Below are 143438 nucleotides of genomic sequence, written 5' to 3'. Positions count from 1 at the left end.
ATAGGCAGGAACCACCCCCTGGGTTAATCTGGGGCAAAAAAAAACACCCATGGACACCTCAGCTTCTCTGTCACTGCCACCATCTCTTTTCTCTTCCCTTACCCACTTTTTCTCTTCTAGGGCCAGCTTCTGTGCTTCCAAAGCTATAAATGCTAGCTGGGCCTCCAGCTCTCTTTCCCTGAGGGACAGGTTCTCTCCTCCTGAAGGGACCCCCTTCCTCCAACTAGCTTTGGGTATGACCCTAGTAACTGTGTGCAGTGAGGACCTGTCTTCCTCCTCCTCACTTAGGCTCAGATGCCCTCCCTCCCCTGAGTGGTTGGAGCTAGCATCCTCCCCTGCTTCTTCCTCCTCTGGAGCTTCCTCTGAGTCTTCCTCTTGGGCCTCAGCCCATGCTGTCAGGGATTTGATCAGGACATGCTTCCTGAGGTCGGTGGTTGCAGGCAACCCTCCTTCAGTACACAACCCCCTAAGCTGGACTACTGTCAGTGTGGGTAGGCTAGCCAGATCAAGCTCCATGGTTCCCTAGTTTTGTGTCAACAAAAACGTTTTGCAAAAATTGGAAACAAGAAGTTAGAAAATTCACAAAAAATCAATAATTGAAATGAATCCAAATAAAAAATAAAAAAATGTTTTTGCACTAGGACAATGTAAAGGATTTTTTATTTGTTTTACTTAAAACTGTAATGTGATACTGAACACAAGTACAGGATCCCACCACTGCGCACCAAAAATGTTGGAAAATGGGTCATTGGTAAGGGCAGGTAGGTACCTACACTTAGCAATAGGCCACAAACCTCCACTTAGGTCCAGTTAGGTCTCAGTAAATTAAACCCAGCTCAACCCTTGGTAGCTTGGCAACGGGCGACAAGGCTTAACTTAGGAGACACAGTGTAAAGCATTCAAATATCACAAAACAGTGGTTAAATAAAACACAGGAAACAGTTTAAAAATCCAAAACCACTTTATGCAAAATAGATTATAATTTTATCTTTAAAATGACACAAAAACGAATAAAATCGGATAAGGTGAACCGGAGATATGAATTTTTAAAGAATTATTGTTTTCTAGCGCCTAGAAACAGAAAGCGCCAATCTGGTCATCTGGTCACACCTCGACCGGGGCAAAGTCAAAGTTTAAGGCCGACCGCGATGGAGCCGGGCTCGGCTACAGCCCGCCGGAGGCCTCAGTCAAAAGTTTACCTTCGCACTTAGTCGTTTTTCTGAAGTTTTTCTTCAGCGGGACGAACCTGCCAGTCCAATCTGACCTCCTGGAACTCTTCTCCGGATACGCGTTGCGGGAGCCCTCAGTGGAGACTTTTACCTTCGGATTTAGTTGTTTTTTTCGAGGTGAAAATCCTTCGACCGGGGTAAACCTGGATCTTGATCCGACATCCTTGGAGCCTTCCTCGGATACGCTGGCTGAGAGGTCCCGGTCAACTTTCTACGTTCGGACTTAGTCTCTTTCTTGGAGATTTTATTCACCGGGACGAACCTGCAAATCAGGCCGGGTCGCGGTTGAGGCAAGCCGGCTATAGTTGCCGCGACGGGTCCGTCCCTCTATGGAGCTTTTTTTAAAAAGTTCTCCAAACTTCGCCAAACTTCTGGATCTTCTTCCAGATGTTTCTTTAAGGTTCTTTTGGGGTCCACAGCTCACCCCAAGGTTCCAGAAGCTCTGAGATGATCCTTTGGAGTATGGACTACAACTCCCAGAATGCACCTGGCGCAAACTTATTTTTTGCCACCGGACAGTGGTCAGCTGGTTGATTTCTTCAGGTGTTGTTACAGGGGACTCTAGTTAGCAATTTTTCACCTGTAGCAAACAGGGAGTCCCTCCTTGAACCAGTTGAAGCCAGGCAAAGTCCTTCTTGTGGTGAAGGCCAAGTGTGCAGCTGGTGCAGTCCTTCAGAGAGCAGGGTCCAGGTGCATGCCAGGGGTCCAGCAGGGCAGTCCTTCTTCTCCTTTGGTTCTTCCTTGTTGGAATCTGATGGGGATCTGAGGTGTGGGTGCAGGTCTGCCAGTTTTATCCCTGCTCCTGGGTGAAAAACAGGGGGGTCCTGGTTCTCCAATCAGGTGCAGGGTCCTTCCCCCTGTGATGACCACTTCCTGGGAAGTGTGGCAAAAATCAATCCCAGGAGGCAACATTCCTCAAAAATCCATCATGGCTGAAAGTGATTTTTGGAGGTTACATCTGGCTGAGCCCACCCACTGGTGTGGCTAAAAATCCTAAACACACCCTTCTCCTGCCCTCTCCCAATCTAATCAAGGGGGCACCTAGTTGTCTTGGGTTGCAGGATGTGGGGGTGTTGCTGGGTTGCTCCAAATGTCCTTCTCGGCTTTTGAAGACCAGTTTGGCAGCCTTCATACCTCACCATCTGTTGAGGGGAGATCCCCTCCCACAGGCACATCTCCTTCTGTGAAGCCAGGCCACTTCACACCTCATCAAGGCATCCTGGCCAGGCTGCCAGAGGCTGGCCGATCAGAGCACAGCAGCAAAAACAATGCAGGGCTGAAGTTGGCAACTTTTCAGGTAAAGTTTAAAACTCTTTACATGAACAAGTTATATTAAATTCCACAACTGGAAGTTGTGGGATTTATTATAACAATTAATTTGATACCAAACTCTTTGTATCTGTCACTTAAGGGGACTTTTAAAATTAAAATAAAGTCTCCCCATTCTAGCCTATGAAGGCCATTCACTACAATGAGGGAAAAACGAGTCTGGCTGTTTTTACATCACCTGCGGGGTGACTTATATGTAAAAATAAGGTAGTTTAAGACTTTGGAACTACTTTTAATTCCACAGTCGAATTTGCATATAACTTAAATTTAAAAGCAGCCAGCAAGGCAGGCCTGCCTTTAAAATGACACTGGGCACCTCAGCACTGCACCTATGGGTGCAGTACCTATGCTGGGGTCCCTACACCTACGACTTATTGGTAGGTTGACTTAGCCAATTATAATTAGCCTAATTTGCATATCCACTTTACACAGAGCACTGGCCCTGGGACTGGTAAGCAGTACCCAGGGCACAGCCTAGAGTCAGTAACCACCAGTACCTGTCCAAAAAGTGTGGGGGTGACCAGGGCAAAAAGTAGGACTTTCCTACAGCAGAAAAAATAGTAAAACAGCAAAACAGAAAAACAGCAAAAAAGAGGAAAAAGAGAAAATGCAGACAGACACAGATGGCCACTATGCCACCAGTGATAAGGTGCAGGCGACTGCCTTCGGGTGGAGGTGGGCCTCGAACATAGAGCTGGACAGCTCTGTCAGGCACAACAGCGGCAGCAGCCACGCAGTAGGGAGTGACAGACTTTGGTCAGTATTGTGCCTTTAATTTACTGCATCATGAGTGAATTGAGCCAGCTCATGAACTACCTATAATCATTTCTGCTAATGTGTATATATATATATATATATATATATATACAGTATATATAGGTATATATATATATATATGTATTGTTAGATCTGGCAGCTTTTTTGGCGTGTCTCCCCTGTCTTTTTGCCTTCTGATCACCTGTTTTTATGGTTTACTGGACTCTGTTTTTGCTGGTTTATTGTCTCTGTGCACTTAACCACTGCTGATCAGTGCTAAACTGCAAGCGCTCCCTAGGTAAATTGTACTGTAGCACTGCAGCATCCACACCAGATCTCCTGACTTCATCAGCCCGGAGTTCGATCCACAAGGCGGGTGACTTCAATGGCCTGACGACTCCTGCACCGACTCCGGAACCGACACCGCAACGCCAGCGATGCCGCTCACCTCGAGGATCACAATGCCCTGCAGTTCCAAAGGTACTGTTCGCGGGTCTTCCCGACCCCATAGCTTGCCCACGACGCCGTGGCTGGCCTGAACTGTTAGTTTTGCTGATCACGACGCCGTGATAGCCTCAGGTGGAGCTATTGACTTCAAAGTCTATTTTTGAGTTAATCTTGCAGAATTCATATATTTATTATTGTATGGTGGATTTTTATCGTATTTGGTCTTGTTTTATATATATAAATATTGCCTATTTTTGTAAAACTGGTGTGGGGTCCTTTTGTAGTGTTTTCACTGTATTACTGCGTGTTCTGTGCAAATACTTTACTTCTGAGATAAGCCTGACTGCTTGTGCCAAGCTACCAAGAGGGTGAGCAGGGTTTATCTGAGCAGGTATCTCCCCTATCCTCACTAGAGTGAGGGTTCCTACTTGGACAGGGTGCAAACTGACTGCCAACTAGAGACCCCATTTCTATGTGTCTGTGGGTGTATATATATATATATATATATATATATATATATATATAATAATGTTATTCTCCTTTTTTGACTAATATTGGCAATATTTGTGGTTATGCTAGTGTTTTATTAAAGTAAAATTGCGTCAGCTATGGGTGTGTGTTGCTCCTTACTGAGTGACTTTATTGATTTGTAACTAATTGATAGCACTTGGGTTGGTTGCCAGCAGCCAGTCCAATACACTTCCTGTTATGAGGTACTGGAACATACCATACTCCAGAGGCCTTACTGCCTCTGCCCAGCTGACCTGCTGCCTGGACCTGTTACTGGCCCTGCAATTGGAAGTGCTTGAACCCTGCTGGTCTCTGCAAGAGTGATTCCCAAGAGATGCCTCCCAGGTCCGGGACTCCTGTCTGGCATCACAGTGCACTTGTAGGAAAGTACCATCTTGCCTGGCATGTTACCCCCATTGTTACATGTATGTCAGTTTGTTTTTGCCTGTCTCACTGGGATCCTGCTAGCCAGGACCCCAATGCTCATAGTTTGTGGCCTGAATGTCTATACCTGTGTAGTGACTAACTGTGTCACTGAGGCTCTGCTAACCAAAACCTCAGTGCTTATGCTCTCTCTGCCTTTAAATTTGCCACTATAGGCTAGTGACCACTTTTACCAATTTCAATTGGCACACTGGAACACCCTTATAATTCCCTAGTATATGGTACCTAGGTACCCAGGCTATTGCGGTTCCAGGAGATCCCTATGGGCTGCAGCATTTCTTTTGCCACCCATGGGGAGCTCAGACAAACCTTTACACAGGACTGCCACTGCAGCCTGAGTGAAATAACGCACACGTTATTTCACAGCCATTTTCACTGCACTTAATTAACTTCTAAGTCACCTATATGTCTAAGCTTCACTTGCTGAAGGTTAGGTGCAAAGTTACTAAGTGTGAAGGCACCCTTGCACTAGCAAAAGTGCCCCCACATAGTTCAGGGCCATTCCCCGGACTTTGTGAGTGCGGGGACACTATTACACACGTGCACTACATATAGGTCAATACCTATGTGTAGCTTCACAATGGTGACTCCGAACATGGCCATGTAACATGTCTAAGATCATGGAATTGTCCCCCCATGCCAAATCTGGTATTGGGAACACAATTCCATGCATCCCCAGGGCTCCACTATGGACCCCGGGTACTGCCAAACCATCTCTCTGGGGTTTTCTCTGCAGCTACCGCTGCTGCCACCCCACAGACAGGGTTATGCCCTCCTGGAGTCTGGGCAGCCCAGTCCCAGGAAGGCAGAACAAACAATTTCCTCTTAGAGAGGGTGTTACACCCTCTCCCTTTGCAATTAGGTGTTAAAGGCTTGGGAGGGTTTGCCTCTCCCAGCCTCTGGAAATGCTTCGAAGGGCACAGATGGTGCCTTCCTTGCATAAGCCAGTCTACACCGGTTTAGGGAACCCCTAGTCCCTGCTCTGGCGTGAAACTGGACAAAGGAAAGGGGAGTGACCACTCCCCTGTCCATCACCACCCCAGGGGTGGTGCCCAGAGCTCCTCCAGTGTGTCTCAGACCTCTGCCATCTTATTTCCAGAGGTGTGAGGGCACTCTGGAGGCCTCTGGGTGGCCAGTGCCCGCAGGTCACGTCAAAGACACCTCCTGATAGGTGCTTAACTTACTAGGTGGCCAATACTACTCTGGGGGTTATTTAAGGTCTCTCCAGTGGGATTTTCCTCAGATAATGACCTGCAAGAATTCACCAGAGTATCTCTGCACCTCTCTCTTTGACTTCTGCCAAGGATCGACCGCTGAGTGCCGCAGGACGCCTGCAAAACTGCAACAAAGTAGCAAGAAGACTACCAGCGACATTGTAGCGCCTAATCCTGCCGGATTTCTCGACTGTTTCCTGGTGGTGGATGCTTTGGGGGCTGCCTGCTTTCATCCTGCACTAGAAGCCATGAAGAAATCTCCCGTGGTTTGACTGAATCTTCCCCCTGCTTTAGCAGGCACCAAACCTCAGCGTCACCGGTACTCTGGGACCCCTCTCATCCTGATGAGCATGGCCCCTGGAACACAGGTGGTGGACCCAAGTGACCCAGTCTGTCCAGTGGTCCAACTGTCCAAATTTGGAGGAGGTAAGTCCTTGCCTCCCCTCTCCAGACAGTAATCCTGTGCACCCCGTGAACTGCAGCTACAAGGGCTTCTGTGCACATTTCCAAGACATCCTTCATGCACAGCTGAGCCTAGGTCCCCAGCACTCTGTCCTGTGATGCTCAGCTCCCTGAGTTAATCTCCGGTGTCGTGGGACCTCCTTTTGCAGTGTTGAGATGACCGCTGTGTTCAGACTTTTTGAACCCATGTTCAAGGACTTTTGCGGGTTCTCCCTTCTTGTGCGTGGACTCTGTACGTTGGTGAGGGCCCCCTCTGTTTTCTCTCCCAAGTGGCGACATCCTGGTCCTTCCTGGGCCCAGGCAACACCCTTTTTCTCTAACCACGACTCTTGCAGCTAGCACGGCTTGTTTGCGGTATTTTGCCAAGGGATCAACTCTGCATCTTCCAGCATCCAGAGGCAGCCATTTTTCACCTTCATCTGGGGTTTAGAGGGCTCCTGCCCCCCCGGACACTTTCGCGACTCTTGGACTTGGTCCCCTTCCTTTGCAGGTCCTCAGGTTCAGGGATCCGTCTTCAGTACTTTGCAGTCTGTTGTGGTCTTTGCAAAATCCTTTATCATGACTTTAGTTTGTTTCTGGAGAAATAGTAGTACTTTACTCCTATTTTCCAGGGTCTTGGGTGCGGTATCTTGGACACCCTTAGTGTTTTCTTACACTCCCAGCGACCCTCTACACACTACACTAGCCTAGGGGTCCATTCATGGTTCGCATTCCACTTTCTTAGTATATGGTTTGTGTTGCCCCTAGGCCTATTGCATCCCACTGTATTCTACAGTGTTTGAGCTACTTTCTGACTGTGTTACTTAACTGATTTAGTTTTCTGTGTATATTTTGTGTATTTTACTTACCTCCTGATGGAGTATATCCTCTGAGATATTATGGGCACATTGTCACTAAAATAAAGTACCTTTATTTTTAGTAACTCTGAGTACTGTCTTTCTTATGATATAGTACCTATATGATATAAGTGGTGTTGCATGAGCTTTGCATGTCTCCTAGTTCAGCCTAAGCTGCTCTGCTATAGCTACCTCTACCAGCCTAAGCTGCTAGAACGCTACTACTCTACGAATAAGGGATAACTGGACCTGGCACAAGGTGTAAGTACTATTGGTACCCAATACAAGCCAGGCCAGCCTCCTACTGCACTCCTCTTAATCAAAATGTTTTTGGCTCTTTGCTAACGAGTCCAAGTGTGCCAAGATCCAGAAACGACCCTCCATGACACCCAACAAGAGTTTTGTGCTACAGCAACTACTGTCCTAAATTCCCAGGCGGCTCCTCGTGCTGCAGCGACAACCATCCACGACGCTCTCCCTGCTCCTCGTGACCTACTCCACCAGGAATAGAACTATTTGCTCTGGACTTTAGAAAGTAACTTTTTCATTTGAACTAACAAGGTCCCTGTATCCAGACCACGCTCCATCGCTGTTGGCCTGAACTTCTCTCTTTCACCTAGTCTCACATGATCAGATAACCATGAGAGGCGCTGTGTGATTTTAGGCACTATATTTACCTTAAATCTATGAAATGACATATATCCAGTTCTAATCATTACATTTTTGTTGTTTTGCTGTCTAATAATTGATTTAAATCTAGTCTGTTTTTTCTAAATAGGTGTGGGATTTTCCTTGTGTTGTGTTTTCCTTTATGCATAAATATTTTACACATTGCTTGTAATCTAAGCCTGACTGCCCTTGCGCCAAGCTACTTGAGGGTTAAGCACGGGTTCATTTTGGGAATGTTTGTGGTTCACCCTGACAAAGACTGTGGTTGTTGCTTGAGTTGGGTTTCACCCCCACAGCTAACATTCCCATTTCTCACACCACTTCGCTGAACTGTCCATCTGTGAGCTTCATCCTCCTGACAAGATGCACCTGCTTCCCTCCGCCTCTCTGTTGTTTATCCCAAGCTGTCTCTGTAGCACTTTACTTTTCTCACACCTGTCACTTGCATCTCTTCCTGTCTCTCGCAGCTATCTCTTTCTCATCGGTCTCTTCCTTTACCTCAGGTCTCACACCGTCATCTCCTCTCACCAGGGTTCCCTCTCGCTGACTCTCGTCTGGCTCTTTGTCACCTGTCTACGGGGCAGATTTAAGAGCCGCATGTGCCACATTAGCGCCCCTTACCATCATTTTGTTTACGCTAAGGCGGAGCTAAGGTGGCCTTTTCCCCGCGCCATATTTACAAACCGGCACAATGCATGCATTGCAACACTTTATAATACCTGGTGCCACATTATACCTGCGCCAGGCATAATGTATGCAAGTGGGGTGTTCCCTGGTTAGGGAGCCAAAAAAATGGTGCAATTAAATCTAAAAGATCTATTTGTGCCATTTATAACGGCATTTTTAATGGCTGCACAGAGCAGGCGTTAAAAGGAGGCACACCACTGTTTTCAATGGGACTCAATGTGCTTTGCAGGATTAGCGTCAACATTTTTGACACTAATCCTGCAAAACGCCAAACTGACGTCAAAATGTTTGACTCTAGTTCTCTAACTACTGCCGTGGTGCGCTGTATGTTAAATAAGGTGCACACATGGTGGCGTTAGGGGGCGCTAAGGGGCGCAAGAAAAGTGGTGCTACATTGAATGCATTGGATACAGCGCCACGTTTCTTAAATCAGGCACTATGTGTCTGTCACCTGTCGCTCTCACCTGTCTCATTCCCTTTCACACCTGTCTATATCCCTCTCACTCCGGGCACCTGTCTCTGACTCTCTTTAATCCCCCCGTCTCCCTCACACACACTCACACAGCTGTCTTGTCTCACAAGATATCACGCGTCTCTCTGTAGCGCCCCCTTACTGCTCAACAGTTAGTTATTTTCCTCTCATGGTCTTTCCCTTCACCCCCTCTCTATCCCACCCTCTCTTTCTTGTATGTCATCTCTCCTCACGTTTTTAGGGTCACAGAGACGCTTTTCACTGTCGTCTGCTCCACTTTCAACACTAAATATTTGTTTTTTCAAGTATGTTGCTTTCTTTTCAGCCCAGGGGTCGCAAGCACAGTGCTGGGGGCACAGGAGGGAAGCTAGGGGTCGCAGCTGCAACCCCTGGAGACCCCCCAATGACAGCCCATCCTCTCTGCACACAACAGATCCGGACAGAGCGGCCTGGGGGTGTTAAGAAGCCATGAAGTGTGTGTGACAAGTTTAACTCCACAGAGAACAAAGCCCGTCAACAGCCGGAAATGATATTGTCCAGTTGCTGTCTATGGGCTTTCTGGTGTCAAAAACAGTATGAGCCAAAGGTCTGCCTGATGCAAGGAGAAGAGAGAGGCCAAGAGGGGTTTTAAAGACAGGTGAACAGACACTAATGCTGAGACAGGCCCCCTGGAGGGGTGGAAACACCTCTGTGAAGTTTACACTCGTGTTTGTTTTGTGGCTCTTTGTAAAATGGGTAATGAAAGACTGAAGAGTGGCGCATCGGAGAGCGCAGCAAATTAAAAACTGTTTAACAAAAAAAGGCTCATTTATTGTAAGAAAATTAAGCAGGGATGCTCCATAAAGGCTGCTATAGGCAGAGAGAGAATCATCATCGAGTCCGTTTAATCTGTAAATATAGACATAGAAGGGCTGATTAGACCACATAAAAATAACACAGGAGTACATCCCAGCAATACCATTATGTAGGAAAAACTCCCACACTGAGCTCCCATGGTAGTTTCCGTAGTGTAGTGGTTATCACGTTCGCCTCACACGCGAAAGGTCTCCGGTTCGAAACCGGGCGGAAACACTTTCAAAACTCAACCTAACTTCTTCTCCATTAGTAATATATGTGACGAATGATACTTCTGCGCTACAATTTTAATGGATATCACTCATATATTCAAATAAAAAAGATAAGCCACGCAAAGATGATGTAAACTTTGCAAAATATATTAGCTCGCTTTTAATTATTACTGGACTGAACATTTAAAAATAATAGAAAGACGAAGATATGAATGGCAGAAAATCGCAATACGATCATTGACAAATGTATATATATATTCATAATTTTCATGTCTAGTAAAGTATGTTACATAAATAAAATCGCATCAGGTTCTACCAAGATTTGAACTCGGGTCGCTGGATTCAAAGTCCAGAGTATGAACCATTACACCATGGAACCATCCGTGGGCTGACGACAGTTTAGTTAGTAATGAAATGACAGTGTCCCCCAGCGGGCACTCCTCCTGGTAAAAGTCCTGATGTTTTTCAGATTTCAGGTTTCCCTTCGGCAGTGTGTGCGGCCGATACCCCCTGAGTTGTCCAGGATCACAGGTGCTGCACATGTCACAAAGTACACGACCTGCCCCTCTCTGCACAGTGCGCTGGGAGCGACACAAAAAACTTCTGTCTTGTGGGTGGGAAGAGAGACTCCCTCGGTCTCCAGGACTGATCGTCAACTGAGTATGTGAACACGGTTGTGAAAATAACTTGCCCAAGTTTGCAGGGCGGAGCAAAACCTGTTAGTTGTAAATTATAACACAATCTGAGCTGTGGGTCCGCCTCAGAAGAGGGGGAGGGTTTGTTCTGCCCCACCCCCTCACGCTTGTCTTGTTTTCATTCAGTTCGTTACTGAGAATATAAAATTTTCTAGCTGTCGCGTCTAGAATTTTCAATTCTATTAAGGACACGGAGGCGAGGATTATGCTTCTCTTTCCATGCTTTTAATATTCAGCAGCCAATAGGAAAGGTTATACAAACAAAACTACAAATCCCATGAACCCCAAGGGACACAACTACAACCATAGAGACCAACCCTATAAAACCCTCATGACTCAGTGTCTCTTCCTCTTTCTTTGCAAATATAGATACAGTTAATTCACTGATGCTCAAAGTTATACAAACGAAAAACCTCAAGTCCAGAATCATGAACAAAACATCCAACCGGAACGAAGCAGAAGATCACAGAGGAAGGAGGAAACACGGGTTCCAAGGAGAAAATCCTGGGAGAAATCCTGACGAAGCTCACAGCATCATTTTTCTTCTTGACCTAAGACAAGCACAGAACACATAGCCATAAAAACTGTCTTATCGTTATAAAAACATTATCATCTAACAGAAATATTACATTTTTTTTTATTTTATTTTTTAATGCATTTTTAAAACCAACTTGAAATTCAGGGAGGGTAGAAACAAATAGTCAATTCAAACAGCACATTGTATAATATACTTTGTATAATTGAACTTTTCTGCCAGGGTGGGATAATCCTCGCCTCCGTGTCCTTAATAGAATTGAAAATTCTAGACGCGACAGCTAGAAAATTTTATATTCTATGTCAGGACCGGAGGCTCTGATTATGCTAGTTTAAAGTTTAGACATTACCACAGAAGCTACATCCAAAATGGGTTTGTAATAAAACCTCTTAAATGTGGAATCCGAAGACCAGTCTGCAGCGTTTAAGATGTCCTCAAGACGAGAACCTAAAGAGAAAGATTTTGATGCCATAGCACCTCTCACTGAGTGAGCACCAAATTTGGAGACATCAATACCTGACTCTGCTAAAATCCATTTTACCCACCGAGCCAAGGTTGCAGATGCAACTGGTCGAAAAGGCTTTTGAAGGGAAATAAGCAATTGACCTGTCATATCAGTACGAAATTCTGCCGTACTCACCTCGTAGTCCTTCAGACATTGCACAACGCAGAGTTTCTGATTATCGGGGAAGGCTGGGTAAGATACTACCCTTGTATTGCATTTAGTTCTTCTGGAAATAATAAAGGAGACACCCTCCGGAGAAAAACTTCTCCCTGCCAAATCTAAGGCTCTAACATCAGACACTCGTTTACATGATACAAGACAGAGTAAAAAGGTAAGTTTTGCCGACAGCTGTTTTCTGGAAAGATACTTATTGGAAGGCCAGGAATCTAGAAATTGTAGAACACCGTTAACATCCCAAAGATGAGAATACTTGGGGCGAGGAGGATTCAACATTCTGATACCTCGAAGCAGTTTACAAACCATAGGCAACTGACCGATAGGTCTACCTTCGACAAACACATGACCAGCCGAAATGGCCGAACTAAAATTGTTGATGGAGTTATAAGCCATACCTGAGGCGGCTAATGAAGCTAGAAAATTCAAAATCATGGTGCAATCGGCAGTAAGGGGATCTGAACCCCGTGAAGAACACCAACTACACCAACGTCGCCAGGCTGAGGTATAGCGTTTATGAGTGTTGGGGGCCCAGGCCTGGTTGATGAATTCCTGAGCTTCGCTCGAAAGGCCTGGGAGGTTCCAATTTTGCCTGAAAGACGCCAGGCCAGGAGAGAGAGTTGGCCCGATAAGATCAAGGGATGGGGCGATCTCCCTGGGTCTAGAAGGAGGTCCCAAGACCAAGGTAAGAGGAAGGGGGGAGCACAAGTCAGCTCCATGATGATGGGAAACCAAGGTTGCGCTCTCCAAAAAGGAGCAATCAACACTAATTCCGCCTCTTGTCTCCGAAGATGTGCTAGGACCCTGGGGATCATTACAAAGGGAGGAAACGCATAATTCAGAGAGGGAGACCAATCCTGGAGAAAAGCGTCTGACGCTCTCGCTCCCGGGTCCGGACGCCAACTGAAATAAGACGGAAGTTGTGTGTTCAGTCGGGAGGCAAATAGGTCTATTGAACAAGGGCCCCACATCCGCATAATCGTCTTGAAGACTCGAGGATGTAATCTCCAATCGCTGGCATCCCTCAGATGACGGGAATGCCAATCCGCTATAACATTCCGTTGACCCGGAAGGTACTCTGCTGTCACCGAAATTTGGTTCTGGAGACAGAAGTGCCAAAAATCCTTGGCGATCTCCGTCAGGATCTGAGACCGGGTTCCCCCTAGTTTGTTCACATATCGCACTGCTGATACATTGTCCATCCGAAGAAGGATGCAACATTTCGCTCTGCCTGCAGAAAAACTGCGGATGGCAAAGGAACCCGCTAAGAGCTCCAGGCAGTTGATATGCATTGAAAGTTCCTCCTGGGACCAACGACCCCCGGTGGAGAGGGGACCGCAGCGAGCACCCCAACCCCAACGGCTGGCATCCGCCTCTATGGTCAGGTCTGGAGAACATGGAAAAATGGCTCAGCCGTTCCATGCCTCCATGTGGTTTAACCACCAAGAGATCTCGAGTCTCGCTTCTTCTGATAGAGGAACTAATTGGGAGTAGGCCAGACCTTTGTTCAAGTGAAGGCTCTTCAGACGCTGGAGGGCTCTGTAATGCAGAGGACCCGGAAAGATCGCCTGGATAGAGGACGCTAGCAGACCCACTATATGGGCTAGGAATCTCAATGATACAGTCGTTTTGGACAATGCAAGTCTCAATTCTTTCTTGATCCTCTTCACTTTCACTTGTGGGAGAATCAGTTGAGCAGAGGGAGAGTCCACCAGGAATCCTAGGAATTCTATTGATTGAGACGGGACCAGTATGGATTTCTGGACATTGATCACAAAACCCAGATCTTGAAGGAGAGAAATCGCCCATTCGAGATGTAACATGAGCGTCTGATGGCATTGGGACATGATTATGATGTCGTCCAGGTAGATGATGAGACGAACACCTCTGGCTCTCAGATATTCCACCACCGGTCTCATCAACTTCGTGAAGCACCACAGAGCCGACGATAGGCCGAAAGGGAGAACTTTGAATTAGAATATCCTCCCCTCCCAGCGGAATTGTAGGAAACGTCTGTGAGGGGGAAAGATGTGGATGGACAAGTAAGCATCTTTGAGGTCCAAGCGGACCATCCAATCTCCTGTTCGAAGGATGTCTCGAAGTAAATGGATCCCCTCCATTTTGAAATGTCGGTAGAGGATCCATTGGTTGAATTCTTTCAAGTTGAGGACCAATCTTGAGCCGCCTCCCTTTTTGTCTACCAAAAAGATGGGGCTTACAAAACCCCTGGGATGTAAAGTGGCTTCTTCTATCGCCTCTTTTGACAGGAGAGCAATAATTTCTTTGTGTATAAAAGACCGATCTGAGAGGGAAAAATACATTGTGTTTGTGGGAAGATTCTGGATGGGGGATTGAAAAAATTCTATCTTGAAACCAAGAATGGTCTCGAGTATCCACGGATCGTTTGATATCTTTAGCCAATTGTGATAGAAGAGTCGAGTGCGCCCCCCCAAAGAAATTTCCTCCCAAGGAATGATTCTCACCTGTAGAGGAGGAGTCTTGAATGGCGGCAGCTGCCCCTCTGAATCTTCCTCTGCGGAAGCGGCCGCGGAAGGACCTTCTTGAGGGATAGAAGGTGGAGGGCTGATCTTGGTAACCACCTCTGCCTTGATGGCCCTGGAAGCCATCTCCAGTGGGGTTGTGAAATCTCCGGCCGAACGATCGCCCTCTGAAGCGTCCGGCCCGGGAAAAAAGAGGGCGAAGAGCTTTCCTAATAGAGCCCTGTGCTTTATCCAGGCTGGAAAAGGTAGCAACGAATTTGGAGAGTTCTTTTAAGAAGGGGGCTCCAAATAAAAGACCTTGGGCCCGCTTCCGAAGATGCCAGGTCGGCTAACTTGGGATCCATTTTCATCAGAATGGATCTGCGGCGTTCATTGGAAATGGCACAATTGGTATTGCCCAGAATGCAGATTGCTCTTTGAGACCATCCAATGAGAGTATCCGAGTCTATCGGGACATTGGATTCTTTCGCTTGGTAAGCGAGTTCCAGGATCTTGGTCAAGGGGCCTGTTAAATCCAAAAGTTTATCCTGACAGGATTTCCAGGCCCTGTCGATTCCCTTCTTAGGGTCTTTAGTGTACCTTTTGAGGTAAGTAATCATGGAGGGGTCTATTTCTGGAGTTTCTGATATTTTGTCTGGGAGGTCAGGTCTTGGGCACTCAGAGCGAAGGCGAGCTCTTACCTCCTTATCAAATTCTTGGCGCAGGTGATTTTTTACGTAATCTGAGACCTCCGGGGGAGGAATCCAAGCAGAGGATTTGGGGTGAATGATCTCCCCCGGTTCAAATGTTAAGAGTTTAGGTTGTTTAGCCCCGGAGGTATGGTGGGATTTAGCTTTGCGCTTACGAGGTTGTGAATCCTCCATAGGAGGGCTGTGAGATGAGCTACCCTCCGAGTCCTCCGAAAGGTCTGAGGGAGGATCAGTTGACATGCTATAAGGGTGCTCCGTCATTAAAGATGACGTTAATTTCTCGAATGCCTCGGCGTGAATGGATTTTGCGGGAGGATTGGGTTGTCCTTCAAACATGCTTCCTTTGGGGGGAAGCCATCCCTGCTGTTGTGCAAACCCGAAAAGGTGGTGTTTCAGAGGGGTGATTGCCTTGGCTAGGGCATCATTCACTGTCTGGCGCACGCCTGCGTCCAGAGCTTGGGCCAGATCTTGTTCGAAGGAGCCTGGATGGACTTCCTCATAGAAGTAATTTTCATCACCCTCAAGCTCTTCTTCATAAATAATACCTTCAAGGTAAAGGACCCACCAAAGCACTGGTGAAGAGGGGGAGCTTATCAGTGTATGTAAATATAAATATATAAAAGAGTATACACATACACTAATCTGACCCCAATGCAGGTGAGAACAAAAAGAGATTTTAAATGTGGAGGGAGCACCTGCACCAAGCTCTAGATGAAAACACCTGAATTATAATTTTACAACCCTGCAGACACTTTCTGACAGGGCGTTCAGGGGGAGCACAGGGCTATGACATAGAAATGTCCAAACTTCTAAAAAACGAAGTTTTCAGTGCCCAGAAGAGGGTTTTGGGGCACTCACAGCCCAACAGCAAGCGTGCGAGTCGATCGGCAAGTCCTTGAAATAGAAGGAGAAATGCCGGTCGGCTCGCGCGCCCTTCGTTCGAATTAGAAATAGAAATAGGACTGCGCGACGAGGTCGCGCAGTCCCGCTCCCCGATACCGGCTCCCACTCCACAGCAACTGCGGGCGGCAAGTCGCCCTTCGGCAGTAAGGTGCGCGTTAGTGCGCGTTAGTAAATTATGTATAAACAACTTCAATCAATAATATTATATGTAACAAATCGCGCTAAGGCAAAAAGCGACTTAACTGGCTGCGCAGCAGCAAAGAAAGAGGAAGAGACACTGAGTCATGAGGGTTTTATAGGGTTGGTCTCTATGGTTGTAGTTGTGTCCCTTGGGGTTCATGGGATTTGTAGTTTTGTTTGTATAACCTTTCCTATTGGCTGCTGAATATTAAAAGCATGGAAAGAGAAGCATAATCAGAGCCGCCGGTCCTGACATAGAATTTGTGTGATTGGGGAAATCATTTCACCCACTCAAAGGGCAGCTGTACAATGTACACGGGCTGCTCGGGGAGTGTGTAAAATATTTCAGCATCAACCACCTTTACACACAGCCGTGTACTTGGACAATAAATCATGCAGTATGTAAATCAATGTACACGATGATTGTTGCATAATGCAGTGAGGGTTACAAGGTGTAGGAGTCACTTGTCCTTCATAGCTCACTGTGCTATATTACAGGAATTACAGTCTATTAATTGCAAGGAACACAAGCATTGACAAAGCCCATAGGTCTCACCTGTGTGAGATCTACTGATTTTGCCAAGGTTTTAGCCATGTTGCAAAATGTTTGAAAGTAAAGAAAAAAGTTGTGCGACACAGCCAGCATTAATTACGTCATATCACTTTTTTTTTACATTCAGCCATGCTGCACTGACGCCCGTGCAGCTGCACTATATAACTAAAATAAATTCACAAAACCAATAGATCCCACATAGGCAAGATCTATTACCGCGGCAAATGCTTGTTTGTCACCTGGAGCCATTGTGCTGCTAGTGCAGGAGTTTTAACAAGAATTATTAATGAATATTCATGTATACTGAGTGATGAGATTGCATAGAAATTGGAATAACGTAGGGAAAATAATGCACGCATTTGAAATGTGCCCAAGTGAAGTGTTTGCCAATGCACACAAAATGTAATACTAATGCTATATTAAAAATGAAATATTGAGCATATGTTTTACAAATGTAGTAATACATCACATTTTGAGTTATATATTAAGTGTTAGCTTTATTAATTGAAAGCTTTAACTTAGCGGAGGTCTTGGCCTAGTCGCCCGGCCTCATGTTGAACTGCATTTTTTAACGCGTTTAATAAACTGTTTGCTTGAAGGGATTAAACTGTATTTTTCCACTGGATGAAGTAATGTGCTTGTGACTACATTCTTCTCATGAGAACTGCTTGCTAGAAAATGTTGTTCCTGTCTTTCGCTACATATTAGAATGATCATGTGCTAGACGGACTTTCTCAGGAGACAACAATAGAGACACTGACTGTGGTACGAAATGCAACAATATTGTTACCTGACGAGCCGGATGATGAGGACATCGCAAGCTGGACCAATCCTTGACATGTGAACTGTGAAATACTAGAAATCACTAATTGAATGTTTTAACTTTATTGGACAAACTGCTAACATGCGATCCCTTGACCAATAGGGTTTTGGGAGATAGTTTTACGGACTTTGATATATCCGCACTGCACAGAGGAGAGACAGGTTCTTTTGACCCATTCCTCGCTAGCCGAACGGACAGTACTTTATTTTTGCGTCTTGAAAAGAGACTTTGCTTAACTTTAATGCTAAAGACTTTGCCCTTTCTGAACGTTGCCTGATGCCTTGTTGACCGAGCTGATGTCCTGACGACGAAGACTGACTCTGCTTGCTGATCCATACTGAGGATAGGTAATATCTTAGAATGTCGACTGTATTGTCTATTTGCTTTTCTTTCTAGGTACCAAGCGCTATATTTTGACAGAGCAGTAGCTGGATGGTTTTCTAAATTTGTGTTGAATAAATTGTTTTGCATGGAGCCCAACATGCTGATGCTAATCTGATGTTAGTTGAGGAGTTCACTAATGAGACCTTCTATTTGAATTAATAATTAAAGTCTTTACCTTGCTGAAACTAGATGTATAAGATAACCGTTGCACAGATATTCTTATTATTAATTTGCACTGTGATATCAGAGTGTGTAGTAGTGCAAGCTTTGATTAGATTGAGGTTTTCCGCAGTCGGATCGCCAGTCTTGTTGCTGTATGTTTATCATTTGATTCTGAGATTGACGTACGTGACGCTAGCATTGTTAATATAGGGAAATAAACATTCTAACATTTAACCAAAGGTGCAGTTATTCATGACTGAAAGGGCATGGTGCGTCAATTACTGACTTCTATTGATTACTAATATTATTCATCATTGATGGTAAAAGTCTATTGATTATTGATTTGAGATGGGATTGGGCATATACGGTGGTAACATCCCAAACGTTGGTCAAAAGGTTCATCGACCTCGTCGCGTCTCCTTGTAAGTTTACTTATTAAGGTTCAGACGCGCTGTCAGTGCTAGTGCCATGAAAGAGCTGCCAACAATCTCCAGGCCCTGCTCAGACTGCAATTCGGGTCATCATTCACACTGCTGTCAAGAAACCAGGTAACAAGTTATAAAAACACGGCTGTGTGATTTGAGCTAAAAAAAGTTGTCTCCTTAACTGCATTTTTCAGTCCCCCTTGGGGTGGGATTACATACATTGCACCAATGGCAGTGCAGTGTTGAACCAACACTTCTGCATTTCTGGGATGCATATGTTACACTTGGACTGATGCATGAGCCCAGGTAGGAAGCAGTATCACTCCCCCCATCCTGTGTGTTAGAGAATGGTTTCCATTGCAGTGGGAGGCGGGGCCGTCCATGCCAGGTTTTCAAGGTGACCTCTGACGAGCCTAATAGGTAACTGTTGTTCATTTCTGGCATTGATATATATCTTGTGGATATCCTGCAAATCCGGCATGGATCCGACTCTACTGGACTTAAGTTGGGCACCCTTGCACTAGAGCAATGTTTTTTATGTAAAACTGGTAAGTGTTAATATTGTCATTGTTCATGCCTTCACCAATCACAGGGGGGGCAACATGCCTGCATCCTCACCGCACACTCCCTATCATTCTTACCCTGAGAGCCAGGCTTTCCAAAGTTTAAGAATCTACACAACGTTCAGCATTCCAGCTGAGTTCATTGGCCGACATACTTCTTGTCATGGGTTTGCCATTTTATTTCCCGAGCTGTACTTTTCTCAAGAAAGTTAGTTCATATTATTTTTAATAAACCATTGAGAATGCTGAGAAATCACTTTGTGTGTCTGCGACAAGACACATTTATTTTAATGAACTGCAAGTAAAAGTAATCAAGATGGAAAGACAATGGCTGTATGACTGACTTCAACAGAAAGCCCTCCCCCATGCTTGCTGCTGAAATATTCAGATATTAGAAAAGCACTGAAAATGTGCATTGCTAAAGCGGCATGTGTTTTCCAGAGTACGCAAATGAAGAGGAAAAGCACGCCTTGCCGATTAAAATGCAGAGTCACCCTTTGTAGTTATTGTGCGATGAGTTTCCAAAAAGTACTCAGGTGGTAGATGAAATGATGCTGATTGTAGGTTTGTGCTGTTGGAGAATGAGATAGGCATCTGAAAATAACCAGCATGCATCCTGAAGACACAGCTTGATATGTGACCTCGGTCTTTAAATGCCCAGCAAACATACACATGGTCACCATGTGCCCCACTGCTGGCAGGTACATAACCTGAAGGCTGCAGTCACATGCTGCTTCCGTCCCTTCGATAGCTCAGTTGGTAGAGCGGAGGACTGTAGTGGTGAAGCTGATATCCTTAGGTCGCTGGTTCAAATCCGGCTCGAAGGATTTTTTTTCGTATTTGCTCTTCATATTTCTTTTCACATTCTGAAATTAAAATACGCCATGTTTTCAAGCAACGACGCTAGAGCTTGACAATTCTTTTTGTCTCCCCCATTTTTCTCAGATGGCACCAAGAAGTGAATTTAGCCAGAGCAGAAATGGACGGAGGTGCAGCCGCTGATCCCAGTGACTGTCAGAGAGAGAAAAGGAGGAGTCTGTGCAGAGGAAGCTGTAAATCAGTGATACAAAGAGAGCGGCTCTTTCCTTGCACAGACGGGGTCACCACTGGCATTTCTGGGGGTGCAGCGCCCCCAGCAGGGGGACACGGAGTACAATCAGTGGGAGATCAGGTACCAGGGAGTCATCAATTCCTCGTTAGTATAGTGGTCAGTATCCCCGCCTGCACGCGGGTGACCGGGGTTCAATTCCCCGACGGGGAGACTATGTTTATGACTTAACCATGTTTACACTTTAGAAATACATTTTGTTATTTGTTTCGTTTACAATCTCGACATTTTAGAAGTATTGCGATTTAATGTATATGAAGTGCACTGTATAATATGATCAGTGGCAGCATATAGAATTGTAATAAATACCAACACCGAGGCGCCTCTAGCAGAGCGCTGGCAGGCTTGGAAATCCAACAGAGAAAGCTTTCAACATGAAGGAATCAAGTTTTGGGAACACATTTGTACATTTTGATTTTAAGTTATGGACCACTTTGTCGACAGCGAATGTTTAATATTTACAGAAAAACAAAGTACAATGTGGTGAACAATTGGTACTGGCTGTTTTGCTTGATTATCAATTCCACGTAATCGCGTCATGGTTAATTTCAAATGTATTATAAGCTTCATCACTATTACTTTTTCTAGTTGCGCCTCTGATTTTCAACCAAAACTATATATCATCTATACAAACAATTAGAACCAAACTGTATCTTTTTTAATAACGAACGTACTTTTCTGAAATTGGATAGAACGCAAGTTGTAGTAACGAAGAAACGTAGGCTTCCGGGTAGTGTATTGGTTATCCATGTTTTTAGGGTCGAGCCTGGGTTGCATGCGCTCGCGCATGCGTATCGCAGCAAGACGCTTTAGTGTTTAGAAAAGAGATCGGAGCCCTGTCAACGTCACGTCAGTGTTTTTTATTGGTACGTGGGCTTGCCTAATAAAATCTGCTTGCTTTCATTAGTCGAAGGCACGCATAGGTCATGCCTTTTCCGGTGGCTCGCCCTCCTCCAGCGCAGCGACCAAGTACAGAAAACATGCGAGGCTCGCTGTTTTCCATCGGGCTCATGGACTTCTTTTTCTCTCATTCACGAGCGCGATCTCGCTTGGCAGAAGTCGAGCACTTTACATAATTAACTTCACTTTTTCGGGTTATGTACATAAATGCACTTTTGCCCGATAGGTGAAAAGTCGGGTTAGGAGTTTACAACGCAATCAGCTGTAACATGAGCAAACGCGAGACCCGTTGTATTGCAAATGCTTGTTTTAATAGTTTGTGTCTCCGTCAAGTATTCTCCATCTATTTAATGTCAATCTTTTTAATGTGCAGTATCTCTTTCTTCGTGGTCTCCATGAATGCAGTGTGTCTTCCATGTCTGGTGTTTTATTCTGGCTTTTTGTATATCTTGGTCAGTCGGCGAAAGCGTAGGTTTAAGCCTGTGTGGTGATGTCTGGTCCACACTGCTGTAAAGAGAGCAGCGACCCCCGGCGAGGCTTCTTTCAGACTAAGGGGGGAGGTGATGAGAGACCTGGACACCTGTAAAGATACCTGTGAACTCTCCAAAACAACAGAGCCCCTCCATGGGCTCTTGGCTAGGACGTTAGACCGAAGCGCTAAAGATCCCAGGTTTCCACAGTGACTTTTTGTTTGATATCCATTACCTTCAGTGCTGAGTAGTCAAACTTTAAACCCTCTCAAACTTGGTAAAATAAAACATTACTTTAACAACATCAATCTATTTCCCTCCACATTCCAGCTTCTTTCTTCCTTCACCCCTCATTTCTTTCTGAGCCCCCTTCAGACCGTCTTTATTTTCTTTATTGGAACAAGTTTCTCAAAGCCCTACTCAGTGTGAGTCTCAGAACTGAGAGAATACTCTCACAGGCTGTAAGTTCACTGCTAAGAGGAAAGTTTTACTCCTTGTATGAAGGTCCGAAAGAGTGGAGTGCAACTTTACACAAACTACTATTTAAATACAATCTCCCGGACCTTCCGTAACCTGAGTCTAGACAGAAATATTTAGAATTCTTCTCTGAAAAAGTGGCAACCCTCCTGCAGGGCTTGAAAGCAGACAATACTCATCATTAGAATCCACAGCCAGCAACACTAGAAAACTGCCACTCATGACCAAGTTACCAGCAAGTTGGGCTACGGGGATGCTCTCTATGCTTGAAACATCAGATAACTCACTAGAAAACTACCTGGAAGTTGGCACCCAGACTCATCCTCAACCTCCCGCTCTGAATTCACATCTCACCATACCTCAGAGAGCTCCACTGTCTCCCGAAACAGAAATGAACTAATTTCAAACACCTTACATACACATTCAAGGCACAACACAACGTAGGCCCCACCTACTTGACCAGTTGCATCTCTTTCCACAACCACCAAGAGACCTCCATCTACTCAGGTCTCCTACTCACACACATCCCATACATACAGAGAACCAGATCAGGAGGATGGGTGTTCTGTTGCATCACTCCTAAAGCATGGAATGGACTCCCATTTCACATCAGAGCATTTTCTTCTCTTTTTTCAATTCTGCAAGAAGTTGAAGACCTGCGTTTTTAATTAACCAACCTACCTTAGACAGGGCTACACACACACACGCCTGCTCAGCGCCAGGAAACCCTTGCAGGTATTGCGTGCCTTACAAGTACCCATAACATTACAGATGCACCCCCATGGCTCCACCAGATGTTTCACAGCAATGGGTGTGACAGAGCATAACATGGCTGTGCCCTTATGCTTTCTTTGGAAGAAGAGAAGGACAGCATTTACCTTCATATATTGTGTGAAAAACTATACCCATGTAAATGTGAAGCATTAAAAGACCACAACATTATGGTGCCTTTTTGAGTGATATTACACTTGTTAGATATAAACTGCTTTTATGAAATGTTAACCAGATGCATTTATACCTTGCTATCTTAACAAATGATATTTTTATAGTCACTCTTCATTTACTGTGTTTAAGAGAATTGCGTTTGTAAAAACATAACTAAAATGTGCTTCCATTCCATTGTTCAGGCTTGAGGTAAGGTCTGCCAATTCCTATGTTTAATTTCAACATCAAACTTGCTTTGTTTGTGCGCTATTTTTCTTTCGTCTGCAGGTGATAGGTAAGGAAGCGAGAGTTGGGTTGCCAAGGACGAAACTTGGTAACAAGGAGCTACAAGAACGGCTCCCTTACTATATTCCTGGGCATGGATGTAATCCAAGGTGGAGCAGATGTGTTCAGAAGAGGATAAAAGTGAATTGGACATAATTCACAATGGTGTCTTGTTAGTAATTGTTTCTTTGGGTGTGATGTCAGCTACTGGAAGGCTCTGGGGTGATTAAAGTGTTGTTTAGTTAGGCAGAGATTCAGGGCCATATTTATACTTTTTGACGCAAAACTGCGCTAACGCAGTTTTGCGTCAAAAAAATTAGCGCCGGCTAACGCCATTCTGAAGCGCCATGCGGGCGCCGTATTTATTGAATGCCGTTTGCCGGCGTTAGCTGTCCGGCGCTGCCTGGTGTGCGTCAAAAAAAACGACGTACACCAGGCAGCGCCGGCGTAGGGGAAAATGGCGTTTGGGCGTCCAAAAATGGGGCAAGTCAGGCTGAGGCAAAAGAATCGCCTCAACCCGATTTGCGCCATTTTTTTACGATGCCGAACCTCCATTGACATGACTCCTGTCTTAGCAAAGACAGGAGTTATGCCCCCTTGCCCAATGGCCATGCCCAGGGGACTTATGTCCCCTGGGCATGGCCATTGGGCATAGTGGCATGTAGGGGGGCACAAATCAGGCCCCCCTATGCCACAAAAAAAAAAAAAAAAAAATACTTACCTGAACTTACCTTAATGTCCCTGGGGTGGGTCCCTCCATCCTTGGGTGTCCTCCTGGGGTGGGCAAGGGTGGCAGGGGGCGTCCCTGGGGGCAGGGGAGGGCACCTCTGGGCTCATTCTGAGCCCACAGGTCCCTTAACGCCTGCCCTGACCCAGGCGTTAAAATCCGGCGCTAATGCGGGTTTTTTTGCCCCGCCCACTCCCGGGCGTCATTTTTGCCCAGGAGTATAAATACAACGCATATGCATCGGAGTCATTTTTTTAGACGGGAACGCCTACCTTGCATATCATTAACGCAAGGAAGGTGTTCACGCAAAAAAATGACGCTAACTCCATGAACTTTGGCGCTAGACGCATCTAACGCCAAAGTATAAATATGGAGTTAGTTTTGCGTCGAATTTGCGTCGAAAAAAACGACGCAAATTCGGCGCAAACGGAGTATAAATATGCCCCTCAGAATCTTTTTGCCCCCTTAACTAGAGTGGACTCTAAGGGAAAGATAACTCTCCTTGACTAAGTGGCAGTCGCGACTCACAGGGGTTACCAGAGGTGGGGTGGAGAGCGGGGTGTGGGGAGGCAAGGAGAATATTAACAATATTAAAAAGTTAAAAAACGAAAAACTTACCTGCCCCGCCGCACCGCTGCTCCTCCGTCAGCAGCAGGCTCCCAGCCTGCCCTGCGGCCAATCCTGACGCTGCTCAGAGAAGCGTTAGGATTGGCTGGGAGTGCCCAGCCACGGCGCTCCCAGACAGACTGGGAGCCTGTGCCTGCTCTCTCCTGCCCGGCAGCAGTGTGCCCCAGATGGCCGGCCAAACACACATGTGCACTGAGGGGAGTGCACAGTGCACTCCCCTCACTGCTCGTCACCCCCAATGCCCCACCCCTTTATAATTCTCAGTATAATGTACAGGTGACATCAGCTCCCGCGTGCTTCTGTAGTGTAGTGGTTATCACGTTCGCTGCCCCCGTGAAAGGTCGCGGGTTTGAAACTGGGCGGAAACACTTTAAAAACTTCCATCTACCTTGTTCTGCATTATTATTAATATATATGACCACCTAACTTGTTCTGCATTATTAATATATATGACGAGCGATACTTCTGTGCTACAATTTTAATTGATATCATCCATATAGTAACATATTTCAAATAAACAAGATAAGCGACGCATAGATGATGTAAACTGTGCAAAAGATATTAGCTCGCTTGTAATTAGTACGGGACTGAAAATGTAAAAATAATACAAAACTAAAGAAATGAATGTTAAATTATTAAAACTACAGCAGGTTCTACCGAGATTCGAACTCAGATCGCTGGACTCAAAGTCCAGCGTGCTAACCATTACACCATGGAACCTTCCATTGACAAGCTTGAGGTGCGTTAGTAGTGAAATGACAGTATCCTGTAGTGTGCACGTCTCCTTGTAAAAGTCCTGATGTTTTTCAGATGTCAGGTTATTAATGGCAAGGAACACAAGCATTGGCAAAGCCAATAGGTATCGCCTATGTGATTTCTACTGGTTTTGCCAGTGATTTAGCCATGCTGCAACATGGCTGAAAGTAAAGGAAAAAAGCTGTATATGACACAGCCAGCATTGATCACTTCATAGCGCTTTTTTTTACATTCATCCATGCTGCACTGAAGCCAGTGCTGCTGTACAATGTGGCTAAAAAAACATTCACAAAACCAATAGATCCCACATAGGCAAGATCTATTAGCTTTATCAAGGCTTGTTTATCATCTGGAGCCATTGTGGTAGTGCCATGAAAGAGCTGCCAACAATAGCCAGGCCCTGTTCAGACTGCAATTCGGGTCATCATTCACACTGCTGTCAAGAAGCCAGTAATGTTTTATAAAAACACAGCTGAGTGATTTGAGCTAAAAAAAAAAGTGTTTGCTCCTTAAGTGCATTTCTCAGTCCTGGGGGGGGGGGGGGGGTATTACATACATTGCAGTGTTGAACCAACGCTACTGCATTTCTGGGATGCATATGTTACACTTGTACTGATCCTGTTTTGTGATGACATTTGTGGCACATCAACGTGCTAAATAAAAAGACATTTGCGCTGACTAACCAGGGCAAATACGTTCAAATGACGATGCCCAATTGCTGTAGCATCAGTGCAGGGTATGTAATGTAGCGCCTGGGGTCTAGCTTCTATGCCCCAACCATAATCTCCCTTCTGGTGATGCGCGTCACGAGCTACACTTTATGTGGAAGCGCGAGGGCTTCCTGAAGACGTCAAAGACACGCAGGCAGCCGTGGGACTGACACTGTGCTCGAGAGCGCCTAGCAGAGTTTCTAGGTGCTTCCAGGGGTGAGATGATGGCTGTCAGGCCTTTGCTGGGAGCCAGTGGGGGACGAGGAGTTTTCACAACAGATGCTTGTCTCAAAAAGGTGGGGTGGGCTAGGGCAGAGTCAGTCATGGGCAGCCTCCAAGTTGGCTCACTAGTAAAGTGCCCCCTGCTGGTGCCTCAGCATGACTTACAGGTCACATACTTAAATCCAAACCGAGTGGGCTCAACGCTTTTTCCTCACAAGGTATATAAAGGGGCTGATATGTATACTTGTTATTTACGGTGCTTTGAACGTGGCATATGGAACTAGCAAACACTTTAGAAATCAGGTCACTTTACTTTCCTTTTGTTGCACAAGAGCACAGAACCGGATGAATAGCTCTTCACGTGCACTGTGGCTGGCCAGGGATGGACACTTTACAGAACCAGTGCTGAGCCTCTTAAGCAGAGCTGGATCTGTTCAAGTCTGTGCAAACCCTGGGCCTGCTCACAGCCTGGCAAGCTGCAGACACTGTTGGGTGCAGTCTTAAATGTGAAATCATTCCAAGTTGCCACTGTTTGTAGTGAGTTTAACAGACACTGTCTCTGGCTTCCTTCCTGCACGAGGCCAGGTAGGAAGCAGTATCACTCTCCCCCATCCTGTGTGTTAGAGAATGGTTTCCATTGCAGTGGGAGGCGGGGCCGTCCATGCCAGGTTTTCAAGGTGACCTCTGACGAGCCTAATAGGTAACTGTTGTTCATTTCTGGCATTGATATATATCTTGTGGATATCCTGCAAATCCGGCATGGATCCGACTCTACTGGACTTAAGTTGGGCCCCCTTGCACTAGAGCAATGTTTTTTATGTAAAACTGGTAAGTGTTAATATTGTCATTGTTCATGCCTTCACCAATCACAGGGGGGCAACATGCCTGCATCTTCACCGCACACTCCCTATGATTCTTACCCTGAGAGCTAAGCTTTCCAAAGTTTAAGAATCTACACAACTTTCAGCATTCCAGCTGAGTTCATTGGCCGACATACTTGTTGTGATGGTTTTGCCATTTTATTTCCTGAGCTGTACTTTTCTCAAGAAAGTTAGTTCCCATTATTTTTAATAAACCACAGTGAATGCTGAGAAATCACTTTGTGTGTCTGCGACAAGACACATTTATTTTAATGAATTGCAAGTAAAGGTAATCAAGGAGACAATGGCTGTATGACTGACTTCAACCGAAAGCCCTCCCCCATGCTTGCTGCTGAAATATTGAGATATCAGAAAAGCACTGAAAATGTGCATTGCTAAAGCGGCATGTGTTTTCCAGAGTACGCAAATGAAGAGGAAAAGCAGGCCTTGCCAATTAAAATGCTGAGTCACCCTTTGTAGTTATTGGGCGATGAGTTTCCAAAAAGTACTGAGGTGGTAGATGAAATGATGCTGATTGTAGGTTTGTGCTGTTGGAGAATGAGATAGTCATGTGAAAATAAACAGCATGCACCCTGAAGACACAGCTTGATATGTGACCTCGGTCTTTAAATGCCCAGCAAACATACACATGGTCACCATGGGCCCCGGTGCTTGCATGTAAATATCATGAAGGCTGCAGTCACAGGCTGCTTCTATCCCTTCGATAGCTCAGTTGGTAGAGCGGAGGACTGTAGTAGTTAAGCTGATATCCTTAGGTCGCTGGTTCAAATCCGGCTCGAAGGATGTGTTTTCGTATTTGCTCTTCATATTTCATTTCACATTCTGAAATTGAAGGGCGCCATGTTTTCAAGCAACGACGTTAGAGCTTGACAATGTAGATTTTCCAAGTAGTTTATGATGGAAAGTCTTAATTTTATTAAAGACACGGAGGCGAGTATTATGCTTTCTTTTCCTGCTTTATTTTAAATAGCAGCCAAGAGGAAAAGCACCAATCCCAGAGGATTGCAAACAAGCAACCAATGGGATAACGAAACTAAGAACGTTGACCAATCAATGCAGTGCATCACATAAGGTATACCTATCCTGACTGCAGGCAGCCCTCTTTTCGGTTGCGAGACAGTCAAGAAACAGATTTAAACAAAGGTACTATACAACAAATCAAACATATTGCTAGAATTAGAGCAAAAAAGTCTTGAATTCTGTCCAAATTAGGAGTGTACAGGTCCGAGGTTAGTGAAAGACGTGGTGAACAAGATCCTCGTGAAGGAAAGGCATCCGCTGACTTAAGTTGAGGAGGATGTTGAAGCGTTGGTATTGGCTAGAAAGGGAGGGAGATAACAAGATTAATACAATAAGTGGTGGGATAATACTCGCCTCCGTGTCTTTAATAAAATTAAGACTTTCCATCATAAACTACTTGGAAAATCTACATTTTATGACAAGACCGGAGGCTCCTATTATGCTTGTTTAAAGCATGTCAATTACAATAGAAGTTGCTGAATTAACAGGTTTACAATAAAATGTACGAAAGGTAGAATCATTAGACCAATCTGCCGATCTTAGAATATCCTCCAATCTTGAACCAGCCCAAAAGGCTTTTGATGCCATGGCACCTCTAGCAGAATGGGCGCCAAATTTTGAAGTATCAATGCCCGCTAGAGACATTACCCATTTGACCCAACGAGCCAAGGTAGGAGAAGAGACCGGTTTATAAGGTTTCCTAAAGGAGATTAACAGTTGGGAAGCAGAAGATGTTCTAAGATCGGCCGTTTTTTGTTCATAAACCTTTAAACAGTTTCCTACGCAGAGTTTTGGTTGATTTGGAAAAAAGGGATAAAACACAGAGGTAATATTGGTTTTGGTACGACGGGACACATTGAACAGAATACCAGACGGAGTGAATTGACGAGCCGAGATATCTAAGACTCTTACATCTGACAAACGTTTTATAGAGACAAGACACAGCAACATTGTTAATTTGGCTGAAAGCATTTTCAGAGATAAGGAGTCATTATCTTGCCAAGAGATAAACATTTGAAGGACTAGGTTGACGTCCCATATGGTGGAGTATTTGGGAATTGGTGGATTGGAAAATTTCACTCCTTTTAATAGACGACAAATCATAGGATGTTCTTCTACTGATTTCCCGTTTATAAAAGGAAGATGTAGCGACAATGCTGATCTATATAGATTAATGGTTCTGTAAGATTTGCCTGCGCTAGCCTGAGAGGCAAGGAAATTAGCTATTAAGGTTAGATCTGTTGAAAAGGGATCGCATGATTTTCCCAGACACCAGCTAGACCAGATAGACCAAGCTGACTTGTATGCTTTGGAAGTGCCTGGAGCCCAGGAGCTGTTGATATAAGCTGAAGCTTTGAGTGAAATTCCTGGATAAGACGATGAAGACCTGAGACTTTCCAAGCGGATAGAAACAGGGTTTTGTTGACAATGAGATCGTGGGGAAGACCTTGAGGATTGAGAAGTAGTGAGGGAAAGGAGGGTAGCAGGACGGGAAAGTAGACGGCTAATTCCAGGAGAGAGGGAAACCATACTTGAGCTTGCCAGAACGGGACTATTAAGACTATAGTGGCTTTTTGTCATCGGAGATGATTGAGGACTCTGTTTATCATTATGAACGGAGGGAATGCATAGTGCGTTGCAGGATGCCACTGTTGGAGAAAGGCATCGGTCGCTAACGCATGAGGGTCTGGTCTCCAGCTGAAGAAACGAGGTAGTTGAGTGTTCAGACGGGATGCAAACAGGTCTGTGTGGAAGGGACCCCATTTGTGATGGATAGAGTTGAAAACTGAAGAGTGAAGTTTCCAGTCGCTGTAATCTGAAAGGTGACGAGAAAACCAACCTGATACTGAGTTGAGAGAACCTGGTAAGTATTCTGCTTGAACTGAAATTTTTCTGTGAAGGCAGAAATCCCAAAAGCTTTTTGCTAGTTCTGCTAGTGGTTTGGATTTAGTACCGCCAAGGTGATTTATATATCTTACCGCTGTAAGATTGTCCATACGAAGAAGTACGGAACAAGAAACTTTGTTTTTGGTGAAAGTCCTTATTGCAAAGGATCCTGCAAGCATCTCTAAATAATTGATGTGCAATGAAGACTCCTGTCGAGACCATGTGCCTCCAGTCGATACCTGACCACACCTTGCGCCCCAACCTGTTAGGCTTGCATCGGATTCTAACACAAGATCTGGGACTGAGGCAAAGATGGTCCTGCCGTTCCAGGCTTCGAGGTGATCCAGCCACCATTGGAGTTCTGTACGGGATTCGAGATCGAGGGGGATGAAATCTGAATAAGCAAGATCCTTGCGAAGATGACGAATTTTTAAACTCTGAAGAGCCCGATAGTGAAGAGGACCTGGAAAGATTGCTTGAATTGAAGAAGAAAGAAGACCTACAATTCTTGCAAGAGACCTGAGGGAGAGAGAAGTCTGCTGTAAAGATAGGGTTATCTCGGATTTGATGTGTTTTATTTTTTAGATCAGGAGTTGAAGGAGACCTTGAGGGGAATTGATCAGGAATCCTAAGAATTCCATCTCCTGTGAAGGGGTAAAAATTGACTTCTGCTGATTTACTAGAAAGCCTAGGTCTGAAAGAAGAGAGATGGTGTAAGCGAGTTGGGACTTCAGAATAGAAATGTCTTGATGCATTAGAAGAATATCGTCTAAGTATATTATTAATCTGAAACCTTGAGATCGAAGAAGAGCTACTATAGGTTTCATTAGCTTGGTGAAACACCAAGGTGCTGAAGAGAGACCAAAGGGAAGACAAGTAAATTGATAGGTATTGAGATTCCATTGAAATTGCAGAAACTTTCTGTGAGAGTACTGAACTGGAACTGTTAGGTACGCGTCTTGGCGATCTAGACGGACCATCCAGTCGTTGAGCAGTAGGGAATCTCGTAGATGGAGAATGGTTTCCATCTTGAAGTGTCTGTATACAACAAAGTGATTGAGTTGCCTGAGATTGATGAAAGGTCTGATTTTCTTGTTTTTTCTTATTACTAAAAACAGTGGGCTTATGAAGCCTGAAGGAAGGGGAAATGCCAGTTGAATAGCCTGTTTTTGAAGGAGCTCTTGTATTTCTGCAGAGATTAAGTCTGATATTTCTTTTGAAAATTTGAGAGGGAGCAGTGGGAAGTTTTGATAGGGAATCTCGTAAAATTCTATTAAATAACCTTTGATTGTGTTGAGTACCCAGGGATCTGAGGTAATCTCTATCCATTTGTGGAGAAACAATTTTAGACGACCCCCTACAGAAGGATGGCCAGAAGGAAGGTTTACCTGAATTGTTGTAGGATCTGCGTTGGCTCCTCCCTCTGTATCCTCTGGAGTGCTGGGGATAGAACTGGGGATGAAAGTCTTGTTGCTGTTGTTGCTGGTAAGCAAATGATCCTCTGAAGCCTTGGTTTCTGGAAGGGCGGTCGGTGGAGCGGCTTCTGCCTCTACCGGCCCTGACAAAAACCCGAGAATTAAAAACCTTTTTAAGTGATTGTTGGGCTTTGTTAATTGAAGCAAAAGTGGTAACATATTTACTTAGTTCCTTGATGAAATTGTCCCCGAACAGTAAGCCATCGGCTTTAGCTCCTGGATCTTTAGGCGCCAAATTTGCAAGTTTAGGGTCCAGTTTAAGCAGAAGACCTTTACGGCGTTCATGCGTCATGGCTGAGTTGGCATTACCCAACAAGCAAAAAGCTCTCTGAATCCAGAGAGAGTTCTTCTGGGTCAATAGACTCATCATTGGTTCTAGCTGATTCAGCTAAATCAAAAATGCGGGATAATGGTCCGACCAGATCCAGTACTTTATCTTGACATAGAGCCCATGCTCTGTCCACCCCTTTGCGTGGGTCTTTGCCAAAGTTGGAGAAGAATGTTAGGAGGGACGGGTCTATGGCAGGGGTATCAGTAATGTGTAACGGGAGAGAAGGTCTGGGACATTCAGCTCGTAGTCTTGAACGAACTTGTTTGTCTAGAGGAAGTCGCAATTTAGCTAAAATATATTTTGCTACATGATTGGAGGGAACCCATTCTGTAGAATTAGGATGGTGGATTAGCCCAGGGTCAAACATGAGGTTTCCGTCAGAATCTAAGAGGGGGGCATGGGATTGGCTAGATGAAGTTAATTTAGATTTTTTAGGGAGAGGTCCGATCCAAAAATTAGAGTAGTTATCGTCCTCAATGTCTGACGAGGAGACATTAGAGTCAGCATCGTCGTCGGTATCTTTAATATCCTCAATCACAATTTTTTGGGTCTTGGGGACATTTTTTGACTTACTTTTACATTTTTGACCCAAATTTTTATTCCCCTCCGAACTGGGAGGCCTTTGAGGGACTTTGTCCTCTATCCCGTGTGAGTTTGACTCACCAACCATAAGCGCAGACGAGTCGTTAGACTGACTTTGAGAAGCCTCCGGGGCTTTGCGCTTTCTGCTTTCCCCCGCAGAATGGGCCTTTTGTGATTGGGATAAACATGAGGACATAGTGCACTGAATTTGTTTGGAAATTTTATCCATAGAAGCAGAAACTGCTTTTTTAACAGAGGATTGAATGAAGTTATTTAAATTATAGGAGAAATCTTCTTCAGAATCTTCATTAGATTTGAAATAATCTGAGAAATCCATAGCTATGGAGAGTGAGAGAAAAAAGGTATTTAAAACGGTATTTAAAAGGATTAAATGTAAATAACAAGCTTAAAGATTAATGGAGTGTGACTCACCAAGAGAAAATCAGGGAAATCCTTGAAAAGAATAAATGCTGGTTCTTAGTGAACAGCCTAAGCTGTAATTGTTCTATAAACGGGAGGGTAACTGAAAAAATCAATAAAGCTTTCAAGCTTTAACTTGTGGCTGATTAATGTTTCAACCAGAGTCTAATTGAAAGTCAATAAGAGCTTTCAAGCTCTTGACTTGTGTCTGTAAAGGGAGCGAAAAGAGGAAGTGAAACCAGCTGAAAAAATCAATAAAAGCTTTCAAAGCTTTTATCGATGGCTCTCCGGAATGAAAGGAATGTAGTCCTCCTGAAGCCTGCTGCCAAATGGAGGTCGCGTCAGCCGGCGTTCAAGATAGAACGTTCACGGCAGCCGCCTCACGAGCAGAAATGACTGAAAGAAAATTAAGCGTTTACGCGCTAAACAATTCAACAAAACAGATACACGCTGGACACAATACAATAAATAGAATAATACGCTTATAAATAGAGATGGAAAATAATATATATATAAGGTAAAGACAAATATTATGAGGAGCAATGAAAGATATACTTATCTTGACTGCGAGCAGCAAGAAAAGAGGGCTGCCTGCAGTCAGGATAGGTATACCTTATGTGATGCACTGCATTGATTGGTCAACGTTCTTAGTTTCGTTATCCCATTGGTTGCTTGTTTGCAATCCTCTGGGATTGGTGCTTTTCCTCTTGGCTGCTATTTAAAATAAAGCAGGAAAAGAAAGCATAATAGGAGCCTCCGGTCTTGTCATAAAATTCTTTTTGTCTCCCCCATTTTTATCAGATGGCACCAAGAACTGAATTTAGCCAGAGCAGAAATGGAGGGAGTTGCAGCCGCTGATCCCAGTGATTGTGAGAGAGAGAAAAGGAGGAGTCTGTGCAGAGGAAGCTGTAAATGAGTGATACAAAGAGAGCGGCTCCTTCCTTGCACAGATGGGGTCAACACTGGCATTTCTGTGGGTGCAGCGCCCCCAGCAGGGGACAGGTAGAACAATCAGTAGGAGGTCAGGTACCAGCGAGTCATGAGTTCCTCGTTAGTATAGTGGTCAGTATCCCCGCTTGTCACGCGGGAGACCGGGGTTCAATTCCCCGACGGGGAGGCTATATTTATGACATCTACTATGTCCACCGTATAGACTTTAGAAATACATTTTGTTATTTTTTTAGTTTACAATCTCCACATTTTAGAAGTATTGCCATTTAATGTATATGAAGTGCACTGTATAATATGATCAGTGGCAGCATATAGAATTGTAATAAATACCAACACCGAGGCGCCTCCAGCAGAGCGCTGGCAGGCTTGGAAATCCAACAGAGAAAGCTTTCAACATGAAGGAATCAAGTTTTGGGAACACATTTGTAAATTTTGATTTTAAGTTATGGACCACTTTGTCGACAGCAAATGTTTATTATTTACAGAAAAACAAAGTACTATGTGGTGAACAATTGGTACTGGCTGTTTTGCTTGATTATCAATTCCACGTAATCGCGTCATGGTTCATTTTAAATGTATTATAAGCTTCATCACTATTACTTTTTCTAGTTGCGCCTCTGATTTTCAACTAAAACTATATATCATCTATACAAACAATTAGAACCAAACTGTATCTTTTTTAATAACGAACGTACTTTTCTGAAATTGGAGTGAACGCAAATTGTAGTAACGAAGAAACGTAGGCTTCCCAGTAGTGTATTGGTTATTCATGTTTTTAGGGTCGAGCCTGCGTTGCATGCGCTCGCGCATGCGTATCGCAGCGAGACGCTTTAGTGTTTAGAAAAGGGCTCAGAGCCCTGTCAACGTCACGTCAGTGTTTTTTATTGGTACGTGGGCTTGCCTAATAAAATCTGCTTGCTTTCATTAGTCGAAGGCACGCATAGGTCATGCCTTTTCCCGTGGCTAGCCCTCCTCCAGCGCAGCGACCAAGTACAGAAAACATGCGAGGCTCGCTGTTTTCCATCGGGCTCATGGACTTCTTTTTCTCTCATTTACGAGCGCGATCTCGCTTGGCAGAAGTCGAGCACTTTACATAATTAACTTCACTTTTTCGGGTTATGTACATAAATGCACTTTTGCCCGATAGGTGAAAAGTCGGGTTAGGAGTTTACAACGCGATCAGCTCTAACATGAGCAAACGCGAGACCCGTTGCAGTGCAAATGCTTGTTTTAATAGTTTGTGTCTCCGTCAAGTATTCTCCATCTATTTAATGTAAATCTATTTAATGTGCAGTATCTCTTTCTTCGTGGTCTCCATGAATGCAGTGTGTCTTCCATGTCTGGTGTTTTATTCTGGCTTTTTGCATATCTTGATCAGTCGGCGAAAGCGTAGGTTTAAGCCTGTGTGGTGATGTCTGGTCCACACTGCTGTAAAGAGAGCAGCGACCCCCGGCGAGGCTTCTTTCAGACTAAGGGGGGAGGTGATGAGAGACCTGGACACCTGTAAAGATACCTGTGAACTCTCCAAAACAACAGAGCCCCTCCATGGGCTCTTGACTAGGACGTTAGACTGAAGCTCTAAAGATCCCAGGTTTCCATAGTGACTTTTTGTTTGATATCCATTACCTTCAGTGCTGAGTAGTCAAACTTTAAACCCTCTCAAACTTGGTAAAATAAAACATTACTTTAACAACATCAATCTATTTCCCTCCACATTCCAGCTTCTTTCTTCCTTCACCCCTCATTTCTTTCTGAGCCCCCTTCAGTCCGTCTTTATTTTCTTTATTGGAACAAGTTTCTCAAAGCCCTACTCAGTGTGAGTCTCAGAACTGAGAGAATACTATCACAGGCTGTAAGTTCACTGCTAAGAGGAAAGTTTTACTCCTTGTATGAAGGTCCGAAAGAGTGGAGTGCAACTTTACACAAACTACTATTTAAATACAATCTCCCGGACCTTCCGTATCCTGAGTCTAGACAGAAATATTTAGAATTCTTCTCTGAAAAAGTGGCAACCCTCCCGCAGGGCTTGAAAGCAGACAATACTCATCATTAGAATCCACAGCCAGCAACACAAAAAAACTGCCACTCATGACCAAGTTACCAGCAAGTTGGGCGACGGGGATGCTCTCTATGCTTGAAACATCAGATAACTCACTAGAAAACTACCTGGAAGTTGGCAGCCAGACTCATCCTCAACCTCCCGCTCTGAATTCACATCACACCACACCTCAGAGAGCTCCACTGTCTCCCGACACAGAAATGAACTAATTTCAAACACCTTACATACACATTCAAGGCAGAACACAACGTAGGCCCCACCTACTTGACCAGTTGCATCTCTTTCCACAACCACCAAGAGACCTCCATCTACTCAGGTCTCCTACTCACACACATCCCATACATACAGAGAACCAGATCAGGAGGATGGGTGTTCTGTTGCATCACTCCTAAAGCATGGAATGGACTCCCATTTCACATCAGAGCATTTTCTTCTCTTCTTCAATTCTGCAAGAAGTTGAAGACCTGCGTTTTTAATAAACCAACCTACCTTAGACAGGGCTACACACACACATGCCTGCTCAGCGCCAGGAAACCCTTGCAGGTGATTGCGTGCCTTACAAGTACCCATAACATTACAGATGCACCCCCATGGCTCCACCAGATGTTTCACAGCAATGGGTGTGACAGAGCATAACATGGCTGTGCCATTATGCTTTCTTTGGAAGAAGAGAAGGACAGCATTTACCTTCATATATTGTGTGAAAAACTATACCCATGTAAATGTGATGCATTAAAAGACCACAACATTATGGTGCCTTTGTGAGTGATATTACACTTGTTAGATATAAACTGCTTTTATGAAATGTTAACCAGATGCATTTATACCTTGGTATCTTAACAAATGATATATTTTATAGTCACTCATCATTTATTGTGTTTAAGAGAATTGCATTTGTAAAAACATAACTAAAATGTGCTTCCATTCCATTGTTCAGGCTGGAGTTAAGTTCTGCCAATTCCTATGTTTAATTTCAACATGAAACTTGCTTTGTTTGTGCGCTATTTTTCTTTCGTCTGCAGGTGATAGGTAAGGAAGAGAGAGTTGGGTTGCCAAGGACGAAACTTGGTAACAAGGAGCTACAAGAACGGCTCCCTTACTATATTCCTGGGCATGGATGTAATCCAAGGTGGAGCAGATGTGTTCAGAAGAGGATAAAAGTGAATTGGACATAATTGACAATGGTGTCTTGTTAGTAATTGTTTCTTTGGGTGTGATGTCAGCTACTGGAAGGCTCTGGGGTGATTAAAGTGTTGTTTAGTTAGGCAGAGATTCAGAATCTTTTTGCCCCCTTGACTAGAGTGGACTCTAAGGGAAAGATAACTCTCCTTGACTAAGTGGCGGTCGCGACTCACGAGGTTACCAGAGGTGAGGTGGAGAGCGGGGTGTGGGGAGGCAAGGAGAGTATTAACAATATTAAAAAGTTAAAAAACTAAAAACTCACCTGCTCCGCCGCACCGCTGCTCCTCCGTCAGCAGCAGGCTCCCAGCCTGCCCTGCGGCCAATCCTGACGCTGCTCAGAGAAGCGTTAGGATTGGCTGGGAGTGCCCAGCCACGTCGCTCCCAGACAGACTGGGAGCCTGTGCCTGCTCTCTCCAGCCCGGCAGCAGTGTGCCCCAGATTGCCGGCCAAACACACATGTGCACTGAGGGGAGTGCGCAGTGCACTCCCCTCACTGCTCGTCACCCCCAATGCCCCACTCCTTTATAATTCTCAGTATAATGTACAGGTGACATCAGCTCACACGAGTTTCTGCAGTGTAGTGGTTATCAAGTTCGCTGCCCACGTGAAAGGTCGCGTGTTTGAAACTGGGCGGAAACACTTTTAAAACTTCCATCTACCTTGTTCTGCATTATTATTAATATCTATGACCACCTAACTTGTTCTGCATTATTAATATCTATGACGAGCTATACTTCTGTGCTACAATTTTAATTGATATCATCCATATAGTAACATATTTCAAATAAACAAGGTAAGCAACGCATAGATGATGTAAACTGTGCAAAAGATATTAGCTCGCTTGTAACTAGTACTGGACTGAAAATTTAAAAATAATACAAAACTAAAGAAATGAATGTTAAATTATTAAAACTACAGCAGGTTCTACCGAGATTTGAATTCAGATAGCTGGACTCAAAGTCCAGAGTGCTAACCATTACACCATGGAACCTTCCATTGACAAGCGTGCGGTGCGTTAGTAGTGAAATGACAGTATCCTGTAGTGTGCACGTCTCCTTGTAAAAGTCCTGATGTTTTTCAGATGTCAGGTTATTAATGGCAAGGAACACAAGCATTGGCAAAGCCAATAGGTATCGCCTATGTGATAGCTACTGGTTTTACCAGTGATTTAGCCATTCTGCAATGTGGCTGAAAGTAAAGAAAAAAAGCTGTATATGACACAGCCAGCATTGATCACTTCATAGCGCTTTTTTTACATTCATCCATGCTGCACTGAAGCCAGTGCTGCTGTACAATGTGGCTAAAAAAACATTCACAAAACCAATAGATCCCACATAGGCAAGATCTATTAGCTTTACCAAGGCTTGTTTGTCATCTGGAGCCATTGTGGTACTGCCATGAAAGAGCTGCCAACAATAGCCAGGCCCTGTTCAGACTGCAATTCGGGTCATCATTCACACTGCTGTCAAGAAACCAGTAATGTTTTATAAAAACACAGCTGAGTGATTTGAGCTAAAAAAAAAGTGTTTGCTCCTTAAGTGCATTTTTCAGTCCTGGTTGGGGGGGGGGGGAGGGATTACATACATTGCAGTGTTGAACCAACGCTTCTGCATTTCTGGGATGCATATGTTACACTTGTAATGATGCAGTTTTGTGATGACATGTGCGGCACATCAACGTGCTAAATAAAAAGACATTTGCGCTGACTAACCAGGGCAAAGACATTTAAATGACGATGCCCAATTGCTGTAGCATCAGTGCAAGGGATGTAATGTAGCGCCTGGGGTCTAGCTTCTGTGCCCCAACCATAATCTCGCTTCTGGTGATGAACGTCACGAGCTACACTTTATGTGGAAGCGCGAGGACCTCCTGAAGAAGTCAAAGACACGCAAGCATCCCTGGGACTGACACTGTGCTCGAGAGCGCCTAGCAGCAGAGTTTCTAGGTGCTTCCAGGGGTGAGATGATGGCTGTCAGGCCTTTGCTGGGAGCCAGGGGTGGTCTCGCCTACCGGGGGACGAGGAGTTTTCGCAACAGATGCTTGTCTCAAAAAGGTGGGGTGGGTTAGGGCAGAGTCAGTCATGGGCAGCCTCCAAGTCGGCTCACTAGTAAAGTGCCCCCTGCTGGTACCTGAGCATAACTTACAGGTCACATTCTTAAATCCAAACCGAGTGGGCTCAACGCTTTTTCCTCACAAGGTATATAAAGGGGCTGATATGTATACTTGTTATTTACGGTGCTTTGAACGTGGCAAATGGAACTAGCAAACACTTTAGAAATCAGGTCACTTTACTTCCCCTTTGTAGCACAAGAGCACAGAACCGGATGAGTAGCTCCTCACGTGCAGTGTGGCTGGCCAGGGATGGACACTTTACAGAACCAGTGCTGAGCCTCTTAAGCAGAGCTGGATCTGTTCAAGTCTGTGCAAACCCTGGGCCTGCTCGCAGCCTGGCAAGCTGCAGACAATGCTGGGTGTAGCCTTAAATGTGAAATCGTTCCAAGTTGCCACTGTTTGTAGTGAGTTTAATAAACACTGTCTCTGGCTTCCTTCCTGCACGAGCCAGGTAGGAAGCAGTGTCACTCTCCCCCATCCTGTGTGTTAGAGAATGGTTTCCATTGCAGTGGGAGGCGGGGCCGTCCATGCCAGGTTTTCAAGGTGACCTCTGACGAGCCTAATAGGTAACTGTTGTTCATTTCTGGCATTGATATATGTCTTGTGGATATCCTGCAAATCCGGCATGGATACGACTCTACTGGACTTAAGTTGGGCACCCTTGCACTAGAGCAATGTTTTTTATGTAAAACTGGTAAGTGTTAATATTGTCATTGTTCATGCCTTCACCAATCACAGGGGAGACAACATGTCTGCATCTTCACCCCACACTCCCTATCATTCTTACCCTGAGCGCCAAGCTTTCCAAAGTTTAAGAATCTACACAACTTTCAGCATTCCAGCTGAGTTCATTGGCCGACATACTTCTTGTGATGGTTTTGCCATTTTATTTCCTGAGCTGTACTTTTCTCAAGAAAGTTAGTTCCCATTATTTTTAATAAACCACAGCGAATGCTGAGAAATCACTTTGTGCGTCTGCGACAAGACACATTTATTTTTTTGAATTCTAAGTAAAGGTAATCAAGATGGAAAGACAATGGCTGTATGACTGACTTCAACAGAAAGCCCTCCCCCATGCTTGCTGCTGAAATATTCAGATATTAGAAAAGCACTGAAAATGTGCATTGCTAAAGCGGCATGTGTTTTCCAGAGTACGCAAATGAAGAGGAAAAGCACGCCTTGCCGATTAAAATGCAGAGTCACCCTTTGTAGTTATTGTGCGATGAGTTTCCAAAAAGTACTCCGGTGGTAGATGAAATGATGCTGATTGTAGGTTTGTGCTGTTGGAGAATGAGATAGGCATCTGAAAATAACCAGCATGCATCCTGAAGACACAGCTTGATATGTGACCTCGGTCTTTAAATACCCAGCAAACATACACATGGTCACCATGTGCCCCACTGCTGGCAGGTACATAACCTGAAGGCTGCAGTCACATGATGCTTCCGTCCCTTCGATAGCTCAGTTGGTAGAGCGGAGGACTGTAGTGGTTAAGCTGATATCCTTAGGTCGCTGGTTCAAATCCGGCTCGAAGGATTTTTGGGGGTATTTGCTCTTCATATTTCATTTCACATTCTGAAATGAAAATACGCCATGTTTTGAAGCAACGACGCTAGCGCTTGACAATTGTTTTTGTCTCCCCCATTTTTATCAGATGGCACCAAGAAGTGAATTTAGCCAGAGCACAAATGGACGGAGGTGCAGCCGCTGATCCCAGTGACTGTCAGAGAGAGAAAAGGAGGAGTCTGTGCAGAGGAAGCTGTAAATCAGTGATACACAGAGACCGGCTCCTTCCTTGCATAGACGGGGCCACAACTGGCATTTCTGGGGGTGCAGCGCCCCCAGCAGGGGGACAGGTAGAACAATCAGTAGGAGGTCAGGTACCAGGGAGTCATCAGTTCCTCGTTAGTATAGTGGTCAGTATCCCCGCCTGTCATGCAGGAGACCGGGGTTCAATTCCCCGACGGGGAGACTATGTTTATGACTTAACAATATACATTTTGTTATTTTTTTACTTTATAATCTCGACATTTTAGAAGTATTGCCATTTAATGTATATGAAGTGCATTGTATAATCTGATCAGTGCAGCATATAGAATTGTAATAAATACCAACACCGAGGCGCCTCTAGCAGAGCGCTGGCAGGCTTGGAAATCCAACAGAGAAAGCTTTCAACATGAAGGAATCAAGTTTTGGGAACACATTTGTACATTTTGATTTTAAGTTATGGACCACTTAGTCGACAGCGAATGTTTAATATTTACAGAAAAAACTAAGTACTATGTGGTGAACAATTGGTACTGGCTGTTTTGCTTGATTATCAATTCCACGTAATCGCGTCATGGTTAATTTTAAATGTATTATAAGCTTCATCACTATTACTTTTTCTAGTTGCGCCTCTGATTTTCAACTAAAACTATACATCATCTATGCAAACAATTAGAACCAAACTGTATCTTTTTTAATAACGAACGTACTTTTCTGAAATTGGAGTGAACGCAAGTTGTAGTAACGAAGAAAAGTAGGCTTCCGGGTAGTGTATTGGTTATTCATTTTTTTTAAATAGTTTGATTCCCTATCAAGTATTCTCCATCTATTTAATGTAAATCTATTTACTGTGCAGTATTTCTTTCTTCGTGGCATCCATTAATGCAGTGTGTCTTCCATGTCTGGTGTTTTATTCTGGCTTTTTGTATATCTTGGTCAGTCGGCGAAAGCGTAGGTTTAAGCCTGTGTGGTGATGTCTGGTCCACACTGCTGTAAAGAGAGCAGCGACCCCCGGCGAGGCTTCTTTCAGACTAAGGGGGGAGGTGATGAGAGACCTGGACACCTGTAAAGATACCTGTGAACTCTCCAAAACAACAGAGCCCCTCCATGGGCTCTTGGCTAGGACGTTAGACCGAAGCGCTAAAGATCCCAGGTTTCCACAGTGACTTTTTGTTTGATATCCATTACCTTCAGTGCTGAGTAGTCAAACTTTAAACCCTCTCAAACTTGGTAAAATAAAACATTACTTTAACAACATCAATCTATTTCCCTCCACATTCCAGCTTCTTTCTTCCTTCACCCCTCATTTCTTTCTGAGCCCCCTTCAGACCGTCTTTATTTTCTTTATTGGAACAAGTTTCTCAAAGCCCTACTCAGTGTGAGTCTCAGAACTGAGAGAATACTCTCACAGGCTGTAAGTTCACTGCTAGGAGTAAAGGTTTACTCCTTGTATGAAGGTCTGCAAGGGTGAAGTGCAACTTTACACAAACTACTATTTGAATACAATCTCCCGGACCTTCCGTAACCTGAGTCTAGACAGAAATATTTAGAATTCTTCTCTGAAAAGTGGCAACCCTCCTGCACGACTTGAAAGCAGACAATACTCATCATTAGAATCCACAGCCAGCAACACTAGAAAACTGCCACTCATGACCAAGTTACCAGCAAGTTGGGCTACGGGGATGCTCTCTATGCTTGAAACATCAGATAACTCACTAGAAAACTACCAACTACCTGGAACTTGGCACCCAGACTCACCCTCAACCTCCCACTCTGAATTCACATCACACCACACCTCAGAGAGCTCCACTGTCTCCCGACACACAAATGAACTAATTTCAAACACCTTACATACACATTCAAGGCACAACACAACGTAGGCCCCACCTACTTGACCAGTTGCATCTCTTTCCACAACCACCAAGAGACCTCCATCTACTCAGGTCTCCTACTCACACACATCCCATACATACAGAGAACCAGATCAGGAGGATGGGTGTTCTGTTGCATCACTCCTAAAGCATGGAATGGACTCCCATTTCACATCAGAGCGTTTTCTTCTCTTCTTCAATTCTGCAAGAAGTTGAAGACCTGCGTTTTTAATAAACCAACCTACCTTAGACAGGGCTACACACACACACGCCTGCTCAGCGCCAGGAAACCCTTGCAGGTGATTGCGTGCCTTACAAGTACCCATAACATTACAGATGCACCCCCATGGCTCCACCAGATGTTTCACAGCAATGGGTGTGAAAGAGCATAACATGGCTGTGCCTTTATGCTTTCTTTGGAAGAAGAGAAGGACAGCATTTACCTTCATATATTGTGTGAAAAACTATACCCATGTAAATGTGATGCATTAAATACCACAACATTATGGTGCCTTTGTGCGTGATATTACACTTGTTACATATAAACTGTTTTTATGAAATGTTAACCAGATGCATTTATACCTTGCTATCTTAACAAATGATATATTTTATAGTCACTCTTCACTTACTGTGTTTAAGAGAATTGCATTTGTAAAAACATAACTAAAATGTGTTTCCATTCCATTGTTCAGGCTGGAGTTAAGGTCTGACAATTCCTATGTTTAATTTCAACATGAAACTTGCTTTGTTTGTGCGCTATTTTTCTTTCGTCTGCAGGTGATAGGTAAGGAAGCGAGAGTTGGGTTGCCAAGGACCAAACTTGGTAACAAGAAGCTACAAGAACGGCTCCCTTACTATATTCCTGGGCATGGATGTAATCCAAGGTGGAGCAGATGTGTTCAGAAGAGGATAAAAGTGAATTGGACATAATTCACAATGGTGTCTTGTTAGTAATTGTTTCTTTGGGTGTGATGTCAGCCACTGGAAGGCTCTGGGGTGATTAAAGTGTTGTTTAGTTAGGCAGAGATTCAGAATCTTTTTGCCCCCTTGACTAGAGTGGACTCTAAGGGAAAGATAACTCTCCTTGACTAAGTGGCAGTCGCGACTCACGAGGTTACCAGAGGTGGGGTGGAGAGCGGGGTGTGGGGAGGCAAGGAGAATATTAACATATTAAAAAGTTAAAAAACTAAAAACTTACCTGCTCCGCCGCACCGCTGCTCCTCCGTCAGCAGCAGGCTCCCAGCCTGCCCTGCGGCCAATACTGACGCTGCTTAGAGAAGCGTTAGGATTGGCTGGGAGTGCCCAGCCACGGCGCTCCCAGACAGACTGGGAGCCTGTGCCTGCTCTCTCCAGCCCGGCAGCAGTGTGCCCCAGATTGCCGGCCAAACACACATGTGCACTGAGGGGAGTGCACAGTGCACTCCCCTCACTGCTCATCTCCCCCAATGCCCCACCCCTTTATAATTCTCAGTATAATGTACAGTTGACATCAGCTCCCGCGTGCTTCTGTAGTGTAGTGGTTATCACGTTCGCTGCCCCCGTGAAAGGTCGCGGGTTTGAAACTGGGCAGAAACACTTTTAAAACTTCCATCTACCTTGTTCTGCATTATTATTAATATATATGACCCCCTAACTTGTTCTGCATTATTAATATATATGACGAGCGATACTTCTGTGCTACAATTTTAATTGATATCATCCATATAGTAACATATTTCAAATAAACAAGATAAGCAACGCAGAGATGATGTAAACTGTGCAAAAGATATTAGCTCGCTTGTAATTAGTACGGGACTGAAAATTTTAAAATAATACAAAACTAAAGAAATGAATGTTAAATTATTAAAACTACAGCAGGTTCTACCGAGATTCGAACTCAGATCGCTGGACTCAAAGTCCAGAGTGCTAACCATTACACCAAGGACCCTTCCATTGACATTGCACTGTTAAACCAACGCTACTGCATTTCTGGGATGCATATGTTACACGTGTACTGATCCTGTTTTGTGATGACATTTGCGGCACATCAACGTGCTAAATAAAAAGACATTTGCGCTGACTAACCAGGGCAAATACGTTCAAATGACGATGCCCAATTGCTGTAGCATCAGTGCAGGGTATGTAATGTAGCGCCTGGGGTCTAGCTTCTATGCCCCAACCATAATCTCCCTTCTGGTGATGCGCGTCACGAGCTACACTTTATGTGGAAGCGCGAGGGATGCCTGAAGAAGTCAAAGACACGCAGGCAGCCGTGGGACTGACACTGTGCTCGAGAGCGCCTAGCAGCAGTTTCTAGGTGCTTCCAGGGGTGAGATGATGGCTGTCAGGCCTTTGCTGGGAGCCAGGGGTGGTCTCGCCTACCGGGGGACGAGGAGTTTTCGCAACAGATGCTTGTCTCAAAAAGGTGGGGTGGGCTGGGGCAGAGTCAGTCATGGGCAGCCTCCAAATTGGCTCACTAGTAAAGTGCCCCCTGCTGGTACCTGAGCATGACTTACAGGTCACATTCTTAAATCCAAACCGAGTGGGCTCAACGCTTTTTCCTCACAAGGTAAATAAAGGGGCTGATATGTATGCTTGTTATTTACGGTGCTATGAACGTGGCATATGGAACTAGCAAACACTTTAGAAATCAGGTCACTTTACTTTCCTTTTGTTGCACAAGAGCACAGAACCGGATGTGTAGCTCCTCACGTGCACTGTGGCTGGCCAGGGATGGACACTTTACAGAACCAGTGCTGAGCCTCTTAAGCAGAGCTGGATCTGTTCAAGTCTGTGCAAACCCTGGGCCTGCTCTCAGCCTGGCAAGCTGCAGACAATGTTGGGTGTAGCCTCAAATGTGAAATCGTTACAAGTTACCACTGTTTGTAGTGAGTTTAATAAACACTGTCTCTGGCTTCCTTCCTGCACGAGGCCAGGGAGGAAGCAGTGTCACTCTCCCCCATCCTGTGTGTTAGAGAATGGTTTCCATTGCAGTGGGAGGCGGGGCCGTCCATGCCAGGTTTTCAAGGTGACCTCTGACGAGCTTAGTATGTAACTGTTGTTCATTTCTGGCAATCATATATATATCTTGTGGATATCCTGCAAATCCGGCATGGATCCGACTCTACTGGACTTAAGTTGGGCACCCTTGCACTAGAGCAAGGTTTTTTATGTAAAACTGGTAAGTGTTAATATTGTCATTGTTCACGCCTTCACCAATCACAGGGGGGGCAACATGCCTGCATCCTCACCGCACACTCCCTATCATTCTTACACTGAGCGCCAAGCTTTCCAAAGTTTAAGAATCTACACAACTTTCAGCATTCCAGCTGAGTTCATTGGCCGACATACTTGTTGTGATGGTTTTGCCATTTTATTTCCTGAGCTGTACTTTTCTCAAGAAAGTTAGTTCCCATTATTTTTAATAAACCATTGAGAATGCTGAGAAATCACTTTGTGCGTCTGCGACAAGACACATTTATTTTTTTGAATTCTAAGTAAAGGTAATCAAGATGGAAAGACAATGGCTGTATGACTGACTTCAACAGAAAGCCCTCCCCCATGCTTGCTGCTGAAATATTCAGATATTAGAAAAGCACTGAAAATGTGCATTGCTAAAGCGGCATGTGTTTTCCAGAGTACGCAAATGAAGAGGAAAAGCACGCCTTGCCGATTAAAATGCAGAGTCACCCTTTGTAGTTATTGTGCGATGAGTTTCCAAAAAGTACTCCGGTGGTAGATGAAATGATGCTGATTGTAGGTTTGTGGTGTTGGAGAATGAGATAGGCATCTGAAAATAACCAGCATGCATCCTGAAGACACAGCTTGATATGTGACCTCGGTCTTTAAATGCCCAGCAAACATACACATGGTCACCATGTGCCCCACTGCTGGCAGGTACATAACCTGAAGGCTGCAGTCACATGATGCTTCCGTCCCTTCGATAGCTCAGTTGGTAGAGCGGAGGACTGTAGTGGTGAAGCTGATATCCTTAGGTCGCTGGTTCAAATCCGGCTCGAAGGATTTTTGGGGGTATTTGCTCTTCATATTTCATTTCACATTCTGAAATGAAAATACGCCATGTTTTGAAGCAAGGACGCTAGCGCTTGACAATTGTTTTTGTCTCCCCCATTTTTATCAGATGGCACCAAGAAGTGAATTTAGCCAGAGCACAAATGGACGGAGGTGCAGCCGCTGATCCCAGTGACTGTCAGAGAGAGAAAAGGAGGAGTCTGTGCAGAGGAAGCTGTAAATCAGTGATACACAGAGACCGGCTCCTTCCTTGCATAGACGGGGCCACAACTGGCATTTCTGGGGGTGCAGCGCCCCCAGCAGGGGGACAGGTAGAACACTCAGTAGGAGGTCAGGTACCAGGGAGTCATCAGTTCCTCGTTAGTATAGTGGTCAGTATCCCCGCCTGTCATGCAGGAGACCGGGGTTCAATTCCCCGACGGGGAGACTATGTTTATGACTTAACAATATACATTTTGTTATTTTTTTACTTTATAATCTCGACATTTTAGAAGTATTGCCATTTAATGTATATGAAGTGCATTGTATAATCTGATCAGTGCAGCATATAGAATTGTAATAAATACCAACACCGAGGCGCCTCTAGCAGAGCGCTGGCAGGCTTGGAAATCCAACAGAGAAAGCTTTCAACATGAAGGAATCAAGTTTTGGGAACACATTTGTACATTTTGATTTTAAGTTATGGACCACTTTGTCGACAGCGAATGTTTAATATTTACAGAAAAAACTAAGTACTATGTGGTGAACAATTGGTACTGGCTGTTTTGCTTGATTATCAATTCCACGTAATCGCGTCATGGTTAATTTTAAATGTATTATAAGCTTCATCACTATTACTTTTTCTAGTTGCGCCTCTGATTTTCAACTAAAACTATACATCATCTATGCAAACAATTAGAACCAAACTGTATCTTTTTTAATAACGAACGTACTTTTCTGAAATTGGAGTGAACGCAAGTTGTAGTAACGAAGAAAAGTAGGCTTCCGGGTAGTGTATTGGTTATTCATTTTTTTTAAATAGTTTGATTCCCTATCAAGTATTCTCCATCTATTTAATGTAAATCTATTTACTGTGCAGTATTTCTTTCTTCGTGGCATCCATTAATGCAGTGTGTCTTCCATGTCTGGTGTTTTATTCTGGCTTTTTGTATATCTTGGTCAGTCGGCGAAAGCGTAGGTTTAAGCCTGTGTGGTGATGTCTGGTCCACACTGCTGTAAAGAGAGCAGCGACCCCCGGCGAGGCTTCTTTCAGACTAAGGGGGGAGGTGATGAGAGACCTGGACACCTGTAAAGATACCTGTGAACTCTCCAAAACAACAGAGCCCCTCCATGGGCTCTTGGCTAGGACGTTAGACCGAAGCGCTAAAGATCCCAGGTTTCCACAGTGACTTTTTGTTTGATATCCATTACCTTCAGTGCTGAGTAGTCAAACTTTAAACCCTCTCAAACTTGGTAAAATAAAACATTACTTTAACAACATCAATCTATTTCCCTCCACATTCCAGCTTCTTTCTTCCTTCACCCCTCATTTCTTTCTGAGCCCCCTTCAGACCGTCTTTATTTTCTTTATTGGAACAAGTTTCTCAAAGCCCTACTCAGTGTGAGTCTCAGAACTGAGAGAATACTCTCACAGGCTGTAAGTTCACTGCTAGGAGTAAAGGTTTACTCCTTGTATGAAGGTCTGCAAGGGTGAAGTGCAACTTTACACAAACTACTATTTGAATACAATCTCCCGGACCTTCCGTAACCTGAGTCTAGACAGAAATATTTAGAATTCTTCTCTGAAAAGTGGCAACCCTCCTGCACGACTTGAAAGCAGACAATACTCATCATTAGAATCCACAGCCAGCAACACTAGAAAACTGCCACTCATGACCAAGTTACCAGCAAGTTGGGCTACGGGGATGCTCTCTATGCTTGAAACATCAGATAACTCACTAGAAAACTACCAACTACCTGGAACTTGGCACCCAGACTCACCCTCAACCTCCCACTCTGAATTCACATCACACCACACCTCAGAGAGCTCCACTGTCTCCCGACACACAAATGAACTAATTTCAAACACCTTACATACACATTCAAGGCACAACACAACGTAGGCCCCACCTACTTGACCAGTTGCATCTCTTTCCACAACCACCAAGAGACCTCCATCTACTCAGGTCTCCTACTCACACACATCCCATACATACAGAGAACCAGATCAGGAGGATGGGTGTTCTGTTGCATCACTCCTAAAGCATGGAATGGACTCCCATTTCACATCAGAGCGTTTTCTTCTCTTCTTCAATTCTGCAAGAAGTTGAAGACCTGCGTTTTTAATAAACCAACCTACCTTAGACAGGGCTACACACACACACGCCTGCTCAGCGCCAGGAAACCCTTGCAGGTGATTGCGTGCCTTACAAGTACCCATAACATTACAGATGCACCCCCATGGCTCCACCAGATGTTTCACAGCAATGGGTGTGAAAGAGCATAACATGGCTGTGCCTTTATGCTTTCTTTGGAAGAAGAGAAGGACAGCATTTACCTTCATATATTGTGTGAAAAACTATACCCATGTAAATGTGATGCATTAAATACCACAACATTATGGTGCCTTTGTGCGTGATATTACACTTGTTACATATAAACTGTTTTTATGAAATGTTAACCAGATGCATTTATACCTTGCTATCTTAACAAATGATATATTTTATAGTCACTCTTCACTTACTGTGTTTAAGAGAATTGCATTTGTAAAAACATAACTAAAATGTGTTTCCATTCCATTGTTCAGGCTGGAGTTAAGGTCTGACAATTCCTATGTTTAATTTCAACATGAAACTTGCTTTGTTTGTGCGCTATTTTTCTTTCGTCTGCAGGTGATAGGTAAGGAAGCGAGAGTTGGGTTGCCAAGGACCAAACTTGGTAACAAGAAGCTACAAGAACGGCTCCCTTACTATATTCCTGGGCATGGATGTAATCCAAGGTGGAGCAGATGTGTTCAGAAGAGGATAAAAGTGAATTGGACATAATTCACAATGGTGTCTTGTTAGTAATTGTTTCTTTGGGTGTGATGTCAGCCACTGGAAGGCTCTGGGGTGATTAAAGTGTTGTTTAGTTAGGCAGAGATTCAGAATCTTTTTGCCCCCTTGACTAGAGTGGACTCTAAGGGAAAGATAACTCTCCTTGACTAAGTGGCAGTCGCGACTCACGAGGTTACCAGAGGTGGGGTGGAGAGCGGGGTGTGGGGAGGCAAGGAGAATATTAACATATTAAAAAGTTAAAAAACTAAAAACTTACCTGCTCCGCCGCACCGCTGCTCCTCCGTCAGCAGCAGGCTCCCAGCCTGCCCTGCGGCCAATACTGACGCTGCTTAGAGAAGCGTTAGGATTGGCTGGGAGTGCCCAGCCACGGCGCTCCCAGACAGACTGGGAGCCTGTGCCTGCTCTCTCCAGCCCGGCAGCAGTGTGCCCCAGATTGCCGGCCAAACACACATGTGCACTGAGGGGAGTGCACAGTGCACTCCCCTCACTGCTCATCTCCCCCAATGCCCCACCCCTTTATAATTCTCAGTATAATGTACAGTTGACATCAGCTCCCGCGTGCTTCTGTAGTGTAGTGGTTATCACGTTCGCTGCCCCCGTGAAAGGTCGCGGGTTTGAAACTGGGCAGAAACACTTTTAAAACTTCCATCTACCTTGTTCTGCATTATTATTAATATATATGACCCCCTAACTTGTTCTGCATTATTAATATATATGACGAGCGATACTTCTGTGCTACAATTTTAATTGATATCATCCATATAGTAACATATTTCAAATAAACAAGATAAGCAACGCAGAGATGATGTAAACTGTGCAAAAGATATTAGCTCGCTTGTAATTAGTACGGGACTGAAAATTTTAAAATAATACAAAACTAAAGAAATGAATGTTAAATTATTAAAACTACAGCAGGTTCTACCGAGATTCGAACTCAGATCGCTGGACTCAAAGTCCAGAGTGCTAACCATTACACCAAGGACCCTTCCATTGACATTGCACTGTTAAACCAACGCTACTGCATTTCTGGGATGCATATGTTACACGTGTACTGATCCTGTTTTGTGATGACATTTGCGGCACATCAACGTGCTAAATAAAAAGACATTTGCGCTGACTAACCAGGGCAAATACGTTCAAATGACGATGCCCAATTGCTGTAGCATCAGTGCAGGGTATGTAATGTAGCGCCTGGGGTCTAGCTTCTATGCCCCAACCATAATCTCCCTTCTGGTGATGCGCGTCACGAGCTACACTTTATGTGGAAGCGCGAGGGATGCCTGAAGAAGTCAAAGACACGCAGGCAGCCGTGGGACTGACACTGTGCTCGAGAGCGCCTAGCAGCAGTTTCTAGGTGCTTCCAGGGGTGAGATGATGGCTGTCAGGCCTTTGCTGGGAGCCAGGGGTGGTCTCGCCTACCGGGGGACGAGGAGTTTTCGCAACAGATGCTTGTCTCAAAAAGGTGGGGTGGGCTGGGGCAGAGTCAGTCATGGGCAGCCTCCAAATTGGCTCACTAGTAAAGTGCCCCCTGCTGGTACCTGAGCATGACTTACAGGTCACATTCTTAAATCCAAACCGAGTGGGCTCAACGCTTTTTCCTCACAAGGTAAATAAAGGGGCTGATATGTATGCTTGTTATTTACGGTGCTATGAACGTGGCATATGGAACTAGCAAACACTTTAGAAATCAGGTCACTTTACTTTCCTTTTGTTGCACAAGAGCACAGAACCGGATGTGTAGCTCCTCACGTGCACTGTGGCTGGCCAGGGATGGACACTTTACAGAACCAGTGCTGAGCCTCTTAAGCAGAGCTGGATCTGTTCAAGTCTGTGCAAACCCTGGGCCTGCTCTCAGCCTGGCAAGCTGCAGACAATGTTGGGTGTAGCCTCAAATGTGAAATCGTTACAAGTTACCACTGTTTGTAGTGAGTTTAATAAACACTGTCTCTGGCTTCCTTCCTGCACGAGGCCAGGGAGGAAGCAGTGTCACTCTCCCCCATCCTGTGTGTTAGAGAATGGTTTCCATTGCAGTGGGAGGCGGGGCCGTCCATGCCAGGTTTTCAAGGTGACCTCTGACGAGCTTAGTATGTAACTGTTGTTCATTTCTGGCAATCATATATATATCTTGTGGATATCCTGCAAATCCGGCATGGATCCGACTCTACTGGACTTATGTTGGGCACCCTTGCACTAGAGCAAGGTTTTTTATGTAAAACTGGTAAGTGTTAATATTGTCATTGTTCACGCCTTCACCAATCACAGGGGGGGCAACATGCCTGCATCCTCACCGCACACTCCCTATCATTCTTACACTGAGCGCCAAGCTTTCCAAAGTTTAAGAATCTACACAACTTTCAGCATTCCAGCTGAGTTCATTGGCCGACATACTTGTTGTGATGGTTTTGCCATTTTATTTCCTGAGCTGTACTTTTCTCAAGAAAGTTAGTTCCCATTATTTTTAATAAACCATTGAGAATGCTGAGAAATCACTTTGTGCGTCTGCGACAAGACACATTTATTTTTTTGAATTCTAAGTAAAGGTAATCAAGATGGAAAGACAATGGCTGTATGACTGACTTCAACAGAAAGCCCTCCCCCATGCTTGCTGCTGAAATATTCAGATATTAGAAAAGCACTGAAAATGTGCATTGCTAAAGCGGCATGTGTTTTCCAGAGTACGCAAATGAAGAGGAAAAGCACGCCTTGCCGATTAAAATGCAGAGTCACCCTTTGTAGTTATTGTGCGATGAGTTTCCAAAAAGTACTCCGGTGGTAGATGAAATGATGCTGATTGTAGGTTTGTGGTGTTGGAGAATGAGATAGGCATCTGAAAATAACCAGCATGCATCCTGAAGACACAGCTTGATATGTGACCTCGGTCTTTAAATGCCCAGCAAACATACACATGGTCACCATGTGCCCCACTGCTGGCAGGTACATAACCTGAAGGCTGCAGTCACATGATGCTTCCGTCCCTTCGATAGCTCAGTTGGTAGAGCGGAGGACTGTAGTGGTGAAGCTGATATCCTTAGGTCGCTGGTTCAAATCCGGCTCGAAGGATTTTTGGGGGTATTTGCTCTTCATATTTCATTTCACATTCTGAAATGAAAATACGCCATGTTTTGAAGCAAGGACGCTAGAGCTTGACAATTGTTTTTGTCTCCCCCATTTTTATCAGATGGCACCAAGAAGTGAATTTAGCCAGAGCACAAATGGACGGAGGTGCAGCCGCTGATCCCAGTGACTGTCAGAGAGAGAAAAGGAGGAGTCTGTGCAGAGGAAGCTGTAAATCAGTGATACACAGAGACCGGCTCCTTCCTTGCATAGACGGGGCCACAACTGGCATTTCTGGGGGTGCAGCGCCCCCAGCAGGGGGACAGGTAGAACACTCAGTAGGAGGTCAGGTACCAGGGAGTCATCAGTTCCTCGTTAGTATAGTGGTCAGTATCCCCGCCTGTCATGCAGGAGACCGGGGTTCAATTCCCCGACGGGGAGACTATGTTTATGACTTAACAATATACATTTTGTTATTTTTTTACTTTATAATCTCGACATTTTAGAAGTATTGCCATTTAATGTATATGAAGTGCATTGTATAATCTGATCAGTGCAGCATATAGAATTGTAATAAATACCAACACCGAGGCGCCTCTAGCAGAGCGCTGGCAGGCTTGGAAATCCAACAGAGAAAGCTTTCAACATGAAGGAATCAAGTTTTGGGAACACATTTGTACATTTTGATTTTAAGTTATGGACCACTTTGTCGACAGCGAATGTTTAATATTTACAGAAAAAACTAAGTACTATGTGGTGAACAATTGGTACTGGCTGTTTTGCTTGATTATCAATTCCACGTAATCGCGTCATGGTTAATTTTAAATGTATTATAAGCTTCATCACTATTACTTTTTCTAGTTGCGCCTCTGATTTTCAACTAAAACTATACATCATCTATGCAAACAATTAGAACCAAACTGTATCTTTTTTAATAACGAACGTACTTTTCTGAAATTGGAGTGAACGCAAGTTGTAGTAACGAAGAAAAGTAGGCTTCCGGGTAGTGTATTGGTTATTCATTTTTTTTAAATAGTTTGATTCCCTATCAAGTATTCTCCATCTATTTAATGTAAATCTATTTACTGTGCAGTATTTCTTTCTTCGTGGCATCCATTAATGCAGTGTGTCTTCCATGTCTGGTGTTTTATTCTGGCTTTTTGTATATCTTGGTCAGTCGGCGAAAGCGTAGGTTTAAGCCTGTGTGGTGATGTCTGGTCCACACTGCTGTAAAGAGAGCAGCGACCCCCGGCGAGGCTTCTTTCAGACTAAGGGGGGAGGTGATGAGAGACCTGGACACCTGTAAAGATACCTGTGAACTCTCCAAAACAACAGAGCCCCTCCATGGGCTCTTGGCTAGGACGTTAGACCGAAGCGCTAAAGATCCCAGGTTTCCACAGTGACTTTTTGTTTGATATCCATTACCTTCAGTGCTGAGTAGTCAAACTTTAAACCCTCTCAAACTTGGTAAAATAAAACATTACTTTAACAACATCAATCTATTTCCCTCCACATTCCAGCTTCTTTCTTCCTTCACCCCTCATTTCTTTCTGAGCCCCCTTCAGACCGTCTTTATTTTCTTTATTGGAACAAGTTTCTCAAAGCCCTACTCAGTGTGAGTCTCAGAACTGAGAGAATACTCTCACAGGCTGTAAGTTCACTGCTAGGAGTAAAGGTTTACTCCTTGTATGAAGGTCTGCAAGGGTGAAGTGCAACTTTACACAAACTACTATTTGAATACAATCTCCCGGACCTTCCGTAACCTGAGTCTAGACAGAAATATTTAGAATTCTTCTCTGAAAAGTGGCAACCCTCCTGCACGACTTGAAAGCAGACAATACTCATCATTAGAATCCACAGCCAGCAACACTAGAAAACTGCCACTCATGACCAAGTTACCAGCAAGTTGGGCTACGGGGATGCTCTCTATGCTTGAAACATCAGATAACTCACTAGAAAACTACCAACTACCTGGAACTTGGCACCCAGACTCACCCTCAACCTCCCACTCTGAATTCACATCACACCACACCTCAGAGAGCTCCACTGTCTCCCGACACACAAATGAACTAATTTCAAACACCTTACATACACATTCAAGGCACAACACAACGTAGGCCCCACCTACTTGACCAGTTGCATCTCTTTCCACAACCACCAAGAGACCTCCATCTACTCAGGTCTCCTACTCACACACATCCCATACATACAGAGAACCAGATCAGGAGGATGGGTGTTCTGTTGCATCACTCCTAAAGCATGGAATGGACTCCCATTTCACATCAGAGCGTTTTCTTCTCTTCTTCAATTCTGCAAGAAGTTGAAGACCTGCGTTTTTAATAAACCAACCTACCTTAGACAGGGCTACACACACACACGCCTGCTCAGCGCCAGGAAACCCTTGCAGGTGATTGCGTGCCTTACAAGTACCCATAACATTACAGATGCACCCCCATGGCTCCACCAGATGTTTCACAGCAATGGGTGTGAAAGAGCATAACATGGCTGTGCCTTTATGCTTTCTTTGGAAGAAGAGAAGGACAGCATTTACCTTCATATATTGTGTGAAAAACTATACCCATGTAAATGTGATGCATTAAATACCACAACATTATGGTGCCTTTGTGCGTGATATTACACTTGTTACATATAAACTGTTTTTATGAAATGTTAACCAGATGCATTTATACCTTGCTATCTTAACAAATGATATATTTTATAGTCACTCTTCACTTACTGTGTTTAAGAGAATTGCATTTGTAAAAACATAACTAAAATGTGTTTCCATTCCATTGTTCAGGCTGGAGTTAAGGTCTGACAATTCCTATGTTTAATTTCAACATGAAACTTGCTTTGTTTGTGCGCTATTTTTCTTTCGTCTGCAGGTGATAGGTAAGGAAGCGAGAGTTGGGTTGCCAAGGACCAAACTTGGTAACAAGAAGCTACAAGAACGGCTCCCTTACTATATTCCTGGGCATGGATGTAATCCAAGGTGGAGCAGATGTGTTCAGAAGAGGATAAAAGTGAATTGGACATAATTCACAATGGTGTCTTGTTAGTAATTGTTTCTTTGGGTGTGATGTCAGCCACTGGAAGGCTCTGGGGTGATTAAAGTGTTGTTTAGTTAGGCAGAGATTCAGAATCTTTTTGCCCCCTTGACTAGAGTGGACTCTAAGGGAAAGATAACTCTCCTTGACTAAGTGGCAGTCGCGACTCACGAGGTTACCAGAGGTGGGGTGGAGAGCGGGGTGTGGGGAGGCAAGGAGAATATTAACATATTAAAAAGTTAAAAAACTAAAAACTTACCTGCTCCGCCGCACCGCTGCTCCTCCGTCAGCAGCAGGCTCCCAGCCTGCCCTGCGGCCAATACTGACGCTGCTTAGAGAAGCGTTAGGATTGGCTGGGAGTGCCCAGCCACGGCGCTCCCAGACAGACTGGGAGCCTGTGCCTGCTCTCTCCAGCCCGGCAGCAGTGTGCCCCCGATTGCCGGCCAAACACACATGTGCACTGAGGGGAGTGCACAGTGCACTCCCCTCACTGCTCATCTCCCCCAATGCCCCACCCCTTTATAATTCTCAGTATAATGTACAGTTGACATCAGCTCCCGCGTGCTTCTGTAGTGTAGTGGTTATCACGTTCGCTGCCCCCGTGAAAGGTCGCGGGTTTGAAACTGGGCAGAAACACTTTTAAAACTTCCATCTACCTTGTTCTGCATTATTATTAATATATATGACCCCCTAACTTGTTCTGCATTATTAATATATATGACGAGCGATACTTCTGTGCTACAATTTTAATTGATATCATCCATATAGTAACATATTTCAAATAAACAAGATAAGCAACGCAGAGATGATGTAAACTGTGCAAAAGATATTAGCTCGCTTGTAATTAGTACGGGACTGAAAATTTTAAAATAATACAAAACTAAAGAAATGAATGTTAAATTATTAAAACTACAGCAGGTTCTACCGAGATTCGAACTCAGATCGCTGGACTCAAAGTCCAGAGTGCTAACCATTACACCAAGGACCCTTCCATTGACATTGCACTGTTAAACCAACGCTACTGCATTTCTGGGATGCATATGTTACACGTGTACTGATCCTGTTTTGTGATGACATTTGCGGCACATCAACGTGCTAAATAAAAAGACATTTGCGCTGACTAACCAGGGCAAATACGTTCAAATGACGATGCCCAATTGCTGTAGCATCAGTGCAGGGTATGTAATGTAGCGCCTGGGGTCTAGCTTCTATGCCCCAACCATAATCTCCCTTCTGGTGATGCGCGTCACGAGCTACACTTTATGTGGAAGCGCGAGGGATGCCTGAAGAAGTCAAAGACACGCAGGCAGCCGTGGGACTGACACTGTGCTCGAGAGCGCCTAGCAGCAGGGTTTCTAGGTGCTTCCAGGGGTGAGATGATGGCTGTCAGGCCTTTGCTGGGAGCCAGGGGTGGTCTCGCCTACCGGGGGACGAGGAGTTTTCGCAACAGATGCTTGTCTCAAAAAGGTGGGGTGGGCTGGGGCAGAGTCAGTCATGGGCAGCCTCCAAATTGGCTCACTAGTAAAGTGCCCCCTGCTGGTACCTGAGCATGACTTACAGGTCACATTCTTAAATCCAAACCGAGTGGGCTCAACGCTTTTTCCTCACAAGGTAAATAAAGGGGCTGATATGTATGCTTGTTATTTACGGTGCTATGAACGTGGCATATGGAACTAGCAAACACTTTAGAAATCAGGTCACTTTACTTTCCTTTTGTTGCACAAGAGCACAGAACCGGATGTGTAGCTCCTCACGTGCACTGTGGCTGGCCAGGGATGGACACTTTACAGAACCAGTGCTGAGCCTCTTAAGCAGAGCTGGATCTGTTCAAGTCTGTGCAAACCCTGGGCCTGCTCTCAGCCTGGCAAGCTGCAGACAATGTTGGGTGTAGCCTCAAATGTGAAATCGTTACAAGTTACCACTGTTTGTAGTGAGTTTAATAAACACTGTCTCTGGCTTCCTTCCTGCACGAGGCCAGGGAGGAAGCAGTGTCACTCTCCCCCATCCTGTGTGTTAGAGAATGGTTTCCATTGCAGTGGGAGGCGGGGCCGTCCATGCCAGGTTTTCAAGGTGACCTCTGACGAGCTTAGTATGTAACTGTTGTTCATTTCTGGCAATCATATATATATCTTGTGGATATCCTGCAAATCCGGCATGGATCCGACTCTACTGGACTTATGTTGGGCACCCTTGCACTAGAGCAAGGTTTTTTATGTAAAACTGGTAAGTGTTAATATTGTCATTGTTCACGCCTTCACCAATCACAGGGGGGGCAACATGCCTGCATCCTCACCGCACACTCCCTATCATTCTTACACTGAGCGCCAAGCTTTCCAAAGTTTAAGAATCTACACAACTTTCAGCATTCCAGCTGAGTTCATTGGCCGACATACTTGTTGTGATGGTTTTGCCATTTTATTTCCTGAGCTGTACTTTTCTCAAGAAAGTTAGTTCCCATTATTTTTAATAAACCATTGAGAATGCTGAGAAATCACTTTGTGCGTCTGCGACAAGACACATTTATTTTTTTGAATTCTAAGTAAAGGTAATCAAGATGGAAAGACAATGGCTGTATGACTGACTTCAACAGAAAGCCCTCCCCCATGCTTGCTGCTGAAATATTCAGATATTAGAAAAGCACTGAAAATGTGCATTGCTAAAGCGGCATGTGTTTTCCAGAGTACGCAAATGAAGAGGAAAAGCACGCCTTGCCGATTAAAATGCAGAGTCACCCTTTGTAGTTATTGTGCGATGAGTTTCCAAAAAGTACTCCGGTGGTAGATGAAATGATGCTGATTGTAGGTTTGTGCTGTTGGAGAATGAGATAGGCATCTGAAAATAACCAGCATGCATCCTGAAGACACAGCTTGATATGTGACCTCGGTCTTTAAATGCCCAGCAAACATACACATGGTCACCATGTGCCCCACTGCTGGCAGGTACATAACCTGAAGGCTGCAGTCACATGATGCTTCCGTCCCTTCGATAGCTCAGTTGGTAGAGCGGAGGACTGTAGTGGTGAAGCTGATATCCTTAGGTCGCTGGTTCAAATCCGGCTCGAAGGATTTTTGGGGGTATTTGCTCTTCATATTTCATTTCACATTCTGAAATGAAAATACGCCATGTTTTGAAGCAAGGACGCTAGAGCTTGACAATTGTTTTTGTCTCCCCCATTTTTATCAGATGGCACCAAGAAGTGAATTTAGCCAGAGCACAAATGGACGGAGGTGCAGCCGCTGATCCCAGTGACTGTCAGAGAGAGAAAAGGAGGAGTCTGTGCAGAGGAAGCTGTAAATCAGTGATACACAGAGACCGGCTCCTTCCTTGCATAGACGGGGCCACAACTGGCATTTCTGGGGGTGCAGCGCCCCCAGCAGGGGGACAGGTAGAACACTCAGTAGGAGGTCAGGTACCAGGGAGTCATCAGTTCCTCGTTAGTATAGTGGTCAGTATCCCGCCTGTCACGCAGGAGACCGGGGTTCAATTCCCCGACGGGGAGACTATGTTTATGACTTAACAATATACATTTTGTTATTTTTTTACTTTATAATCTCGACATTTTAGAAGTATTGCCATTTAATGTATATGAAGTGCATTGTATAATCTGATCAGTGCAGCATATAGAATTGTAATAAATACCAACACCGAGGCGCCTCTAGCAGAGCGCTGGCAGGCTTGGAAATCCAACAGAGAAAGCTTTCAACATGAAGGAATCAAGTTTTGGGAACACATTTGTACATTTTGATTTTAAGTTATGGACCACTTTGTCGACAGCGAATGTTTAATATTTACAGAAAAAACTAAGTACTATGTGGTGAACAATTGGTACTGGCTGTTTTGCTTGATTATCAATTCCACGTAATCGCGTCATGGTTAATTTTAAATGTATTATAAGCTTCATCACTATTACTTTTTCTAGTTGCGCCTCTGATTTTCAACTAAAACTATACATCATCTATGCAAACAATTAGAACCAAAATGTATCTTTTTTAATAACGAACGTACTTTTCTGAAATTGGAGTGAACGCAAGTTGTAGTAACGAAGAAAAGTAGGCTTCCGGGTAGTGTATTGGTTATTCATTTTTTTTAAATAGTTTGATTCCCTATCAAGTATTCTCCATCTATTTAATGTAAATCTATTTACTGTGCAGTATTTCTTTCTTCGTGGCATCCATTAATGCAGTGTGTCTTCCATGTCTGGTGTTTTATTCTGGCTTTTTGTATATCTTGGTCAGTCGGCGAAAGCGTAGGTTTAAGCCTGTGTGGTGATGTCTGGTCCACACTGCTGTAAAGAGAGCAGCGACCCCCGGCGAGGCTTCTTTCAGACTAAGGGGGGAGGTGATGAGAGACCTGGACACCTGTAAAGATACCTGTGAACTCTCCAAAACAACAGAGCCCCTCCATGGGCTCTTGGCTAGGACGTTAGACCGAAGCGCTAAAGATCCCAGGTTTCCACAGTGACTTTTTGTTTGATATCCATTACCTTCAGTGCTGAGTAGTCAAACTTTAAACCCTCTCAAACTTGGTAAAATAAAACATTACTTTAACAACATCAATCTATTTCCCTCCACATTCCAGCTTCTTTCTTCCTTCACCCCTCATTTCTTTCTGAGCCCCCTTCAGACCGTCTTTATTTTCTTTATTGGAACAAGTTTCTCAAAGCCCTACTCAGTGTGAGTCTCAGAACTGAGAGAATACTCTCACAGGCTGTAAGTTCACTGCTAGGAGTAAAGGTTTACTCCTTGTATGAAGGTCTGCAAGGGTGAAGTGCAACTTTACACAAACTACTATTTGAATACAATCTCCCGGACCTTCCGTAACCTGAGTCTAGACAGAAATATTTAGAATTCTTCTCTGAAAAGTGGCAACCCTCCTGCACGACTTGAAAGCAGACAATACTCATCATTAGAATCCACAGCCAGCAACACTAGAAAACTGCCACTCATGACCAAGTTACCAGCAAGTTGGGCTACGGGGATGCTCTCTATGCTTGAAACATCAGATAACTCACTAGAAAACTACCAACTACCTGGAACTTGGCACCCAGACTCACCCTCAACCTCCCACTCTGAATTCACATCACACCACACCTCAGAGAGCTCCACTGTCTCCCGACACACAAATGAACTAATTTCAAACACCTTACATACACATTCAAGGCACAACACAACGTAGGCCCCACCTACTTGACCAGTTGCATCTCTTTCCACAACCACCAAGAGACCTCCATCTACTCAGGTCTCCTACTCACACACATCCCATACATACAGAGAACCAGATCAGGAGGATGGGTGTTCTGTTGCATCACTCCTAAAGCATGGAATGGACTCCCATTTCACATCAGAGCGTTTTCTTCTCTTCTTCAATTCTGCAAGAAGTTGAAGACCTGCGTTTTTAATAAACCAACCTACCTTAGACAGGGCTACACACACACACGCCTGCTCAGCGCCAGGAAACCCTTGCAGGTGATTGCGTGCCTTACAAGTACCCATAACATTACAGATGCACCCCCATGGCTCCACCAGATGTTTCACAGCAATGGGTGTGAAAGAGCATAACATGGCTGTGCCTTTATGCTTTCTTTGGAAGAAGAGAAGGACAGCATTTACCTTCATATATTGTGTGAAAAACTATACCCATGTAAATGTGATGCATTAAATACCACAACATTATGGTGCCTTTGTGCGTGATATTACACTTGTTACATATAAACTGTTTTTATGAAATGTTAACCAGATGCATTTATACCTTGCTATCTTAACAAATGATATATTTTATAGTCACTCTTCACTTACTGTGTTTAAGAGAATTGCATTTGTAAAAACATAACTAAAATGTGTTTCCATTCCATTGTTCAGGCTGGAGTTAAGGTCTGACAATTCCTATGTTTAATTTCAACATGAAACTTGCTTTGTTTGTGCGCTATTTTTCTTTCGTCTGCAGGTGATAGGTAAGGAAGCGAGAGTTGGGTTGCCAAGGACCAAACTTGGTAACAAGAAGCTACAAGAACGGCTCCCTTACTATATTCCTGGGCATGGATGTAATCCAAGGTGGAGCAGATGTGTTCAGAAGAGGATAAAAGTGAATTGGACATAATTCACAATGGTGTCTTGTTAGTAATTGTTTCTTTGGGTGTGATGTCAGCCACTGGAAGGCTCTGGGGTGATTAAAGTGTTGTTTAGTTAGGCAGAGATTCAGAATCTTTTTGCCCCCTTGACTAGAGTGGACTCTAAGGGAAAGATAACTCTCCTTGACTAAGTGGCAGTCGCGACTCACGAGGTTACCAGAGGTGGGGTGGAGAGCGGGGTGTGGGGAGGCAAGGAGAATATTAACATATTAAAAAGTTAAAAAACTAAAAACTTACCTGCTCCGCCGCACCGCTGCTCCTCCGTCAGCAGCAGGCTCCCAGCCTGCCCTGCGGCCAATACTGACGCTGCTTAGAGAAGCGTTAGGATTGGCTGGGAGTGCCCAGCCACGGCGCTCCCAGACAGACTGGGAGCCTGTGCCTGCTCTCTCCAGCCCGGCAGCAGTGTGCCCCCGATTGCCGGCCAAACACACATGTGCACTGAGGGGAGTGCACAGTGCACTCCCCTCACTGCTCATCTCCCCCAATGCCCCACCCCTTTATAATTCTCAGTATAATGTACAGTTGACATCAGCTCCCGCGTGCTTCTGTAGTGTAGTGGTTATCACGTTCGCTGCCCCCGTGAAAGGTCGCGGGTTTGAAACTGGGCAGAAACACTTTTAAAACTTCCATCTACCTTGTTCTGCATTATTATTAATATATATGACCCCCTAACTTGTTCTGCATTATTAATATATATGACGAGCGATACTTCTGTGCTACAATTTTAATTGATATCATCCATATAGTAACATATTTCAAATAAACAAGATAAGCAACGCAGAGATGATGTAAACTGTGCAAAAGATATTAGCTCGCTTGTAATTAGTACGGGACTGAAAATTTTAAAATAATACAAAACTAAAGAAATGAATGTTAAATTATTAAAACTACAGCAGGTTCTACCGAGATTCGAACTCAGATCGCTGGACTCAAAGTCCAGAGTGCTAACCATTACACCAAGGACCCTTCCATTGACATTGCACTGTTAAACCAACGCTACTGCATTTCTGGGATGCATATGTTACACGTGTACTGATCCTGTTTTGTGATGACATTTGCGGCACATCAACGTGCTAAATAAAAAGACATTTGCGCTGACTAACCAGGGCAAATACGTTCAAATGACGATGCCCAATTGCTGTAGCATCAGTGCAGGGTATGTAATGTAGCGCCTGGGGTCTAGCTTCTATGCCCCAACCATAATCTCCCTTCTGGTGATGCGCGTCACGAGCTACACTTTATGTGGAAGCGCGAGGGATGCCTGAAGAAGTCAAAGACACGCAGGCAGCCGTGGGACTGACACTGTGCTCGAGAGCGCCTAGCAGCAGTTTCTAGGTGCTTCCAGGGGTGAGATGATGGCTGTCAGGCCTTTGCTGGGAGCCAGGGGTGGTCTCGCCTACCGGGGGACGAGGAGTTTTCGCAACAGATGCTTGTCTCAAAAAGGTGGGGTGGGCTGGGGCAGAGTCAGTCATGGGCAGCCTCCAAATTGGCTCACTAGTAAAGTGCCCCCTGCTGGTACCTGAGCATGACTTACAGGTCACATTCTTAAATCCAAACCGAGTGGGCTCAACGCTTTTTCCTCACAAGGTAAATAAAGGGGCTGATATGTATGCTTGTTATTTACGGTGCTATGAACGTGGCATATGGAACTAGCAAACACTTTAGAAATCAGGTCACTTTACTTTCCTTTTGTTGCACAAGAGCACAGAACCGGATGTGTAGCTCCTCACGTGCACTGTGGCTGGCCAGGGATGGACACTTTACAGAACCAGTGCTGAGCCTCTTAAGCAGAGCTGGATCTGTTCAAGTCTGTGCAAACCCTGGGCCTGCTCTCAGCCTGGCAAGCTGCAGACAATGTTGGGTGTAGCCTCAAATGTGAAATCGTTACAAGTTACCACTGTTTGTAGTGAGTTTAATAAACACTGTCTCTGGCTTCCTTCCTGCACGAGGCCAGGGAGGAAGCAGTGTCACTCTCCCCCATCCTGTGTGTTAGAGAATGGTTTCCATTGCAGTGGGAGGCGGGGCCGTCCATGCCAGGTTTTCAAGGTGACCTCTGACGAGCTTAGTATGTAACTGTTGTTCATTTCTGGCAATCATATATATATCTTGTGGATATCCTGCAAATCCGGCATGGATCCGACTCTACTGGACTTAAGTTGGGCACCCTTGCACTAGAGCAAGGTTTTTTATGTAAAACTGGTAAGTGTTAATATTGTCATTGTTCACGCCTTCACCAATCACAGGGGGGGCAACATGCCTGCATCCTCACCGCACACTCCCTATCATTCTTACACTGAGCGCCAAGCTTTCCAAAGTTTAAGAATCTACACAACTTTCAGCATTCCAGCTGAGTTCATTGGCCGACATACTTGTTGTGATGGTTTTGCCATTTTATTTCCTGAGCTGTACTTTTCTCAAGAAAGTTAGTTCCCATTATTTTTAATAAACCATTGAGAATGCTGAGAAATCACTTTGTGCGTCTGCGACAAGACACATTTATTTTTTTGAATTCTAAGTAAAGGTAATCAAGATGGAAAGACAATGGCTGTATGACTGACTTCAACAGAAAGCCCTCCCCCATGCTTGCTGCTGAAATATTCAGATATTAGAAAAGCACTGAAAATGTGCATTGCTAAAGCGGCATGTGTTTTCCAGAGTACGCAAATGAAGAGGAAAAGCACGCCTTGCCGATTAAAATGCAGAGTCACCCTTTGTAGTTATTGTGCGATGAGTTTCCAAAAAGTACTCCGGTGGTAGATGAAATGATGCTGATTGTAGGTTTGTGGTGTTGGAGAATGAGATAGGCATCTGAAAATAACCAGCATGCATCCTGAAGACACAGCTTGATATGTGACCTCGGTCTTTAAATGCCCAGCAAACATACACATGGTCACCATGTGCCCCACTGCTGGCAGGTACATAACCTGAAGGCTGCAGTCACATGATGCTTCCGTCCCTTCGATAGCTCAGTTGGTAGAGCGGAGGACTGTAGTGGTGAAGCTGATATCCTTAGGTCGCTGGTTCAAATCCGGCTCGAAGGATTTTTGGGGGTATTTGCTCTTCATATTTCATTTCACATTCTGAAATGAAAATACGCCATGTTTTGAAGCAAGGACGCTAGCGCTTGACAATTGTTTTTGTCTCCCCCATTTTTATCAGATGGCACCAAGAAGTGAATTTAGCCAGAGCACAAATGGACGGAGGTGCAGCCGCTGATCCCAGTGACTGTCAGAGAGAGAAAAGGAGGAGTCTGTGCAGAGGAAGCTGTAAATCAGTGATACACAGAGACCGGCTCCTTCCTTGCATAGACGGGGCCACAACTGGCATTTCTGGGGGTGCAGCGCCCCCAGCAGGGGGACAGGTAGAACACTCAGTAGGAGGTCAGGTACCAGGGAGTCATCAGTTCCTCGTTAGTATAGTGGTCAGTATCCCCGCCTGTCACGCAGGAGACCGGGGTTCAATTCCCCGACGGGGAGACTATGTTTATGACTTAACAATATACATTTTGTTATTTTTTTACTTTATAATCTCGACATTTTAGAAGTATTGCCATTTAATGTATATGAAGTGCATTGTATAATCTGATCAGTGCAGCATATAGAATTGTAATAAATACCAACACCGAGGCGCCTCTAGCAGAGCGCTGGCAGGCTTGGAAATCCAACAGAGAAAGCTTTCAACATGAAGGAATCAAGTTTTGGGAACACATTTGTACATTTTGATTTTAAGTTATGGACCACTTTGTCGACAGCGAATGTTTAATATTTACAGAAAAAACTAAGTACTATGTGGTGAACAATTGGTACTGGCTGTTTTGCTTGATTATCAATTCCACGTAATCGCGTCATGGTTAATTTTAAATGTATTATAAGCTTCATCACTATTACTTTTTCTAGTTGCGCCTCTGATTTTCAACTAAAACTATACATCATCTATGCAAACAATTAGAACCAAACTGTATCTTTTTTAATAACGAACGTACTTTTCTGAAATTGGAGTGAACGCAAGTTGTAGTAACGAAGAAAAGTAGGCTTCCGGGTAGTGTATTGGTTATTCATTTTTTTTAAATAGTTTGATTCCCTATCAAGTATTCTCCATCTATTTAATGTAAATCTATTTACTGTGCAGTATTTCTTTCTTCGTGGCATCCATTAATGCAGTGTGTCTTCCATGTCTGGTGTTTTATTCTGGCTTTTTGTATATCTTGGTCAGTCGGCGAAAGCGTAGGTTTAAGCCTGTGTGGTGATGTCTGGTCCACACTGCTGTAAAGAGAGCAGCGACCCCCGGCGAGGCTTCTTTCAGACTAAGGGGGGAGGTGATGAGAGACCTGGACACCTGTAAAGATACCTGTGAACTCTCCAAAACAACAGAGCCCCTCCATGGGCTCTTGGCTAGGACGTTAGACCGAAGCGCTAAAGATCCCAGGTTTCCACAGTGACTTTTTGTTTGATATCCATTACCTTCAGTGCTGAGTAGTCAAACTTTAAACCCTCTCAAACTTGGTAAAATAAAACATTACTTTAACAACATCAATCTATTTCCCTCCACATTCCAGCTTCTTTCTTCCTTCACCCCTCATTTCTTTCTGAGCCCCCTTCAGACCGTCTTTATTTTCTTTATTGGAACAAGTTTCTCAAAGCCCTACTCAGTGTGAGTCTCAGAACTGAGAGAATACTCTCACAGGCTGTAAGTTCACTGCTAGGAGTAAAGGTTTACTCCTTGTATGAAGGTCTGCAAGGGTGAAGTGCAACTTTACACAAACTACTATTTGAATACAATCTCCCGGACCTTCCGTAACCTGAGTCTAGACAGAAATATTTAGAATTCTTCTCTGAAAAGTGGCAACCCTCCTGCACGACTTGAAAGCAGACAATACTCATCATTAGAATCCACAGCCAGCAACACTAGAAAACTGCCACTCATGACCAAGTTACCAGCAAGTTGGGCTACGGGGATGCTCTCTATGCTTGAAACATCAGATAACTCACTAGAAAACTACCAACTACCTGGAACTTGGCACCCAGACTCACCCTCAACCTCCCACTCTGAATTCACATCACACCACACCTCAGAGAGCTCCACTGTCTCCCGACACACAAATGAACTAATTTCAAACACCTTACATACACATTCAAGGCACAACACAACGTAGGCCCCACCTACTTGACCAGTTGCATCTCTTTCCACAACCACCAAGAGACCTCCATCTACTCAGGTCTCCTACTCACACACATCCCATACATACAGAGAACCAGATCAGGAGGATGGGTGTTCTGTTGCATCACTCCTAAAGCATGGAATGGACTCCCATTTCACATCAGAGCGTTTTCTTCTCTTCTTCAATTCTGCAAGAAGTTGAAGACCTGCGTTTTTAATAAACCAACCTACCTTAGACAGGGCTACACACACACACGCCTGCTCAGCGCCAGGAAACCCTTGCAGGTGATTGCGTGCCTTACAAGTACCCATAACATTACAGATGCACCCCCATGGCTCCACCAGATGTTTCACAGCAATGGGTGTGAAAGAGCATAACATGGCTGTGCCTTTATGCTTTCTTTGGAAGAAGAGAAGGACAGCATTTACCTTCATATATTGTGTGAAAAACTATACCCATGTAAATGTGATGCATTAAATACCACAACATTATGGTGCCTTTGTGCGTGATATTACACTTGTTACATATAAACTGTTTTTATGAAATGTTAACCAGATGCATTTATACCTTGCTATCTTAACAAATGATATATTTTATAGTCACTCTTCACTTACTGTGTTTAAGAGAATTGCATTTGTAAAAACATAACTAAAATGTGTTTCCATTCCATTGTTCAGGCTGGAGTTAAGGTCTGACAATTCCTATGTTTAATTTCAACATGAAACTTGCTTTGTTTGTGCGCTATTTTTCTTTCGTCTGCAGGTGATAGGTAAGGAAGCGAGAGTTGGGTTGCCAAGGACCAAACTTGGTAACAAGAAGCTACAAGAACGGCTCCCTTACTATATTCCTGGGCATGGATGTAATCCAAGGTGGAGCAGATGTGTTCAGAAGAGGATAAAAGTGAATTGGACATAATTCACAATGGTGTCTTGTTAGTAATTGTTTCTTTGGGTGTGATGTCAGCCACTGGAAGGCTCTGGGGTGATTAAAGTGTTGTTTAGTTAGGCAGAGATTCAGAATCTTTTTGCCCCCTTGACTAGAGTGGACTCTAAGGGAAAGATAACTCTCCTTGACTAAGTGGCAGTCGCGACTCACGAGGTTACCAGAGGTGGGGTGGAGAGCGGGGTGTGGGGAGGCAAGGAGAATATTAACATATTAAAAAGTTAAAAAACTAAAAACTTACCTGCTCCGCCGCACCGCTGCTCCTCCGTCAGCAGCAGGCTCCCAGCCTGCCCTGCGGCCAATACTGACGCTGCTTAGAGAAGCGTTAGGATTGGCTGGGAGTGCCCAGCCACGGCGCTCCCAGACAGACTGGGAGCCTGTGCCTGCTCTCTCCAGCCCGGCAGCAGTGTGCCCCAGATTGCCGGCCAAACACACATGTGCACTGAGGGGAGTGCACAGTGCACTCCCCTCACTGCTCATCTCCCCCAATGCCCCACCCCTTTATAATTCTCAGTATAATGTACAGTTGACATCAGCTCCCGCGTGCTTCTGTAGTGTAGTGGTTATCACGTTCGCTGCCCCCGTGAAAGGTCGCGGGTTTGAAACTGGGCAGAAACACTTTTAAAACTTCCATCTACCTTGTTCTGCATTATTATTAATATATATGACCCCCTAACTTGTTCTGCATTATTAATATATATGACGAGCGATACTTCTGTGCTACAATTTTAATTGATATCATCCATATAGTAACATATTTCAAATAAACAAGATAAGCAACGCAGAGATGATGTAAACTGTGCAAAAGATATTAGCTCGCTTGTAATTAGTACGGGACTGAAAATTTTAAAATAATACAAAACTAAAGAAATGAATGTTAAATTATTAAAACTACAGCAGGTTCTACCGAGATTCGAACTCAGATCGCTGGACTCAAAGTCCAGAGTGCTAACCATTACACCAAGGACCCTTCCATTGACATTGCACTGTTAAACCAACGCTACTGCATTTCTGGGATGCATATGTTACACGTGTACTGATCCTGTTTTGTGATGACATTTGCGGCACATCAACGTGCTAAATAAAAAGACATTTGCGCTGACTAACCAGGGCAAATACGTTCAAATGACGATGCCCAATTGCTGTAGCATCAGTGCAGGGTATGTAATGTAGCGCCTGGGGTCTAGCTTCTATGCCCCAACCATAATCTCCCTTCTGGTGATGCGCGTCACGAGCTACACTTTATGTGGAAGCGCGAGGGATGCCTGAAGAAGTCAAAGACACGCAGGCAGCCGTGGGACTGACACTGTGCTCGAGAGCGCCTAGCAGCAGTTTCTAGGTGCTTCCAGGGGTGAGATGATGGCTGTCAGGCCTTTGCTGGGAGCCAGGGGTGGTCTCGCCTACCGGGGGACGAGGAGTTTTCGCAACAGATGCTTGTCTCAAAAAGGTGGGGTGGGCTGGGGCAGAGTCAGTCATGGGCAGCCTCCAAATTGGCTCACTAGTAAAGTGCCCCCTGCTGGTACCTGAGCATGACTTACAGGTCACATTCTTAAATCCAAACCGAGTGGGCTCAACGCTTTTTCCTCACAAGGTAAATAAAGGGGCTGATATGTATGCTTGTTATTTACGGTGCTATGAACGTGGCATATGGAACTAGCAAACACTTTAGAAATCAGGTCACTTTACTTTCCTTTTGTTGCACAAGAGCACAGAACCGGATGTGTAGCTCCTCACGTGCACTGTGGCTGGCCAGGGATGGACACTTTACAGAACCAGTGCTGAGCCTCTTAAGCAGAGCTGGATCTGTTCAAGTCTGTGCAAACCCTGGGCCTGCTCTCAGCCTGGCAAGCTGCAGACAATGTTGGGTGTAGCCTCAAATGTGAAATCGTTACAAGTTACCACTGTTTGTAGTGAGTTTAATAAACACTGTCTCTGGCTTCCTTCCTGCACGAGGCCAGGGAGGAAGCAGTGTCACTCTCCCCCATCCTGTGTGTTAGAGAATGGTTTCCATTGCAGTGGGAGGCGGGGCCGTCCATGCCAGGTTTTCAAGGTGACCTCTGACGAGCTTAGTATGTAACTGTTGTTCATTTCTGGCAATCATATATATATCTTGTGGATATCCTGCAAATCCGGCATGGATCCGACTCTACTGGACTTATGTTGGGCACCCTTGCACTAGAGCAAGGTTTTTTATGTAAAACTGGTAAGTGTTAATATTGTCATTGTTCACGCCTTCACCAATCACAGGGGGGGCAACATGCCTGCATCCTCACCGCACACTCCCTATCATTCTTACACTGAGCGCCAAGCTTTCCAAAGTTTAAGAATCTACACAACTTTCAGCATTCCAGCTGAGTTCATTGGCCGACATACTTGTTGTGATGGTTTTGCCATTTTATTTCCTGAGCTGTACTTTTCTCAAGAAAGTTAGTTCCCATTATTTTTAATAAACCATTGAGAATGCTGAGAAATCACTTTGTGCGTCTGCGACAAGACACATTTATTTTTTTGAATTCTAAGTAAAGGTAATCAAGATGGAAAGACAATGGCTGTATGACTGACTTCAACAGAAAGCCCTCCCCCATGCTTGCTGCTGAAATATTCAGATATTAGAAAAGCACTGAAAATGTGCATTGCTAAAGCGGCATGTGTTTTCCAGAGTACGCAAATGAAGAGGAAAAGCACGCCTTGCCGATTAAAATGCAGAGTCACCCTTTGTAGTTATTGTGCGATGAGTTTCCAAAAAGTACTCCGGTGGTAGATGAAATGATGCTGATTGTAGGTTTGTGCTGTTGGAGAATGAGATAGGCATCTGAAAATAACCAGCATGCATCCTGAAGACACAGCTTGATATGTGACCTCGGTCTTTAAATGCCCAGCAAACATACACATGGTCACCATGTGCCCCACTGCTGGCAGGTACATAACCTGAAGGCTGCAGTCACATGATGCTTCCGTCCCTTCGATAGCTCAGTTGGTAGAGCGGAGGACTGTAGTGGTGAAGCTGATATCCTTAGGTCGCTGGTTCAAATCCGGCTCGAAGGATTTTTGGGGGTATTTGCTCTTCATATTTCATTTCACATTCTGAAATGAAAATACGCCATGTTTTGAAGCAAGGACGCTAGCGCTTGACAATTGTTTTTGTCTCCCCCATTTTTATCAGATGGCACCAAGAAGTGAATTTAGCCAGAGCACAAATGGACGGAGGTGCAGCCGCTGATCCCAGTGACTGTCAGAGAGAGAAAAGGAGGAGTCTGTGCAGAGGAAGCTGTAAATCAGTGATACACAGAGACCGGCTCCTTCCTTGCATAGACGGGGCCACAACTGGCATTTCTGGGGGTGCAGCGCCCCCAGCAGGGGGACAGGTAGAACACTCAGTAGGAGGTCAGGTACCAGGGAGTCATCAGTTCCTCGTTAGTATAGTGGTCAGTATCCCCGCCTGTCACGCAGGAGACCGGGGTTCAATTCCCCGACGGGGAGACTATGTTTATGACTTAACAATATACATTTTGTTATTTTTTTACTTTATAATCTCGACATTTTAGAAGTATTGCCATTTAATGTATATGAAGTGCATTGTATAATCTGATCAGTGCAGCATATAGAATTGTAATAAATACCAACACCGAGGCGCCTCTAGCAGAGCGCTGGCAGGCTTGGAAATCCAACAGAGAAAGCTTTCAACATGAAGGAATCAAGTTTTGGGAACACATTTGTACATTTTGATTTTAAGTTATGGACCACTTTGTCGACAGCGAATGTTTAATATTTACAGAAAAAACTAAGTACTATGTGGTGAACAATTGGTACTGGCTGTTTTGCTTGATTATCAATTCCACGTAATCGCGTCATGGTTAATTTTAAATGTATTATAAGCTTCATCACTATTACTTTTTCTAGTTGCGCCTCTGATTTTCAACTAAAACTATACATCATCTATGCAAACAATTAGAACCAAACTGTATCTTTTTTAATAACGAACGTACTTTTCTGAAATTGGAGTGAACGCAAGTTGTAGTAACGAAGAAAAGTAGGCTTCCGGGTAGTGTATTGGTTATTCATTTTTTTTAAATAGTTTGATTCCCTATCAAGTATTCTCCATCTATTTAATGTAAATCTATTTACTGTGCAGTATTTCTTTCTTCGTGGCATCCATTAATGCAGTGTGTCTTCCATGTCTGGTGTTTTATTCTGGCTTTTTGTATATCTTGGTCAGTCGGCGAAAGCGTAGGTTTAAGCCTGTGTGGTGATGTCTGGTCCACACTGCTGTAAAGAGAGCAGCGACCCCCGGCGAGGCTTCTTTCAGACTAAGGGGGGAGGTGATGAGAGACCTGGACACCTGTAAAGATACCTGTGAACTCTCCAAAACAACAGAGCCCCTCCATGGGCTCTTGGCTAGGACGTTAGACCGAAGCGCTAAAGATCCCAGGTTTCCACAGTGACTTTTTGTTTGATATCCATTACCTTCAGTGCTGAGTAGTCAAACTTTAAACCCTCTCAAACTTGGTAAAATAAAACATTACTTTAACAACATCAATCTATTTCCCTCCACATTCCAGCTTCTTTCTTCCTTCACCCCTCATTTCTTTCTGAGCCCCCTTCAGACCGTCTTTATTTTCTTTATTGGAACAAGTTTCTCAAAGCCCTACTCAGTGTGAGTCTCAGAACTGAGAGAATACTCTCACAGGCTGTAAGTTCACTGCTAGGAGTAAAGGTTTACTCCTTGTATGAAGGTCTGCAAGGGTGAAGTGCAACTTTACACAAACTACTATTTGAATACAATCTCCCGGACCTTCCGTAACCTGAGTCTAGACAGAAATATTTAGAATTCTTCTCTGAAAAGTGGCAACCCTCCTGCACGACTTGAAAGCAGACAATACTCATCATTAGAATCCACAGCCAGCAACACTAGAAAACTGCCACTCATGACCAAGTTACCAGCAAGTTGGGCTACGGGGATGCTCTCTATGCTTGAAACATCAGATAACTCACTAGAAAACTACCAACTACCTGGAACTTGGCACCCAGACTCACCCTCAACCTCCCACTCTGAATTCACATCACACCACACCTCAGAGAGCTCCACTGTCTCCCGACACACAAATGAACTAATTTCAAACACCTTACATACACATTCAAGGCACAACACAACGTAGGCCCCACCTACTTGACCAGTTGCATCTCTTTCCACAACCACCAAGAGACCTCCATCTACTCAGGTCTCCTACTCACACACATCCCATACATACAGAGAACCAGATCAGGAGGATGGGTGTTCTGTTGCATCACTCCTAAAGCATGGAATGGACTCCCATTTCACATCAGAGCGTTTTCTTCTCTTCTTCAATTCTGCAAGAAGTTGAAGACCTGCGTTTTTAATAAACCAACCTACCTTAGACAGGGCTACACACACACACGCCTGCTCAGCGCCAGGAAACCCTTGCAGGTGATTGCGTGCCTTACAAGTACCCATAACATTACAGATGCACCCCCATGGCTCCACCAGATGTTTCACAGCAATGGGTGTGAAAGAGCATAACATGGCTGTGCCTTTATGCTTTCTTTGGAAGAAGAGAAGGACAGCATTTACCTTCATATATTGTGTGAAAAACTATACCCATGTAAATGTGATGCATTAAATACCACAACATTATGGTGCCTTTGTGCGTGATATTACACTTGTTACATATAAACTGTTTTTATGAAATGTTAACCAGATGCATTTATACCTTGCTATCTTAACAAATGATATATTTTATAGTCACTCTTCACTTACTGTGTTTAAGAGAATTGCATTTGTAAAAACATAACTAAAATGTGTTTCCATTCCATTGTTCAGGCTGGAGTTAAGGTCTGACAATTCCTATGTTTAATTTCAACATGAAACTTGCTTTGTTTGTGCGCTATTTTTCTTTCGTCTGCAGGTGATAGGTAAGGAAGCGAGAGTTGGGTTGCCAAGGACCAAACTTGGTAACAAGAAGCTACAAGAACGGCTCCCTTACTATATTCCTGGGCATGGATGTAATCCAAGGTGGAGCAGATGTGTTCAGAAGAGGATAAAAGTGAATTGGACATAATTCACAATGGTGTCTTGTTAGTAATTGTTTCTTTGGGTGTGATGTCAGCCACTGGAAGGCTCTGGGGTGATTAAAGTGTTGTTTAGTTAGGCAGAGATTCAGAATCTTTTTGCCCCCTTGACTAGAGTGGACTCTAAGGGAAAGATAACTCTCCTTGACTAAGTGGCAGTCGCGACTCACGAGGTTACCAGAGGTGGGGTGGAGAGCGGGGTGTGGGGAGGCAAGGAGAATATTAACATATTAAAAAGTTAAAAAACTAAAAACTTACCTGCTCCGCCGCACCGCTGCTCCTCCGTCAGCAGCAGGCTCCCAGCCTGCCCTGCGGCCAATACTGACGCTGCTTAGAGAAGCGTTAGGATTGGCTGGGAGTGCCCAGCCACGGCGCTCCCAGACAGACTGGGAGCCTGTGCCTGCTCTCTCCAGCCCGGCAGCAGTGTGCCCCCGATTGCCGGCCAAACACACATGTGCACTGAGGGGAGTGCACAGTGCACTCCCCTCACTGCTCATCTCCCCCAATGCCCCACCCCTTTATAATTCTCAGTATAATGTACAGTTGACATCAGCTCCCGCGTGCTTCTGTAGTGTAGTGGTTATCACGTTCGCTGCCCCCGTGAAAGGTCGCGGGTTTGAAACTGGGCAGAAACACTTTTAAAACTTCCATCTACCTTGTTCTGCATTATTATTAATATATATGACCCCCTAACTTGTTCTGCATTATTAATATATATGACGAGCGATACTTCTGTGCTACAATTTTAATTGATATCATCCATATAGTAACATATTTCAAATAAACAAGATAAGCAACGCAGAGATGATGTAAACTGTGCAAAAGATATTAGCTCGCTTGTAATTAGTACGGGACTGAAAATTTTAAAATAATACAAAACTAAAGAAATGAATGTTAAATTATTAAAACTACAGCAGGTTCTACCGAGATTCGAACTCAGATCGCTGGACTCAAAGTCCAGAGTGCTAACCATTACACCAAGGACCCTTCCATTGACATTGCACTGTTAAACCAACGCTACTGCATTTCTGGGATGCATATGTTACACGTGTACTGATCCTGTTTTGTGATGACATTTGCGGCACATCAACGTGCTAAATAAAAAGACATTTGCGCTGACTAACCAGGGCAAATACGTTCAAATGACGATGCCCAATTGCTGTAGCATCAGTGCAGGGTATGTAATGTAGCGCCTGGGGTCTAGCTTCTATGCCCCAACCATAATCTCCCTTCTGGTGATGCGCGTCACGAGCTACACTTTATGTGGAAGCGCGAGGGATGCCTGAAGAAGTCAAAGACACGCAGGCAGCCGTGGGACTGACACTGTGCTCGAGAGCGCCTAGCAGCAGTTTCTAGGTGCTTCCAGGGGTGAGATGATGGCTGTCAGGCCTTTGCTGGGAGCCAGGGGTGGTCTCGCCTACCGGGGGACGAGGAGTTTTCGCAACAGATGCTTGTCTCAAAAAGGTGGGGTGGGCTGGGGCAGAGTCAGTCATGGGCAGCCTCCAAATTGGCTCACTAGTAAAGTGCCCCCTGCTGGTACCTGAGCATGACTTACAGGTCACATTCTTAAATCCAAACCGAGTGGGCTCAACGCTTTTTCCTCACAAGGTAAATAAAGGGGCTGATATGTATGCTTGTTATTTACGGTGCTATGAACGTGGCATATGGAACTAGCAAACACTTTAGAAATCAGGTCACTTTACTTTCCTTTTGTTGCACAAGAGCACAGAACCGGATGTGTAGCTCCTCACGTGCACTGTGGCTGGCCAGGGATGGACACTTTACAGAACCAGTGCTGAGCCTCTTAAGCAGAGCTGGATCTGTTCAAGTCTGTGCAAACCCTGGGCCTGCTCTCAGCCTGGCAAGCTGCAGACAATGTTGGGTGTAGCCTCAAATGTGAAATCGTTACAAGTTACCACTGTTTGTAGTGAGTTTAATAAACACTGTCTCTGGCTTCCTTCCTGCACGAGGCCAGGGAGGAAGCAGTGTCACTCTCCCCCATCCTGTGTGTTAGAGAATGGTTTCCATTGCAGTGGGAGGCGGGGCCGTCCATGCCAGGTTTTCAAGGTGACCTCTGACGAGCTTAGTATGTAACTGTTGTTCATTTCTGGCAATCATATATATATCTTGTGGATATCCTGCAAATCCGGCATGGATCCGACTCTACTGGACTTATGTTGGGCACCCTTGCACTAGAGCAAGGTTTTTTATGTAAAACTGGTAAGTGTTAATATTGTCATTGTTCACGCCTTCACCAATCACAGGGGGGGCAACATGCCTGCATCCTCACCGCACACTCCCTATCATTCTTACACTGAGCGCCAAGCTTTCCAAAGTTTAAGAATCTACACAACTTTCAGCATTCCAGCTGAGTTCATTGGCCGACATACTTGTTGTGATGGTTTTGCCATTTTATTTCCTGAGCTGTACTTTTCTCAAGAAAGTTAGTTCCCATTATTTTTAATAAACCATTGAGAATGCTGAGAAATCACTTTGTGCGTCTGCGACAAGACACATTTATTTTTTTGAATTCTAAGTAAAGGTAATCAAGATGGAAAGACAATGGCTGTATGACTGACTTCAACAGAAAGCCCTCCCCCATGCTTGCTGCTGAAATATTCAGATATTAGAAAAGCACTGAAAATGTGCATTGCTAAAGCGGCATGTGTTTTCCAGAGTACGCAAATGAAGAGGAAAAGCACGCCTTGCCGATTAAAATGCAGAGTCACCCTTTGTAGTTATTGTGCGATGAGTTTCCAAAAAGTACTCCGGTGGTAGATGAAATGATGCTGATTGTAGGTTTGTGCTGTTGGAGAATGAGATAGGCATCTGAAAATAACCAGCATGCATCCTGAAGACACAGCTTGATATGTGACCTCGGTCTTTAAATGCCCAGCAAACATACACATGGTCACCATGTGCCCCACTGCTGGCAGGTACATAACCTGAAGGCTGCAGTCACATGATGCTTCCGTCCCTTCGATAGCTCAGTTGGTAGAGCGGAGGACTGTAGTGGTGAAGCTGATATCCTTAGGTCGCTGGTTCAAATCCGGCTCGAAGGATTTTTGGGGGTATTTGCTCTTCATATTTCATTTCACATTCTGAAATGAAAATACGCCATGTTTTGAAGCAAGGACGCTAGCGCTTGACAATTGTTTTTGTCTCCCCCATTTTTATCAGATGGCACCAAGAAGTGAATTTAGCCAGAGCACAAATGGACGGAGGTGCAGCCGCTGATCCCAGTGACTGTCAGAGAGAGAAAAGGAGGAGTCTGTGCAGAGGAAGCTGTAAATCAGTGATACACAGAGACCGGCTCCTTCCTTGCATAGACGGGGCCACAACTGGCATTTCTGGGGGTGCAGCGCCCCCAGCAGGGGGACAGGTAGAACACTCAGTAGGAGGTCAGGTACCAGGGAGTCATCAGTTCCTCGTTAGTATAGTGGTCAGTATCCCCGCCTGTCACGCAGGAGACCGGGGTTCAATTCCCCGACGGGGAGACTATGTTTATGACTTAACAATATACATTTTGTTATTTTTTTACTTTATAATCTCGACATTTTAGAAGTATTGCCATTTAATGTATATGAAGTGCATTGTATAATCTGATCAGTGCAGCATATAGAATTGTAATAAATACCAACACCGAGGCGCCTCTAGCAGAGCGCTGGCAGGCTTGGAAATCCAACAGAGAAAGCTTTCAACATGAAGGAATCAAGTTTTGGGAACACATTTGTACATTTTGATTTTAAGTTATGGACCACTTTGTCGACAGCGAATGTTTAATATTTACAGAAAAAACTAAGTACTATGTGGTGAACAATTGGTACTGGCTGTTTTGCTTGATTATCAATTCCACGTAATCGCGTCATGGTTAATTTTAAATGTATTATAAGCTTCATCACTATTACTTTTTCTAGTTGCGCCTCTGATTTTCAACTAAAACTATACATCATCTATGCAAACAATTAGAACCAAACTGTATCTTTTTTAATAACGAACGTACTTTTCTGAAATTGGAGTGAACGCAAGTTGTAGTAACGAAGAAAAGTAGGCTTCCGGGTAGTGTATTGGTTATTCATTTTTTTTAAATAGTTTGATTCCCTATCAAGTATTCTCCATCTATTTAATGTAAATCTATTTACTGTGCAGTATTTCTTTCTTCGTGGCATCCATTAATGCAGTGTGTCTTCCATGTCTGGTGTTTTATTCTGGCTTTTTGTATATCTTGGTCAGTCGGCGAAAGCGTAGGTTTAAGCCTGTGTGGTGATGTCTGGTCCACACTGCTGTAAAGAGAGCAGCGACCCCCGGCGAGGCTTCTTTCAGACTAAGGGGGGAGGTGATGAGAGACCTGGACACCTGTAAAGATACCTGTGAACTCTCCAAAACAACAGAGCCCCTCCATGGGCTCTTGGCTAGGACGTTAGACCGAAGCGCTAAAGATCCCAGGTTTCCACAGTGACTTTTTGTTTGATATCCATTACCTTCAGTGCTGAGTAGTCAAACTTTAAACCCTCTCAAACTTGGTAAAATAAAACATTACTTTAACAACATCAATCTATTTCCCTCCACATTCCAGCTTCTTTCTTCCTTCACCCCTCATTTCTTTCTGAGCCCCCTTCAGACCGTCTTTATTTTCTTTATTGGAACAAGTTTCTCAAAGCCCTACTCAGTGTGAGTCTCAGAACTGAGAGAATACTCTCACAGGCTGTAAGTTCACTGCTAGGAGTAAAGGTTTACTCCTTGTATGAAGGTCTGCAAGGGTGAAGTGCAACTTTACACAAACTACTATTTGAATACAATCTCCCGGACCTTCCGTAACCTGAGTCTAGACAGAAATATTTAGAATTCTTCTCTGAAAAGTGGCAACCCTCCTGCACGACTTGAAAGCAGACAATACTCATCATTAGAATCCACAGCCAGCAACACTAGAAAACTGCCACTCATGACCAAGTTACCAGCAAGTTGGGCTACGGGGATGCTCTCTATGCTTGAAACATCAGATAACTCACTAGAAAACTACCAACTACCTGGAACTTGGCACCCAGACTCACCCTCAACCTCCCACTCTGAATTCACATCACACCACACCTCAGAGAGCTCCACTGTCTCCCGACACACAAATGAACTAATTTCAAACACCTTACATACACATTCAAGGCACAACACAACGTAGGCCCCACCTACTTGACCAGTTGCATCTCTTTCCACAACCACCAAGAGACCTCCATCTACTCAGGTCTCCTACTCACACACATCCCATACATACAGAGAACCAGATCAGGAGGATGGGTGTTCTGTTGCATCACTCCTAAAGCATGGAATGGACTCCCATTTCACATCAGAGCGTTTTCTTCTCTTCTTCAATTCTGCAAGAAGTTGAAGACCTGCGTTTTTAATAAACCAACCTACCTTAGACAGGGCTACACACACACACGCCTGCTCAGCGCCAGGAAACCCTTGCAGGTGATTGCGTGCCTTACAAGTACCCATAACATTACAGATGCACCCCCATGGCTCCACCAGATGTTTCACAGCAATGGGTGTGAAAGAGCATAACATGGCTGTGCCTTTATGCTTTCTTTGGAAGAAGAGAAGGACAGCATTTACCTTCATATATTGTGTGAAAAACTATACCCATGTAAATGTGATGCATTAAATACCACAACATTATGGTGCCTTTGTGCGTGATATTACACTTGTTACATATAAACTGTTTTTATGAAATGTTAACCAGATGCATTTATACCTTGCTATCTTAACAAATGATATATTTTATAGTCACTCTTCACTTACTGTGTTTAAGAGAATTGCATTTGTAAAAACATAACTAAAATGTGTTTCCATTCCATTGTTCAGGCTGGAGTTAAGGTCTGACAATTCCTATGTTTAATTTCAACATGAAACTTGCTTTGTTTGTGCGCTATTTTTCTTTCGTCTGCAGGTGATAGGTAAGGAAGCGAGAGTTGGGTTGCCAAGGACCAAACTTGGTAACAAGAAGCTACAAGAACGGCTCCCTTACTATATTCCTGGGCATGGATGTAATCCAAGGTGGAGCAGATGTGTTCAGAAGAGGATAAAAGTGAATTGGACATAATTCACAATGGTGTCTTGTTAGTAATTGTTTCTTTGGGTGTGATGTCAGCCACTGGAAGGCTCTGGGGTGATTAAAGTGTTGTTTAGTTAGGCAGAGATTCAGAATCTTTTTGCCCCCTTGACTAGAGTGGACTCTAAGGGAAAGATAACTCTCCTTGACTAAGTGGCAGTCGCGACTCACGAGGTTACCAGAGGTGGGGTGGAGAGCGGGGTGTGGGGAGGCAAGGAGAATATTAACATATTAAAAAGTTAAAAAACTAAAAACTTACCTGCTCCGCCGCACCGCTGCTCCTCCGTCAGCAGCAGGCTCCCAGCCTGCCCTGCGGCCAATCCTGACGCTGCTCAGAGAAGCGTTAGGATTGGCTGGGAGTGCCCAGCCACGGCGCTCCCAGACAGACTGGGAGCCTGTGCCTGCTCTCTCCAGCCCGGCAGCAGTGTGCCCCAGATTGCCGGCCAAACACACATGTGCACTGAGGGGAGTGCACAGTGCACTCCCCTCACTGCTCATCTCCCCCAATGCCCCACCCCTTTATAATTCTCAGTATAATGTACAGTTGACATCAGCTCCCGCGTGCTTCTGTAGTGTAGTGGTTATCACGTTCGCTGCCCCCGTGAAAGGTCGCGGGTTTGAAACTGGGCAGAAACACTTTTAAAACTTCCATCTACCTTGTTCTGCATTATTATTAATATATATGACCCCCTAACTTGTTCTGCATTATTAATATATATGACGAGCGATACTTCTGTGCTACAATTTTAATTGATATCATCCATATAGTAACATATTTCAAATAAACAAGATAAGCAACGCAGAGATGATGTAAACTGTGCAAAAGATATTAGCTCGCTTGTAATTAGTACGGGACTGAAAATTTTAAAATAATACAAAACTAAAGAAATGAATGTTAAATTATTAAAACTACAGCAGGTTCTACCGAGATTCGAACTCAGATCGCTGGACTCAAAGTCCAGAGTGCTAACCATTACACCAAGGACCCTTCCATTGACATTGCACTGTTAAACCAACGCTACTGCATTTCTGGGATGCATATGTTACACGTGTACTGATCCTGTTTTGTGATGACATTTGCGGCACATCAACGTGCTAAATAAAAAGACATTTGCGCTGACTAACCAGGGCAAATACGTTCAAATGACGATGCCCAATTGCTGTAGCATCAGTGCAGGGTATGTAATGTAGCGCCTGGGGTCTAGCTTCTATGCCCCAACCATAATCTCCCTTCTGGTGATGCGCGTCACGAGCTACACTTTATGTGGAAGCGCGAGGGATGCCTGAAGAAGTCAAAGACACGCAGGCAGCCGTGGGACTGACACTGTGCTCGAGAGCGCCTAGCAGCAGGGTTTCTAGGTGCTTCCAGGGGTGAGATGATGGCTGTCAGGCCTTTGCTGGGAGCCAGGGGTGGTCTCGCCTACCGGGGGACGAGGAGTTTTCGCAACAGATGCTTGTCTCAAAAAGGTGGGGTGGGCTGGGGCAGAGTCAGTCATGGGCAGCCTCCAAATTGGCTCACTAGTAAAGTGCCCCCTGCTGGTACCTGAGCATGACTTACAGGTCACATTCTTAAATCCAAACCGAGTGGGCTCAACGCTTTTTCCTCACAAGGTAAATAAAGGGGCTGATATGTATGCTTGTTATTTACGGTGCTATGAACGTGGCATATGGAACTAGCAAACACTTTAGAAATCAGGTCACTTTACTTTCCTTTTGTTGCACAAGAGCACAGAACCGGATGTGTAGCTCCTCACGTGCACTGTGGCTGGCCAGGGATGGACACTTTACAGAACCAGTGCTGAGCCTCTTAAGCAGAGCTGGATCTGTTCAAGTCTGTGCAAACCCTGGGCCTGCTCTCAGCCTGGCAAGCTGCAGACAATGTTGGGTGTAGCCTCAAATGTGAAATCGTTCCAAGTTGCCACTGTTTGTAGTGAGTTTAACAGACACTGTCTCTGGCTTCCTTCCTGCACGAGGCCAGGTAGGAAGCAGTATCACTCTCCCCCATCCTGTGTGTTAGAGAATGGTTTCCATTGCAGTGGGAGGCGGGGCCGTCCATGCCAGGTTTTCAAGGTGACCTCTGACGAGCTTAGTATGTAACTGTTGTTCATTTCTGGCAATCATATATATATCTTGTGGATATCCTGCAAATCCGGCATGGATCCGACTCTACTGGACTTATGTTGGGCACCCTTGCACTAGAGCAAGGTTTTTTATGTAAAACTGGTAAGTGTTAATATTGTCATTGTTCACGCCTTCACCAATCACAGGGGGGGCAACATGCCTGCATCCTCACCCCACACTCCCTATCATTCTTACACTGAGCGCCAAGCTTTCCAAAGTTTAAGAATCTACACAACTTTCAGCATTCCAGCTGAGTTCATTGGCCGACATACTTGTTGTGATGGTTTTGCCATTTTATTTCCTGAGCTGTACTTTTCTCAAGAAAGTTAGTTCCCATTATTTTTAATAAACCATTGAGAATGCTGAGAAATCACTTTGTGCGTCTGCGACAAGACACATTTATTTTTTTGAATTCTAAGTAAAGGTAATCAAGATGGAAAGACAATGGCTGTATGACTGACTTCAACAGAAAGCCCTCCCCCATGCTTGCTGCTGAAATATTCAGATATTAGAAAAGCACTGAAAATGTGCATTGCTAAAGCGGCATGTGTTTTCCAGAGTACGCAAATGAAGAGGAAAAGCACGCCTTGCCGATTAAAATGCAGAGTCACCCTTTGTAGTTATTGTGCGATGAGTTTCCAAAAAGTACTCCGGTGGTAGATGAAATGATGCTGATTGTAGGTTTGTGCTGTTGGAGAATGAGATAGGCATCTGAAAATAACCAGCATGCATCCTGAAGACACAGCTTGATATGTGACCTCGGTCTTTAAATGCCCAGCAAACATACACATGGTCACCATGTGCCCCACTGCTGGCAGGTACATAACCTGAAGGCTGCAGTCACATGATGCTTCCGTCCCTTCGATAGCTCAGTTGGTAGAGCGGAGGACTGTAGTGGTGAAGCTGATATCCTTAGGTCGCTGGTTCAAATCCGGCTCGAAGGATTTTTGGGGGTATTTGCTCTTCATATTTCATTTCACATTCTGAAATGAAAATACGCCATGTTTTGAAGCAAGGACGCTAGAGCTTGACAATTGTTTTTGTCTCCCCCATTTTTATCAGATGGCACCAAGAAGTGAATTTAGCCAGAGCACAAATGGACGGAGGTGCAGCCGCTGATCCCAGTGACTGTCAGAGAGAGAAAAGGAGGAGTCTGTGCAGAGGAAGCTGTAAATCAGTGATACACAGAGACCGGCTCCTTCCTTGCATAGACGGGGCCACAACTGGCATTTCTGGGGGTGCAGCGCCCCCAGCAGGGGGACAGGTAGAACACTCAGTAGGAGGTCAGGTACCAGGGAGTCATCAGTTCCTCGTTAGTATAGTGGTCAGTATCCCCGCCTGTCACGCAGGAGACCGGGGTTCAATTCCCCGACGGGGAGACTATGTTTATGACTTAACAATATACATTTTGTTATTTTTTTACTTTATAATCTCGACATTTTAGAAGTATTGCCATTTAATGTATATGAAGTGCATTGTATAATCTGATCAGTGCAGCATATAGAATTGTAATAAATACCAACACCGAGGCGCCTCTAGCAGAGCGCTGGCAGGCTTGGAAATCCAACAGAGAAAGCTTTCAACATGAAGGAATCAAGTTTTGGGAACACATTTGTACATTTTGATTTTAAGTTATGGACCACTTTGTCGACAGCGAATGTTTAATATTTACAGAAAAAACTAAGTACTATGTGGTGAACAATTGGTACTGGCTGTTTTGCTTGATTATCAATTCCACGTAATCGCGTCATGGTTAATTTTAAATGTATTATAAGCTTCATCACTATTACTTTTTCTAGTTGCGCCTCTGATTTTCAACTAAAACTATACATCATCTATGCAAACAATTAGAACCAAAATGTATCTTTTTTAATAACGAACGTACTTTTCTGAAATTGGAGTGAACGCAAGTTGTAGTAACGAAGAAAAGTAGGCTTCCGGGTAGTGTATTGGTTATTCATTTTTTTTAAATAGTTTGATTCCCTATCAAGTATTCTCCATCTATTTAATGTAAATCTATTTACTGTGCAGTATTTCTTTCTTCGTGGCATCCATTAATGCAGTGTGTCTTCCATGTCTGGTGTTTTATTCTGGCTTTTTGTATATCTTGGTCAGTCGGCGAAAGCGTAGGTTTAAGCCTGTGTGGTGATGTCTGGTCCACACTGCTGTAAAGAGAGCAGCGACCCCCGGCGAGGCTTCTTTCAGACTAAGGGGGGAGGTGATGAGAGACCTGGACACCTGTAAAGATACCTGTGAACTCTCCAAAACAACAGAGCCCCTCCATGGGCTCTTGGCTAGGACGTTAGACCGAAGCGCTAAAGATCCCAGGTTTCCACAGTGACTTTTTGTTTGATATCCATTACCTTCAGTGCTGAGTAGTCAAACTTTAAACCCTCTCAAACTTGGTAAAATAAAACATTACTTTAACAACATCAATCTATTTCCCTCCACATTCCAGCTTCTTTCTTCCTTCACCCCTCATTTCTTTCTGAGCCCCCTTCAGACCGTCTTTATTTTCTTTATTGGAACAAGTTTCTCAAAGCCCTACTCAGTGTGAGTCTCAGAACTGAGAGAATACTCTCACAGGCTGTAAGTTCACTGCTAGGAGTAAAGGTTTACTCCTTGTATGAAGGTCTGCAAGGGTGAAGTGCAACTTTACACAAACTACTATTTGAATACAATCTCCCGGACCTTCCGTAACCTGAGTCTAGACAGAAATATTTAGAATTCTTCTCTGAAAAGTGGCAACCCTCCTGCACGACTTGAAAGCAGACAATACTCATCATTAGAATCCACAGCCAGCAACACTAGAAAACTGCCACTCATGACCAAGTTACCAGCAAGTTGGGCTACGGGGATGCTCTCTATGCTTGAAACATCAGATAACTCACTAGAAAACTACCAACTACCTGGAACTTGGCACCCAGACTCACCCTCAACCTCCCACTCTGAATTCACATCACACCACACCTCAGAGAGCTCCACTGTCTCCCGACACACAAATGAACTAATTTCAAACACCTTACATACACATTCAAGGCACAACACAACGTAGGCCCCACCTACTTGACCAGTTGCATCTCTTTCCACAACCACCAAGAGACCTCCATCTACTCAGGTCTCCTACTCACACACATCCCATACATACAGAGAACCAGATCAGGAGGATGGGTGTTCTGTTGCATCACTCCTAAAGCATGGAATGGACTCCCATTTCACATCAGAGCGTTTTCTTCTCTTCTTCAATTCTGCAAGAAGTTGAAGACCTGCGTTTTTAATAAACCAACCTACCTTAGACAGGGCTACACACACACACGCCTGCTCAGCGCCAGGAAACCCTTGCAGGTGATTGCGTGCCTTACAAGTACCCATAACATTACAGATGCACCCCCATGGCTCCACCAGATGTTTCACAGCAATGGGTGTGAAAGAGCATAACATGGCTGTGCCTTTATGCTTTCTTTGGAAGAAGAGAAGGACAGCATTTACCTTCATATATTGTGTGAAAAACTATACCCATGTAAATGTGATGCATTAAATACCACAACATTATGGTGCCTTTGTGCGTGATATTACACTTGTTACATATAAACTGTTTTTATGAAATGTTAACCAGATGCATTTATACCTTGCTATCTTAACAAATGATATATTTTATAGTCACTCTTCACTTACTGTGTTTAAGAGAATTGCATTTGTAAAAACATAACTAAAATGTGTTTCCATTCCATTGTTCAGGCTGGAGTTAAGGTCTGACAATTCCTATGTTTAATTTCAACATGAAACTTGCTTTGTTTGTGCGCTATTTTTCTTTCGTCTGCAGGTGATAGGTAAGGAAGCGAGAGTTGGGTTGCCAAGGACCAAACTTGGTAACAAGAAGCTACAAGAACGGCTCCCTTACTATATTCCTGGGCATGGATGTAATCCAAGGTGGAGCAGATGTGTTCAGAAGAGGATAAAAGTGAATTGGACATAATTCACAATGGTGTCTTGTTAGTAATTGTTTCTTTGGGTGTGATGTCAGCCACTGGAAGGCTCTGGGGTGATTAAAGTGTTGTTTAGTTAGGCAGAGATTCAGAATCTTTTTGCCCCCTTGACTAGAGTGGACTCTAAGGGAAAGATAACTCTCCTTGACTAAGTGGCAGTCGCGACTCACGAGGTTACCAGAGGTGGGGTGGAGAGCGGGGTGTGGGGAGGCAAGGAGAATATTAACATATTAAAAAGTTAAAAAACTAAAAACTTACCTGCTCCGCCGCACCGCTGCTCCTCCGTCAGCAGCAGGCTCCCAGCCTGCCCTGCGGCCAATACTGACGCTGCTTAGAGAAGCGTTAGGATTGGCTGGGAGTGCCCAGCCACGGCGCTCCCAGACAGACTGGGAGCCTGTGCCTGCTCTCTCCAGCCCGGCAGCAGTGTGCCCCCGATTGCCGGCCAAACACACATGTGCACTGAGGGGAGTGCACAGTGCACTCCCCTCACTGCTCATCTCCCCCAATGCCCCACCCCTTTATAATTCTCAGTATAATGTACAGTTGACATCAGCTCCCGCGTGCTTCTGTAGTGTAGTGGTTATCACGTTCGCTGCCCCCGTGAAAGGTCGCGGGTTTGAAACTGGGCAGAAACACTTTTAAAACTTCCATCTACCTTGTTCTGCATTATTATTAATATATATGACCCCCTAACTTGTTCTGCATTATTAATATATATGACGAGCGATACTTCTGTGCTACAATTTTAATTGATATCATCCATATAGTAACATATTTCAAATAAACAAGATAAGCAACGCAGAGATGATGTAAACTGTGCAAAAGATATTAGCTCGCTTGTAATTAGTACGGGACTGAAAATTTTAAAATAATACAAAACTAAAGAAATGAATGTTAAATTATTAAAACTACAGCAGGTTCTACCGAGATTCGAACTCAGATCGCTGGACTCAAAGTCCAGAGTGCTAACCATTACACCAAGGACCCTTCCATTGACATTGCACTGTTAAACCAACGCTACTGCATTTCTGGGATGCATATGTTACACGTGTACTGATCCTGTTTTGTGATGACATTTGCGGCACATCAACGTGCTAAATAAAAAGACATTTGCGCTGACTAACCAGGGCAAATACGTTCAAATGACGATGCCCAATTGCTGTAGCATCAGTGCAGGGTATGTAATGTAGCGCCTGGGGTCTAGCTTCTATGCCCCAACCATAATCTCCCTTCTGGTGATGCGCGTCACGAGCTACACTTTATGTGGAAGCGCGAGGGATGCCTGAAGAAGTCAAAGACACGCAGGCAGCCGTGGGACTGACACTGTGCTCGAGAGCGCCTAGCAGCAGGGTTTCTAGGTGCTTCCAGGGGTGAGATGATGGCTGTCAGGCCTTTGCTGGGAGCCAGGGGTGGTCTCGCCTACCGGGGGACGAGGAGTTTTCGCAACAGATGCTTGTCTCAAAAAGGTGGGGTGGGCTGGGGCAGAGTCAGTCATGGGCAGCCTCCAAATTGGCTCACTAGTAAAGTGCCCCCTGCTGGTACCTGAGCATGACTTACAGGTCACATTCTTAAATCCAAACCGAGTGGGCTCAACGCTTTTTCCTCACAAGGTAAATAAAGGGGCTGATATGTATGCTTGTTATTTACGGTGCTATGAACGTGGCATATGGAACTAGCAAACACTTTAGAAATCAGGTCACTTTACTTTCCTTTTGTTGCACAAGAGCACAGAACCGGATGTGTAGCTCCTCACGTGCACTGTGGCTGGCCAGGGATGGACACTTTACAGAACCAGTGCTGAGCCTCTTAAGCAGAGCTGGATCTGTTCAAGTCTGTGCAAACCCTGGGCCTGCTCTCAGCCTGGCAAGCTGCAGACAATGTTGGGTGTAGCCTCAAATGTGAAATCGTTACAAGTTACCACTGTTTGTAGTGAGTTTAATAAACACTGTCTCTGGCTTCCTTCCTGCACGAGGCCAGGTAGGAAGCAGTATCACTCCCCCCATCCTGTGTGTTAGAGAATGGTTTCCATTGCAGTGGGAGGCGGGGCCGTCCATGCCAGGTTTTCAAGGTGACCTCTGACGAGCTTAGTATGTAACTGTTGTTCATTTCTGGCAATCATATATATATCTTGTGGATATCCTGCAAATCCGGCATGGATCCGACTCTACTGGACTTATGTTGGGCACCCTTGCACTAGAGCAAGGTTTTTTATGTAAAACTGGTAAGTGTTAATATTGTCATTGTTCACGCCTTCACCAATCACAGGGGGGGCAACATGCCTGCATCCTCACCGCACACTCCCTATCATTCTTACACTGAGCGCCAAGCTTTCCAAAGTTTAAGAATCTACACAACTTTCAGCATTCCAGCTGAGTTCATTGGCCGACATACTTGTTGTGATGGTTTTGCCATTTTATTTCCTGAGCTGTACTTTTCTCAAGAAAGTTAGTTCCCATTATTTTTAATAAACCATTGAGAATGCTGAGAAATCACTTTGTGCGTCTGCGACAAGACACATTTATTTTTTTGAATTCTAAGTAAAGGTAATCAAGATGGAAAGACAATGGCTGTATGACTGACTTCAACAGAAAGCCCTCCCCCATGCTTGCTGCTGAAATATTCAGATATTAGAAAAGCACTGAAAATGTGCATTGCTAAAGCGGCATGTGTTTTCCAGAGTACGCAAATGAAGAGGAAAAGCACGCCTTGCCGATTAAAATGCAGAGTCACCCTTTGTAGTTATTGTGCGATGAGTTTCCAAAAAGTACTCCGGTGGTAGATGAAATGATGCTGATTGTAGGTTTGTGCTGTTGGAGAATGAGATAGGCATCTGAAAATAACCAGCATGCATCCTGAAGACACAGCTTGATATGTGACCTCGGTCTTTAAATGCCCAGCAAACATACACATAGTCACCATGGGCTCCACTGCTGGCAGGTACATAACCTGAAGGCTGCAGTCACATGCTGCTTCCGTCCCTTCGATAGCTCAGTTGGTAGAGCGGAGGACTGTAGTGGTGAAGCTGATATCCTTAGGTCGCTGGTTCAAATCCGGCTCGAAGGATTTTTTTTCGTATTTGCTCTTCATATTTCTTTTCACATTCTGAAATTAAAATACGCCATGTTTTCAAGCAACGACGCTAGAGCTTGACAATTCTTTTTGTCTCCCCCATTTTTCTCAGATGGCACCAAGAAGTGAATTTAGCCAGAGCAGAAATGGACGGAGGTGCAGCCGCTGATCCCAGTGACTGTCAGAGAGAGAAAAGGAGGAGTCTGTGCAGAGGAAGCTGTAAATCAGTGATACACAGAGACCGGCTCCTTCCTGGCACGGGCGGGGTCAACACTGACATTTATGTGGGTGCAGCGCCCCCAGCAGGGGGACAGGTAGAACAATCAGTAGGAGGTCAGGTACCAGGGAGTCAACAATTCCTCGTTAGTATAGTGGTCAGTATCCCCGCCTGTCACGCGGGAGACCGGGGTTCAATTCCCCGACGGGGAGTGTGAATATATTTTTGCTTTTAGGACGACATATGTTTTAGTGTTAAATTGCATTTTTAACAATGAAATTACAACGTTCTGGAACAACTAAGAGACAGATGTACAAAACAAACGAGGAACTTTAACCCCCAATTAATTTGTACTGACGCGTGGAAAAGTTTAATGGGAAGATGGTGGAAACAACAGGATATTTTAAGATTTTAAGACCCGGGCAGAGGTCGCCTGCATCAGAGCTCGGCCTGCACGGACACGACCCTTTTGTTTCACTTTAAACTTTATTTTACCTGAAACTAAGGGAGACTTTGAGTCAGACGCGGGATGTTTCAGGTCAGACTCCCTTCTAATAACGCAGCCTGCAGGGGGTTCACATAAACACATTTTATTCACAATAGAAGAACAATTAGTGAACACAGTAATGAGATATGTGATCCGAATCAACACAATAAGGAAATGCTTGATCTGGGTCAATCGGGCTGTTACCTCTCGGGGCCACTTCTTATTTTCACACTAAACTCCTGAGCTTCCTCGTTTTTAAACAAAATACGAGGATGAATTCGAAAACGAGGCAAACAACGCGAAAAAAATCAAATGCGCTTGTTTTACAATTAAATGAGACTCACAAAAGGTGATGGAGGGATACTTGTAGTCAGCGCTTTAACTGAGGAAAAAGAAGTGCAGGTACTCACTCAACTGAGTGGTCAGGGCGATGGGGTGGGTTTAGAGGGGGGTTAGGGGCGGGGCTTGTGTGGGGTCACAGAATGGAGGTATGGAATGGGATCAGATTTTCAAGGGGTGCCACAGTGGTGACCGGGGATCTTTGAAAGTTGTGGGTTATAATGAGTGTGTTTCTTCAGTCACATAGTCAGGGACTCAGAAAGGAGCAGCACAAGCAGGGGAGTGAGTGGTAGTGAGTGGACAGGAGGGGCTACTCCACAATGGGGAAGGGACGTTCCCCCTCTGGCTCAGAGTCAGAGTTGAAAAATAAAACAATATTTGATTATCGTTTTATTTTTCAGCTGCTGGCTGAGCCAGCATGTGAAGGGAGGAACGGGGCTGGGCCATGGGTGGAAGGAGGAGGAGTGGCGTGAGTGCACCTAAGTGCGCATGTAAGTTTGGCCAGCAGTCTTGGGCTGGCTAAACTGACATGCACACTTAGGTTTCTGCAACCCGGCTGTGTTGCACAGCCAGGTTGGAGAAACAGCACAGACTCCAGTGCCCTGACTGAGCAGCAGACTAAGCAGCTCAGACCAATGCTGACACTGCTCTCATGCTAAATATAGCATGAGAGCAGCACCAGGATTGCACGAGGAGCCTGTGCTGGTGTACCAGAGTCTGCTGGAACATCAACACCATCAGGTAAGCAGTGAGGTGGCCTGTGGCGGACAGGTAGGGTTTTTTTAATTTTATTTTTAATTTTATTGTTTCTGCCTCCCCACCCTGTTCCCCCTTTGAGATTTGTGGCAGCCACCACTGTGACTGGACACTGCTCACCTTACCCTAAAGAGGCTGAATCAGGCACATCTTGTAGGTCAGTGGGCTATCGTCAGAGGGGGATACTCAGGGTAGTGAATGGCTTTCCTCAGGTCAAACAGAGAATCAGTGGCAGACTCTGAATTGAAACATGTAGGGTGGTGCATGAGCTCTAGTCTCACACCTTGCTGGTCGGGTCTCCGAGCGATGAGTCAAGAGCCAGAAAGGGGCATGGATTATGGGGTTTCACTAAGGAGTTGGAGTGAGTCTGAGTCAGGACCGGAGGCTCTGATTATGCTTCTCTTTCTTCACTCTTTATTTTTTAGCAAGCAATCAAACAAACTTTTTTACAAACACTACATAGCCCATGAACACCCCATAATCACATGTCCAACCATAGAGTCGTAGCCCTATATGTCCAACCTACTGCAATTCCACTCCCTCTTTCTTTGCTGCTTTGCAGCCAGTTAAATACACTCCTACGATTTTTGCATAGGAGGTATAGCAGCACCCCCCCCAGCACCTTGAGACCCTCACGGGTGAGTAGTGCACTTTACAAATTCTCTGATTGATTGATTTCTGTAGGAGAATTGTATTGCATTTTTCATTATTAATAAGTATGTTTTGTATATCAGGTATTATTGCTATAGTAGAATTGTGTGACGCTTTGATTTCTGACACGTGCAGGTGCTTCAGGTGCTTTCTTGGGTCGCCGACAGGCTACGCAAACGATTGTGTTTTTACCAAGACTTTATACTCGCTGATTCTGCCGATACTGCTTCCCAAGCGCACAATTACTCCGGGCGTCAGAAAGGGGCTCGTTACAGTGTTTTACTCTGCAGCGCTTATCCTCCCGGCGGGGCGGCGTGCCGCCCACACTTCAGTCCTTGTGGAGTGGGAGAAAGGGAGCAAGGATGACGCTACTTTCGGCCACGGTGTCCCCTTTCTATTGTTTTAGAAGGGGAATCAGCGCGCATGCGCACTCCTCCATTTTGCTGTTTTCACAAGTGCGGGCAGTTTGAACGCAAGAAGAGACGCCTGATCAATCTCTTGCCTCAACCCATCAAAAACAAGCTTCTAGTGACACTTGTGCAAAGGCTCTGGCCAGAGTGATGAACTGATCCTCCCTCTACTTTCAAACAAAGATTACTCCATCCTGGCAGTATTTTTAACTGTTTAGGGGTATAATGAGCACTTACTTCCCCTGATTGCCTCACCTGGGGTCACTAATATTATTGTCTACTGCTTGGGCACATTAATATGTTAACCCTCTGATGCTGCATAGCAGACATGATGTATGAGGAAGACAGAGAGGGCTATGTCTATGACGATCCCACAGGATCTTTGGAGCAAAATCTGGTGCATGCACTGGACACAGAAGTGAGGCATATGGTTAATGAAGCCCTAGTGAGGGCCATTGGGCCCCTGGAACGTCACTTATGTGGCTTTGCACAGCAACAAGGCTGGATACCCTCAGCTCTAGGGATACTTGAGGGTGGCAAGGGAATCGCACTGGACAAGCCCAGCCCTAACATTATTAAGGGCTCCCACACAGAGGCTTTTGATAAATTGGCCGCTTCCCTGACCAAGGAGCACGCTTACAGCATCCCATCAGAACCCTGTCCGACTCACAGGTCAGAGGACGCAGATTCTTCCTCGGCCCAGAGTTCTGACCAAGGGGACAGCCGTGGCCGAGCAAACGAAAGAGCAAAACACACCATGGCGCAAACCATAAACAGCCAAAGGTTCTTACATGTGAACCAGGGGTTATCATACTCCCAAGGGCTACAACACGGGCCCCTCACAAGAAGTGGCAGAATATGTACAGGCACTATAAAGATGAACAGTAGCACAATTCATCTTCTGAGATTCCTTTATTGAAGATCCGCAAAAAGAGCGGCACCGACCACTCGCACCGTGCGTGTCCCGACCTCCAACCACCGCCCACAGCTTTCCACAATCCCTCAACCTAACTCCTAGATTTCACCATCTGAGTCCCTAACATTCTACATTCCTACACACGATGCCACACACCTTCCCCAACAACATTTAAATACAATTGTTCAGCAGAAAGGAACAACAACAATAAGAACAATTGCAGTAGTACATACATAGATCTCCAAATACAACTTGAGTTAAAAAGTTAAGTGTACACGAACACCATAAAGACGTATAGAAACTTCATTGGTCTGTTACATAGTCTTTTAAATATACAGGACTCTTCCTCTCTCTCACACTACGTCACGATGCTCCATCCACATTCAGATGTCTCTCATGATGGGCAGTCGAATCCCCTGCATCGAAGTCACTCCCAAACAAGTACCCATTACACTCCTTTAAACACTCCCTATCTTCCGTACTCTCGATACATGAATCATCCCTCCTACATATTGACAACCGCCTTATATTCCACACTCTACCATCATCCAACTTCACTGCATTTCTCAAAATGTTCACAATTTTCCTTGGTTCAGACCATTGTGATTTCCCCTTCTCAAATATCCCAAGGTGAATTTATGGATTTGGTCAAAGCAACCAGACCTTCCAGTTGCCCTTCTGACCCTTGCCCACCACAAATCTTCAAGAACATTCTTCTATCTACTTCTGCTGCCACACCTGTAAGAAGAATCATCAACAACTCTTTAACTACAGGAACTTTTCCTGTAGACCTGAAAAAGGCATACATACGACCGTTATTAAAGAAAACAAACCTAGACCTGCAAGACCCCAACAACTACAGACCAATCACAAATGGACCTTTCCTGGGCAAATTGATAGAAAGAGCAGCATTCGCCCAGATGTCACAATTCATTGAAGACAATTCTATACTTTCAGACTTCCAAACTGTATTCCGCCCAGGAAGAAGCACTGAATCGGCACTCACAGCAATCTGGGATGATCTTAAAAACACAGTCGACCGCAATGGAGTTGCTGCACTACTTCTCTTCGACCTCTCGGCTGCCTTTGATACGGTTGATCATGACACCCTAATTCAAAGACTCCACGAAGCCTGCATACAAGGGATTGCTCTCGACTGGATTACTTCCTATCTTCAAAAAAGATCTAATATCATCCACTCGCCCCCCTTCTCGTCCAAACCCTACCTCACAAAAGCAGGGGTCCCCACGGATCAATCATCTCACCTTTGCTTTTCAACATCTACATGATATCTTTACCAGAACTGATCAATGATTTCCATCTCACATGCTAAACTATGCAGATGACACACAAATACTACCTAAATTAGAATGCCCCAAAAACATTGAAAACTCACAAATTTTCAGTTGCCTCAGTGCCGTTGATCAGTGGTTGACCTGGAGCCATCTCAAACTAAATACCTCCAAAACAGAAATACTCATATGTGGTGACTGGAAAAGTTATGACCCTTTGTGCGTCTGGCCTGACGATCTCGGACCACCTCCTCAATTATCCAAGGAAGGTAAAAGCCTTGGAATCACCATGGATTCCAAGTTAACTATGAATGCCCAAGTGGACAAATTAGCACCAAGAAGCTTCATCACCTTGAAGACTTTGCAACTCATATTCCCCCACCTCGGATTTCCACACAAGGTGCAAGCTACTATCTCGCTTGTACTATCCAAACTGGATTATGCCAATGGCCTCTACCATGGATCATCTCTATCTATTATGAAAAAACTACAACGTATCCAGAACTCCGCAGCCAGGTTACTATTACATGTAAAGCCGCAAGCCCACATCTCCCCTGCCTTGAGAGCACTACACTGGTTACACGTTGACAGAAGATGCACTTTCAAGCTGCTTTGTATCACCCACAAAGCTATACATGGAACAGGACCGCTTTTTATCAGAAACAAAATTACCAAATACATCCAACAAAGAAACCTCCGCTCAAGATTGGCACCCTGCCTTAGAACACCACCATACAAGAAAAAGACTACAGGTGGTACATCCTTCTCCATTCAAGCAGCCAAACTATGCAATTCATTACCCCCAACTATAGGAGCCACAGATAACTTTCTTGTCTTCAGAAAACTACTCAAGAGTTGGCTCTTTCCTTCATAACCACCATATTCAAACAACTATGGACTGCATATGCCTATGTTGATAAATATTTTTTCTGATTATGTGTCTATTTCTAGTTATGTATAGTTCTTTAGAAAATATGTATCGCTACTATGTCATAACAATAAAATACACACACACTCTTTAAACCTGTTTGACTAAGTATATTTACCTACGGTTCTAATTATGTATTGTATGTACATATATGTGTGCATATGTGTGTATTCATGTGTGTTTGTATGTGTGTGTGTATGTGTGTATGTATATATATATATATATATATATATATATATATATATATATATATATATATATATGTATATGTTGTTTCTGTGCTTGTCATGTTCGTGGATCATTGCATGGCTCCTGGGTGGGTTGTTATACTAGATATCTATGAATCCCTGCTCTCATCTTATCACAATTATCTACCCATCATCATATGCCATGTCTATATCAAACTATCCTCCATTCCCACTCTGACTCATCCCAAATCCTTTCTACTACTTTCATCTCCTAAATAACTCTGCCTAAGCTCTTCCCTCCGCTTCCACATCTAACTCACCAAACCTCACTCTACTACCGTGACCTCCCACACAACCCTACTAAATTCACCCTCATTCATCTCACCCTACTACTATGATCTCCCTAACCCTTCCACAGACTCTTCCCTCCTCCATCCCCCTTTACTCATCCCAAGCCTTTGGGTTGGGTAAATGAGGGATATACTCCCAATTAACATTTCTGGATTTCTTTCCTCCTCCACCCCTCCATTTCTCCAGTCAATCTATCTAACAAACTCTCATATCCGCGGCTCAAATTAACTCATAATAATACTAAAACTGTACTCATATTTCCCGATACTAATCCATCACTAATTCTTGTTGGGTTCCAGAGTAGTGTGCTACTCGCCGAAAAGCGTTTCGACGCCTCGTCAGGGGTAGTAAGCGCTATATAAATACTATTACAATACAATACCTTAACACGGACACTTTGCCCCACCTTCAATCCACTCATACTGGATTTCACATTATGACACAGTTGGGTGCACAATTGATAATCCTGTACATTGTTCCTCATCTCCTTATCACACTCTACGCCAAATTTCACTTGGTTTCTCTCCATTATCCACCATAGAACCAAGCCAGTAGACAGCTTCCTTCCTCTGAACAATTCAAAAGGCATCCTCCCCGTCACAGAATGCGGAGTCACTCTTTATGATGAAAGCATATTCCTTAGGGCCTGTTTCCACGAAATACCAGATTTGCAGGCCGATTTTATAGTTTCTTTAACAACTCTATTGAATCTCTCGACCTGACCATTCAAAGAAGGGTTATATAGAGCCACCTTTGCATGTTTGATAACATTTGTTTTAAAAAAAATCAGACATTTTCGCAGAAGTAAACTGCACACCATTGTCCGACACAAGAATCTCTGGGACCCCCTCCCTGGAAAATATATTTTACAAAAATTCAATTACTGTTTCTGTGGAAATAGTGCTCAGAAATTTGACTTCTGGCCATTTAGAAAAATAATCAATCAACACTATGACATACGCTTCCCTCGTTGGTAAAGTAGAAAATGGACCCTTACAATCAATTGCCAACTTCCTCCAAGGTCTCTCCTGTAACTCAACCAGTATTAACGGTGCAGTACAAGAGCTGTTCCCGCTGCAGGTACCGATCCCATGCTCGTCACCAATATAAAGATGAACAGTAGCGCAATTAATCTTCTGAGATTCCTTTATTGAAGATACGCATAAAGAGCGGCACCGACCCCTCGCACCGTTAGTGTCCCGACCTCCAACCGCCACCCACAGTGTTCCACAATCCCTCAACCTAATCCCTACATTCCACCATCTACGTTCCTAACATTCTACATTCCTACACATGATGCCACAGGCGCATATACGCCAGAGTTTTGATGAAGAAGTATGAGCGCATGTCGGTCAGAATGTCCTAGACCAGCTCTACCTGACAAGGTCACAGACACACCAGAAGGTGCCCCCAACATGGTGCCTATATAAGAAAAGTATGACAAGAACCCAAAGAAGGGTCAAGGTCATGCTTGGCAATCTTAACAAGATAAGCTCTTGTATGTATCTGGCCCATTAACTAAAATATTGAAGATGGGCCATCAAGCCAAAGAATCAAAGTCACCCATCAATACTGAGGTACTGGTTGGTTGGGCTCAAAGAGCAGTATGTCAACAGGGCAACGCTAACTGCACTATCTCTAGCGAATGTTGCAGATCTATACTTCTCAAGTTAGATCTAAAGTTCACAGAACTTGCCTCTTCTGATCTGGACCGATCGCCCAGGGTCTCCTGTTTGGGGCTCCATTTCTAAAAGAGCCATCAAAATTTGTATCAACCTATACCAATTTAGACAATTCCCAGGATCCCTTAAAAAGGTTTTCTGACCGCTTTTTGGCAGGGCTAGACGCTTTAGGGGGCGAACATTCGGCCATGGATTCCCTCAAGGTCCACAAATGGAACACTACCAAAAAGGTAGAGGAGGAAACCAGGATTTGTACAATCCAATTTTCTACACCTCACATTCCCGAAACTACAGAGGGTGTTTCCTGAAAGCATACTTCGGAAGACTACAAGGTGCTTTCCTAGAGTCTGGCTCCACAGGTCAGAATTATTCCCTTAGCTGAGGTTTCGCTGGGGGGAGGGGTTGGGGGGGCAGATCAATCCTGTTTTTGCACAACAGACAATTGTTGACTCAAGATCCGTGGATTCTAGAATCAATACAGGGTTATAGACTAGAGTTTTATGAATCCCCCCATTCAAAACTCCCCCGCACACACAATGTATTTTTCCCAACTAGAACAGAAATTCATCTCGTCAGAAAAACAAGAGCTCTTGCAGAAAGGCACAATAGAAGTGACGTGCCCTCACCCAAACTTCTTCATCAGTTGCATTTTTCTGGTAGAAAAGAAGGGTGGTGGATCAAGATTGGTACTTAACCTCAGAGATGTCAATGGTTGGACACTTTATCATCATTTCAAGATGGAGGCAATCCGCCTCTTAAGAGATATCCTACAAGAAGGGGGCTGGCTGGTTCGATTGGATCTGAAGGATGCCTATCTGACCATTCCTATGTTTCCTCCTCACCGACATTTCCTCCAATTCCATTGGTGAAACGTTTGTTACGAATTAGGCGTTTCATCCTTTCGTCCGCTCCATGGTGCTTCACGAAGACCATGAAGCCAGTGGTGGAATCTTTGATAGCTCAGGGAGTTCACCTAATCATTTACCTGGACAACATCATCATTATGGCCCAATATCCCCAGCTAGCCATAAAACACCTCGAGTGGACTATTCTTCTCCTGCACGACCTCAGATTCATAATCAACGTTCAGAAATCAATCCTGAGCCCATGTAAATGCTTAGAATTCCTGGGTTCTCAGGTGGACTCTCGTTCAGCCCAATTGATCCTTCTGCCCCACAAAGTGAAGACCATCAAGAAGGAGTTGAGATCAGTTTGGAGCCTAGCAGCTACATCCTTGAGGTGCATAGCTCAACTGGTGGGTCTGCTGGCCTTGTCAATACAGGCGATCTATCTGGGTCCCCTTCAATATCGCACACTTCAACGCTTAAAAATCCAGCATCTCTGCTAGGGTCTTGCTTACTCGGAACCGGTCATTCTTTCGGAGGAAGCCACGACAGAAAAATCCCGGTGGTTAGACAACATGGAAGCCTGGAATGCCAGAGCTGTATTTTGCTCGACCCAGGAGATGATAATAGAATCCGACGCCAGCCGTTCGGGTGGGGTGGGGGGCCCCACTGTAGCCAGATCTTCATAGGGGGGCCGTTGGTCCAAAGCAGAACTGAGTTTCCACACCATTTGCCTGGAACTCCTGTCGGGGTCCTTTGCGATTTCGAAATTTAAGGAAAAGATAGAGCCTCCCTGGCCTTTCGTAAGAGTCTCAAGACTTCAATAGCTATTCCTGGTCTTCAAGTTCACACAAGAGATATGCATCAGGATGGAGATGCTGGTGTAGTTCATGTAGTGAAAGGAATGCAGATCTCTTTGGAGCAGATTGCAGTGTAATTGTACATTTTTTATCCTCATTAGTGGCTTCAGGCAGGGCGTATCAGTCAGTAAATAATTTTAGATCATCCATTTAAGCGAGTTACTCCCTAATATATGGCAGACCGGTGGGAGAGCGCCCAGTGGTGTGCAAGTTAATAAAGAGTATTCAGATAGTAAGACCTCCTCAACCTAAATATTCAGGTTTATGGGATGTTAATATGGTCTTGAGATTGCTAAATTCTTGGCCGAACAATAGATATATTTCTAAAAAGCAGTTATTGGCCAAATTGACCATGTTATTGTGTCTCATTTCTTGTAAATGAGTGTTAGATGTGAGAACATTAGACCTGGCGGGATGAATTTTCTCTCCCGAGGGAGTTTCATTTACTATTTCCAGATAAACTAAATAGAATTCCAGGTCAGTTTCTTATACACCCTTTCAAGATAAACCTGAGCTTTGCGTACTGCAATGCCTGAAAGCGTATGAGGTAAGTACCGCTGTTAGAAATAGGTTTTCTGGTTGGCTAGGGTAGGCACCTGAGCCAGACAGAATCCACCACTCTAGTCAGGGCGAGGGACTTACACACCCAAGATAACCCCTGCTCACACCCTTGGTAGCTTGGCAGAAGCAGTCAGGCTTATGCAAGACACAATGTGTAACAAGTTATATAAAATATAAACTTTACTGTTTAAAACATCATTAGACCCAACACAACATGCATCAGTAAGACCCTGCTACACGAGCAGAGGTCAGAACATCGCACGGATTACTCGTACTTTGCAAAAAATAAGCAGTAGTCAGGTAAACATATAGATTACTGGTACTCTGCAGCACAAACAGTAGTCAGGTTGTCATTACCACCAAAAAGGCACATGTCAGAATAAACATGATATGATATCATCATGAATGCACATACCATGAAACATTCCCATCTGGCACACAAATATCTTAGAAGAAAAATTATAGTGCCTATCTTCTAAAACGCCAATTCTGAACAAGTTGCATAATGCAACAAAATTGTAGGGAGTACAAAAGAGAAAGGTTATTAGATTGCCCAGGTCAGGAAAACATTTCCTTGGTATATGTCATAAAAGAAAACATTATACAAACCAATGGACACTATCATGTCGGGGTATAAAATGCAGCTGATAAAGTAGGGGGTACAATCCCTCCATTGCCCTGTGCCCCCAGGGATGAATATAATATGTGCGATCACCTTAAATCACGGAGACATATTAATCACCAATGGTCACCTTATACAACCAAAGACGTGGCACTCCTGCGTGCGTATTACAGGTAATGTGGTATTTTATCCTCAGCAGGACGAGGCCTCCATTGAGGTTTCCAATCCGTCCTTCAAGTGATAGAGAGGTAAGTGAAAACAAGGCCCTTAAAGAAAAGCCTATTATGTGTGTGGGGGGGTGGCACTCATTCTCCACCGGCGTGGAGATCTCTCTTGGTCTCCCCGTGAATGCCCCAAAACACGCCAGCCACCTGCGCCCATGGGGAGTGGCTTCTTTCTGCCACAGCTCCTTTCCGGGGGGTGCCTTGCACAGTGGGGCATCCAGAGCCCTCTACAGCCTTCCGGACTGCTGCAGTGGCCTTCACGAGTGTGGGGAAACCTCACTGGGTCCCTGCACACCAGTTCCTCCTTTGGTCAGCCTCCCCTGGGCCCTGAAGTGGATACTGGTGTCCGCTCACCGGGAATCCTGCAGAACACCCCTGGGCTCGGCAGTGAACACTGGGGGCCATATGTACGAACACATTTTCCCATTGACACAGAATGGGAAAAACCCTTCGCTACATCTGGCCCTCAGCCGCACAGAAGGTTACTAGCAGCCACCAAGCGGAACACAGCTAACCTTGTGGCTCCGTCTCTAGCCGTAGGCACCAGTTAGTCCCCCAGGGGTGCTAAGGGGAGCGCTCTCTGTCCTTTAACCGGCAGGGGTTGCATAAGTAGAACCAATGGTACGCGCTTCCCTCGCGCTGTACCGGGAGGGGGGGGCAGCCAGAAATACCCAGCACTTTCATGTACTGTAACAAAAAGAACAGAGCACTCTTCGCACTCTGTGTGAGAATAACCACATAAAGCGCTCCTCCCATGCTAGTCTTTTGGCAAAAGAAGGCCTTCGAGAGGGATGCAGCACTCTACATGCACTGGGCTCCTCGGATGCACCAGAAGGGGCACAGGGGATGGGCAGGCAGGCCAGCACACAACATGAGGTTCTAGTGGCAGTTCCCCCTAGCAGTCCCTCAGAACCTTTGACAGAGTCAGTAAGCGGAGTGGCAGGAGGGCACCATACAAAGAAAGCAATCCAGACGAGTTCTTTAGGCCACCCAGGAGCCACTAAGCAGCAGGCCAACAAAAGAAGAGTAGTCCAGATGAGTACTTTGTGCGGGCAGGCAGTCCCTCTGGCAGAGGTTCGGTCCCAAGTCCAAAAGTGCTCTGAAAATGTGGGGGACAATCCCCTGTACTTATACCAATTTTGCGCAGCCTCCACAAAAGGGAGCAAAGGGGTTCCAACCAGCACCAACCAGTTCCAGGCATGTCCCCTTTCTCCTCCAGCACTGGCTCCAGACATCAGCGGGGGGTAAGCAAGCCCTGTGTGTGAGGCCAGGGCACAGCCTTTACAAATGCAGGTGTGCCCCGCCTCTACCTCTCCCAGACCAGGAAGCTCATTCAATATGCAGATGCACTCTTGTGACACGTCCACCTTCCGTGTGTACAAGATGCCTGAAAAGTATGCATAAAACCCAGCTGTCATTCTGCCCTGGACGAGGATTGGAGGCAAGCTTCAAAACACCAGAGTCATAAGCACAGAGAAATGCTCACTTTCTTTCTTTGTGGCAGTAAACTGTGCACACAGGCTCTGCGGTAGCGGGCCTGAGACAGGCTTGAAAGTCTACTTCTGTGGGTGGCGCAAGCTGCTCTGCAGGCCCTCTAGTCGCATTTCCTTTACAGGCCCTGGGTATAGGGATACCACTGTACAAGGGACTTACAGGTACATTAAATGTGACAATTAGGTGTAAGCCAATCATACCAAGTTTAGAAGGGAGAGCACATGCACTTTAGCACGGATTAGCAGTGGTACAATGCCCAGAGTCCAAACGTCAATAAAAAGGGTCAGAAAAAATAGGAGGAGAAAGGCAAAAAGTTTGGGGATGATCCTGTAAAAAGGGACAGGCCCAGCAACCGCTGAGTTTCGTACAGATATGAGAGACCAACTATAGATTGCCCTGCAGAAACCATTTCGTCCTGTAAACCCCGCTACTTTAGCCAGATGGATGCGATGGCTCCTAGCAGAAGCAGGTAGTGACACTACTGTGTTTGGCACTCATTCCGCCAGAGGAGTGATGACGTCAAAATCTTTTCTTTAGGGTCTCGCTTAGAGGATATTTTAAAAGCAGCAGATTGGTCATCTGCATTAAGGCTTTCTTATTACAAAGTCGTTGTAGACATTACTTCTGTTGTGTTGGCACCGATTTAAACAAGCATACATCGGATCCTCCGGTCCTAATATAGAATAAAAAATGTTCTAGCACTCGCAACAAGAATTTTCAATTATATTAAGGACATGGAGGCGAGGATTATCCCACCCATATATGTACATAAATGCATACAGTTGGTATTTGATTTAGATTTGCACAAGATATAGGATTGTTTTTCCCGCCCTGTAATGAAGATGTTTCTGATGGGTTTCACAGTAGACAATGTTTACGCCCTTGATACGTTCTTCCCTTGCAGGAAACTACTTGAAATTAATTTGTGTTCAAATCATTGCTACAAGCTTTATTACTATAGCCCTCTTACATTCCTGAGAGCACCGAGGAAGATCTACTCTACTATGTTGAGAAGAAGACTTAGGGCCTCATTCTCACCCTGGCGGTAATTACCGCCAGGGCGGAGGTTGGCGGTAGCACCGCCAACAGGCTGGCGGTGCTCCGCCGGGCATTCTGACCACGGCGGTACAGCCGCAGCCAGAAGCGGAAAGCCGGCGGGTGCCCGTCTGCTCCGCCGCCATGGGGATTCAGACACCCCCTACCGCCATCCTGTTCATGGCGGCTCTCCCGCCATGAACAGGATGGCGGTAGGGGGTGCCGCGGGGCCCCTGGGGGCCCCTGCAGTGCCCATGCCACTGCAGGGGCCCCCGTAAGAGGGCCCCGCAAAGTATTTCAGTGTCTGCTTTGCAGACACTGAAATACGCGACGGGTGCAACTGCACCCGTCGCACCTTCCCACTCCGCCGGCTCAATTCTGAGCCGGCATCCTAGTGGGAAGGTTGATTTGCCCTGGGCTGGCGGGCGGCCTTTTGGCGGCCGCCCGCCAGCCCAGGGCAAATGTCAGAATCACCGCCGCGGTCTTTCGACCGCGGTGCGGTGTTCTGACGGCGGTACCTTGGCGGACGGCCTCCGCCGTCCGCCAAGGTCAGAATGACCGCCTTAGTTTCATGGATCCAGTTTTCAAACAGGGTTCCCGTTGGAACCTATGGTTGTTTTTTCCCCAAACGTGAAATGCCTCTCTTTATAGGACCATGGACTGTTTAACTGTTCTATATTCTGGAGCAAAGAAAGAGGAAGTGGTATTGCAGTACGTTGGATATATAGGACTGGAGCTCTATGGTTGGACATGTGATTATTGGGTATTCATGGGATATGTAGTGTTTGGAAAAAGTTTGTTTGATTGGCTGCCAAAAAAAATTAAAGAGTGAAGAAAAAGAAGCATAATCCTCGTCTCTGTGTCCTTAATATAATTGAAAATTCTTGTCAAGAATGCTAGAATGTTTTTTAATTTTATTCTTCTGCTACTCTTCCCAATCCTCTTTGAATTACTTGGATCTCTATATCGCGCCCTTCTGTGGTTTAAGAACTGAGACACCTGGTCTTTTTTACAATGGTCCTGAAGATAGTGGCTATCAATAGCAAAATCCCACACATGATGACCATACACAACCAGCACTACCTAATGTGTATGTGTTCCCTGGAATAATGTGCTTCAATTTCCTAAGGCAGGGCTGCATATCTGTACCTTTGACATCATTTTATCAGGGTTAAAAACTACACAAGACACACACACACCAAAAACAACAACACTGGCACTCACATGGCGAGACACACTCAGACATGCAGATTTTATTCAGCACACAGCCCTATAAACAAACATCAAGTATAAGAATAGGCTGTCATCTTACATATAGGGTGTCATTACGAGTTTGACGGTCTCATGACCTCCATGTTGGTGGTGTTAGTCATACCACCAACTGGCTGGTGAAGAAGACAGCCAAATTATGACCATGGTGGTATTCCGAACAGAATACAGGAAATCCACCGCCGGGACCTCCAGTGTGGTCAGGCTGGCACAGATGACGGAAGCCACCTCCAGGCTGGGGGAGACCATTTTCCCGCCCTACAGATTACAAGGCTGCTCACAGCCAAGGTTTCCGCCGCGGTCACACCACCACAGAAACCCTGGCGGAAACCAACTCTATAGAAAGAGACACTCATCTTTAGGGACACATACTCATCTGTAGCCTCCATGGAACCTGAACTACAGTCTTTCTGCTGCTCCTGCTCACCCAACGACTCCGGAACCAACGACGACAATGACGACAGCAACCATGAGAACACACACTTACCTGTCACTGTGGCAAAATGCCAATGTACCTACGCACACACAACATACACATCTGAATGGGTGGTGTGGGCGACACACACACACACACACTTTACCTCACACTGACACGCACACTACACACACGCACATGCATAGTACACACACTACGGATATCACACACACACACACACACCAAAACCACACAACAACCCCTCCATACACAGCACCGGCACAGTCACACACAACAACACCCCAAAATGACACAACTACACCAAAACCGCAACACCACAACAGCACCGTTAAGCATCCGCAATACACACCTCCACTGGACAAATCATACATACAAAACAACGTGCCAACACCAGAGAGCAAACACACACAATCACACATCCATACAACAAGGCATATGTCATACCCCGCAAACACACATCACAACCGTTCTGACATACCAATCACCAAACACATGCTAACAGTACAACCACACAAAGGCACACAACACTGCAAATAACACATGTCAACACAATCATAACACACAATACCAACACAAATACATGTCCCCAATTTGTACATGCCCATCAAACAATGCACATCCACTACAGCGGGACAAATGCACACACACACACACACACACACACATGCTTCCCAGACACAACTGGTAGCACAACCACCACACACACAAAACTTATTCACACACACACAAAATCAGCCAAGACCAAAACGGCCCTAAGAAAAGAAAAGCAGGACAAAGATGTAACCTTCGAACCAACAACGGGTTGGCCCAGATATATGTAAATAAATATATATATACATCATTATGTACACAGATTAAGGCCATAGGCTAGTCCAAACACATATGTACCACATGCACATATGACACTTCCAAGTGCCCCAACTTGACTCCTGACTGCCATGTAACCTCCACAGGTAGGGGCAGAAAGGGGGCAGGCAGGCACTTTAGGGATTGGGGGTGGGGTAGAGGAGGGTTTTGGGCATAGATTTGGAAGGGGGATCTTTGGGCTTTGGCTTGGGAGGGGGGCTTGGCAGGGGAGAGGCATGGGTACTTGCAGGGTGGGCAGGGGAGTTCTTTGAGCTGGACTTGGAAAGGGACACAGAGCATTTTTTGGGTATCACGGGGTGGGAGAGGAGTAGGGAGAAGGCAAAACTCCAAGAGGAAAGCTTTCTTTGACACATGGGGACGGGCATGGCAAAAGGGTTTGGGAGTGGATGGAAAGGGAGTGGTTGTAAGAGGTGTTTTGGTGGATGTCTTGGGTGCATGTTTGTGCGAGGTATTCTTGTGGGGGCTGGGTGTCTGTTGGGTGGGTCAGTGTGGGCGTTTATGTGTCTTGGGAGGAGGGGGGTAGAGGTTATGGGAGATGCCATGGTTGATTAGTGACTGTCCGTTGGGGTGGTGACTGCAGGCATGGTGGATGTGCTGTATGTAGGCTTGTCTATTGTTGTAGTGTCTGCGTATGTGATAACTGGGGTGGATGTCTGAGGGTCTGCTATTGTGCTGACTGCGGATAGGATAGGAGTTGTGGCTGGATTGGTGAATGTTGGTGTGGTGTCTGCAGGTGTGTCTGGTGCTGCGTCTGTGATGTTGGGGGTGTTAGTGTGTCTGCAGGTGGGTGTTGTTTGTGTGCATGCCGGTTGTGGGTCTTGTGGTGTTTGTGTTTGTCAGTGGTACCCTTGGATGTTGAGGTGGATGCATGCTTGTCTGTTTGTATGCTTTGGCTGGGTCAGGGAAGAGGGGTTTGGGATTAGGAAGAGGAAGTTAGAGGGGGTATGGAAGACAAAGAGTGAGTGGATGCCATCAGTGTGGAGGCCAAAGCCTGAAAGGATCTCTGAAGGCCAGTCGGTGGCCTGTGAATGCCCTCCAGTAACACATTACTCTGCAGGACTTCAGTTGCCAGTCCCTGGGTGGAATTCACAATGGTCGACAGACCTACAGAGATGGACCTCAGGAGGTCAATAGCCTCCTCACTGAGGGCAGCAGGGTTGACGGGCAGGGGCAGAGGTGCCTGCGGCGAAGGAGACGCCAACCCTCCTGGGTAAGCAAACAACTGGGTGGGGAGGCACAGGGAGGGCGGTGGTAGTAAGGAGAGGTGGCAGACAAAGATGGTGATTGGGTGGGCCCAGATGGGTCCACCATGCCCAGGGAGTGTCCACTCGAGGAGAATCCCGAGGATGATGATGCTGATCTGTATCCCCTGTGGCACTCCCCTCGCCCTCCAAGCCACTGGGTCCCATGCTGTTGGTGGTATTAGTAGTCTGGGTCCTGTGGCCAGCAGCATCCCCACTCGCCTGTGCCCCGGCTCCTTCGCCTGCCGATGCTGATGCACACAAATAGAGAGTGAGGGAGGGAGAGATAGAGAGGGAGAGAGATTGTCATCACAGTCTTCACATACACACATTACACAATGCACAACTGTAGGTATACATCTCCTGGCTAGGCAATCCCATATAGAAAACCAAATATCCTACATAATGTCACAACATGTTATTTCCATCCACCCCTTTATGTCATCTCTCTCACCGACATCATAATCCGTGTAAGATAGCACAACTGGAGTATTCCATCAAATCACCTGTGAAGCTATGTCAGCATGCTCATCATGCCCTGGCTAAAGGTGAAATTCCGCCTTAACCCTGGCTATAACTCCATACTGTCGTAGTTTGGACTCTTGCTCTGGGCAAGACTGCTGGTTAAAGGATGACAGTACTTTTGTCTGTAGGCGACTATGCCTATCCTACAACAAATCGCAACTGTTGTCCCAACCTTACCGGCTCACTAGCAGCACCTCAGCAGAAACGCAATAGTAAAAGGTGATTTGTGGCAGCCTTTGCGCATGGACTCGAGAATAAGACATCTCAGGGAATGTCGTGGTTAAATGGAGATCACCCCTTTCTCACAGATATATCATTTCTCATACAAACACAGGCAATGACAAAGATGCAGTGAAGTTTCAATGGTTTTTATTTAACATAACTGCAATTTGCGATAAGTTGCATGGGCTGCAATGATTAGGATAATGAATAATGCAAGAAACTAAATTGTGAACGAGAGAGTCATTATTACAAAGACCCCCACCATCTTGCAATGCATAAAGAAGACATACGAGATGTACTGTGTCCTAATACCCTAATGTGAGAGGCCTAACCTCCTACCTAGAGGAGAGCTGGGTTTGCTAAACCTAATCTGCCAATGCCATGTCCATGAGAGGAGCCCCCAACCCTTGTTACCTTGGAATGAGGTCTCTATCTCAGACTCCGCAGGGACACGAAGACTGGGTCAGCGTCAAGACGACTGCAGCATCGGTATCAGCGATGGTGGCGATGCCGTCTGGTCGGAATCCCTCTGATTATCTGTCTAAAGTGCGATGTGTTTATACAGATCTACAAGGACTCCTGACGTAGGTGTGTTCCCAAACAATATAAAACAGACATGCTTGGGACGGCAATTAATATCAACAATCCCTCGAAAGTATAGAGAGGGAAAATCACTAAGTGTGAACACCTACTGTTTGTTTGTCTTTGTTGCTTGATCTTGACGCCTTAGCCCAGTGACACTGATAATGTAAATCATAACAAGTGGCCTAACTATAAACAAGGCAGCCATCTTAGAAGAATTAAATAATTAAATGGGCTAAGACAGAGCAAGGTAAGTAGGTTAAAAGTCACTAGGTGACGGGGCATGAGTCTGCAAGCCAGAGGCTAAGCTAACTCCTGTTATCAAATTAAAATGAACTAGGATTCACTACAATAATCCTATCACCTTCAGTAAATGCAGTTGCCTGATCACACCATGTCATGCATGTTCTGATTCACTACCTGACCAGTCAATGTCCATAAGTCATGTCCCATGCAAGTAAAGTCAACTCTATTCACAGACGACACAGCACCAGCTATTCCAATCACATGCCTGTAGGAGGCTGGACTGGCTTGTAGTGAGTACCAAGGGGTACTTGCACCTTGCACCAGGCCCAGTTATCCCTTATTAGTGTATAGGGTGTCTAGCAGCTTAGGCTGATAGATAATGGTAGCTTAGCAGAGCAGCTTAGGCTGAACTAGGAGACGTGTGAAGCTACTACAGTACCACAAGTGTCACTTGCACAATATCATAAGAAAACACAATACACAGTTATACTAAAAATAAAGGTACTTTATTTTTATGACAATATGCCAAAGTATCTCAGTGAGTACCCTCAGTATGAGGATAGCAATTATACACAAGTTATATGTACACAATACCAAAAATATGCAGTATAGTCTTAGAAAACAGTGCAAACAATGTATAGTTACAATAGGATGCAATGGGGACACATAGGGATAGGGGCAACACAAACCATATACTCCAAAAGTGGAATGTAAACCACGAATGGACCCCAAACCTATGTGACCTTGTAGAGGGTCGCTGGGACTATTAGAAAATAGTGAGAGTTAGAAAATTAGCCCTCCCCAAGACCCTGAAAGTGAGTGCAAAGTGCACTAAAGTTCCCCAAAAGACAAGAAGTCGTGATAGAGGAATAATGCAGGAAAGACACCAACCAACAATGCAACAACTGTGGATTTCCAATCTAGGGTACCTGTGGAACAAGGGGACCAAGTCCAAAAGTCACAAGCAAGTCGGAGATGGGCAGATGCCCAGGAAATGCCAGCTGCGGGTGCAAAGAAGCTTCTACTGGACAGAAGAAGCTGCGGTTTCTGCAGGAACGAAAATGGCTAGAGACCTCCCCTTTGGTGGACGGATCCCTCTCGCCGTGGAGAGTCGTGCAGAAGTGTTTTCCCGCCGAAAAAACGCCAACAAGCCTTGCTAGCTGCAAATCATGTGGTTAGCGTTTTTGGACGCTGCTGAGGCCCAGGAGGTACCAGGAGGTCGCAAATTGGACCAGGAGAGAGAGGAGACGTCGAGCAAGACAAGGAGCCCTCTCTGAAGCAGGTAGCACCCTGAAAAGTGCCAGAAACAGGCACTACGAGGATGTGTGAAACGGTGCTCGCCGAAGTTGCACAAAGGAGTCCCACGTCGCCGGAGACCAACTTAGAAAGTCGTGCAATGCAGGTTAGAGTGCTGTGGACCCAGGCTTGGCTGTGCACAAAGGATTTCCGCCGGAAGTGCACAGGGGCCGGAGTAGCTGCAAAAGTCACGGTTCCCAGCAATGCAGCCCAGCGAGGTGAGGCAAGGACTTACCTCCACCAAACTTGGACTGAAGAGTCACTGGACTGTGGGGGTCACTTGGACAGAGTTGCTGGATTCGAGGGACCTCGCTCGTCGTGCTGAGAGGAGACCCAAGGGACCGGTAAGGCAGCTTTTTGGTGCCTGCGGTTGCAGGGGGAAGATTCCGTCGACCCACGGGAGATTTCTTCGGAGCTTCTGGTGCAGAGAGGAGGCAGACTACCCCCACAGCATGCACAAGCAGGAAAACAGTCGAGAAGGCGGCAGGATCAGCGTTACAGAGTTGCAGTAGTCGTCTTAGCTACTTTGTTGCAGTTTTGCAGGCTTCCAGCACGGTCAGCAGTCGATTCCTTATCAGAATGTGAAGAGAGAGATGCAGAGGAACTCTGATGAGCTCTTGCATTCGTTATCTAAAGTTTCCCCAGAGACAGAGACCCTAAATAGCTAGAAAAGAGGGTTTGGCTACTTAGGAGAGAGGATAGGCTACTAACACCTGAAGGAGCCTATCAGAAGGAGTCTCTGACGTCACCTGGTGGCACTGGCCACTCAGAGCAGTCCAGTGTGCTGGCAGCACCTCTGTTTCCAAGATGGCAGAGGTCTGGAGCACACTGGAGGAGCTCTGGACACCTCCCAGGGGAGGTGCAGGTCAGGGGAGCGGTCACTCCCCTTTCCTTTGTCCAGTTTCGCGCCAGAGCAGGGGCTAAGGGGTCCCTGAACCGGTGTAGACTGGCTTATGCAGAATTGGGCACATCTGTGCCCAAGAAAGCATTTCCAGAGGCTGGGGGAGGCTACTCCTCCCCTGCCTTCACACCATTTTCCAAAGGGAGAGGGTGTAACACCCTCTCTCAGAGGAAGTCCTTTGTTCTGCCATCCTGGGACAAGCCTGGCTTGACCCCAGGGGGGCAGAAACCTGTCTGAGGGGTTGGCAGCAGCAGCAGCTGCAGTGAAACCCCAGGAAAGGCAGTTTGGCAGTACCAGGGTCTGTGCTACAGACCACTGGGATCATGGGATTGTGCCAACAATGCCAGGATGGCATAGAGGGGGCAATTCCATGATCTTAGACATGTTACATGGCCATATTCGGAGTTACCATTGTGAAGCTACATATAGGTAGTGACCTATATGTAGTGCACACGTGTAATGGTGTCCCCGCACTCACAAAGTTCAGGGAATTGGCTCTGAACAATGTGGGGGCACCTTGGCTAGTGCCAGGGTGCCCTCACACTAAGTAACTTTGCACCTAACCTTTACCAGGTAAAGGTTAGACATATAGGTGACTTATAAGTTACTTAAGTGCAGTGTAAAATGGCTGTGAAATAACGTGGACGTTATTTCACTCAGGCTGCAGTGGCAGGCCTGTGTAAGAATTGTCAGAGCTCCCTATGGGTGGCAAAAGAAATGCTGCAGCCCATAGGGATCTCCTGGAACCCCAATACCCTGGGTACCTCAGTACCATATACTAGGGAATTATAAGGGTGTTCCAGTAAGCCAATGTAAATTGGTAAAATTGGTCACTAGCCTGTTAGTGACAATTTGTACAGAGAGAGCATAACCACTGAGGTTCTGGTTAGCAGAGCCTCAGTGAGACAGTTAGGCACCACACAGGGAACACACACATATAGGCCACAAACTTATGAGCACTGGGGTCCTGACTAGCAGGGTCCCAGTGACACATAACAAACATACTGAAAACATAGGGTTTTCACTATGAGCACTGGGCCCTGGCTAGCAGGATCCCAGTGAGACAGTGAAAACACCCTGACATACACTCAAAAACAGGCCAAAAGTGGGGGTAACAAGGCTAGAAAGAGGCTACTTTCTCACACAACCCCCCCCAAACGAAGGACAATAAGGCTAACCTTGGCCAGTTGAGACTTTATTGTCTAAGTGGTGATAAGTAGAGAGTAGCTCTGCAATAGACTGGTTACTCCCTTTATCATCCACTATATGGTTACTTCCCTGTGGGGATGTAAACCACCCTGTTTGAAGTTTTTTAGCTAAGCAACAATGTGAATATGTATTTTCAGAGTTTCTATCAGTAAGTTTTAGTTTACAGCAGTGGGAATTGTCCACTGAACCTTTTTGTAGTGATGGAAATGCCAGACAGGGATGCTGTCTCAGTAAAGCCATAGCTGGGCAAAAACTTTGTCCATATGGCTGGAAGAGAGAACAGGGATGCTGTTTCTCTTGAGTTGGAGCAGGGCAGGGATGCTGTCCTATGAGCTCCACACTAGGGCAGGGATGCTGTCCTGAGTGTTGTGAGGCAGTGCAGGGTTTCTGCACTAAAGTTTCTCTGGGAGGGTTGGAGGGATGCTCCATGTTAACTAAAATGGTGCTCTTTTTCTCACCAATGTTAGTTATCCCACAGAGAGGTACTTCCACCTCAGGGAGTACAGTTTTGCCAACTGATGATTCCCTTGGAACAGGTGCCACCCCAGGAGAGGTTTCTCCCACCACAGGAATGGTATCTTGAATGGTAGGGTGGTTAGGGGATACTGTGATACCCTTTTTACCTGTTGATGGAGAGGGATCCTGAGTTTTCAGGCCTTCTCTCCTTAGCTTTTTCATTTCAATTGAAATGAGAGGGAACAATTCCTCTGGGATGCCCAACATGGCTGCATGGGCATAAAACTCTACATCAGCCCAACCTGAGGCCTCTAGGTCATTACCTAAGAGACAGTCTACAGGTAAGCTAGGTGATACCATCACCTGCTTAGGGCCAGTAACTCCACCCCAACTAAACTGAATTATAGCTAAGGGAAGAAACTTAGTGGAGTTATGGACATCAATAATTTTATTCTGTTGTCCAATGATGTGTTGATCAGGGTGCACTAGGTTTTCAGTCACCAAAGTGATACTGGCACCTGTGTCCCTGTAGGCCAAGGCCTCAACACCATTTATTGAAACTGTCTGCCTGTACTTATCCATTGTAAGGGGACAAGCAGCCAGTGTGGCAAGGCCAATGCCACTAGGTGTGACAGAAACTGTCTTGGGAGTGACTACCCCAGTTTCTACTATGGACCCATAAGTGAACCCAACTACACCCTTAACTTGACTGTTGCCAGCAGTCCCACCACTAGTACCACTACTGCTAGGGGCACTAGAGCTGATGTATTAGTGGTGGTAGGCTCAGGGGGTTTACCTGGACAGGACTTATCCCCTGGCCTATGGCCTTTGTTTTTACACACAAAGCACCAAGGCTTTTTAATGTGTGTGGGTTGAGAAGAAGATGAAGAATTTGTTTTATCCCCACCCTCTGAAGAGTGTTTAAGATTTGAAGAAGGATCTTTGGTTTTACCCTTATCCCCATGCTTATCTTGAGATTTTTCACCATCTTTCTTCTTATTGCCATCTTTGTCACCCCCTGTATGAACTTTTCTGTTCACCCTTGTTCTGACCCTTTTGTCTGCCTTCTTTCCCAATTCTTGGGGAGAGGTCAGATCAGAGTCTACCAGGTACTGGTGCAACAAATCAGACACACAATTATTAAGAATATGCTCTCTCAGGATCAAGTTATACAGGCTGTCATAATCAGTAACTTTACTGCCATGTAACCACCCCTCCAAGGCCTTCACTGAATGGTCAATGAAATCAACCCAGTCTTGTGAAGACTCCTTTTTGGTCTCTCTGAACTTTATCCTGTATTGTTCAGTGGTTAAGCCATAACCATCCAGGAGTGCATTCTTAAGAACATGGAAATTATTGGCATCACTTTCTTTCACAGTAAGGAGCCTATCCCTACGTTTTCCACTAAATGATAGCCATAGGATAGCAGCCCACTGCCTTTGAGGGACATCCTGTACAACACAGGCCCTCTCAAGTGCAGCAAACCACTTGTTAATGTCATCCCCCTCCTTATAAGGGGGAACTATCTTGTGCAGATTCCTGGAATCATGCTCTTTTGCAGGATGACTATGGGGAATACTGCTGCTGCCACCATGGGTTTCAAAACCCAACTTCTGTCTTTCCTTCTCTAATTCTAAAGACTGTCTATCCAAATCCAGCTGTTGCTTTTTAAGCTTCAGTCTGGTTTGTTCCACCCTCAACTTATTGAGTTCCCTTTCTAACAATCTGTCATCAGGGTTGGTGGGAGGGACATTCCTAGATACAGAGGTATGATGGGAATGAACAGAAGGAGACCTGTCCCTTACAGAGGGCACCCTAACAGCTTGGCTGACAGTGTAATGTGAGAGCACATCATCTGTATGATGTGACTCCACCTCAGTAACAACTATGCTAGACTGTCTTGTAATGGGCAGGCTAAGAAGTTTCTTTCCTGAACCTTTTCCTGGTGGAGTCCCTGGATCAGATTGGGAACCATTTGCTACTTTTTCAACAGATGTGGCCCCTATGGCCTTATCTTGTTCTCTAAGCATATTAAGCAACAATTCCAAGGAAGGATTCTTCCCTACACTCAAACCTCTCTCTACACAGAGACTCCTTGCTCCTTTCCAGCTAAGGTGGTCATATGCAAGTTTGGACAGATCAACATTTTGGCCTGTGCCAGACATTTTTAGAGAGAGTTAAAGTGATAGAAAAAGAGAAAAAAGTTTTCAGAACTTTTAGAAAGACAGAAAAAAAAAACTTTTTAAACTTTTAAGAACTTTTTGAAAGTTTAGAAGTACTTTTCAGCACTTTAGAAAAGAGTGAAAAGAGGAAATGCAAAACTTTTTAGCAATGTGTACACACACTGAACCTGTTTTGTATATTTTTCTCTTATGAAAAGTACAATGACAAGAGTGGTAAGTAGTCTCAAAGCACTTATCCCACCGCTGCACAACCAATGTAGGAGGCTGCACTGGCTTGTAGTGAGTACCAAGGGGTACTTGCACCTTGCACCAGGCCCAGTTATCCCTTATTAGTGTATAGGGTGTCTAGCAGCTTAGGCTGATAGATAATGGTAGCTTAGCAGAGCAGCTTAGGCTGAACTAGGAGACGTGTGAAGCTACTACAGTACCACAAGTGTCACTTGCACAATATCATAAGAAAACACAATACACAGTTATACTAAAAATAAAGGTACTTTATTTTTATGACAATATGCCAAAGTATCTCAGTGAGTACCCTCAGGCCAAAAGTGGGGGTAACAAGGCTAGAAAGAGGCTACTTTCTCACAATGCCTAGCTGACCTCTCTGTACATATATGTGACAATGGATAAAATCTCTGATGAAGACACAACATGTGGCAGTCTCATACAGGTTTCATCTGATGTTTAGAATCCATGTCTGGAGAACAGCCATGTCACTACATGTACCGAATTCCAGAGGAGTATCTGCAGCCACTATATATAGATACACCACATCACATCATACATGCATGTACAGCTACAGTTGCCCACATAGCATACATGAGACATCCACTGACAATCACAGAGAGCAGTGTAACTAAACAAAGGCCAGCCAACTAAATCATAATAGGGCACATGACATTCCACCTGACATGCAGATACAGTTCCACGACATGACAACATGAGTAAAGCAACATCACTCACACCATCTCTGACGTGATTACCTGTACCTAGGTCCAGACAACAAACATATCCCACTGAAAAGACATGAACACATGATGTACACATGGTCCTACACTTACAACATATCCCACAACAACACCACCTGTATGACAAAAAGTAGTTCAGCTATACCATTACATCTCAGACCAAGGAGAGACCCAAAACCATTTCCTTTCCAAACTGTCCACAGCAGCTAGGCTAACGCTAGCAATGATTGTCCCACTCAACAACATCTGTCCCCAAGTAACCATTGTGACATGATGTATGCAACTAATACCATATGTTGCACTAATATTGGCAGGCCATTGACACTTATAGCATGGACATTTCACATTGTCAGAGGGTAGGACAGCCTAATCACTTAACTTCTCTAAAACAAGGGCATTGGGATAACAGTGAGTTGCCTACAGTTCAATGGCATGGAAATGCATGGTAAGGCCAAATATCAATAATCAAACAGCCACAGTTGGATGAACCTCTGTTACAAACTTCACATACCCCATAGTATGAATAAGAAGGGACAATGGGGACACCTTCACAAACCCAAATGCACAGTCCTATACTGGCCATAGCTGTTGATTGATTGAGATGGCAGCCTCACCTGGAGTCAATACCTGTACCAGGACAAAAGATAACTAGGCCCTGTACAGGTAATTGTCAGGCACTCAGTAGCAAATACAGGTGATCTACACAGATGGGAGTAGTCGGACACCTTAGAGCTACATATTCACATGTTCAGATGTATGGACCTGGAAATACTAGATGGGTAGAATGATACAGCAGCTTGCATACAAATATATGGGTGGAGTTACACATGTGGCAATGTCAAATGTGCATCTCCAAATGGAGTCATAGATATACCTTGACACAGATGATCTAAACGTACACATGGCCAACCCTAATGCCAGTTCTCCATCTATTAGTCAAGCAATGTGAATACTATGTTTTCCCACTAGTCTACATACATGTAGCACCTACTACATTGTCACAGCTGCTAAAGTGCACAGCAAACACAATCCTACCAGAGCCAAGTACAAGGATACAGTCAGTACTTACACCCTTGTGGCTGCTGTGCTGCCTTCAAAGGCCCATCCACCTCAGGGTAGGCCACCGCCAAAATGCGGGCCATTGGGGGGGGGGGTCAGGGTCCAACAGGCACCCCTCCCTTGTTGGGAGGACATCCCCAGGTCGTACTCTGTGGTCTTCCGGTCCCAGCACATCAGGTCCTCCCACCACTTTTTACAGTGGGTGCTCCGTCTGCTGTGGACCCCCAGGGTCTACACTTGCTTGGCGATGGCATGCCAAATCCCCTTCTTCTAATGGATGACACAGATGAAAGGACAAAGTCATGTACACATGCACCATACCAATAAGTGTGGTCAGTTCACATCAGTCACAGAACGTTGACACACTACCCATCCTGTCTGCTCACACGCCTTCACATTATGCCATCTGCATGCATCTACACCCTCACAAGTTCACATGCCCGATGCAACGTCACACACAACACTTATCACACATGGCTAGGGCATTGGACTCACCTGCTCCTCTGGTGCCCCATATAGCTGTCTACACAGGGGTAGGACCTCCTCCACTAGTCTCAAGCTCTTCCAGGGTGAAATCAGGGGCCCTATCACTTGCAGGGTGTGGTATGATGGCTCCCAGAGCCTGTACATAGCAGCTCACATCATGGAGGTCTTGCTGGCAAGGCAACAGTGTTAGGAGTCAAGTGAGCAATACTGCAGAAAATGACGGTCATGTCTGATACGCACAGGACTGTCACCGCCGGTGGTCATGGCCATTGGCCCAAGTCATCTAAAGACAGCAATGTTAACCAATGGCAAGTTGCACAACGGTTGTAACCACCTACTGCCAGGACGACTTCCGCTGGCAGACGTAGGCCACTTCCAACTGTCCACTCAGTAGGTCAGGCACCTGCCATTTTGGGCACGTCATCAATAGATGTGCATACTTATCTGTGCCAATCACTTACTCCCCCAAAATGCGGTGTATCCATTTGTAGTGCCATCATGATTGTGCAACATATTGTGCTAAATTTAACAAAATAATGTGTTGAGGAAGTATATATGGTGAGCACTAAGTCAAGCTACTCTGAGGTATATAGGCCACTGGTAGATAATGGTAGAATCTAAAACATATGTGTGATTAGTGCAGGACAGCTAAGTCTTACACACATGTACACCAACATTAGTTTTATATGTACAATCCCATTTACATGTTAGCCAAAGTGCAGCAATGAGGGTGAATTAGGTGCATATCTATGGGCTGTACTGTATTTCAGAAGTATCCTCTATAGGTCTTAGGTGTGAGGTGATATACAATGTGTTCATGGTGTGTGCACACTGCATAACTCATTGTATATTGTCTTCTCTCAACATAGTTATCCTGCCATGAGTAGAGTGAGACAACCACCAGGGTACCGTCCACTAGTAGACCTGGAAACCATGGTGGAAAGGCATGTCATCCAGACATATCGTCTGAATCGTCATACCATCATGGATCTTTGATCTTTGTACTCAGGTGGAGTCAGATCTGATGCCTGCCCTTCGCAATCCCTATGGCATACCTCCTATCGTTCAAGTCCTGTCAGTGCTCCACTTCCTGGCCACAGGGTCCTTTCAGAGTAATGGCATCTTAACAGCATGGATGTTCTCAGCCCATGTTCAGTCTGGTGTTGATAGATGTAATGTGTGCATTGTTGAAACACCTGGACAGCTACATCAGGTTTCCCCTAAAAGCGGATTTGGCCTACGTGAAGTCAGACTTTTATGAGATGGGACACATTCCTCACATGGTAGGAGTCATTTATGGCACCCAGGTAGCCCTGGTCCTTCCCAGTGCTAATGAACAGGTTATAGGAACAGGAAGAACTACCACTCAATCAACGTACAGGTGGTGTGCCTGGCAGACCAGTACATCTCACAAGTCACAGCCAAGTTTCCAGGATCTGTGCATGATTCCTACATCATGCGGAACAGCAATGTCCCACATCTGATGGCACGACAACAAACAGAGGGGGCCTGAACACAAACGTGTGTTATGACTCCTGTCATCATAATATAGCCAGTTGCAGGAACTATTTATGAGTTGTTCTATCATTGTGTTCACAGGTGACTCAGGATAACCAAACTATCCTTAGCTGTTGACACCAGTGAGGTACCCAGCCACGCCAGGAGAAGTCCATTACAATGAGGCCCACGGGAGGACAAGGCGTGTATTTGAATGAACATTTGGGCTCCTGAAGGCAAGATTTGGGTGCCTGGACCGATCTGGAGGAGCCCTCCTCTACTTGCCCCACAAGGTATGCCAAATTATCGTTGCCTGTTGCCTGCTCCACAATCTAGCCCTGAGACGTCAGAGACCATTAATAGTAGAAGAGGGGGAGGCAGCTGGACCAGTGTCTGGAAATGCTGATATGGTAAGTGATGAAGAGCCAGAGGGAGAAGGAGCAGGTGACTCTAAGGCAGATCTCATCAATCAGTACTTCCACTGACATACAGGTATGTGAAGTGGACCTTTTGATGTGTTGAATGTGCACAATTTGAGGTAGATGGCTGCCATTACACCTCTTGCCTTGGTTCATCAGTGGCGGTGTCAAGAGCTCCAATGCCTATGTGTGACTTGTGGATGCAGACTGATTGTAAAGTGTGCAGTACAATATGGCTACTATATCATGTATTGTTACATCTGATCCTAACATACACTTCTGTAATGGACTACTCAGTATTTATGTATGTTTCTTGCTTTCTCCCATCCTCTTTTCCTTCCACTCACCGAAATTGCTATTTCATGTTTGGCTCTGCAACCTAGGCTTGAGGTATTCATTGTCAGTAGCCAATGGTAGTTGCTGACATACATCAGCGGTGTACCTGACAGATAGCTGGTAAAATTGATATAGTTACAGTGGGATGGTACCTTGTTAGTATTTCCTTCATACAAGTGGGGTTGTGACTGCTAAGTCTTTTCCTATTACCAGTGGGGTTGGGGGATGTGAAATGGTGTTTGAAGTGTCAGGTGAAGTTTGTGGCCCATGTGTGATGGTTGGATCATGGCCTCTGGCTTCACAATGTGTGGGGTACTTTGTGATGACCAATGGATCTAGCTGTGTTTGTATTCTGTCATTGGTGTCCAAGGTCCAGGTAACTCTATACTTACAAAGGTGAGTGACAATCCTACAGGTATGGGGCCTTTGTTAGTGTATGGTTAACGTATTGTGTTCCTCAGTGATGTACTTTGTGTGTTCCATGGGATATGTGATCATGTAGCTATGGTATGGGTATGTGAGGAGCCTGTACCTGGTGATATATAGGTACAATCTGGGTGCCCCTGTTTTGTAGGTAGTTTACCATTGGTATGACTTCTATTACCTGTATCTGTGTATTGTATGCTACCATGCCTTCCATCCTGATGGCACTCTCCTTAAAGCTCTATTTGCAGATTAGAATACTGCCTATAGTATTGTGTTGCCCTGGATTTCAACCTCTCTGACATATGTGCAGGGCACAGGAGTCTACCATTGTGGAGTGGAAAAGGTATCTGCAATAAAGAGCAAAACCCAGACCTACAGAGGTGTCCAAGCTACAAGAGGATATGTTGAGGGTAGTAGACTTGCAGACAATAGCACCTCCACAAGAAACATCTGAGACAGAGTCTTCTCCCTCCCAGACTGTCCCACCCTTTGAGCAGCTCAGCGAGGAGGAGCAGCGAAATGCATGGTTTACCAATGGCACCGCCCAATACCAGCAGGGCAAAAGGCAATAGCAGGCAGTTGCATTCCAACCTGCTACAGAAACACTGCAACTGACGGTAGGAGACAAGGGTTCAAGCCAGTTTGGTGAATTGCATGGGGTGGCTGCAGTAATTGAACAAGCTCCTACTCGAGAAAGAACGTTTGTGTACACTGACAGTAGGACAACTTATCAAGGACTGGTGAGATGAACACTGACCTGGCACAAAGATGGATGAAAAATCAATGGCACCCCCATCTGGGGTAGTGAGCAGCTGTGGGAAAAGATGCAGAAGTAAGGGCAAGAGTGTCAAAGTTATTTGGGTCACGTGGATGCCCACTATCCATCAGACACTTCCTTTGCATCGCTGTTCAACAGTGAGGTGGATCAAATGGCCAAAGAATGATCAGTGGTCATTAAGGATGAAGCTGAAGTATCCTTAGCAAACTGGGCTCACGCAACTCAGGGCATCTTGGAGAGAATGGCACTTCTGCATGGGCACAACAATGACAAATCCCAGTTACCAAAGAGTAAACGCAGCAAGCACTGAAGGAGTGCCCTACAAGCAACCAGATCAGACAGATGCCCTCACACAAGAGACCAGGTGGACGCATCAAAGGAGGAACTGCAGCTTCCACAGTGTGGCAAATGGACTACATTGGACTACTGCCAAAGGAGGGGCCAAGGGCTATGTGCTGACTATGGTGGACCCTTATCCCGGCCTCATGCTTGGCCTGTCTTGTAAGTCTGCAGGTCAAAAATCTACTTTGTGAGGGATGGATTACCTAATTAGACACTAAGGGGTGCCAAAGAAATCCAGAGAGACAGGGCACACACTTGTCAAGGAACGCTGTGTAGGATTGGACTCAGGAGCAAGGGGTTCGTTGGGTATTACACCTCAGCTACTACCCACAAGCAGCAGGAATGATTGAGAGATATAATGGGTTGCTGAAAGCAAAGTTCAATATGTTGTCAAAACACCAAAACTTGAAAGGTTGGAGTAGCAGTCTGAACAGAGCACTGTTTAAGTTTAAAAAAAATAGGCCAGTAGGACTGCAGACTTCCTTTATCTGAACGATAGGACAAGACACTGAACTGACACCTGCTACAATCACTTGGAAAACAGACCCCTGATCCAGACTTCCATTGCAGGCTACTCCTGGCAGCATAGGTCTACGTCGGCTTGCCCTAGTGGGGGGAGAAAGTCAAGCAAGACAGACAGCAGTGATACCCTTGGGAATAGGAGTGAAAGTACCAGACGGAACATGTAGTAGGATTGCCTCATGGTCCAGTCTAGCTTTTAAAGAAGTATCACTCCTAAGGGGAGTTATTGATTCAGATTACAGAGGACAAATCAAAGTGGTGCTGCAGAACCAGGTGGGATATTGCTCTATCAGAACAAACACATAACAGAATTGCACAGTTGATCTGTGAGAAAGCACAAATCCTGCATATAGAGGAGAGAACTGAACCCCAAGATACGAACCAAAGAGGGGAGGGAGGGTTTGGAAACCCTGGAAAGGAGGTATGAGTGCACCATCCAGGAAAAAAACTGAAACAGGAGATATACTAAGTCAGGAAGTAGGAAATACATATACAGTACTCTTGAAAATTCTAATGTGCCTGTATTAATACCTGCAGTGAGTCTTGCTCAGTGCTTGTGAATGATGAACCTCATGCCAGAGATGTGGGTTCTGTTCCCTCTGAAGATTGTGACTGTGGGGACCATATGGGTTCAATCGAATACACATCAAAATGCCACCTATGACCTCAATGCTGTCTGTACACAATAAGCAACCAATGTTACTGATTGTGAAGGAAAGGCCTCATCCTGTAACGTGACAGTAACCGGAGGCAGAACGATGGTGGCCAAAGCAATATCTTGGAAAGTGACAGGACAGCGAATTCGACATGTCAGTGGACTAAATGAGCTGCAAGAGACACCTGCAGGGGGCAGTCACTAGATCCTACCTTACAATGTTCTGTTTATTGTTCCAGGCTGCACAGAGTGTAGGATGCTTGTTTTCAATGTTCCTAAGACACTGTTATCTTATTTACTGTACCAGGCAGCCATGTGAGTCGTGGTAGAGACATCCCGTTGAGGGTGTACTGACCCCGACAGGGCTTGGGAGAAATGTGGAGGCTCTGAAAAAATAAATAATGATTACTAGTAAGAATAGAGTCATAAACACCGATAATAGAAGAACCTGCGAGAAGGCAACAGATGGTTGTTCAAGCCAGTTTCTAGGATATAAAAAGGGAAGTGGCGGCGACTTCTCTGAAGCTCACCGAAGGAGCCATACAGAACTGCCGTCGCCCTGTAGGCTGCTGCCCCGGTTACGCCATAGATACCAAGAGAGAGAGGGAGAGAGAGGTTGATCAGGCTTCCTGGTGTTGTGGAAAGTTAAGTCCAAAGTGGGGTGAAGGGCCTGACTGTACTGCTTTCTCTTGACTCATGCATTTTGATTAATTTCATTGTGATTGCACTGTGCACTCAAATGCTATTCTGTGATCATAGTACCCTTAGGTTCAGCAATAAAATCCAAGTGTGAAAGGCTAATGTCTCCTGTGTTAATCTAGATGACAGAATTGCCTTTGCCAATCAATCAATCTTTTTTAGACCGTGCTACTCAGCCGTGGGGTCTCAAGGTGCTTTTGGGTATGTCCTCAGGGTTCAGACGAAGATCCAGGTCTTGAGGTCCTTTCTGAATAGAGGTAGCAATGGCGACTGTCTGAGGTGGAGAGGTAAGGTGTTCCAACATTTTGCTGCAAAGTAGGTGAATGATCTCCCTCCAGCCGAGGACTTCTTTACGCCGGGTGCGGTGGGGAACAACTGCTGGGAGGAGCGGAGAGGTCTGGCAGGGTAGTAAAAGGTGATGCGGTGGTTGAGGTAGCTGGGTCCAAGGTTGTGGAGGGCCCCGTAGGTGTGTATGAGGAGCTTGAAGTTGAGCCTCCACTCAACAGGGAGCCAGTGGAGATCTCTTAGGTCTCCTGTGATGGGTTCTCGGCGGTGGATGTTCAAGACGAGTCTGGCAGAAGCATTTTGGATTTGTTGAAGTTTGCTCAGTTTCTTCTTCGTCGTTCCGGCATAGAGGGTGTTGCCATAGTCAAGTCTGCTTGTGATCAGGACGTGTGTCACGGTTTTGCGGCAGTCACTTGGGATCCACCTGAAGATCTTCCGTAGGAGTCCGAGGGTGTGAAAACAGGTGGAGGCGACAGAGTTGACCTGTCTTGTCATGGTAAGCACAGAATTGAGGATGACGCTGAGATTTTGTGCATGGTCTGCAGGGGAGGGGGAGCTGCCATGTGTTGTGGGCCACTGGGAGTCATCCAAGGCTGAGGAGGAGGGTGCCAGGATAAGTATCTCCATCTTGTAGGAGTTTAGCTTAAGGCAGCTCTCCTTCATCCAGGTCACGATTGTTTCCTTCCCGTCTTGGAAGTTCTTCTATACCGTTGTGGGGTTTTCAGTCAGGGAGATGGTCAGCTGAGTCTCATCAGCATAGGAAAGAATGTTTAGTCCATAGTTCCTGATGAATGGGGCGAGCGGAACCATGTAGATGTTGAACAGCATGAGACTCAACAAGAATCCTTGGGGTACTCCACAGCTGGTCTCTGTAGGTTCTGACAGGTTTGGCGGGATTCTGACTCTCTGCGTTCTGCCTGCCAGGAAGGAGTGTATCCACCAAAATGCCTTGCCACGTATTCCTGCTGTGTGGAGTCTGGTGCATAGGGCACTGTGAGACACTGTATCGGAGGTGGACGATAGGTCTTGAGCGATGTGGACTGCTGTTTTGCCGTGGTTCGAGGAGAGAGCTGATGTAATCTTTGGTGGTGAGCAGTGCGGTCTCGGTGCTGTGATTAGTTCTGAATCCTGATTGGGAGATGTCCAGGATGCTGTTGTCTTGAATGTGTTGTCAGAGCTGAGGGTTGATTGCTTTTTCAGCACCATTGGTTGGGAAAGGCAGCAGAGAGACGGGGCGCTAGTTCTTGAGATCCGTTGGGGCGGCTGTGTGTTTCTTCAAGAGCGGGCGGATCTCGGCGTGCTTCCACTCCTCAGGAAAGGTGGCCGACTCTAGGGAGCAGTTGATGGTCTTGCGGAGCTTGGGTGCGATTGAGGCACTGGCCTTCTTGAAGATGTAGTGGAGGCAAGAGTCAGTGGGGTCTCCGGAGTGGATGCTGCTCATGATGGAGCGAGTGTCATCCATTGTGAGGGGGGTCCAGGCCCGCAGGAACCCTTATGAAGGGTGGAGAGAGGAACTGGTCAGCTGGGAGGTGGGAGGGCGGGAAAGTGCTTGAGGGCGGGGCCGAGCAGGGAGCAGCACCAGGAAGTGGGAAGAGCAGGAGAGGGGAAAGAGCAAAAAGTGCAAAAAAACAGAGAGCAGATGTTGTAAAATGGGTCATTGGTAAGGGCAGGTATGTACCTACACTTAGCAATAGGCCGCTAACCTCCACTTAGGTCCAGTTAGGTCTCAGTAAATTAAACCCAGCCCAACCCTTGGTAGCTTGGCAGCGAGCGACAAGGCTTAACTTAGGAGATAGAGTGTAAAGCATTCAAATATCACAAAATAGTAATTAAATAAAACACAGGAAGCAGTTTAAAAATCCAAAAACAATTTATAAAAATAGATTATATTTTTATCTTTAAAATGACACAAAAACAAATAAAATCGGAAAAGGGAACCGGAGATATTAATTTTTAAAGAATTATTGTTTTCTAGCGCCTAGAAACAAAAAGCGCCAATCTGGTCATTTGGTCTCACCTCGACCGGGACAAAGTCAAAGTTGAAGGTCGACCGCGATGGAGCCCGGCTCTGCTCCAGCCCGCGGGAGGCCTCGGTCAAAAGTTTACCTTCGCACTTAGTTGTTTTTCTGAAGATTTTCTTCAGCGGGACGAACCTGCCAGTCCAAGTTCCTCCTGGAACTCTTCTCTGGATACGCGTCGCGGGAGCCCTCGATGGAGACTTTTACCTTTGGACTTAGTTGTTTTTTTCGAGGTGAAAATCCTTCGACCGGGGTAAACCTGGATCTTGATCCAACGTCCTTGGAGCCCTCCTCGGATACGCTGGCTGGGAGGTCCCGGTCAACTTTCTACGTTCTGACTTAGTCTCTTTTTTGGAGATTTTCTTCACCGGGACAAACCTGCAAATCAGGCCGGGTCGCGGTTGAAGAAAGCCGGCTAGAGTTGCCGCGACGGGTCAGTCCCTCTAGGGAGCTTTTTTTCAAAAGTTCTCCAAACTTCTCCAAACTTCTGGATCTTCTTCCAGATGTTCCTTTAAGGTTCTTATGGGGTCCACAGCTCACCCCAAGGTTCCAGAAGCTCTGAGATGGTCCTTTGGGGTGTGGACTACAACTCCCAGAATGCACCTGGTGCAAACTTCTTTTTGCCCACTGGACAGTGGTCAGCTGGTTGATTTCTTCAGGAGTTGGTGCAGGGGACTCTGGTTAGCAATTTGTCACCTGTAGCAAACAGGGAGCCTCTCCTTGAACAAAGTCCTTATTGTGGTGAAGCCCAAGTGTGCAGCTGGTGCAGTCCCTCAGAGAGCAGGGTCCAGGTGCAGGCCAGGGGTCCAGCAGGGCAGTCCTTCTTCTCCTTTAGTTCATCCTTGTTGGAATCTGGTGGGGATCTGAGGTGTGGGTGCAGGTCTGGCAGTTGTTTTATCCCTGCTCCTGGGTGAAAAACAGCGGGGTCCTGGTTCTCCAATCAGGTGCAGGGTCCTTCCCCCTGTGATGACCACTTCCTGGGAAGTGTGGCAAAAATCAATCCCAGGAGGCAACATTCCTCAAAAATCCATCATGGCTGAAAGTGATTTTTGGAGGTTACATCTGGCTGAGCCCACCCACTGGTGTGGCTAAAAATCCTAAACACACCCTTCTCCTGCCCTCTCCTAATCTAATCAAGGGGGCACCTAGTTGTCTGGGGTTGCAGGATGTGGGGGTGTTGCTGGGTTGCTCCAAATGTCCTTCTCTGCTTTTGAAGACCAGTTTGGCAGCCCTCCCCCTTCCTACCTCACCATCTGTTGAGGGGAGATCCCCTCCCACAGGCACATCTCTTTGTGTGAAGCCAGGCCACTTCACACCTCATCAAGGCAGCCTGGCCAGCCTGCCAGAGGCTGGCCAATCAGAGCACAGCAGAAAAAACAATGCAGGGCTGAAATTGACAACTTTTCAGGTGAAGTTTTAAACTCTTTACATTAACAAGTTATATTAAATCCCACAACTGGAAGTTGTGGGATTTATTATAACAATTCATTTGATACCAAACTCTTTGTATCTGTCACTTAAGGGGACTTTTAAAATTAAAATAAAGTCTCCCCATTCTAGCCTATGAAGGCTATTCACTACAATGAGGGAAAATCAAGTTTGGCTGTTTTTACCTCACCAGGGCTTGCAAAACTATTTTTATAAGGTCCCTGCTCATAGTTACATGGCACCCGGCCCTAGGGGCACATAGGGCACACCTTAGGGGTGACATATGTAAAAATAAGGTAGTTTAAGACTTTGGAACTACTTTTAATTCCACAGTCGAATTTGCATATAACTTAAATTGAAAAGCAGGCAGCAAGGAAGGCCTGCCTTTAAAATGACACTGGGCACCTCAGCAGTGCACCTATGGGTGCAGTACCTATGCTGGGGTCCCTACACCTACATGCCCTACCAAATACTAGGGACTTATAGGTAGGTTGACTTAGCCAATTATAATTAGCCTAATTTGCATATCCACTTTACACAGAGCACTGGCTCTGGGACTGGTAAGCATTACCCAGGGCACAGCCAAGAGTCAGTAACCACCAGTACCTGTCCAAAAAGTGTGGGGGTGACCAGGGCAAAAAGGAGGACTTTCCTACAGCAGAAAAAATAGTAAAACAGCAAAACGGCAAAAAAGAGGAAAAAGAGAAAATACAGACAAAACAGACAGACACAAATGGCCACTAGGCCACCAGTGATAAGGCGCAGGCGAGTGCCTGTGGGTGGAGGTGGGCCTCGCACATAGAGCTGGACGGCTCTGTCAGGCACAACAGCGGCAACAACAGCAGTGGCCACGCAGGAGGGAGCGACGGACGCTGGCCAGAAAGGTCAGTGAAGTCGCCCCTCACTGCCCAGCTGCCACCCTTAATTAGGGAAGGGAGGGATTGGTCAGCTGGGAGGCGGGTGGCGGGGGGTGGAAAAGCACTTCGAGGGTGGGGGGCAGGGCCGGGGGCAGCAGTGGCAGGGAGCAGAAAGCACATGAGAGGGAAGAGCGCAAAAAGTGCAAAAAAGAGACAAAGCAGAAAAAGGAGTAAAGCAGCAAAAAAGAGGAAAAAGAGAAAAGACAGACAAACCAGACAGACAAATGGCCACTAGGGATGAGGCTCAGCTGGATGCCTGCGGGTGGAGGCAGGCCTCGAACACAGAGCGACAGGCTCTGTCAGGCACAACAGCCTGAGTGACTGACCTTGGTCAGTATTGTGCCTTTAATTTACTGCATCGTGAGTGAATTGAGCCAGCTCATGAACTACCTATAATCATTTCTGCTAATGTATATATATATATATATATATATATATATATATATATATATGTATGTGTATTGTTAGATCTGGCAGCTTTTTTGGCGTGTCTCCCCTGTCTTTTTGCCTTCTGATCGCCTGTTTTTATGGTTTACTGGACTCTGTTTTTGCTGGTTTATTGTCTCTGTGCACTTTACCACTGCTGACCAGTGCTAAACTGCAAGCGCTCCCTAGGTAAATTGTACTGTAGCACCGCAGCATCCCCACCAGATCTCCTGACTTCATCAGCCTGGAGTTCGATCCACAAGGCGGGTGACTTCAATGGCCTGACGACTCCTGCACCGACTCCGGAACCGACACCGCAACGCCAGCGATGCCGCTCACCTCGAGGATCACAATGCCCTGCAGTTCCAAAGGTACTGTTTGCAGGTCTTCCCGACACCATAGCTTGCCCGCAACGTCGTGGCTGGCCTGAACTGTTAGTTTTGCTGATCACGACGCCGTGATAGCCTCAGGTGGAGCTATTGACTTCAAAGTCTATTTTGGAGTAAATCTTGCAGAATTCATATATTTATTATTGTATGGTGGATTTTTATCGTATTTGGTCTTGTTTTATATAGATAAATATTGCCTATTTTGGTAAAACTGGTGTGGTGTCCTTTTGTAGTGTTTTCACTGTATTACAGCGTGTTCTGTGAAAATAATTTACACATTGCTTCTGAGATAAGCCTGACTGCTTGTGCCAAGCTACCAAGAGGGTGAGCAGGGCTTATCTGAGCAGGTATCTCCCCTATCCTCACTAGAGTGAGGGTTCCTACTTGGACAGGGTGCAAACCGACTGCCAACTAGAGACCCCATTTCTATGTGCATATATATATATGAAATGTTATTCTCCTGTTTGACTATTATTGGCAATATTTGTGGTTATGCAAGTGTTTTATTAAAGTAAAATTGCGTCAGCTATGGGTGTGTGTTGCTCCTTACTGAGTGACTTTATTGATTTGTAACTAATTGATAGCACTTGGGTTGGTTGCCAGCAGCCAGTCCAATACACTTCCTGTTATGAGGTACTGGAACATACCATACTCCAGAGGCCTTACTGCATCTGCCCAGCTGACCTGCTGCCTGGACCTGTAACTGGCCCTGCAATTGGAAGTGCTTGAACACTGCTGGCCTCTGCAAGAGTGAGTCAGTGATCCCCAAGAGATGCCTCCCAGGTCCAGGACTCCTGTCTGGCATCACAGTGTACTTGTAGGAAAGTACCATCTTGCCTGGCATGTTACCCCCATTGTTACATGTATGTCAGTTTGTTTTTGCCTGTCTCACTGGGATCCTGCCAGCCAGGACCCCAGTGCTCATAGTTTGTAGCCTGAATGTTTATACCTATGTAGTGACTAACTGTGTCACTGAGGCTCTGCTAACCAAGACCTCAGTGCTTATGCTCTCTCTGCCTTTAAATTTGTCACTATAGGCTAGTGACCACTTTTACCAATTTCAATTGGCACACTGGAACACCCTTATAGTTCCCTAGCATATGGTATCTTGGTACCCAGGGTATTGGGGTTCCAGGAGATCCCTATGGGCTGCAGCATTTCTTTTGCCACCCATGGGGAGCTCAGACAAACCTTTACACAGGACTACCACTGCAGCCTGAGTGAAATAACGCACACGTTATTTCACAGCCATTTTCACTGCACTTAATTAACTTCTATGTCACCTATATGTCTAAGCTTCACTAGCTGAAGGTTAGGTGCAAAGTTACTAAGTGTGAGGGCACCCTTTCACTAGCAAAAGTGCCCCCACATACTTCAGGGCCATTCCCCCGGACGTTGTGAGTGTGGGGACACCATTACATGCGTGCACTATATATGGGTCAATACCTATGTGTAGCTTCACAATGGTAACTCTGAACACGGCCATGTAACATGTCTAAGATCATGGAATTGTCCCCCCATGCCAAATCTGGTATTGGAGACACAATTCCATGCATCCCCGGGTCTCTACTATAGACCCCGGGTACTGCTCTCTTGTGTTTTCTCTGCAGCTACCGCTGCTGTCACCCCACAGACAGGGTCCTGCCCTCCTGGGGTCTGGGCAGAAACTCAGGAGGAGATGGGATGTCCTTTTGCCATGCCTCCTTTTTGCTTATAGGGAGGTACCCCAGAAAGGAGTGGGCTTCAGCCCCTTTGAACTCCTCTTTGGACACTCTGTAAGAGGTCCCCTTGCTCTTGTGAAGGAGGGTTGGGAACAACCTTTAAAAGCTCCCAAACAGGACATTGTGGACTATGTACTTGGCCTCAGATCAAGGATGGCAGAGTACATGAAAAAGGCCAGTAAAATCCTTCAGGCCAGCCAAGCGCTCCAAAAGCAATGGCATGACCAGAATGCTGTCCTGACTCAGTACCACCCAGGACAGAAGGTGTGGGTATTGGAGCCTGTGGCACCAAGAGCACTCCAGGACAAATGGAGAGGACCCCATCTCATTGTGGGAAAGAAAGGTGAGGTCACCTATTTGGTGGACCTGGGAACAGAAGAAGCCCCCTTAGGGTGCTTCATGCCAATCGCCTGAAACCTTACTATGACAGGGCTGACTTAACCCTCCTCATGGCCACAGATCAGGAGAAGGAGGAAAAGAGTGACCCTCTCCATGACCTCTTCTCCACCACTGAAGCTGATGGCTTAGTGGAGGGAGTTGTACTTGCAGATTGCCTTACTGCTGAGCAGAAGGACAACTGCATAAATCTCCTTGATCAGTTCTCTGACCTCTTCTTACTTGTTCCAGGCACAACTACCTGGTGTGAGCACCCAATTGGTGCTGGAGACAGTTTACCTGTCAAAAGTAAAATTTATAGACAGTCTGACCATGTCAGAGACTGTATTAAACAAGAGGTACAGAAAATGTTGGATCTTGGAGTGATTGAACGTTCTGAAAGCCCCTGAGCCAGCCCAGTGGTGCTTGTCCCCAAACTTCATAGTAAAGATGGAAAAAAGGAAATGAGGTTTTGTGTGGACTATAGAGGTCTCAATCAAGTAACCAAAACTGATGCTCACCCTATACCCAGGGCAGATGAGCTGATAGATACACTGGTTTCTGCCAAGTATCTAAGCACTTTTGATTTAACTGCAGGGTATTGGCAGATTAAGTTATCAGAAGATGCTAAACCAAAAACAGCATTTTCAACCATTAGAGGGAACTATCAGTTCACTGTTATGCCATTTGGATTGAAAAATGCACCTGCCACTTTTCAAAGGTTGGTGAATACAGTCCTCCAATGATTGGAAGCCTTTAGTGCAGCATATCTAGATGATATAGCTGTCTTTAGCTCCACCTGGGATGATCACCTGGTCCACCTGTGGAAAGTTTTGGAGGCCCTGCAAAAGGCAGGTCTCACTATCAAGGCCTCAAAGTGCCAAATAGGGCAGGGGAAAGTGGTTTATCTGGGCCACCTGATAGGTGGGGAACAGATTGCACCACTGCAGGGGAAGATCCAGACCATTGTGGAATGGGCTCCCCCTACAACTCAAACCCAAGCTAGAGCCTTCCTAGGCCGCACTGGGTACTACAGGAGGTTCATAAAGAATTATGGCACTATAGCTGCCCCTCTTAATGACCTCACGTTAAAGAAGATGCCTAAAAAGGTATTATGGAAAGCTAGCTGTCAAAAGGCTTTTGATGAGCTCAAACAGGCCATGTGCTCTGCACCTGTCCTAAAAAGCCCCTGTTACTCCAAAAAATTCATAGTTCAAACTTATGCTATTGAATTAGGGGTAGGGGCAGTTCTATCACAGCTAAACACTGAGGGCCAGGATCAACCTTTTGCTTTTAACAGCACGAGGTTGACCCCTAGAGAAAAGCGTTGGTCTGCCATAGAGAGGGATACCTTTGCTGTGGTCTGGGCCTTGAAACAGTTGAGACCATACCTCTTTGGTACTCACTTTAGTATTCAAACAGACCACAAAACTCTATTATGGCTTAAAAAAATGAAAGGTGAAAATCCTAAATTGTTGAGGTGGTCCATCTCCCTACAGAGAATGGACTATATGGTGGAACATAGACCTGGGAGTACCCACTCCAATGCAGATGGACTCTCCAGATATTTCCACTTAGACAATGAACACTCATCAGGGCAAGGTTAGCCTTATTGTCCCTCGTTTACGGGGGGTTGTGTAGGAAAGTACCATCTTGCCTGGCATGCTACCCCATTTTTACATGTATGTCAGTTTGTTTTTGTCTGTCTCACTGGGATCCTGCTAACCAGAACGTCAGTGTTTATGCTCTCTCTGCCTTTAAATTTGTCACTATAGGCAAGTGACCACTTTTACCAATTTCAATTGGCACACCGTAACACCCTTATAGTTCTCTAGCATATGGTACCTTGGTACCCAGGGTATTGGGGTTCCAGGAGATCGCTATGGGCTGCAGCATTTATTTTGCCACCCATAGGGAGCTCAGACAAACCTTTACACAGGACTGCCACTGCAGCCTGAGTGAAATAACGCACATGTTATTTCACAGCCATTTTCACTGCACTTAATTAACTTATAAGTCACCTATATGTCTAACCTTCACTTGCTGAAGATTAGGTGCAAAGTTACTAAGTATGAGGGCACCCTTGCACTAGCAAAAGTGCCCCCACATACTTCAGGGCCATTCCCCGGACTTTGTGAGTGCGGGGACACTATTACACGTGTGCACTACATATAGGTCAATACCTATGTGTAGCTTCACAATGGTAACTCCGAACATGGCTATGTAACATGTCTAAGATCATGGAATTGTCCCCCCATGCCAAATCTAGTATTGGGAACACAATTCCATGCATCCCCAGGGCTCCACTATAGACCCCGGGTACTGCCAAACCAGCTCTCTGGGGTTTTCTTTTCAGCTACCTCTGCTGCCACCCCACAGACAGGGTTCTGCCCTCCTGGAGTCTGGGCAGCCCAGTCCCAGGAAGGCAGAACAACAAATTTCCTTTTAGAGATGGTGTTACACCCTCTCCCTTTGGCATTAGGTGTTAAAGGCTGGGGAGGGTTTGCCTCTCCCAGCCTCTGGAAATGCTTTGAAGGGCACAGATGGTGCCCTCCTTGCATAAGCCAGTCTACACCGGTTTAGGGAACACCTAGTCCCTGCTCTGGCGTGAAACTGGACAAAGGAAAGGGGAGTGACCACTCCCCTGTCCATCACCACCCCAGGGGTGGTACCCAGAGCTCCTCCAGTGTGTCTCAGACCTCTGCCATCTTGTTTCCAGAGGTGTGAGGGCACTCTGGAGGCCTCTGGGTGGCCAGTGCCTGCAGGTCACGTCAAAGACACCTCCTGATAGGTGCTTAACTGACTAGGTGGCCAATCCTCCTCTGAGGGCTATTTAGGGTCTCTCCAGTGGGATTTTCCTCAGATAATGACTTGCAAGAATTCACCAGAGTATCTCTGCACCTCTCTCTTTGACTTCTGCCTAGGATCGACCGCTGACTGCTCCAGGACGCCTGCAAAACTGCAACAAAGTAGCAAGAAGACTACCAGCGACATTGTAGCGCCTATTCCTGCTGGCTTTCTCGACTGTTTCCTGGTGGTGGATGCTTTGGGGGCTGCCTGATTTCATCCTGCACTGGAAGCCTTGAAGAAATCTCCTGTGGTTTGACTGAATCTTCCCCCTGCTTCAGCAGGCACCAAACCTCAACGTCACCGGTACTCTGGGACCCCTCTCATCCTGATGAGCATGGCCCCTGGAACACAGGTGGTGGACCCAAGTGACCCAGCCTGTCCAGTGGTCCAACTGTCCAAATTTGGAGGAGGTAAGTCCTTGCCTCCCCTCTCCAGACAGTAATCCTGTGCACCGCGTGAACTGCAGCTACAAGGGCTTCTATGCACATTTCCAAGAAATCCTGCATGCACAGCTGAGCCTAGGTCCCCAGCACTCTGTCCTGTGATGCTCAGCTCCCTGAGTTGATCTCCGGTGTCGTGGGACCTCCTTTTGCAGTGTTGAGATGACCGCTGTGTTCAGACTTCTTGAACCCATGTTCAAGGACTTTTGCGGGTTCTACCTTCTTGTGCATGGACTCTCTACGTTGCCGAGGGCCCCGTCTGTTTCCTCTCCCAAGTTGCGACATCCTGGTCCTTCCTGGGCCCAGGCAGCACCCTTTTTCTCTAACGCGACTCTTGCAGCTAGCACGGCTTGTTTACGGTATTTTGCCAAGGGAACAACTCTGCATCCTCCAGCATCCAGAGGCAGCCATTTTTCACCTTCATCTAGGGTTTAGTGGGCTCCTGCCCCCCGGACACTTTTGCGACTCTTGGACTTGGTCCCCTTCCTTTGCAGGTCCTCAGGTCCAGGTATCCGTCTTCAGTGCTTTGCAGTCTGTTGTGGTCTTTGCAAAATCCTTTATCACGACTTTAGTTTGTTTCTGGAGAAATAGTAGTACTTTACTCCTACTTTCCAGGGTCTTGGGTGCGGTATCTTGGACACCCTTAGTGTTTTCTTACACTCCCAGCGACCCTCTACACACTACACTAGCCTAGGGGTCCATTCATGGTTCGCATTCCACTTTCTTAGTAAATGGTTTGTGTTGCCCCTAGGCCTATTGCATCCCACTGTATTCTACAGTGTTTGAGCTACTTTCTGACTGTGTTACTTACCTGATTTGGTTTTCTGTGTATATTTTGTGTATTTTACTTACCTCCTGATGGAGTATATCCTCTGAGATATTATTGGCACATTGTCACTAAAATAAAGTACCTTTATTTTTAGTAACTCTGAGTACTGTCTTTCTTATGATATAGTACCTATATGATATAAGTGGTATAGTAGGAGCATTGCATGTCTCCTAGTTCAGCCTAAGCTGATCTGCTATAGCTACCTCTACCAGCCTAAGCTGCTAGAACACTATTACTCTACGAATAAGGGATAACTGGACCTGGCACAAGGTGTAAGTACCATTGGTACCCACTACAAGCCAGGCCAGCCTCCTACAGCACTCCTCTTAATCAAAATGTTTTTGGCTCTTTGCTAACGAGTCCATGTGAGCTAAGATCCAGAAACGACCCTCCATGACACCCAACAGGAGTTTTGTGCTACAGCAACTACTGTCCTAAATGCCCAGGCTGCTCCTCGTGCTGCAGCGACAACCATCCACAACACTCTCCCTGCTACTCGTGCCCTACTCCACCAGGAATAGAACTATTTGCTCTGGACTTTAGAAAGTAACTTTTTCACTGCAACTAACCTGGTCCCTGTATCGAGCCCACGCTCCATCGCTGTTGGCCTGAACTTCTCTCTTTCACCTAGTCTCACATGACGAGATAACCATGAGTGGCGCTGTGTGATTTTAGGCACTATTTTTACCTTAAATCTATGAAATGACATATATCCAGTTCTAATGATTACATTTTTGTTGTTTTGCTGTCTAATAATTGATTTAAATCTAGTCTGTTTTTTTCTAAATAGGTGTGGGATTTTCCTTGTGTTGTGTTTTCCTTTATGCATAAATACTTTACACATTGCTTGTAATCTAAGCCTGACTGCTCTCGCGCCAAGCTACTTGAGGGTTAAGCACGGGTTAATTTTGGGAATGTTTGTGGTTCACCCTGACAAACACTGTGGTTGTTGCTTGAGTTGTGTTTCACCCCCACAGCCAACATTCCCATTTCTCACACCACTTCTCTGAACTGTCCATCTGTGACCTTCATCCTCCTGACAAGATGCACCTGCTTCCCTCCGCCTCTCTGTTGTTTATCCCAAGCTGTCTCTGTAGCACTTTACTTTTCTCACACCTGTCACTTGCATCTCTTCCTGTCTCTCGCAGCTATCTCTTTCTCATCGGTCTCTTCCTTTATCGCAGGTCTCACACCGTCATCTCCTCTCACCAGGGTTCCCTCTCGCTGACTCTCATCTGGCTCTTTGTCACCTGTCTACGGGGCAGATTTAAGAGCCGCATGCGCCACATTAGCGCCCCCTTACCATCATTTTGTTTACGCTAAGACAGAGCTAAGGAGCTACGGTGGACTTTTCCCCGCGCCATATTTACAAACTGGCGCAATACACGCATTGCAACACTTTATAATACCTGGTGCCACATTATACCTGCGCCAGGCATAATGTATGCAAGTGGGGTGTTCCCCGGTTAGGGGGCCAAAAAAATGGTGCAATGAAATCTAAAAGATCTATTTCTTCCATTTATAACGGCATTTTTAATGGCTGCACAGAGCAGGCGTTAAAAGGAGGCACACCACTGTTTTCAGTGGGACTGAATGTGCTTTGCAGGATTAGCGTCAACATTTTTGACACTAATCCTGCAAAGCGCCAAACTGACGTCAAAATGTTTGACTCTAGTTCTCTAACTACTGCCGTGGTGCGCTGTATGTTAAATAAGGTGCACACATGGTGGCGTTAGGGGGCGCTAAGGGGCGCAAGAAAAGTGGCGCTACATTGAATGCATTGGATACAGCGCCACGTTTCTTAAATCAGGCCCTATGTGTCTGTCACCTGTCGCTCTCACCTGTCTCATTCCCTTTCACACCTGTCTATATCCCTCTCACACCGGTACCTGTCTCTGACTCTCTTTAATCCCCCCGTCTCCCTCACACACACTCACACAGCTGTCTTGTCTCACAAGATATCACGTGTCTCTCTGTAGCGCCTCCTTACTGCTCAACAGTTAGTTATTTTCCTCTCATGGTCTTTCCCTTCACCCCCTCTCTATCCCACCCTCTCTTTCTTGTATGTCATCTCCCTCACGTTTTTAGGGTCACAGAGACGCTTTTCACTGGGGTCTGCTCCACTTTCAACACTAAATATTTGTTTTTTCAAGTATGTTGCTTTGTTTTCAGCCCAGGGGTCGCAAGCACAGTGCTGGGGGCACAGGAGGTAAGCTAGGGGTCGCAGCTGCAACCCCTGGAGACCCCCCAATGACAGCCCATCCTCTCTGCACACAACAGATCCGGACAGAGCGGCCTGGAGGTGTTAAGAAGCCATGAAGTGTGTGTGACAAGTTTAACTCCACAGAGAACAAAGCCCGTCAACAGCCGGAAATGATATTGTCCAGTTGCTGTCTATGGGCTTTCTGGTGTCAAAAACAGAAAGAGCCAAAGGTCTGCCTGAAGCAAGGAGAAGAGAGAGGCCAAGAGGGGTTTTAAAGAGACACGTGAACAGCCACTAATGCTGAGACAGGCCCCCTGGAGGGGTGGAAACACCTCTGTGAAGTTTACACTCGTGTTTGTTTTGTGGCTGTTTGTAAAATGGGTAATGAAAGACTGAAGAGCGGCGCATCGGAGAGCGCAGCAAATTAAAAACTGTTTAACAAAAAAAGGCTCATTTATTGTAAGAAAATTAAGCAGGGATGCTCCATCCAAGGCTGCTTTAGGCAGAAAGAGAATCATCATAGAGTCCGTTTAATCTGTAAATATAGACATAGAAGGACTAATTAGACCACATAAAAATAACACAAGAGTACATCCCAGCAATACCATTATGTATGAAAAACTCCCACACTTCGCTCCCATGGTAGTTTCCGTAGTGTAGTGGTTATCACGTTCGCCTCACACGCGAAAGGTCCCCGGTTCGAAACCGGGCGGAAACACTTTTAAAACTCTATCCTAACTTCTTCTCCATTAGTAATATATGTGACGAATGATACTTCTGCGCTACAATTTTAATGGATATCACTCATATATTCAAATAAAAAAGATAAGCCACGCAAAGATGATGTAAACTTTGCAAAATATATTAGCTCGCTTTTAATTATTACTGGACTGAACATTTAAAAATAATAGAAAGACGAAGATATGAATGGCAGAAAATCGCAATACGACCATTGACAAATGTATATATATATTCATAATTTTCATGTCTAGTAAAGTATGTTACATAAATAAAATCGCATCAGGTTCTACCAAGATTTGAACTCGGGTCGCTGGATTCAAAGTCCAGAGTATGAACCATTACACCATAGAACCATCCGTGGGCTGACGACAGTTTAGTTAGTAATGAAATGACGGTGTCCCCCAGCGGGCACTCCTGGTAAAAGTCCTGATGTTTTTCAGATTTCAGGTTTCCGTCTGGCAGTGTGTGCGGCCGATACCCCCTGAGTTGTCCAGGATCACAGGTGCTGCACATGTCACAAAGTACACGACCTGCCCCTCTCTCTGCACAGTGCGCTGGGAGCCGACACAAAAAACTTCTGTCTTGTGTGTGGGAAGAGAGACTCCCTCGGTCTCCAGGACTGATCGTCAACTGAGTGTGAACACGGTTGTGAAAATAACTTGCCCAAGTTTGCAGGGCGGAGCAAAACCTGTTAGTTGTAAATTATAACACAATCTGAGCTGTGGGTCCGCCTCAGAAGAGGGGTAGGGTTTGTTCTGCCCCCCCCCCTCACGCTTGTCTTGTTTTCATTCAGTTCGTTACTGAGAATATAAAATTTTCTAGCTGTCGCGTCTAGAATTTTCAATTCTATTAAGGACACGGAGGCGAGGATTATGCTTCTCTTTCCATGCTTTTAATATTCAGCAGCCAATAGGAAAGGTTATACAAACAAAACTACAAATCCCATGAACCCCAAGGGACACAACTACAACCATAGAGACCAACCCTATAAAACCCTCATGACTCAGTGTCTCTTCCTCTTTCTTTGCAAATATAGATACAGTTAATTCACTGATGCTCAAAGTTATACAAACGAAAAACCTCAAGTCCAGAATCATGAACAAAACATCCAACCGGAACGAAGCAGAAGATCACAGAGGAAGGAGGAAACACGGGTTCCAAGGAGAAAATCCTGGGAGAAATCCTGACGAAGCTCACAGCATCATTTTTCTTCTTGACCTAAGACAAGCACAGAACACATAGCCATAAAAACTGTCTTATCGTTATAAAAACATTATCATCTAAAAGAAATATTACATTTTTTTTATTTATTTTTTTTAATGCATTTTTAAAACCAACTTGAAATTCAGGGAGGGTAGAAACAAATAGTCAATTCAAACAGCACATTGTATAATATACTTTGTATAATTGAACTTTTCTGCCAGGGTGGGATAATCCTCGCCTCCGTGTCCTTAATAGAATTGAAAATTCTAGACGCGACAGCTAGAAAATTTTATATTCTATGTCAGGACCGGAGGCTCTGATTATGCTAGTTTAAAGTTTAGACATTACCACAGAAGCTACATCCAAAATGGGTTTGTAATAAAACCTCTTAAATGTGGAATCCGAAGACCAGTCTGCAGCGTTTAAGATGTCCTCAAGACGAGAACCTAAAGAGAAAGATTTTGATGCCATAGCACCTCTCACTGAGTGAGCACCAAATTTGGAGACATCAATACCTGACTCTGCTAAAATCCATTTTACCCACCGAGCCAAGGTTGCAGATGCAACTGGTCGAAAAGGCTTTTGAAGGGAAATAAGCAATTGACCTGTCATATCAGTACGAAATTCTGCCGTACTCACCTCGTAGTCCTTCAGACATTGCACAACGCAGAGTTTCTGATTATCGGGGAAGGCTGGGTAAGATACTACCCTTGTATTGCATTTAGTTCTTCTGGAAATAATAAAGGAGACACCCTCCGGAGAAAAACTTCTCCCTGCCAAATCTAAGGCTCTAACATCAGACACTCGTTTACATGATACAAGACAGAGTAAAAAGGTAAGTTTTGCCGACAGCTGTTTTCTGGAAAGATACTTATTGGAAGGCCAGGAATCTAGAAATTGTAGAACACCGTTAACATCCCAAAGATGAGAATACTTGGGGCGAGGAGGATTCAACATTCTGATACCTCGAAGCAGTTTACAAACCATAGGCAACTGACCGATAGGTCTACCTTCGACAAACACATGACCAGCCGAAATGGCCGAACGAAAATTGTTGATGGAGTTATAAGCCATACCTGAGGCGGCTAATGAAGCTAGAAAATTCAAAATCATGGTGCAATCGGCAGTAAGGGGATCTGAACCCCGTGAAGAACACCAACTACACCAACGTCGCCAGGCTGAGGTATAGCGTTTATGAGTGTTGGGGGCCCAGGCCTGGTTGATGAATTCCTGAGCTTCGCTCGAAAGGCCTGGGAGGTTCCAATTTTGCCTGAAAGACGCCAGGCCAGGAGAGAGAGTTGGCCCGATAAGATCAAGGGATGGGGCGATCTCCCTGGGTCTAGAAGGAGGTCCCAAGACCAAGGTAAGAGGAAGGGGGGAGCACAAGTCAGCTCCATGATGATGGGAAACCAAGGTTGCGCTCTCCAAAAAGGAGCAATCAACACTAATTCCGCCTCTTGTCTCCGAAGATGTGCTAGGACCCTGGGGATCATTACAAAGGGAGGAAACGCATAATTCAGAGAGGGAGACCAATCCTGGAGAAAAGCGTCTGACGCTCTCGCTCCCGGGTCCGGACGCCAACTGAAATAAGACGGAAGTTGTGTGTTCAGTCGGGAGGCAAATAGGTCTATTGAACAAGGGCCCCACATCCGCATAATCGTCTTGAAGACTCGAGGATGTAATCTCCAATCGCTGGCATCCCTCAGATGACGGGAATGCCAATCCGCTATAACATTCCGTTGACCCGGAAGGTACTCTGCTGTCACCGAAATTTGGTTCTGGAGACAGAAGTGCCAAAAATCCTTGGCGATCTCCGTCAGGATCTGAGACCGGGTTCCCCCTAGTTTGTTCACATATCGCACTGCTGATACATTGTCCATCCGAAGAAGGATGCAACATTTCGCTCTGCCTGCAGAAAAACTGCGGATGGCAAAGGAACCCGCTAAGAGCTCCAGGCAGTTGATATGCATTGAAAGTTCCTCCTGGGACCAACGACCCCCGGTGGAGAGGGGACCGCAGCGAGCACCCCAACCCCAACGGCTGGCATCCGCCTCTATGGTCAGGTCTGGAGAACATGGAAAAATGGCTCAGCCGTTCCATGCCTCCATGTGGTTTAACCACCAAGAGATCTCGAGTCTCGCTTCTTCTGATAGAGGAACTAATTGGGAGTAGGCCAGACCTTTGTTCAAGTGAAGGCTCTTCAGACGCTGGAGGGCTCTGTAATGCAGAGGACCCGGAAAGATCGCCTGGATAGAGGACGCTAGCAGACCCACTATATGGGCTAGGAATCTCAATGATACAGTCGTTTTGGACAATGCAAGTCTCAATTCTTTCTTGATCCTCTTCACTTTCACTTGTGGGAGAATCAGTTGAGCAGAGGGAGAGTCCACCAGGAATCCTAGGAATTCTATTGATTGAGACGGGACCAGTATGGATTTCTGGACATTGATCACAAAACCCAGATCTTGAAGGAGAGAAATCGCCCATTCGAGATGTAACATGAGCGTCTGATGGCATTGGGACATGATTATGATGTCGTCCAGGTAGATGATGAGACGAACACCTCTGGCTCTCAGATATTCCACCACCGGTCTCATCAACTTCGTGAAGCACCACTGAGCCGACGATAGGCCGAAAGGGAGAACTTTGAATTCGAATATCCTCCCCTCCCAGCGGAATTGTAGGAAACGTCTGTGAGGGGGAAAGATGGGGATGGACAAGTAAGCATCTTTGAGGTCCAAGCGGACCATCCAATCTCCTGTTCGAAGGATGTCTCGAAGTAAATGGATCCCCTCCATTTTGAAATGTCGGTAGAGGATCCATTGGTTGAATTCTTTCAAGTTGAGGACCAATCTTGAGCCGCCTCCCTTTTTGTCTACCAAAAAGATGGGGCTTACAAAACCCCTGGGATGTAAAGTGGCTTCTTCTATCGCCTCTTTTGACAGGAGAGCAATAATTTCTTTGTGTATAAAAGACCGATCTGAGAGGGAAAAATACATTGTGTTTGTGGGAAGATTCTGGATGGGGGATTGAAAAAATTCTATCTTGAAACCAAGAATGGTCTCGAGTATCCACGGATCGTTTGATATCTTTAGCCAATTGTGATAGAAGAGTCGAGTGCGCCCCCCCAAAGAAATTTCCTCCCAAGGAATGATTCTCACCTGTAGAGGAGGAGTCTTGAATGGCGGCAGCTGCCCCTCTGAATCTTCCTCTGCGGAAGCGGCCGCGGAAGGACCTTCTTGAGGGATAGAAGGTGGAGGGCTGATCTTGGTAACCACCTCTGCCTTGATGGCCCTGGAAGCCATCTCCAGTGGGGTTGTGAAATCTCCGGCCGAACGATCGCCCTCTGAAGCGTCCGGCCCGGGAAAAAAGAGGGCGAAGAGCTTTCCTAATAGAGCCCTGTGCTTTATCCAGGCTGGAAAAGGTAGCAACGAATTTGGAGAGTTCTTTTAAGAAGGGGGCTCCAAATAAAAGACCTTGGGCCGCTGGGCCCGCTTCCGAAGATGCCAGGTCGGCTAACTTGGGATCCATTTTCATCAGAATGGATCTGCGGCGTTCATTGGAAATGGCACAATTGGTATTGCCCAGAATGCAGATTGCTCTTTGAGACCATCCAATGAGAGTATCCGAGTCTATCGGGACATTGGATTCTTTCGCTTGGTAAGCGAGTTCCAGGATCTTGGTCAAGGGGCCTGTTAAATCCAAAAGTTTATCCTGACAGGATTTCCAGGCCCTGTCGATTCCCTTCTTAGGGTCTTTAGTGTACCTTTTGAGGTAAGTAATCATGGAGGGGTCTATTTCTGGAGTTTCTGATATTTTGTCTGGGAGGTCAGGTCTTGGGCACTCAGAGCGAAGGCGAGCTCTTACCTCCTTATCAAATTCTTGGCGCAGGTGATTTTTTACGTAATCTGAGACCTCCGGGGGAGGAATCCAAGCAGAGGATTTGGGGTGAATGATCTCCCCCGGTTCAAATGTTAAGAGTTTAGGTTGTTTAGCCCCGGAGGTATGGTGGGATTTAGCTTTGCGCTTACGAGGTTGTGAATCCTCCATAGGAGGGCTGTGAGATGAGCTACCCTCCGAGTCCTCCGAAGGGTCTGAGGGAGGATCAGTTGACATGCTATAAGGGTGCTCCGTCATTAAAGATGACGTTAATTTCTCGAATGCCTCGGCGTGAATGGATTTTGCGGGAGGATTGGGTTGTCCTTCAAACATGCTTCCTTTGGGGGGAAGCCATCCCTGCTGTTGTGCAAACCCGAAAAGGTGGTGTTTCAGAGGGGTGATTGCCTTGGCTAGGGCATCATTCACTGTCTGGCGCACGCCTGCGTCCAGAGCTTGGGCCAGATCTTGTTCGAAGGAGCCTGGATGGACTTCCTCATAGAAGTAATTTTCATCACCCTCAAGCTCTTCTTCATACATAATACCTTCAAGGTAAAGGAC

At 45.4% G+C, this 143438-nt stretch overlaps 1 protein-coding gene and 23 non-coding genes across 24 annotated transcripts; 22 read left to right on the top strand and 2 right to left on the bottom strand.

The window, feature by feature from the left end:
* Positions 1-10053: 10053 nt before the first annotated feature.
* TRNAV-CAC (transfer RNA valine (anticodon CAC)) lies at positions 10054-10126 on the top strand. Its single transcript has one exon. It is a non-coding gene; the product is annotated as a tRNA-Val (tRNA).
* Positions 10127-19955: 9829 nt separating this feature from the next.
* On the top strand, positions 19956-20041 carry TRNAY-GUA (transfer RNA tyrosine (anticodon GUA)). Its single transcript is given in 2 exon segments — positions 19956-19992; positions 20006-20041. It is a non-coding gene; the product is annotated as a tRNA-Tyr (tRNA).
* A 5339-nt stretch (positions 20042-25380) lies between these two features.
* Positions 25381-25452, bottom strand: TRNAQ-UUG (transfer RNA glutamine (anticodon UUG)). The gene has a single exon. It is a non-coding gene; the product is annotated as a tRNA-Gln (tRNA).
* A 2546-nt stretch (positions 25453-27998) lies between these two features.
* Positions 27999-28084, top strand: TRNAY-GUA (transfer RNA tyrosine (anticodon GUA)). The gene is given in 2 exon segments: positions 27999-28035; positions 28049-28084. It is a non-coding gene; the product is annotated as a tRNA-Tyr (tRNA).
* Positions 28085-28238: 154 nt separating this feature from the next.
* On the bottom strand, positions 28239-33219 carry LOC138293588 (uncharacterized). Its single transcript, XM_069232860.1, has 2 exons — positions 31597-33219; positions 28239-28619 (listed from the first exon to the last, which is right to left on the bottom strand). The coding sequence occupies exon 1, from the start codon at positions 32931-32933 to the stop codon at positions 31989-31991; it is 945 nt and encodes a 314-aa protein (XP_069088961.1). The 5' UTR covers positions 32934-33219; the 3' UTR covers positions 28239-28619; positions 31597-31988.
* Positions 33220-34061: 842 nt separating this feature from the next.
* On the top strand, positions 34062-34133 carry TRNAD-GUC (transfer RNA aspartic acid (anticodon GUC)). The gene has a single exon. It is a non-coding gene; the product is annotated as a tRNA-Asp (tRNA).
* A 6637-nt stretch (positions 34134-40770) lies between these two features.
* Positions 40771-40856, top strand: TRNAY-GUA (transfer RNA tyrosine (anticodon GUA)). Its single transcript is given in 2 exon segments — positions 40771-40807; positions 40821-40856. It is a non-coding gene; the product is annotated as a tRNA-Tyr (tRNA).
* A 363-nt stretch (positions 40857-41219) lies between these two features.
* TRNAD-GUC (transfer RNA aspartic acid (anticodon GUC)) lies at positions 41220-41291 on the top strand. Its single transcript has one exon. It is a non-coding gene; the product is annotated as a tRNA-Asp (tRNA).
* Positions 41292-46874: 5583 nt separating this feature from the next.
* On the top strand, positions 46875-46960 carry TRNAY-GUA (transfer RNA tyrosine (anticodon GUA)). The gene is given in 2 exon segments: positions 46875-46911; positions 46925-46960. It is a non-coding gene; the product is annotated as a tRNA-Tyr (tRNA).
* Positions 46961-47323: 363 nt separating this feature from the next.
* Positions 47324-47395, top strand: TRNAD-GUC (transfer RNA aspartic acid (anticodon GUC)). The gene has a single exon. It is a non-coding gene; the product is annotated as a tRNA-Asp (tRNA).
* A 5583-nt stretch (positions 47396-52978) lies between these two features.
* On the top strand, positions 52979-53064 carry TRNAY-GUA (transfer RNA tyrosine (anticodon GUA)). The gene is given in 2 exon segments: positions 52979-53015; positions 53029-53064. It is a non-coding gene; the product is annotated as a tRNA-Tyr (tRNA).
* Positions 53065-53427: 363 nt separating this feature from the next.
* Positions 53428-53499, top strand: TRNAD-GUC (transfer RNA aspartic acid (anticodon GUC)). The gene has a single exon. It is a non-coding gene; the product is annotated as a tRNA-Asp (tRNA).
* Positions 53500-59084: 5585 nt separating this feature from the next.
* Positions 59085-59170, top strand: TRNAY-GUA (transfer RNA tyrosine (anticodon GUA)). The gene is given in 2 exon segments: positions 59085-59121; positions 59135-59170. It is a non-coding gene; the product is annotated as a tRNA-Tyr (tRNA).
* Positions 59171-65187: 6017 nt separating this feature from the next.
* TRNAY-GUA (transfer RNA tyrosine (anticodon GUA)) lies at positions 65188-65273 on the top strand. The gene is given in 2 exon segments: positions 65188-65224; positions 65238-65273. It is a non-coding gene; the product is annotated as a tRNA-Tyr (tRNA).
* Positions 65274-65636: 363 nt separating this feature from the next.
* On the top strand, positions 65637-65708 carry TRNAD-GUC (transfer RNA aspartic acid (anticodon GUC)). The gene has a single exon. It is a non-coding gene; the product is annotated as a tRNA-Asp (tRNA).
* Positions 65709-71291: 5583 nt separating this feature from the next.
* TRNAY-GUA (transfer RNA tyrosine (anticodon GUA)) lies at positions 71292-71377 on the top strand. The gene is given in 2 exon segments: positions 71292-71328; positions 71342-71377. It is a non-coding gene; the product is annotated as a tRNA-Tyr (tRNA).
* Positions 71378-71740: 363 nt separating this feature from the next.
* On the top strand, positions 71741-71812 carry TRNAD-GUC (transfer RNA aspartic acid (anticodon GUC)). Its single transcript has one exon. It is a non-coding gene; the product is annotated as a tRNA-Asp (tRNA).
* A 5583-nt stretch (positions 71813-77395) lies between these two features.
* On the top strand, positions 77396-77481 carry TRNAY-GUA (transfer RNA tyrosine (anticodon GUA)). Its single transcript is given in 2 exon segments — positions 77396-77432; positions 77446-77481. It is a non-coding gene; the product is annotated as a tRNA-Tyr (tRNA).
* Positions 77482-77844: 363 nt separating this feature from the next.
* On the top strand, positions 77845-77916 carry TRNAD-GUC (transfer RNA aspartic acid (anticodon GUC)). Its single transcript has one exon. It is a non-coding gene; the product is annotated as a tRNA-Asp (tRNA).
* Positions 77917-83501: 5585 nt separating this feature from the next.
* TRNAY-GUA (transfer RNA tyrosine (anticodon GUA)) lies at positions 83502-83587 on the top strand. Its single transcript is given in 2 exon segments — positions 83502-83538; positions 83552-83587. It is a non-coding gene; the product is annotated as a tRNA-Tyr (tRNA).
* Positions 83588-83950: 363 nt separating this feature from the next.
* TRNAD-GUC (transfer RNA aspartic acid (anticodon GUC)) lies at positions 83951-84022 on the top strand. Its single transcript has one exon. It is a non-coding gene; the product is annotated as a tRNA-Asp (tRNA).
* Positions 84023-89606: 5584 nt separating this feature from the next.
* On the top strand, positions 89607-89692 carry TRNAY-GUA (transfer RNA tyrosine (anticodon GUA)). The gene is given in 2 exon segments: positions 89607-89643; positions 89657-89692. It is a non-coding gene; the product is annotated as a tRNA-Tyr (tRNA).
* Positions 89693-90055: 363 nt separating this feature from the next.
* Positions 90056-90127, top strand: TRNAD-GUC (transfer RNA aspartic acid (anticodon GUC)). Its single transcript has one exon. It is a non-coding gene; the product is annotated as a tRNA-Asp (tRNA).
* A 47575-nt stretch (positions 90128-137702) lies between these two features.
* Positions 137703-137775, top strand: TRNAV-CAC (transfer RNA valine (anticodon CAC)). The gene has a single exon. It is a non-coding gene; the product is annotated as a tRNA-Val (tRNA).
* Positions 137776-143438: the final 5663 nt, after the last annotated feature.

This window comes from Pleurodeles waltl, chromosome 4_2, assembly GCF_031143425.1.
Source record: "Pleurodeles waltl isolate 20211129_DDA chromosome 4_2, aPleWal1.hap1.20221129, whole genome shotgun sequence".
Lineage (NCBI taxonomy): Eukaryota > Metazoa > Chordata > Amphibia > Caudata > Salamandridae > Pleurodeles > Pleurodeles waltl.
This window is presented reverse-complemented; position numbering and strand designations above follow the sequence as displayed.

What these genes read in the sequence shown, in the direction of transcription:
- LOC138293588 (XM_069232860.1), bottom strand. Translation starts at nt 32,933, where the DNA reads ATGGATTTCTCAGATTATTTCAAATCTAATGAAGATTCTGAAGAAGAT.